The sequence below is a fragment of the Megascapheus bottae genome, chromosome 3 (genome assembly GCF_031878675.1).
Source record: "Megascapheus bottae isolate mThoBot1 chromosome 3, mThoBot2.hap1, whole genome shotgun sequence".
NCBI lineage: Eukaryota > Metazoa > Chordata > Mammalia > Rodentia > Geomyidae > Megascapheus > Megascapheus bottae.
The window spans coordinates 22,954,906-23,099,084 of record NC_143511.1 but is presented as its reverse complement, the minus strand read 5'-3'; the positions used below and the strand labels follow the sequence as shown (position 1 = coordinate 23,099,084).

Genomic DNA, 144,179 nt, shown 5'->3' with positions numbered 1-144,179 from the left:
TCATGGAATGGTACTGGGCATCAGATGGCTTGATGAAAAATGAGTGGCTTCAACATTACAGATGAAAATGACTATCTCTTCTTACCTCAGTAGAGTCTAATGGAAAGATTTTTGACCTAAGGCATGCACTTATATAAGAATGGAGTTACAGAAACTTGGGCGTGGGTCAAGTAAGATGTTTAATAAATAATTACAATGTGACCCTTGGCGCCAGATCAGTGCTTAGGCCATTCATATCCTCTGCGATCCTCTGAGTCATTGGTAAGCTGGGGAAACATGATTTCTTGAGGCTACCTGAAAGCCTGGCAATGTCATCTCTGGTGAAAATGGATCCTGAAATCTATGCCATCTCCTGGGTGAGAAGGGAGAGGTTTTAACTCTTGGGAAGTGAGCAGTTCCTTGTGCCAATTTACAAAAACATCTATTAGAGCCCTTCCCAGAAAGTCCTCCTCTGAATGACTTCAGGCAGGGCTAAGAAAACAGAATGATTATTTTCTTTTAATTGATTCTTTCTTTGAGTGTAGCTCCAAGCTGGCCAATAAAAATTTAAATTCCCGAAGATCAGTTGCATTCAGAGTGACTCCATCAAAGATGCTCTACAGGCATTGCGACATAAATCATCAGAAACAAAATCTCTACTTGGACTAATTGTGAACTACTTGAATGTTGTCCTCTTCGTCCTTCTAATCGGTTTTCTCCTCCTCTGTTTTATTGGGTATCCGTTCTCAAAATTGGGGACATGAATCCAGTCTCTTCTCCTATTAATAATTCAGATGTTTAGGTCATAGTAGTAGCCTAGGTGTTGGCAGCTTTCCCCTGGAGCCAAGGTTGTTGTTTGCATTCTGCAAGGTCCTTTATTTTAGCTCAGTGGGTTTCAGACTGCAGTGTGCGTCAGAATCACCTGGTGGATTTGTAAAATCACAGATTGCTAGCTTTCATTCCCAAAGTTTCTGATCTAATATGTTTGGGGGAGACTTGAAATTGCATTTCTAACAAGGGTACAGGTTATGTTTCTGACCTAGAATCTACAATCTGAGAATGAAGTTAGTTAATTAGTTAATTGTAGGACAGAGTAAATTTTTCAGCAGGTTCTTCTCAAAAGTTATGATTTGTTTGCTTTCCTCCCCTCAATGTGAGGGATTAAATTTAGGGCCCCATGAATGCTAGGCAAGTGCTCTACCACTTAGCTACAAGCCTGGCCTTTAGGATATTCATTTGATGCTAGGATTGTAGAACCCATCTCTGAGTATATTTTTCTGCTAGGTCTCTTGAAAGAGGAGGATTTCTTTGATGAGAGTACCGACAGCATGAACATTCTGTTTGATAGCAAACTGATTTGACTTCAGGATCAAGCAGTCCCTAGTAGACTTTTGTGCTCTTAGATGAATGACAGAATTTACTTGACCCTAGTTTTTTCATCTATAAATTAAGAACTATTGATTCTGGGGCCTGGAGTGTAGTCTAGTGGTAGAGTGCTTGCCTAGCATTCATAAAAGCCCTGGGTTCAATTGCTGGGTACCACATACACAGAAAAGACTGGAAGTGGTGCTGTGGCTCAGGTGGCAGAGCACTAGACTTGTGAAAGCCCAAGGACAGGGCCTAAGCCCTGAGTTCAAGTTCCAGGACTGGCAAAAAACAAACAAACAAATAAACAAAAAACCCTATTGGTTCTGAAAAGCTAAGATCACTGATTAATAGTAGAGAATGGAAAGCCAATTTCTAAATGATAAAAAAAGTTTTGAATGTGTTAGCAAACCAAAATAAACTTTTAAATGGAAAAATGCAACCCACTCAAGCCATCCTTATTTGAAGATGCATTCAAAATTTTCTGCATGTTTTAGAATCAGCTAGAACTTACCAGGAGGCTGCCATGTTGGTGCAAACCTATAATCCCAGACAGTTGTGAGGTAGAGCTAGGTGGATCCCAGTCCAAGGCCAGACCAGATGAAAATCTCAAGACCCTATCTGAAAAACAAACTAAAAGTTTGAAAGGATGTGTGGCATGGTTCAAGTGGTAGAGCACATGCCTAGCTAGGTCAAGCCTGGAATTCAATGTCTGGTACCACTCCAAACAACAAACGGAAAAAAAAAAGGAAAAAGAAAAAAAAACACAAACAGAAAGACTCGACAGCAAGTACACATGGGTTGTAGAGTACAAACAGATTAAATCCCAGTACTTTTGGGACTGATATCAACTCACTTTTCTCATAATTATATTAGGCAGAGGAAGGCGGGCAGGAACGTTAGTTCAATTATTTCATTGTTGCTATTGTTATTGCTGTTTGAGAAGGGCCTCACTCTGCAACTCAGGCTGGCCTGGAACTTGAGATCCTCCTGCTTCATTTTCCTGAGTACTGGGACTGTAAGTATGAACCACTACACTTGATCAGTTTATTTTGAAGCCAACAAATAAACTTGGTCAGTGTTGTATATGTACACATCATGGAACGCACCATTGTTCTTATATTATTTCTCTTGATGACCAAGGGGTTAAGCAGTGTGTTAAGTAGACTGATGGCCACCGACAATAGTTTGTTCTGAAAAATATCCCCATCCTGGCCTGCTAACATGAATGGATGAACCTGTGACATGCAGCTGCGTCCTGTTGGCCAGTGAGTGGAAAGTCCTGGAAGTCATGAGGACTAATAGATGACCTGTGAGCTAGTTCATGTAAAATTAGCACTGCAATTCGATAAAATCCCTATCTAGTTCAAGTTCATCTTGTGAACTATCATTCAAGTGGGACCATCTAGGATTAAAAAATTCCCTGCCAGGCCAGGAGTTTGGCCTAGTGGTAGAGTGCTTGCCTAGCATGCACAAAGACCCGGGTTCGATTCCTCGGTACCACATATGTAGCAAAAAGCCAGAAGTGGTGCTGTGGCTCAAGTGGTAGAGCCCTAGCCTTGAGAAAATCCAGGGACAGTGCTCAGGCACTGAGCCCAAGCCCAGAACTGGCGAAAAAAAAAAAATTCCCTGCCTGGCATGTGGGAGGACTTATGGATATACACATACACTGCACACACACACACACACACACACACACACACACACACGCATGCATGCTGTACACACGTGTACAAATACACATGCATATAAATATCCATATATGTTTAAATATCCACATATGGATATTTATATACATGTGTACACATGTACACATACATGTCTGTGTCTGTGTATGCCTTCATTCACAAATACACATATCGCATACACACATGTATTCCAATTCCAGAAAAATCTCTCCCCTCAAGAAATAACAGTTCCCTAGGCCTCTAAAGATTACAAAACCTCAAGATTATAAAACCTCAAAATCTGCCAAGCACCTGTGGGTTATGTTTGCAATCCTATCTATTCAGGAGTCTGAGATCTGAAGATTGCAGTTCAAAGCTAGCCCAAAGAGGAAACCCCATGAGATTCCTAGCTTCAGTTAATCACAGAAAAAGCGGGAAGTGGCACTGTGGCTCAAAGATAGCACCTAGGTCTGGAGTATGAGTCCCAGGACGAACATTAAACAAACCAACAAAAACCCTCACAAACTATAAAACTTTTGGGGAAGCCTCTGATTTTTGCGCCTTTCCACTCTCCCATCTTGAGTACACTGTCATTTTGCTTTAGTAACCTACTTCCACCAAGTATCTTCTGTGTCCATCCTTGGCTTCTTTCTCAGACCAAGAACCTTCTCCACCTTACCCCACACCGCAGACCTCTCTGCATTGAGGTGAACCAACTATTTTATAGCCATTTAAAAGAAAGTATCCAAATAAGAATTAAAATTGAGAAGGCACACAATTCAGGAAGGCCTGTGGTGATAGGTCAACAGTTTAGAGAATGGACTCAACTGCACATCATCAAACACAAGTAAGAATTTCTAACCAAGGAGCAGGTTGTGCATGGCAGCAGAGGGGAAGAGGAGAGTTCAATGGAAAATTACTGAGACCACATCCAGCCATTAAGATGGCAGACATCTGTAATCTCAGCCGTGGGAAGGCTGAGTCAGGTAGATAAAGAATCCAAGAGCATATAGTTATATGGTGAGACCCAGTCTGAAAACCAAACCTAACCTTAAAGCCAAAGAGCAACAATAACCAAAAGAACCGGGTGCAAGAAACATCAGCGTAAGTGATGTCTGCCTAGTCAAGCAGAGAAAGCAGAAGAGGCTAACTGAAGTTATGGTCAAAGAAGAGAAACTTGATCACACTTGATCACTTGGTTTATGATATGACTAGGACTAATGATTTTTTTAAAATCGGTTATGGGACTTGAACTCTGAGCCTGGCCTGTTGTCCCTGAACTCTTCAACTCAAGGCTACCACCCTACCCCTGAGCCACAGCACCACTTCCAGTTTTCTGGTGGTTAATTGGAGATAAGAGTGTCACTGGACTTTAGTGCCCAGGCTGGCTCTGAACCATGATCATCAGATCTCAGCTTCCTCAGTAGCTAAGATTACAGATGTGAGCCACTGTGCCCGCTTGTTTTTGGTTTTTGATTCTAGGAATTCAAAGCTGTCATTTTGAGAAGAAAGGTAGCTGTGAACTAGCCACTAGCTGGCAAAATAGACCAGGAAAAGACTTCTTCTCAGAACTAGTTAGCTCCTATTTGAAGATTTATTCAGGGACACAGGCTTTCTTGTGTAGCAAGGGTTATTTTCAGTTGCTTTGGAAGGACATACTGACAATGCAACAGGTTCATTGACTAAAATGGAGTCATGGCTGTTGCCAGAAGTGAATATTACCTAGGAGTCTCAAGTTATCCACCCAGCCCTGAAAACTAATAATTCTCATTGACACGAAGGTGTTACTCCAGAAAGAGAATGGAAAGTCCTTTTAAAAAGCTGCTTTGAGCCAGCTGCTGATGACTCAAGCCTGTAATCCTCACTAGTGAGCAGGTTGAGATCTGAGGATTATGGTTCAAAGTCAGCTGAGGCAGTGAGATTCTTGTGTCTAATTAATTACCAAAAGGCTGGGAATGGAACTGTGGTTCAAGTGGTACAAAAAAATCCAACGGACAGCACCCAGACCCTGAATTCAAGTCTCAGTACTGGCACCAAAGGTGGGGGGGATGGGAGGAGCCACTTTGATTCTAGCCAAAATTTGTAATGTTTTTCCTCTGCTGATTTGGAACTCACTTTAATAGATCTGAAAATTCTGCAAATAAATTATTTTGACATGATGATGATATCAATTTTGTATGAGTATCAATTGAATCTTCAAATATAATGAGTTTATGGAATACAAGAGAAGGTTTCTTTTGAGATGCTGCAATACTGCTATTGTTAGGTTCAGAGCCCAGCTGATCGCTTACAGGGAGCCTTTGTACAAATCTGAAAAAATAAAAAGTCACCCCTCCCCCTCCCTCTGTGAGACACAGCCCGGTGGTTCCATGATTTGGCAAGCAGAGCTCAGGCTGGACTTTGGCCCCTTTTGTCCCATTGGCTGGGTGCCTTTGTGCAATGCACAAACTGCTCTCCCTTAAGTGGCAGCCCCGACTGCTAATGGAAATATGTGCCAGCAGAAGAGATTTAAATGCTTGAAGTGCTTGTGTCAGTTGTTGGAAAGTACATTTGCAAAATGTAGATGCCATTAGTTCCTTCTCTTTACAGAAGTCATTTGCAAGGGATAAAGGATTGGAAGGCTCCAGGTCTCCACAGACAAACAAACAAAAAGATAATGGAGAATGGACTTGTTATCCTGGTGGGTAATTTTTCTCTAGAAGCAGATTTTGTAGGATCACCCTTCCCAAGTTAGAAATAAACAACCCAACACCTGGAAAACTTAGGTTTTTAGCATGGGAAGTTCCTCATTTTCTACTGGAATAGAGAAAACTAGCCCATACTCGGCATGGAGTCAGAACCCTTCATATCCTTTCTTCTCACATCCACTGTGTGGGCCCAAGAAACAGGCAGTGAGAAAATGTTAACATGTATATACTACAAGACCATTAAAAAAGCCAACCTTTTCTAGCTATGGGACAAAGAAAGGGGTGGACTAGAAAATACCATTTTTTTTTTTTTTGACATACTGCTCTCTTCTAGCCCAACAGTACAGAACCCAATGTGACCTGTCTACACTTACAATAGAAAGGCTGAGTGAAGAGCCAATGCTTACACTCTTGTTCAGCTATGAGAAAACAGACACCCCTGTCCTCCATGCCCTTGGGGAATCTGGTGTTAGGGGGTTTCAGGACTCTTCTCCCCACCTGGCAAGAATGAACACTCTCAACCCAGCTTCTGTTCCAGGTGACAGTGAAGATGTGAGAAGCTAGGACTTCTCCAGCTCAGCATTAGGGAAGTGTTCCTTGCTGAGATTGGGGTATTAGAGAGAGCTGAGTGGAAAGCTAGGATTTCTGTACTCCAGTGGATAACTAAATGTGATCCAGAATCTCATGACAGAATAGCAAAAAGGCTCAACATATAATTGTGAATCATCATAAGAGTCAGGAAGCCAGAAGCTGGGCATGGTGGCTTGTGTCTATCATTCCAGCCACAAGAGCGTTTCCTTTTTTCAATCACAGAACATAACTCTTCATTATGTCATCCTCAGTTTAGTATCCAGAATAATCCTAATCAATACCATCATCATCATCATTATCATCACCAGCATCCTAATAATTTTAATAAACCAGAAGCCCAATGAACAATTAAAAATTCCTGATTATATATATATATATATATATATATATATATATATAATATAACTTCTGGAAAGGTTTCTTGGTTTAGCTCTCCATTCCAATCAGTCCTAATAACTCAAATAGAAACAATCTGAACAAGAAGATATGAATTCAGGGACCAGAGTCCTAAGTGGTAGAATGTCAGCCACAAAAAAAGTAAGTTGAAAAGCACATGCTCCTGAGTTCAAGCCCTAGTACCACAGAAAGAAATGTATATTTATTTAAGAGCCACAAAAAAGAAGTGGCGCTGTGGCTCAAGCGGTAGAGTGCTAGCCTTGAGTTGAAAAGGTCAGGGAGAGAGCCCAGGCCCACAGTTCAAACCTCACAACTGACCAACAACAACAACAAAGAGTTGGGTGCCAGTGACTTATTTTTGTAATCCTCGCTATTCAGAAGATTGCGATCTGAGGATTGTGGTTCAAAGCCAGCCTAGGCATGACAGTCCATGAGACTCTTATCTCCAATTAACCACCAGAAAACCAGAAGAGCGCTGTGGCTCAATACGAGCCTTGAGCTGAAGAACTCAGGACCAGAGCCCAGGCCCCAGAGTTCAAGCCTAGTGACCAAAAGAACAAAAACAAAAACAAACCAAAGAATCACAAAAGTTCATTCTGTCTACTGATGTCCATTTCTTTCTTCTTTTTCCCATCCAAATAAGTTCTCCTAAGTAATAATTCCCTGTTGTCCTACCCCAACCCATGCCAAATGAATCCAGAAATGAGGCTTTCACTCAAGGGTTTGTTCAGTTGTTTACTGTTCTTTTTCACATAAGACAATGTGGGCAAGCCTCTGACACTCTGGTTAAAACACCCTCACCTGAATCTGGTAAGACTATGGCAAACAGTTTGAGCCTGACTTTAAATTTATGTATGTATGTATGTATGTATGTATGTATGTATGTATGTATGTATGTATGTATTTATTGCCAGTCCTGGGACTTACACTCAGAGAATGGGCTTTGTCCTTAAGCTTCATTTGCTCAAGACTAGCTAGCGCTCTACCACTTGAGCCACAGCATTACTTCTGGCTTTTTCTGTTTATGTGGTACTGAGGAATCAACCTCCGGGCTTCCTGCATACTAGGCAAGCACTCTACCACTAAGCCACATTCCCAGCCCTACTTTTAATTTTTGGCATTTTCAAAAATCTCTTGGTTCTCTGAAGTGGTATTTTAAAATGCTAATGTCTGGATGTGGCTAATTATGTTTGAATTTTTAAAAATGAAGTAACAAGTATTGGATAGGAGAGTACAATTGGGCTATCCTCCCCATGCCCTTTTGTTTTACTGACAGTTGATGTTTGGTAACAGAAGAAAATGGATTCTCTTGGCTCTGTGCCTTCCATAGCTTCATAGTGCACAAATGCAACGAGTCAATTTAAATAAACAAAAAAGGGAGTCATTTTACCCATGACAGCTGTGTCTGAACAGGTTGGATTCTTATGTCAGAATGAATCAACAAATCAGCTATTTCCAGATCTGAGAGAATTCACTTTTCACCACAAGATAATAAGCATAGGTTATTTATTGTTAACTGTGTGTTTATTTTCCAAGTTAGAACAATATAACAACTTGGTAAAGTTATCTGTTGTAGCCTGAGCATGGAAATTTTTGAATAGGATACAAAGAGGGGAGAGGAAAGAGGCAGAAGAGAGACAAGTAGAATAAAATTAAGAGGCAAAGATAAATTCCAAGTACATTTTTTTCCCTGAAGTGAGAAGAGGAATAAGCAGCTAGAGAATATTGTAGAACCTATGCTAAAACTCAGATTAAGTTTTATTAAGGACTACTTTTTGCAGAAAAAGTGTTTCATTTTTAAAATTCATCTTAGAAAGCATGATTTTTAAAATTTTATTGTTCAGATGATGTACAGAGGAGATACATTTACACATCTAAGGGTTCTTCTTGAACATTGTTACCCCCTCACGAATTTTCTCCCATTTTCTCTTCCCCTGCTACCCCCCCATCCCAAGTTGTAAAGTTAATTTCCAACATATTGTCTTTTATCACTCTATTTTTTTGTTACCATTTTTTTTATGTATGTATGTATGCATATCCATGGTGGAGCTTGAACTCAGGGCCTGGGCACTGTGCCTAAGCCTCCTTTTGCTCAAGGCTAGCTAGTACTCCACCACTTGAGCCACAGTACCATTTTGCGTTTTTGAGTGGTTAACTGGAGACAAGTCTCATGGGGACTTTCCCGCTCTGGCTGCTGCGATTCACAATCCTCAGATCTCAGATCTCCTGAGTAGCTAGGATTATAGGCGTGAGCTACCAGCACTCACTTCTGAGTGCTTTTTGATCAAGAATGGCACTGTATATATACTTGAGCCACACCTTTACTTTTAGTTTTTTGGCAGTTAAGAGACTTATGGACTTTTCTGTCAGGGCTGCTTCAAATTGCAATCTTCACATCTCAGGCCTGTGAATAGGATTATAGGCTAGGCTCAATCATTTTTTCATATGTCAACGAAACAGTTGACTAATCAAAGTATAAATTAGTACATTTGTATATGACATGAAGAAGAAAATATATGAAAAACTCACCTGAAGGGGGTCAGACTTTAGCTCAATGGTGGAGCACGTACATAACCCAAGTGAGGACTAAAGTTTGATTCCCAGTAACAAAGAAAAACTCAGTCACATGCAAGATATTTGTAAAAACTCCATTCTCCTAGCCTCCCCTACAGTCATTATGTCAGTTATGTTCTGAACCCTCGGAGATCCGTTTCTAAAATGGAGAGGGTTAGGACAAAGCTTGTATTTCTGATCTGTATGTTTCTGGAATGATTTACAATAAAGGATTGACTATTTTCCGATAAAGCCTGAGAATGACTTCTTAAGAGTCATTCATTTTTTTGTGCACAATGTCAGGAAGCCAAATGGGTTGTTCAATCTATGTCTTTGTAGTTTCCATTTAAATCGCTTCCTTTGTTGATGTTACTTTCTGAGGTACTGGAGGCGGAAACTGAGACCTCATGCATGCCAAGCAAGTGCTCTATTACTGCTTTTAGTTTATTCTGGGACAAGGTCTTGGTAAGTTGCCCAGGCCCCTGGGATTCAGTATGGAGTCCTGCCTGCTCATCCTGTATTACAGATGTGTGCCATCTTCGAGCATATCTACCCCATAACTGCTTTATTTCCTCGGTTAGAATTCCATTCTTTCTGTCACTTCTGGTTTTGTTCCTAAGTTGTTGTTCTTTCAATCTCCCAGTCATAGGTCAGAATTTGCTACTGTTTTGCAAATACTATTTACTATTATTTCCTGTAAATTTTTTTGTTGGATACTGAACATTAAACCAGGTCTATTTTTGAATATTGGCATTTTCATGTCCTTTAAAAAGATATTTCTTTAGATAGGCAGTTAAATTCTTTTTTCTTTTTCTTTATTGTCGAGGTAATGTCTAGAGGGGTTACAGTTATATTTGCCAGGTAGTAGGTGCATTACTTCTCACACATTGATACTCCTAGACAGTTAAAACTCTTGTAAAGTAAGTTAATTTAAAATTAATTTGTCATCTTTCTTGAGGCCTCTGTGGTGTGTGTATTTGTGTTGCTAGGGATCAAACTCAAGCCTTCACAGATGCTTGGCAAGGACTCAACCGCTAAGTCATTCATCTTGTATTAAAGCTTTGTTGTATCGAGTATTGCCTTTATTATAGCACTGATATGATCCTCTCACTAAGGTATAAACTTTCTCAGATCACATTTGATAGCCACTCCAAATACTCAAAGAAGTCTTTATGGCCTGGATGGGTGGAATTCGAGTATCACTAAGCGCTCGGTGAATGATTCAGCCTTTGTGCTCTGCCTACTGGTCTTGGGAGTTTCACCCTATACATAGAGTTAATCCTCAGCCAAGAAATCAAGTGGGTCCTTGTGAGAATTTCTAGGACTTTTTCCTATATTGCTCGCTCCCCTGCACCATGCTGCTTTACGAATCTTAGCCACTTCACCCTCACAAACCAATATTTTTGTCCTCATGTTGGTAAAATTAGCTTACTCCATTTGGATTTTCCTCTTTATGGGTCTGAGTCTAAAATTAAGTAGAGTTGCCAGAAGTAGAAAATAAAAATACAGCCTGTTTTGTGCTTGAACTTGGTTGTTTATTTCAGATTTAAAGTATTTACTTAGCCACTCTACTTCTGTAGAGACAGAAGTAGACAATTGTGGGACTTATTATAATTGCTTCTCTTCTCTGAAGAATCTAAGTCTTAACTGTACTGTGACCCCAGTATTGAAGTCCAATTATTTCTTATGGTTTCCATTTTTCTAGTTGTATACAATAGGAAAATTCTGAAGCAGTTTTTTTTTCTTGCCTAGAAATAGAAGGTCATTTTACATGTCTAAATTTAAAATGTCTGGACTTAGCAGAATAAACCTGTAATTCCAGTGCATGGGATGCCGAGGAAAGTTGAATGTGAGTTCCACAACAATCTGGGCTGCATAGACTGTCTTAAAATAAGACAACAACAACAAAACTCAAGTAAGAAAGCAAAACAGAACAGCGGACTCTTTTGGAATTATTATTTTATTTTTGAGCTTTTAAAAATTACTATTGTAAAGGTGATATACAGAGGGGTTGCAGTTACATACATTGGATAGGAAATTATTTTAAAGAAAATAGAATGTCACTTTCTTCCTTCCTGGTTTTGCTTCTTAGCCTTGTCTGTGGTAGAATGAACTAAATTACGCTGGGAGCTGGTGGCTCAGGCCTGTAATCCTAGCTACTCCGGAGGTCAAGAGCTGAGGATCCTGTTCGAAGTCAGCCTGGACAGGAAGGTCCACAAGACTCTATCTCCAATTAACCATGAAAGAGCTGGAAGAGGAGCTGTGGCTCATGAGGTAGAATGCTAGCCTTGAGGTGAACAGCTCAAGGAAGCATGCAGGGACTGAGTTCAATCTCCAGGACTGATACCACCACCACCACCACCACCACCACCACCACCAACAACAACAACAACAACAATCCCCCAAACAGGCTGATTATTCAGAGCATCCATCATTCAGAATTTATATCTTTGTTCTTTTGTTTTTATTTTGCCTTTATTATTATGTAGTTATACAAAGACGTTGCAGTTCTGTCAGTCAGTTATGAATAAAAGGCTTCTTGATCAAGTGTCACTCCTTCAATAGTCTTCCCCCTCTAATCCTTTAATCTTAAATTAGGTAGCCCAATTTTTGCATATGTACATTGACTATAATGGCTGCATTTGCTCACACTTCCTCCCTCTTTTCATGTGTCTCCTTCCTCCCCCCAAAAACATGTTTCCATTTCCTGGTATTCATTTTGTTAAGAAGTGCATTAGTTGTTCAGGGGAGATTTCTGGCTTTTTGAGCTAGGATGTCACTATGAGCCCTGGCTGGCCTCCTGCCTCAGAAGAAACCACTTTCTGCTTTATGGCCAGGCTTTCAGTGTACCTCAGCTCCTGAGCAGTGCGAAGCTTCTGAAACACTTCAAGGGTCATAAAAGGGTTAAAAAGGAAGGTAAGTACACCTTCAAAAATCATGACGATGATGTTATAAAATGAAAGTTACTCTTATTTACAGATATAAATAATACAAGAACGCTCTTACCTTGAGGAATTTTATCAGTGTTTGTCAAACAATAGTTACATCGCAAGAGAGAAAGAATTCATGACACAGGAGAATGAAAAGGCCTCTGACAGGCATTGAGTGTTTGCTCTGTGCCAAGTATTACATGTTCAGTGGTATCCTGGTGAGGGCTGCTATGGAGTTAGTGAGAAGCAGCTGTTATATGGTCAAGAATCTTACCAGCCAGTTATTAAGCCACTGGTAGCTTGAAATTGATCAGATTCCTTAAGAAATACATGCACGTTTATCCATAGACTGTAAAAATAACAAAACTAACTGCACATGTAACTCCTTACTTTGGATTTTTGTTGTTCGTTTGTTTCTCTTTACATCCTTGTATCTTTGGGCCAAGAGACTCACACTAAAAGTCTTCCTAAATGTTACTTTTCTGACCAGTTGCCAATACTTTATCTTGATAGATTATATTCCATTGTAAAGTTGATAGTCGAACTATGCAAACTCCCAAGTCTTTTGGGTGTCACAGTCTCTGCTATCCACTAATTTTGTGTCTGTCAAGCTATGACAGAAAGATCAATGAGGAACCAATGTCAAGTGCCTGCTAGGAAAAGAGGTTGAAATTGCTGGGATCATTTGGAACTGATGCTAACACCCAAACTGCTTTGTCCAACTGTTCACACCCTCAAGAAGATAAAAAATAGGCTACATGAATAGGATATTATAGCATCATAGTGGCCTTCTCTAACACTGGATGTCTTGTTTTCCTCAGTCTTAGACTCACTCCTGTGGTGAGTCTTACCACACTGTCCCCAAAGAATGAGCAAGCCTGTGTGTCATGGATTCTCTGATCCCTGAGGACAGCTGCAGAGATTTTTGTTTTTAAAAAAGAATTCATAATGAAGAATTAGCCTGCAAGAAAATGAAGAAGTACATTAAAGGTAGAGAAGAAAATTTGCACATTCCTGAAAACTAGAAGGACTGTGTAGACTTGTAAGTTTCAGAGTTTATGGGATGTTTATAAAAAGGCCTAAAGAGAGATCTATCTGAACTAGGCATTAAGTGGTCTTAGTATAAGAATACATTCAGCAAAGTTTCTTCTAACAGGGCACCAGGAATGCGCAGCCATTAGCACCATCACCAGCCTATGCCCTGAGAGCTGACTTCAACTACAGACTAAGAACTAGGATCTCACCCTTCCACCCCCTCCTACCCCAAAGCTCAGGATCAAAACTCAAAACTATATAAATTCTCTGCATAAACTTTCTACATCCCCCAGCCCTACACTTTTTTTTTTTTTTTTGCCAGTCCTGGGCTTGAGCTCAGGGCCAGAGCACTGTCCTTGGACTTTTTCAAGGCTAGAGCTCTACCACTTGAGCCTCAGCACCACTTCTGGCTTTTTTTCTATGTTATGTGGTACCAAAGAATCGAAGCTGGGTCTCCGTGCGTGCTAGGCAAGCACTCTATCACTAGGCCAAACTCCCAGCCCCAAGCCCTATACTTTATGAGACAGGTATCACCATATACTTCAGACTCACCTACATCTCACTAGATTAGGCTGGCTTCTGACTATCTGCAATCCTCCTATCTCAGTCTACCAATGCTGAGATTATAGGCATGAACCACCAAGCCTGCGTTCACCATTTTCTTCACCTTTTTTTTTTTCTGATTTTCATGGAGACATGTACATTTAAATATGTAAATAAATGTCACTCATAATTTCCAAATAGCAGCAGAGATTCTATGATTATCATTATAGGACAAGGCAGGGAGATATAATCTTACAAGTCAGCATATTCTTTCTGGGAAGGTTTTTTTTTTTCCTTCTTCATTTGGGCAGGTTATTTATTTCTAATTTTGTCAGTCCTGGGCTTAGGCACTGACCCTGAGCATTTTTTTTTCCTTTTTTGGTAAAGGCTAGCACTCTGTCTCTTGAGTCACAGTGTCACTCTTGGCTTTTCCTGTGTATGTGGTACTGAGGAATCAAACCCAAGGCTTCTGCAAGTACTGTACCAGTAAGCCACATACCCAATCCCTCTAGGGAGTGTTTTAGTTTCACATTTTCCCAGACATAGATGGAATTTTATTTTAGCAGGGGTGGGAGATATAGAAGAGGAGAGAGAGCAGGTGCTTCTGATTGTGATGCTGTTCTGATACTTGTAAAAGGGGCTCAGACAGGAAGGATTACTAAGAAGGGACACAGATTGCAGCAGAGATTCTGAAACTCTGACCAGATCAATGGGTACTCCTTGATCAATATCTCCAACGGGTTTCTATTGCAAGAAGAGCCCATTGCAACCCATTTACCTCACAGTCAATGTCTAGAGGCAGCCTGGGAAGGCCAGTGTGTACATTAAGGTTTGAGAACCGGAAGTGGTCAGTCAACTTTGCTCTTGTCCCCGGCTCCCTTGAAAGGAGACTAGAGGGCCACATCTCTCTGCCTGCCGCGTTTTAAAAAATGTCCCTTTATGAAAAGACCAGGAGGCATTGCTCGAGGATAGAAAGTGAGACCCCGAGCAATGAGCTCCTCAGGGAAAAGAAAGTAAACATTGCTAAAAGATTTCACTGAGATGGAATCAGAAATTTAGAAATCCAATCAGGATAAAGGACAAGCTGAAAAAACTTGGCTGGAAATGACCAAGGAACTTTAAAGCAAGGACATATATATATATATATATATATATATATATATATATATATATATATATATATATATAATTTGCCAGTCCTGGGGCTTGAACTCAGGGCCTGGGTACTGTCCTTGGGCTTTCTCTCAAGGCTAGCATTCTACCACTTAAGCCACTGTACCACTTTCAGCTTTTTCTATGTATGTAGGTAGTACTGAGGAATCGAACTGGGTATGTGTGTGTGTGTGTGTGTGTGTGTATATTAGTCCTGGAGCTTAAACTTAAGGCTGGGCACTGTCCCTGAGCTTCATTGCTCAAGATTAGTGGTTTACCCCTTGAGCCACAGCTCTACCTCTGGCTTTTTGGTGGTTAATTGGAGATAAGTTTCTTGGACTTTCTTGTGCAGGCTGGCGTATATATCTGATTACTTCATGAGCTGTGTGTGTGTGTGTGTGTGTGTGTGTGTGTGTGTGTGTGTGACATGAAAAAGGCTATGTTCTATTTTAGGCCATAGAAGAAACAAAAGAAGGGCTTTTAACATAGGAAAGACAATTCACAAGAGAATGAGTCCTGCAGCAATGAGTACTGCAAGGGCTGCTGCTGGGATGTCGCTCTATGGTAGGGTGCTCATGTAGTCTGCACTGTCGCTTGCACTGTCCTGAGTATGATCCCCAGCATTGCAAAACAGGGTTCACGAGAGTCAGGTGTGGTCAGCAGACAGCACAGCAGTTGTTTAGGAAGTCACAGAAATCCCGGGCAGGCTATTGGACTTTCCAGATGGTGCAATGAGAGCTCGGATTTAATTCTACCTTTGTAGGAATCCATGCAGATTGACAACCACAAGGCCTTTCTACTTAGTCACCATCAACCCACAGAAAAACAGTGGTGAGAAGAGAGGAGGCACCAGGAAATGACATTGCTTTTGCAGGGTTTGCCTGCATTTGGTCTTCTGTATGATTTTTAGTGTGATTTCCCCCCCCCCTATACCTCCTCCACAGTATATGACTTTTATTCTCTCTCACATTGATCCCCACCCATCACCTCAGGCAGGGAAGAAACTATAATCTTTAAAATACTAGGAATTATGCTTCCTCATTCTGAAAACAAATTCATTCCAAATCTAACACTGCTCCAGAAGTAACAACTTGCCTATTTTTAATTTTTAATTTTGTTTTGGTCAGTTGTGGGGTTTAAACTCTGGGCCTGAGCTTTTTTGTTCAAGGCTAGGTGCCCTACTACTCTGAGCAGCAGTACCACTTTCAGTTTTCTGGCAATTAATTGAAGATAAGAATCTCATGGACTTTCCTGCCTGGATTTGAATCTTGATCTTCAGAACTCAGCCTCCTGAGTAGCTAGGATTACAGGTGTGAGCCTTCAGTGAGTGCCCAGCAAACACTTGTCTTAGACCTGTAATTCTTCCAACTTCAACTCATGTCCTATACAGCTTTCCGACAATTTGTTTCCTTTCTTTTTGCCCCCGCTTTTTTCTTCCCCCTCCTGTCCTCTTCTGCTTTCTGTTTTCTGAAAATATCAAGTGAACTAGGGCAGATTTATATTGTGAACATGTACAGATGAGGACAATGGGGTTTAAAGAGTCATATAGTAAATAGTTGGGTTTGGGGCTGAGAATGTAGTTTAGCAGTAGAGTGCTTGTCTAGCATGCACGAAGACCTGGGTTCGATTTCTCAGTACGACATACATAGAAAAAAGCTGGAAGTGGTGCTGAGGCTCAAGTGGTAGAGCTCCAGCCTTGATAAAGTCCAAGGACAGTGCTTAGGCCCTGAGTTCAAGCCCAGGACCAAAAAAAAAAAGTGTAAATGTGTGTCTGTGTACTGAGGCTTGAGTTTTTTCTCATGCCTAGGAGTCTACTACTTAAACCACATCTCCAATTTTGGCTTTTTTAAAAATTCATTTTTAAAATCATTTATTTATAAAGGTGATATATAGAAGGGCTGCCAATTCATCAAACAGGTAATGAGTACATTTCTTTTTTGACAATGTCACCACTTCCTTTCATTCTCTCCCAGTTTTATCCTCCCATCCTTGCAGTTCTGGGTTTTTGCTGGGTCAATGAAGATAAGAGTGTCATAGACTTTCTTGCCAAGACTGGCTTTGAACCTCCGTCTTCAGATATCAGCCTCCTGGGTAGCTAGAATTATAGGTGTGAGCCACTGGGACTCAGCTTGACAAATACGCTTTAAGCAATGGAGGTGTCTTATTAGATATTACCTAATGTATCCTCAACCAAAGATGTAAATATCAAGTTTGTTTTAGGAGGTGAAGGAAACGCAGAATGGAGAAGTGACTGGGGAGGGGGTAGATGTGAAGAGGAAAAAAGCCAGGAATGTCTGGGAAATGAAGCCAGTGGAGATTGTGACTGGGGGGTTGGGGGAGTCACCCCTAGAAGGAACTCCAGGAGCCTATAGAGGAGACATCACTCAATGACCCCATTAGAAAGGCCTAGAGGCTGGGTGGAACCCGAGTTCCAGCTAGTTTTTGGTTAAAAGTGGCCTAGTGGGTGGTAATTCTGCTGATCAGTCTTAGCAATAGGAATTTGTAGAAGGAATACTATTGCTAGCAGTTAATTTGGCAGGCAGGTCTGTGCCTGTGTCCACTGAAATGATAAGAGGAGACAGGGGTGAAGTGAGACCTGGATCCACCAATGGAGCAGTGATTGTCACTCTCTCAAACAATTAGAATGGAAATATTGCCTTACAATCTGAAGAATCCTTCCACATACATCATCTTGTAGAACTGTCACATGTATTAAATAGTCCATTATAAGTACCCCTGAGAAAATGAAAGTCAGATCCAAATACTTTGGCCATTTGTATTAAACACTCTTTATACCGTCTGAATTTTTCTCCCATGAGGACTTCTCATGAATTTGAAAAGTTCTTTTCTTGTATCAAACTGATCATTTCTAAGCTCCAGTCTTCTGTACTTGGGAAATTTGCCTAACTTTTATAGTGGGGCCCCACTCTGGAATAAGAAATTTCAATGCATATGGCAAAGAGCATTTTTAGACCTCAATAAAGTAATGCATTAGAATGTTATTGAAACAAACAAGATGGACACCTGTTGGTGGAATTGTTGCTTGTGAGGAAGGCTGAGGGGGCCTCCTTATGTTTCTCTGTTCTCACATGGGGTTTTCAGATGTCATGATGTCAAATGCATGATGGGGACAGCTGCAAAATGCAATATTAATAATACAGAAATGCCAAAGCAAAGGACAGTTAGTTATCACCTTGGCTGGCTAGTTGGTCCCAAGTGGTTCATAACAAGGTCTTGCTTTTGCAGCTTGAGCTGTCACATGACATTCTATTGTTGTACCAAAGATCTGTCTCTATATGACATGTAATCTTTTAAAGATAAAATTCCCCATGTCTGTCTAGCCTGCTTCAGCATTAGCAAATGCTCACTTATGCACACTGTCGATCACACATGTAGACTATTTTTTGAGGAACAGCTTAAACTGCTTCTCCTTGTTCCTTCCCAAGGTTGGGTGAAATGAAGCCCTTTGAGAGAAATATTGGAAATGCTCAAGGTCAGAAGTAGATTTTGTATTTGTTGTGGTCAGGATAGCTAAATGCACAGTAGTTCTTGAGAATTGCTTTAAAGAGATCATCCCTTAAGGGTTACTCCGCTCGAGTCTTGAAAAATTTTTTTCCATATAAATGCATTAATTTAAGGTTTATATAAAGAAGGGAATCTACTGTCACCATATTGTAATAAGAAAATGAATGACAGATTATGATAAGACTTTGGTCAAGGTGTAGAGGTTTCTTAGTTGTAGTTTTGTTTCTTAAAAAGGAAAATCAAATATTAAGGGAGATTGATTATGCGCAGGGGTGGGAAAGTGAGTGAACCCCCCCACCCTTGTGTACAACTAATGCATAATTTATATTTTTTGACTTCACACTGGCTCATACTTGTAATCCTAGCTATTAGGGAGGTGTGGACACTGGGAAGACTGTAGGGCAGGTCAGCCTAGGAAAAAGTTTAGCAATATTCATCAACAATTAAGTGGAGTGTGGTGGCACATACCTATAATCTGGTAAGAGAAATGTGATTTGAAGACAGCCCAGGTGAAAACTAAAGCAAAAAAGGCTGGAAGGCCGACTCAAGTAGTAGAGTGTTTGCCTAGCAAGCCCTTTAACTTCTTAAACCTAGGTACAGGGGGGAAAAAAGGTTGAACATCAAACCTCCGACAAAAATCAGAATAATTAAGTCAGTAGAGAAGCCCTGTGAAAGAAAAAAAAGGCATGAGTGCTTCTTTCAAATGGAAAAGTAGTCACAAGGATGAACTTAGCTCAAAGGAAGCACTTTTCATTCTGGCTATCCCAGCCTTTCAGCTACCTTCAGTCTTTCCAGTTTAATACACAAAACTAGCAACACGAAGGAAACACATTCACAAAAACACATGAATCAATGTGTCACCAGGCAGGATAGAACTGGAGAAAAAGGTACAGTTTCTCGGGCAACCATCATTTGAAGACACTAAGACAAGAGGTTTTGGTTGCTTTTGATGCTGCCTGATATAGACATTCCCACATTTCATGACTTAAGAAGAGGGCCTGCTTGAATCAGTTCTATGGACTGAGTATTCTCTGTAAATCCACTCATTTGGCATTTTACCAAGAACAAAAACTTCCTTAAAAACATCTAAAACTAACGCATGATCTCACTTTATTTTACTGGTAAACAAAGATCCACTTAGAGCATAACAGTAAAACCTGTGTGTGTGTGTGTGTGTGTGTGTGTGTGTATTTAATTCTATTTTATGGGACAGATGGAGAAGGGAGTTGAGATAGCTGCACTTCTGTAACCAAAACTAATCTGGAACCCAAGATCCTTCTGCTTCAACCTCCCAAGTACTAAAATTTGCAATACCAAGCTTGATTATTCTATATTTTTTAATATTCTTTAGAGTATTGTGATTGCTAGTTTCTTCTCAAACATCATAAAGTATGTTGTCAGGTCTTGAGAGATAAAGGTTGCATATTTCCCTTAATATATGGAAGACAGAAATACAACACATTAGATGGTATGCAAGTGCATATGAATGTATTAACTACAATGTAAAAAGCATGTAACAATTTTTAAAAAGGCAGTCTTAATTAAGCCAGGTACCAGTAGTACCTGAAACGCCAGTGGTGCCTGAAATGTCAGCTATTCATGAAAATGAGATCTGGAGGATCATGATTTGAAGCTATTTGAGGCAGAAAATTCTTCTAGACCGATTTAAAAAACAATCGGCAAAAAAGCTGGGCTGGAGGCATGGCTCAGACAGTAGAGTATGAGCTGGACAGGAGAGTAACAGCTGAACAATCAAGTCATGTGTAAAGACAAGCCTTAACTTTTAACTTTTCAGGTACATTTTCAACCATCAGTAAACTTTCAGTTACCAGAAGAGTAAAGAGAGAATAAAAGGAAAGCCCTGAAGACATTTCCAGTTTAGTAGATAAGAAGGGAGCAGATAGCTTCTCTAAGTGCAGCTCCATAAGGGGAAGAGTGTGTCTTTGGCAATGTTCTCTACACACACGGTAGGGACTGTTATCTAGGACTGGTGGGCTGCAAAGAGGTCTTACATAATGCTGCCTCTCCTGTCTCACTAAGGTCTTCCCAGAGTGAAGAAATAAATGTCACCTATGTCAAAATTTTTTCTCATTACTTTTATATCAAGTGTACAAAGGAATTTCACTGTGATATTTTTCACTCATGCACACATTGTATTTTCCTCCAGTTCACCTTCTCTATTATGTTCTTCCTGCTTCAACTCCTTTTATCTTAATCACTGTTTTGCTTATTTCTCTTAGGGAGAGCTTGCCTTTTCCAAAGAACAAAAATGAGTCAAAATGTGACCAAAATAGGAATAGTAAAGAGATACAAAGAGCCCCCAGTCTCCTCACACACTGGCATCAAAACAGCTGGCTCCTATCATCACAAGGAAAGTTTCACACCACCAAGAAAGAAGAAAAGAATGAATTACAGAGGATGGGGAAGGAGGTCAGGAGGAGAAAAACTGGGGGAAAATGACGAAGGGATTAACAATGTTCAAAAAGAAATGTACTCATTACTCGACTTATGTACTATAACCCCTCTGTACATCACCTTACCATAACTTAAAACAACAACAAAAAACAAACAAAAGCAATGAATTACAGAAGAAATAAAGAAAAAAGCCAGGCTTGGTATGTTGTGGTAGTATAGTGAGGAGAGGGAAAAAGGGAGAAAAGGAGAGAGGAAGGGGGGAGAGGAGAAGGGGAGAGGGAGGGAGGGGAAAGGAAGGAAGGGAATAAAGGAAAGAAGGAAAGAAAAAAGGCAGAAAAAAGGAAGGCACAAAGTTTCCTAAATTTATTAAGAAACAATGATCTACACATGGGAAATCTCAACGAGGAGCTTGGCACCTGTGGCTTATACCTATAATCCTAGCTACTCAGCGTGTTAAGATCTGAGGATCATGGTTCAAAGCCAGCCTGGTCAGAGAAGTCAGACTTCCCTGAAAACCGGAAGTACAGCTATGGGTCAAAGTGGCAGAGCATTAGCCTTGAGGGAAAAAAAAAAAAGCTCAGGGACAATACCCAGGCCAGGAGTTCAAGCCCCATGACTGACCAAAACTGAAAAAAAACAGGAAAACAAAAACTCAATGAAATTCATAAATGAAAAAAAAGAAATTCATAAATGCAGAGATAGAGATAGTCACACACAATATAAATGCTGAAGGTCGAAAAAAAGGAGGAATCTTGTAATTTGCAACAGAAAATCAAGTGAGGGTATTGGGAACCTCAAGTATCACCTTATTCCTCACTCAAAACAATGGAGTCCTGAAAACACTGGAAAAAACGTGATATGCTGGCATTATAAACCATGGACTATGGTTTATGGTTATGCCTCATTTCCCATTTGTAATAAGATCTTTTCCCTCCTTAGGTAAATCTACTAAGGGATTGGGGCATTATCATCACTAAACTTATCCTGTTCATATAAACTATCATATGTGAATAGATCTGCAAGATTTTTCAGGTTACATTCCAGTTAGGAAACAAATGTCCAGAGATGTGACCTACACAAGGCCACATCATACCCAAGGTCACGAGTCTTATTAGTGTCAGCTGTGTGAACAGAGCCTGAAAAGCAGAACTGTGAGACCAGGAAGGATAGGGGGTTTGGAAGGCCTTTGCCCAACAGAACTTTTCAGAACTATGAGATTTCCAGGAAAGGTCAATCAGTCCTATCTTAACAGGAATTCAGATTTCCACCAAGGGTTCAGTCAAATTATACTCTAAACTGCCTGGGAGCCTGGGAGTGGCCTAAGGTTTATGCAAATAGTAAGCAGTCCACTGTTTAGCTCTAGTTCCCTAGATAAAGAAGTCATTACCACTTGTATATAAACTATGCATGTCAATGATTCTAACCCTAGCCATTGCAGGCATCTTCAGTCCCCTTCTCCTATATGAAACTCAACAAAAACCCCCATTAATGAGGGTCCCAGAATCTGACAGCACAAACTATTTTGGGTCCCCTAGCCCCCACAAACCTCAGTTCTTTGGCTGGTCTTCTCTCATTGTACTGTTAATGTACTGCCCTGGCTGTGCCAAGCTGGAAGGAGAACCCAGATCAGTTTTACATCACCATCTTCTAGAAAATGGAGGGCTAGTTTATGTTCTGAGGAATAAATAGGAGACATTTGAATGGAATACAAAATCTTCAAAGACTTGGTACATCTTGTTCCATGTTCCTAAATTTGGAATTTCATCTGTGATATAAATGACAGATGTCATTTAGCTTCTGCTTCTACTGCTAAGCTGCGTCCTAATTCTGGGAGAGGCAGCACATTCCTCTGGTGCATGTATAACCATAAGGTTATTTTTCTCACATTGTACTCTGTCATTTCATTCTACTTTGAGAGCAAATTTTACAGTTAAATATTTGAAGATAAGTGAGCTAATCAGAGGAAGGGTTTTAGTTCATGGACTCCTGCCAATTGGTAACTTGAGGATTTCCTTTGTCCTTCCATTGCACTGATATTAATGTTGAATTCCCTAGTAATTTGCATACTGCCAGTAGTTCCTCATAATTTGTTTTACAGTACCCTGATTGGTTTCCAGTTGGTTTGTTATTTCTAGGAAGCTATAATATGTTTGGTATAAATAGCCTATTTCTACCAATAGACATTGATAGAAATTGTTTCTAGGACAAAGACTAGATTCTTTAGTCTGTGTATGATTGAATCCCTAATTGGCATTTAAGCCTCATGTATGTGTGTGTGTGTGTGTGTGTGTGTGTGTGTGTGTGTGTGTGTGTGTGTGTGTGTGTGTGTGTGTGTGTGTGTGTGTTAATTGGCTTTTGAGCCTCGTGTGTGTGTGTATGGTGGGGGTACCAAGCCTTTAACTCAGGGCCTCATAATCTTGCTTAGCATTTTGGCTCAAAGTTATAACTCTGTTGGGGTTTTGGTAGTTAATTGCAGATAGGAGTTTCATGGATTTGCCAGGACTGGCTTCAAACTTTGATTCTTAGCTAGCCTCAGCCTCCGGCTGTCATTATTAATTCTCCTTTCTCTATGACTTCTAGCGTCTTACATTTCATGTATCTTTTCCTTCAAGTTTTCATCCACTTTTCTTCTCAACTAATAATGTTCTTTGGGGACATCCAGACATAGGCACTTCTTAGTTATACTTTAAAGCTCAATTCAAATACCACTTTTTCATGGAATTCTTCCTTATTCGGACTCTCATCATACTCATTGCCACCCCTAGGCAAATAACTTTTACATGTTACATGCTAAGTGTTGGTGGTGCATGCCTGTGTCCTGAGCTGCCCTACAAACTGAGATTTGAAGACTGATACGTAAAGCCAAACTGGATAGAAAATATCCATGAATCTTCCCTTCATTTAAGAAGCAAAATCCTACAAGATGAAGTGTGATTTAAGTGGTAGCTTTGAGCAAAAAAGCCAAGTGAGGGCATGAGATCCTGAGTTCATGCTTTAGTACAGATGCAGACAGACACAGAAAATAAGAGATAAAACATAAGAAACAAAAACTTTAATAAAAATGTTAACCAAAAAAAGCAGACAAGAGCAAGAAATAAAGACATATCAATAGGAAAAGATGAAGCCGATTATTTTTATGTAAGGAAAATTGACAATTTTATAAGAAAACCTAAAGTTATCACCAAAAGCTTGCTGGGTATGTGGCTTAGTGGCAGAGGGCTTGCTTAGCATGCATGAAGCCTTGGGTTTGATTCCTCAGCACCATATAAACAGGAAAAGATGGAAGTGGTGCTGTGGCTCATGATTTAAGTGGTAGAGTGTTAGGAGCTGCTCAGGGATAGTGTCCAGGCTCTTAGTTCAAGTTCCAGGACTGGCCAAAAAAGAAAAAAAAGAAAAAAAATACAACCAATAAATCTAAAAGTAGCAGGATGCAAAAATCGATAACTCCTGTATACCAATAATGATTTCTAGTGCAAGAAATTATAAAACAATCCCATTCACAATAGATTAAAAAAAAACACACCTTAATACTAAAAAAAAGAAAAAGGAAATAAACTTAACCAAGGAAGTAAAAGACTTCAACAATTACAACTATTAAAAAAAAACCTAATGAAAAACATGACTGGGCAAAACACAAAAATGGAAATATCTACTGTATTCATAGACTGGAAGAATCAAAGTCAAAATGTCCAAACAACTTAAAGTGATCTACATATTCAATGCAACCCCCATCAACAATGCCGGTGTTACTCTTCACAAAATAGAAATAACAATTACAAAGTTTATATGAATACACCAAAGATCCCAAATATCCATAACAATCTTGAGGAAGATAATTCTTGTGGTATTCAAATATCTGATTTCAAGATCTTACAGAGCCTTAGTCATTAAAACAGCATGGTATTGGATGAAAATAGACACAGTCACAAGGGCAAAAAGGGTCAATAAACAAAATTACCCATCAATAACAAAAGGATTCTCAACAAAGGTGCCAAAACTAATACTATTGGACAAACTGGATATCAACATGTCTAAGTCAGGAAGGGAGGGAGAGAAGGAAGAAAGGACTGACTGCCAGGCAGTCCACCTGCCTGCTCACAGAGTGCTACTGGCTTATACTTGTAAACCCTAGCTATTCAGGAGATCTGAGACTCTTGGTTCACAGCCAGGCCAGGCAGGAAAGCCCATGATATACCTCTTCTGTTCAATTAACCAGCAAAAAGCCACAGTGGAGCTGTGGCTCAAATGGCAGAATGACGACCTTGAGCAAGAACAGTTTAGGACATCTAGGCTTCAAGTTCAAGTCCCAGAACCAGCAGCTAGAAAACAGCAGCAACAACAAAGATTTAAACTACTAGAAGAAAACCAAAGGAAAACACAAGAAACACTTCTCTTAGTACAGGCAGGCATTTTTCTGGATAGGACCCTGAAAAGCATAGAAAATAAAAACTGAAGCTGATAAACAAAATACATCAATATAAAGTTTCTGTACGTCAAAGGACCACCAAGTAAAGAGAAAACCTACAGAAGTGCTTGGCACATATTCATCTGACAGGTAAGTCTCCAGAATGAATATGAAATTAAGAAATGTAACAAAAACCCCAAGTAATCCCATTAGAAATGGACAAATGACTCCAAGACACTCATCAGAAGAAATACAAATGGCCAACAAACACGAAAAGATGCTATCATTTATCCATCGAAGAAATGCAAATCACTGACTCAGAAATGCAAATCACTGACTCAGAAGGTACAGGCTTAAGGATCTCAAATTTTGAGTCTCATACGATATGACTATTGCAAAAACAAATCAACCCAATTATACTGATTAAACTCAAGCACTCTACCACTTGACCCACATCTCCAGTTCTTTCTTTCTAGTTTTATGAAACTAGAAAGGGTCTCATTGCTAACTTTGGCCTGCTGGTATGTAAGCCTGTCCAGTACTTAGGTACACAGATGGGTCTCATGCCCTGTTTGGGGGAATTTTCTTACAAAGGTTCTAGCTATGATGACTACACAAATACCCTGGACATAAAAAATGGTCCTTTTTTATCAAGGAAGGTCATTCTCTCTTATTGAGCTTTAGGGAATGATATAAAAGGACCCCCATCTAGCCAGTCTGATCAATCCTCCCAATCTATCATGTGACAGACGTTATTCCCTGGTTGTCCTCACATTTCCACTCTGTTGTAGAGACTGGCTCTTGCTGACTTTGGCCTAGGCCAACTTCAACCTTGATTCTTCTTTTCTGCTTCCAAGTAGCTGGGATTAGCAGGTGTACAGATGCCACACCCCATCCTAAGAACCTTATGTGTGCGGATGGGACATGGAAGCCTGCCATTTTCCAGTAAAATGGATGGAACTAGAGGACATTATGCTAAGTGAAATGAGCCAGATACATAAAGACAAGTGTGGAATGTGCCTTGTCCTTTGTGAAAGCTAGAAAAGTTGACTTCAAAGTAGAAAAGGAAGTGAGAACCTGGGACGTGTATGTCCAGGGGAGGGGGGGTAGAACAGGGGACGCTGTACTTGATCAGTACAGTATATGTGCACCTATGCAAAACCACACTAAATACCATTCACATTAATAAACCAGCCAATTACTTTTAAATGCAGAAAACTTGAGAAATATATCCTATAATAGGTCTGATCACTTTCTTTTCACGCCTTTAATGTGGAGATGAGGACCATGGAAGAAGGCAAACAAGCACAGCTGAGTGGTACATTTGTTGTTTTACTGTTAATTTGACACATCTGAACCAAAGCATTCACAATACTTGATATACTTTGAAGAGAATCATATAGTCTTAGACATAACCACAGAACAAGCAGAACAATTAAAACTACATAAGGCCTTAAAATATATCCACAGTGTGTATTATGTCAATATTCATTCATTACAAATTAAGACTACATACCGTTTATTTTTAATTTTCTTTCATTGTTTTATTCAGGCAGGATTCATTCAAGGAAAGGCAACTTAGTTTTTGTGTGTGAGCTTTATTTTATTTTTACTATACTGGTTAATATAAAAACTTACAAATTAAATGTTTTCTTATCTCCAATATTCAGGAGTAAATCCATGAAATTTTCAGATAGTAATCCAAAAGAATAGGTCCTATTTTCAAAAACTGCCAAAGGGGACCAAAGGGACCAGATAGCCAGTCTGTTTGTGGTCTTGAAGAACATCTAGGATTTTCACATTTTCATGTAATGAAGATCACTACGGTTCTATGAGATCAGTCACGACTGAAAACAATTTTGAATATAAAAATCATTGCTGAAACCCTAGATGCCTTTTAAATAACTAAACAAACTTTTAAGTTGTTGCCTCACAGTACCAAACTAGTTAGAATTCAGTGCCACCATGACTTCTCATGTACAAGATAACTAATTGGTAAGTTAACAGATGGCATAAAAATTAAGACTTACTTCATTTTTTCTTGAAGAATAAATGTATAGTAACCAGAAAATACAGAAAAGTCAATGTATTTTACAATAAAATAACCATGTAAGCCTCTATCCCTGTACAACAGGGTTTAGGTCAATTCTAGTTACCTTTCATGTTTTCATTATTTTTTCCTTTGTTTTTACAGTTTATTCTGAGTACTTGAACTGCTTTAGATATACAGCTGTTTGAAAGAATATTACATTTGTATACCAGGATAAGGTTTATTAGTACATTGAGATGTTTTAAAAATACTTATAAACTTGTTTCTGATATGCAAAAGCATTTGGCAATACTTTTACAGCATTTGATTTTATAGAATTAAAATTTCATACAGTACTCATCTTGATGTTTTTTTAAAAAAATGACAAAATATATAAATTACACAGCCTGACTGCATGATACTGTTAGTTCCAGTTTCTAGTTCTGGTAATTAAAACCTTCATTAGGTCTGTTAACAAATCATTACCTGTACATTTATGAAGGCAACTGACATGATTTGCAAACAAAATCTTCAGGTTTTATGTTATTTACCAAGGAGTGCAGTTCAGCAAGAAAAGAAAACCCAGTATGTGAATTTACAGAATCTTACAAATTTACCAGTTCCTGTGACACAAACTGTTTCAACCTTTCAAGGTATTGTCCATAAAGCTCCACATCGTTGTGTCCTGCTCCTTCAACCCACAGAGGCTCCACAGGTCTTTGGCAGCGCTCAAACAATGCGAGGCCATGTGAAAAGTCAATGACCTCATCTTCAGTCCCATGAATTATTAATACTGGAGAGGTGATTTTAGAAATTTTGTCAATACTATAAGGAAAAGAAAGGGGAGAGGAAAAAGAATCAATTAATTATGTATGAAGCAGCTTTTTGGTGCAAGTGTGATGTAACAGAAAATTCCAGAACTGTATGAATCAGCTCAGAAGGAATGGATAACTCAGACTTCCCTAACATTCCAAAGCTGTCTTTACCTGCTGTTTAGGATGATCTGAAGATTTTATCTGTGTATACTTCTATTGTGGTAGAACCAGTTAATAGTCATTCAGGGATACTATCACTTTCTTGCATCTTTTTTTTTTTTTTTTAAAGGTCAGAGAAACAGCTTTCAATAGGAAACAAAATGCATTTCAAGGATGCATTATCACTCTCTGCATTTATTATATTTTCCTGTGTAATCTGGTTTGAAGGCATACTCTACCACAAAAAGAATGTTCTGAAGCTAGAAAGAGGTAACTGGCTCAAAAAGGAAGAAATATGAGAAAATATAATCGAACACAGAGTAAAGATGAAGTAACCCCTCTCCCCCTTTTTTTAGCCAGTCCTGGAGCTTGAACTCAGGGATTGGACACTGTCCTCAAGCTTTCTCAAGGCTAGTGCTCCACTGCTTGAGCCACAGTACCACTTCTGCCTTTTTCTGTGTATGTGGTACCCAGGAATTGAACCAAGGGCTTTGTGCAATGCTAGGCTACCACTCCACCACTATGCCACACTTCTAGCCCCAGTAACCTAATTTGTAACACAGAACTCCAGAAAGCTAGGATTCTTTAACAGGGAATGAAGGCAGGTGGCTAATATAGTTTGTTCAAAATCTGTTTTAAATATATTTAGACCCCATTTTCCAGGTCTTTTCTACCTCCTGAAGCACCTGGTTAACTGTAGCTTGTTTTTCTTCCAAGGCTCGAGGGACTGCAAACTTGACTATCAGAGTTGTCTGACAGCATCATCACACACACACACACACACACACACACACACACACACACACACACACACACACACACACACACACACACACACACACACTGCTTCTTAACACTGCTAGTAGGTAGGCCTTCATCAACCAAAGAGGTTTAGTGTCTTTAGATACTACATCAAATCAACTCTTTAGTTTTCTACTCTTACATATGAGCAGATAGCCAAGAATTATCAGACATCAGAAGAAATATAAGATAGAGATCAAACAAACAAAATTTTTAAAAGGCAACTTGAAGGAGAAAGAAGTTCTGTAGAGAACAAACACTATAATGCTTTGCTTATAAAATTTCTGAGAGAATAAGAATTCTCATAAAATGTGAATGGAATCTTACAAAGGAAGAAAATAACCAGTGAAATACCTCAGGACTATGTCTCTAAGGAGACTATACTATTTGAAGTATATGCTATCCACAAGCTGTTAACATTACAAGAGCAATTTAAACTTAAAAAACAAACAAACAAACAAAAAAAAAACTGTTGGTTCACGCTTGAACTCCTAGCTACTCAGGAGTATGAAACCTTGGAGGACATAGATGACCCCCTTTCAGCTAACAGCAACAAAATTTATTTTTAAGATAACTTTGCTAGTCTAAAACAAAACACAACACCAAACAAGAAACAACCAAATGATAACTTGGCTTTTGGCCTGAGATTCACACAAAAAACTTGTGTATTGCTGCCAACCAAAAAAAAAGAAGACCGGAATTTGCCAGTTCCTCCCTTCTTGTTTTTCTCTTTGAGAAAAAATAGCCATCTATTTTTTTTTCCCCTATCTTGGTGCTTGAACTTCAGGCCTTGGAACTGTCCCTGAGCTCTTTCACTCAAGACTAGCATACTACCACTTTGAGACACAGTGCTACTTCCAGTTTTCTGGTGGAGATGCCTTTCCTGCCAGGGCTGGCTTCAAACTGTGATCCTCAGGTCTCAGCCTCTTGAGTAGCGAAGATTACAGATGTGAGCCACCGGCACTCGGCTTAGGCAACAGTGAAGAGCTTCTTGAGAAAAAAACATGAAGTAGCTGCCCTTCTTTCAAATCTAATAATGTTTATCTGCAGATTTTGTGGTAGCAATACTTTGGTTCATTTAAGACACAACTTTTAGGTTTTTTTTTTTTTTTTGTAAATTAGTATCATTAAAACTAGATATCTGGTCCTCATTTCCTCCTCTAACTGTTCCTTTCTTCCAGTGTTATTTATCTCATTGAATACTAGCTTCTTTTAGCTGCTTAACGCACAAACTTAGGAGAACAATTTGAAAAAGACTTCCTAGTATCCTACATTCATTCTACCAGTAAGTTTTGTCAGTTTTATATCATATGTTTTCTAATTCTAGTCTCCAGTACCAGTACCAGTGCCTAGAGCCTAAGACCTACTTTTCATGTAGATCATGGTAGCTCCAACACCTCAGCCTCCGTACTGTGTTACCCGCCAATACCCTGTTTGAATTCATGGCTCAATGGTGTTTGAATACCTGAAGAAAGTTCTCTTAAAAAATTTCTTGCGCTATATTGAGTACCTTTACTTACTTTGGGAATGCATCAAAACAGTAAGTCTTCTTGGTATCAGGAAAAGCGACTCGCATTCCCGAGGTCAAAGGAGAATGAAGAATAACAGCAGCACTCTCATACCGAGCAGCGAGATCCACAGAGGGTACCGTCCCTATACTTTGGCCATATATAATCACATTTTCAGGACGAATGCCATATCTAAAACATGCAGAAATTTAGAAAAGTTGAACTGTAAGGAAGTGTTCCATCATCCATTTAAAATTTGTTTCTTAGTTATAGCCATCATTTGTAATGCTCCAATAAACTCTATAATTTCAGCTTTATCTGTTTGCTTAGCTGTGCTAAGGTAAAGGTCTTTAAAATTTTCAATATTTCAGAAAAAAAGTAAGTAATTTCTTATATTTCAGTATTCCAACCTATCATCTACTGTTGACAGATGTGGGGATATATGATGTAACAATATTTCAATGGACTGACATTAATGGGCATTTATTGTTGGTGTTTACTTCCCATTCAACATAACAAATGTTTATTATTTCTTTAGGTAGCAAAAACAGCTCAGTTTCTATTTTTTTCCTTTTTGTTGGTACTGAGGCCCAAACTCAGGGCCTCTACTTTATCCACACCAGCTGTGAGATGCTGGCTTGACCACTGGAGCCATAATACCAATTTTTTTTACTGGTTATGTGGTGGTTAAAAGTCTTAAGGCTTTGTCTACTTGAATTAGCTCCAAATCGAGATATCTGGATCTCAGCGTCCTATAACCCATGGTGCCTGACTTTACTTTGTTTTCTAAAATGCTGCATATAGTTATGGTATAGAATGAGTAATAATGTAGAATTTTAGTCAAGATTGGGATCATAAATGGTATTTTATCTTGAAGTTTGCCTTACTTGTAAAAAAATGGGTCAATGTTTGAAAAGATGAACAAATAGACTTGTGAGTTGCTACAAGATCTAATGAACGTTGCTGTAAGAACTCTACTGACTTTAGTTGTAAGGACTCTAAGGACTTTAAAATGCTTTTCCATTTAAAAAGGAAACTACTCACTTTTGGTAGCTAGGATCATTACATAGGAGCTTCTAATCTTTCAGAATTATAAGAAAGCTTTCTAAGAATCTGAATATTCATCAGATAAATTTTTCATGTGTTTTATTCTAGGAGACAAGACTATTTGCCTTAATTACCCAGGTAGTTTAATAAAGTTCTCCACAAATATTTGAAGTACAAACAAGAGGAGGGGTTCCATCTACTATTAATTCAAATGCTACTACACTTGGGAAAGTTTCTATCTTTATTGTAGATCTAGCTGCATATGCTTCACAGAAATGAAGGCATATGCTTGTAATCCCAGCTACTCAGGAGGTAGAGTAAGGATGATTGTGGTTTGAGGCCAGAGCCACCAAAAAGTTAGTGAGATTCTATCTCAAAAACAAGTTAGGTGGGGCTGGGAATGTAGCTTAATGGTAGAGTGCTGGTCAAGCATGCAAGAAGCCCTGGATTTGATTCCTCAGTACCACGTAAACAAAAAAAGGTGGAAGTGGTACTGTGGCTCAAGTGGTAGAGCACTAGCCTTGAGCAAAGGAAGCTCAGGGATAGTGCCCAGGCCTGCAGTTCTAGCCCCAGGACTAGCAAACAAAACAAAAACAAAAACACCTGTTATCTCAGCTATTTGACAGTCTGGCAGACTGGTCAAAAAATCTTATCTAAAGGGTAAACTAAAAACAAAAAAGACTGGAGGACTGACTCCAGTGGTGAAAAGCTTGATTAGAGGGACCCACAACTCAATCTAGTACTGTAAAGATAAAATACAGAAAGAAACAAACAAAAAACTCTAAGCAGCAGCAGTAGCTAAGGAGAATAAACATCTGTAGCACCTGCACACCTCTGGGACTGTGCCTGCTCCCAGCTGGATTAATGGTGACAATTATGGGTTATGGACTAAAGCAAGCAATGGCAAGGCTTTAGAGGGGAAGGGGCAGCTGCTAGCCAGTCACCAGAGAACTCTATACAGTGACGATTTCTGCATAGAAAGAGATAAAAAGAACCTTAAAGATCATCAAATCTAGCTGAGCTGCTTAATGAGCACAAGTTGAACTCACAATAACTCCAAGTCCAGTGCTCTGTTCATGACAGCACACAGAGATAGAGGGTGCGGGGGAAGGCTTCACAATGAGTTACTTTCTGTGGGTTCACCAAGAGATTAAAAACAAAACAACTGAGCTTATTAAAGATAACTAAATTTTCTGAAAAGGAGGTATTATTCAAATAATAATTTTTACTTCCCTTCTTTTTTTTTTTTTTTTAAGCGTGGACCTGTGGCTTGAACTCAGGGAATGGGCGATGTCTCTGAGGTTTATTAGGTTTATTACCACTTGAGCCACAGTTCCACTTTTGACTTCTGGGCAGTTAGTTGAAGACAAGAGTCTCACAGACTTTCCTGCCTGGGCTGGCTTCAAACAAGGATCCTCAGATCTCAGCCTCCAAAGTAGTAAGGACTAATGGTGCTTTGAGCCACTGGTGCATGGCTCAAATAACTCTTTAAGTTCATTTTTTATTTCCCTTTTCTGGTTAGTTAAGCCTTGTTATTTGTGTCAAGTAAAAGACATACAAGGTATACGTATTCTAATTATATACAACTCAATGGAGGATAAAATTCCAGAACCTGAAAAGATCTTGGAGATCATTAAAACTCTTTGTTAAAACAAATAAGGAAAACATGATCAGGAAAGTTTGCTTAGAATTACTAAGTCTCTCAACTGTATTTAAGGTTCAATAAGAGAGAAAATATGAAAATACTACAATAGTAAATGGGGTTATTTAGGAATGTATTATTCTGTTCTTGTTCCTCATTCGCTGGCCACACTAAATGTACTAAAAAAAAAAAAACATATATGTTTCAATCGAAATGCTTTTATGTGTTTTCTCTCAGTACCTTGAAGTCTATATTTCTTCACCGAAGTTTTTGCAGTATTTAAAAATACTGCAATTTTCCAACAGCTACACTACATTCAGCTGGAAGATTTTGGAAAATGGCTACATATATATATATATATATATATATATATGTGTGTGTGTTTGTATATATATATACATATATATATATATATATTTTTTTTTTTTGCCAGTCCTGGGCTTGAGCTCAGGGCCTGAGCACTGTCCTTGGACTTTCTCAAGGGTAGAGCTCTACCACTTGAGCCTCAGCACCACTTCTGGCTTTTTTCTTTCCTATGTATGTGGCACCAAGGAATCAAACCCAGGTCTTCGTGCATGCTAGGCAAACACTCCACCACTAGGACAAACTCCCGGCCCCGCTACTCATATTTTTGATCTTCAAAAAGATTTTCTATAATGCAGTTTAAAAAATTGTAAATTTTTATAGTAATCTTTACCGTTACTGTTAACTGTTACTTTTTTAAATTTGCTTTTATATTTTAATTGATTTAAGAATCACTTTTATATAGAAATTTGCTGAAAGCATAACTCTGTTCTATTTTATGAAGAAAGAAATATACTATTTCTCTTCCTCACTTCTCTCTCACTTAGTTGAGACAGTCTCACTATGTAGACTAGGTAAGCCTGGAACTCACAATTCTTTTAAGAACTTAAGTCAGGTATCCATGTATAATATGAAAATCAACTTATATTAAGGTATCACTATATTTATTGTACACTAATCTGATAAAGAAAATGTGCTAGTCTATAAAATTGAGACATTTTCAAAAAAATGCATAAGTCCCTTAGTGTCTAGAAAGGATTAATGTGATTTCTAGTTTCTAAGTGTACTCTCTGATTTACAGAGAAAACAGCACACACTTTGGTTAAGATTCAAATTAAACAAATAACAATTACAAAAACCTACTTGAACACCACTACTGACAGATCAGGTGAGTAAACTAAGTCACTGCTTTCTCTTATTCTCATGAAGGTTACAAGTTTGAATGACCATTTTATATCATAATCTAGTAATTAAGTTCATAAAATCAAACACTGTCATTGAATTAAAAATTTTTTTTCAAGTCAAAATTACCTTGTCCTAAGAGCAAGCCAAGCAGCTTCAATATCTGCATACAGGTTCTTCTCTGTTGGCTTCCCAGAACTGGCACCATATCCAGAGTAATCATACGAGAATATATTACAATTAATCCGTGATCCCAGTCCTATGTAAAAGCTGCTCATCTGACCGAGATCTACAGCATTTCCATGCGAGAAGAGTAAAGTGTACTTGGCATTGGGCGAGCATCGCACAAACATACAGGCAATTCGGTTGCCTTTACTGGTTCTAGTCATGAAACATTCGATAGCATCTTTTTCTCTAGAAGAGTACTGCCAGTCTGCTCGTTCTGATAGGTGCAAAGTCCAGCGGCTTCCACTTTCATCACACATCAGTGTGTAGGTTGGATCAGGTGGCAAAAATGCTAGTTTTGAAGCAATTTTCCCTGGACAAGGTGGACAGCAGAAGAGGCAACATAGCTCGCTAAATGAAAGATTATTCATCTTCTGAAAGAGAAAAGGAGACAGCAAACATTTTAACAATTGAATATGGATTGTGCATTCTCATACAGCAGGTTAAAACAACATGTGTATAATTGGTGGTCAGAGGCTACTACTATGATGTCAGGTACCCTCTCCAATAGATATTTGGTCTCTTTCAAAAAATATTTTAAATACTGGAGTAAGACAGATATTTCAGGCTAGGAGGCAGATAAATACCAAAGATTAGGTTTTTTATTTTTTATTTTTTTTTTGGTCTGTCGTGGGGCTTGAGCTCTGGGCCCAGCACTGTTCCTGAGCACTTCAGCTCAAGGCTACCACCCTACTACCTCTTGAGCCACAGCACCGTTTTCCAGTTTTCTGGTGATTAACTAGAGATTTTCACGGACTTTAGTGCCTGGGCTGGCTTTGAACCGCAATCCTCAGAATTTAGCCTCCTCAGTAGCTAGGATTACAGGTGTGAGCTACCAGGTGCCCAGCTTTAGTGATAAGTTTTTCAACAAAAATTTTTAATGTGTATATCACTGTGTAAGACAAAAAATTTCAGAATCCCTCAGAGAAGCTAGGGAGTTAGTATATATGATAAAATCAATAGTAGCACTTATGAGGGAAGCATTTGCTATCAGGAATAAATAAATTGCACTTATTTTAATTCTCAAAAGAACTTGTAGATGGATTTAAGCAAAAAAAAACTTGCAGAAGAAGAGGCAGAGGTGGAACTGCAAGTTTTTTTTTCAACAAAATTTGTTTTTATTATTATTATTATTATTGGTCGGTTGGTTGTAGGACTTGAACTCTGGGACTGCACATTGTCCCTGAGCGATAAGTTCAAGGCTACTGCCCTACTCCTTGAGCCACGGTTCCATTTCTGGTTTTCTGGTGGTTAACTTGGGATAAGAGTCCCACAGACTTTTTAGTGCCCGGGGTGGCTTTGAACTGCAATCGTCATATCTCAGCATCCTGAGTAGCTAGGATTACAGGTGTGAGCCACCTCGCCCAGCTGGGTTTTAAGGTTTTCACAAAGGGCTAAACTCAGATGGAGATTCTACCTATGGCCTCCAGCATAGCTGGGACAGCACACATGGACTACCATACCCAGCTTCCTACTAAGATGGTTTCCATTAACTTATTGCCTAGGTTGGCCTTAAACTGTGACCTTTCCAATCACCACTGCTCGGGTAGCTAGGAAGAGCCAGTCTTTCCTACATTCAATAGGGCTTTTGAAACCTTTAGCGAGGGCAACTCCAGTGATGTAACCCTAGCTGTGCCAAAAGCCTATCATGTACACACAGAGCAAGTGGCTCAAGAGAGCTGGTAAAATCCTCATTTACCACTTGCTAGCTATGTGTCCTTAAGTCATTTATTTATCTCTTTGATCTTTGTTTTCTTCTTAAATACAAAGTCAACATTTACTCAAGAGTGCTCGTCGATGCAGCAATGGCATATTAACACAGCAATAGCCATATAGTTGACATACTAGGATGATTAGCTTTCTTCCATTAATATCTTAAAAGTATCCAGCCTGTGCTAACTTAGGGACAACACTTGTAACTAAGGGACAAGGTCTGTTTGATACTGAAATAGTTTTACTTGACAGTATACACTTATCCCTTTTCTGCCCTCAAAGTAAATATAGACTCGCTAAGTTAAGGTGTTGGCCTGGATGGAACAAGAATTAGAACATAAACGACAGCTAGCTGTTCACCCCTAATGGTAAACCTCATGGCTTCCTGAAACCCTGCAGTGAGAATTCCCAGTGTATATTGTAGAGCTTAGTGGGCAAAGAATGTATGATGAATAAGCGGCGACTACTTCTGAATCCAGGTACTGATTTACTATCCTGTGCAGGAGTATAAAAAAGTCTAGTACAAGTGGCAAGGAAGAGAGTTCAAGATGTGTACCAGAGGTGACTCAAGAGAAACACAATGAGGCAAAAGATAGAATACATCAAAGCAGTCTGCTCAGTAATCTGCCTGTATTATTTCTTGTCTTCAGTTGCCTCACATGCCATGTACTGTTGATGTACTAAGGCCAATTAAAGGTGTGACTGGTAAGTCATATATTCCCAGATTGTGTTCCTACTTCAAACCATTAAGTTCTTTTTTTGGCCAGTCTTGGGATTTGAACTCAGAGCCTGGGCATTGTCCTTGGACACTTTTTACTCAAGGCTAGTGCTCTGGCACCTGATCCACAGTGCCACTTCTGGCTTTTTCTGTGTATGTGGTACCAAGGAACTGAACCCAGGGCTTTGTGCATACTAGGCAAGCACTCTACCATTAGGCTATTCTCCCAGACCACCATGAAGATTCTATATACTACAATACATTAGTTTCAAAATATATCTGGCTGCTTGACCACATTCAAGTTATGCTTCTGGGAGTGAGCACCAAGAGAAAAAAGCAGAAAGGAGAAATGCTGCAGCATCAGGGTCTTGTCTTATGAAAACAAAACTGACATTCTTAATGGTGACAGGAGAAATTTTTCCCACTAATCCAGGTAATGAGAAACCATTTAATGACTACTCACAAATTATCACTTTCTAAATAACAGGCTTCCTGCAACACTTGCCCTGCTTTGAAAAAGTAATTGTCTTCTATTTTGTAAGTACAAACAAAACAAAACTAGGTTTTAGAATGATCTGAGCTGTTACTCAGGAAAACCATCTTTTTGTTGTTTGTTGGTCATGGGGGGCTTGAACTTGGGCCTAGGCACTGTCCTTGAGCTCTTCAGCTCTACCCCTGAGCCACAGCCCCACTTCCAGCTTTCCAGTGGTTAACTGTAGATAAGAGCCTCACAGTCGTTAGTGCCCAGGCTGGCTTTGAACCTCAATCCTCAGATCTCAGCCTCCTGAGTAGCTAGGATTACAGGCATGAGCCACTACTCCCAGCTTTATCTTATTCTTGAATTTCTTTAATTACTGAAATAGCTTGACACATTTAGAAAACTTTTTTCTTCAACTTTAAAATTTGAGTAAAAATGTAATTTACTAGTTATTACAAGAAAAATGCTGAAAAGTTAAGGCAGTAAATAACTAAATGATAAAAGGACATAAAACAGCATACAAAAGTAGAACATTATGCAGCAGAAGAATCAGAAATTCTGAGCCATACAACAGGATTTAAGACATAGCTATAAATCAATTTTTAAAAGTGAATACTACAGGAAGTGGCGCTATGGCTCAAAGTTTGAAGCTAGCCTGGACACAAAAGTCCATGAGACTCTTACCTCCAGTCAACCACCAAAGAGCTGGAAGTAGAAATTGTGGTGCAGGTGGTAAAAGTATAGCCTTGAGCACAAAAACTCAGGGATAGGGCTCAGGCCCCAAGATTGGCGGGCACATGAGATCTTGGCGGGCACATGAGATCACACACAGACACACACACACATACAGAGAGACAGAGACAGACAGACAGACAGAGAGAGGGGGGGGGAATGAGTTCCATTCCTATTAAAAGCAACAAACAAAATGGGAAAATAAAGGCTTTTCTTTACATAGATATTTTTGGGAGTAAGGGGGGGGTTAGGAACTGAGCCCAGGATTGCATAAGTGAGGCAAACACCCTCCACAGAAAAGTCTTACTTTACCAACAGCAGAGAGAAACTTCCTAAGGCTGTATGAAATAATTTAAGAATGTGCTTCTCCTGATAACATTTTCCTACTTAACGACAAAGGAAAAGAATGCACATCTGAATTCTTTTCCAGCCAAACAGGAAGGGTGATGTTTAAAGTGGACTTACATAGAACGACTTACTATATTTGCTTCCTTTCACAACACAGGAAATTACGAAAATGACTCCTGTAAATTTTTGTTGTAATAATTTAATATAAAACCTTTTAATCTATTAATGCAGATCAATTTATTACTACCACTTATATAGAACAATGGATTTTTGTAAGATTCAAAATTCTGGTATACTGGAAAGAACTAGTATGCAAAAGTCTCCTAAGTTAGGCTTAGGTGAACATTAAAAAGAATGTGAAGATCTTTTTCTTCATTTTCCGTGGTATTTTGACAACTATACTCTCAATGGTGTTTGTGCTGACTGAGGGTCATATATAGAGTGTAAGTAAGATATACTTAAACAACTTAATACTGCAATATTAGATGTCATGTGAGGAAATGTACCATGAAGTCTTATATGAATTAACAAAGATGTAGCTCTATTTTTGGATAAATATGGGAAAATTATATCCTGGCATTCTGTGTTATGGAAAGTCAAAAAAGGTCATATCATGTACAGAACCCCCAACTATTTCAAGAGAGTTATAACAAACTCTTTTATGACTACTCTACGTAATTCATAGTGACTCCTTTAAAAACCAGGCTTCTTGCCAGGCACTGATGGCTCACACTTGTAATCCCGGCTATTCAGGAGTCTGAGATCTGAAGGCTAAAGTTTAAAGTTAGCCAAGGAAGGAAAAATTCATTAGACTCTTATCTTCAATTAACCACCAAAAGCCAGAAGTGGAGCTGTGACTCAAAGTGGAAGAACACTAGCCTTGAACACAAAAACGTGGGGGCAGTGCCCAGGCCCTGAGTTCAAGCCCAAGAACTAGAAGAAAAGATACAAAGAAGGAAGGAAGGAAGGAAAGAAGGAAAGAAGGGAGGGAGGGAAGGAGGGACTGAAGGAGGGGAGACAGGGCAGACAGGTAGGCAGGCAGGCAGCCTACATATTCAAGTTCCAGTGATCATTAACAGAAATACTTTGGAAATGCCTTTTTAGAGTTTATTACAGGTTTATTACAGGTATGTAACACCATGCCTTGCTTCCTCATTCATCATTCATCATTCATTCATTCATTCATTCATTCAGTGTTGCTGCAAACTGAACCCTGGATCTTGTGTATGCTAAGTGTTCTACCCATTGATACTTATTTTGATTATAAAAATTAAAGCCTAGAGCTGGGCACAGGCTGTAATCCTAGCTACTCAGGAGGCCGAGATCTGAGGATCGAGGTTCAAAGTCAGCTCTGGCATTAAAGTCTGTGAGAATCTTATCTCCAATTAACTACCAGAAAACCCGAAGTGGTGTTGTGGCTCAAGGGTTAGGGTGGTAGCCTTGAGCTGAAGGGCTCAGGGACAACGCCTAGGCCCAGAGTTCAAGTCCTACAACCAAAAAACAACAAAAAAAAATTAAAGCCTAATGTGGATGAACTGAACCTGAGTCCCTGAACTCTGTTTTTAAATAATATTAGTAGGCATCATCCTAATATAAGTGGTAGTAATAAACTGATCTGCATTAATAGATTAAAAGGTTTTATATTAAATTATTACAACAAAAATTTACAAGAGTCATTTTTTTACCACTCTTATCAAGTGGCCAGTGTATCAAATTGAACAGTATAGAACGAACATTTACAAGTCATATAGGGCAATACTGAACTGAAACTTCAGAAGTTCAGACAATTTAGAACAAGAAATTATAGCTTATATTCTAGCATCAAAAGCTGGGGCTCATTTCATTTTGGGTTGTGGCTTTCTCAAAGTACATGCAGGCAGGTCTGATAAAAAGTACATTTAAGTAAATGAATTTACCTACATGACACTATTTTAGAAAACTGCCTCTTGATGAAAATACAATATAAAAACAATTTTTATCCTAGTAATAATGTAAAAAGCCATTTAAAATATGTAATGTAAACCAACTGGATTATCTGTATGTTTCAATGTATCATTTTGGTTAGTTATCAAAAACATGCATTTCTTGACAGATTCCTCATAAACTGAACCTGTACCAGCAAGTCCTTTAAAAAAAAAAAAGAACAACTATAAAAAGCACCCATGTCTTACACCTATAATCCTAGCTACTCAGGAGGTTGAGAACTGGAGGTTATAAATTTGAAGACACCCAGATAGAAAAGTCCTTGAGACTCCATCTTCAAAATAACCAACAACAGAGCCAGACTGAGGGCATGGTTCTTAGTGGTAGAGCAGCAGTGGAGGAAGCAAGAAATCACAAGGCCCAACAAACAATTGTAAATCATCTTGTGACTATTAGCCAACTAATTTCTTGACACATTCTAAACAGTATTTTAAATAATTATAATCCTGATGATATACGTGAGCAATGCCCTTAACAAGTGAATCAGGACTTCCTGACTAAGCAGAAGGACAGGTTACAGATTTCTGTACGTTAATACCAAATTCTCATAAAACTTTTGGTGACCATAAAGATCTCAGAGCTTCAAAGACACACCTCTACATATTGCTGAGTATAAGCTAAAACATGAACAGACACATGTCTTCCCTTAGCCATCAAGCTTTTGTTACTTCTAATGTATAACTTTCAGGGACTGTATCTTCAAAGTTCATATAAAAGCTGTTATATCGCACTGCCTCTAGAAGCATTCCACAAATATACATTAGTTCTTCCTCTTGTAAGAATTAAAAAATGTTTCTGAGAAACTTCAGGAGAATATGGAACATATCCCATAGCATATACTATTTGTAGTACAATATAATCTAATCCAAATAGTCAACATTTAGAAAACTTAACTGAATATAAAAGATGAATATAACTTTTTTTAAAAAGAAAGCTCAGTGGGTATGATAGGCCAAATCTGTTCTCCAGGGTTTACAAGAGGAAGAGGTAAAAGGGAGGAAGATGTAGGAGGTTTATGGTTCTAGACTGCCCCGGGGGAAAAAGTAGGAAGAGATCATATATGAAACATAAACTAAGCCAGGAGTTCAACTCTAGTATTGCCAAAAAACAAAGCAAAACAAAATATTGTTCTTGCTGTATATATACAATCCTTTCAACTGTAGAATACTATTTTTGTTTTTTCTGTTTTGATCATCTGTGTTTTTCAAGTGTTTGTTCTTTGGGTTTTCATTGCTTCCTGATTTGTTGATGTTTATGAACAAAGAACTAAATTGTGTTCTTTTTCTTTTGTTTGTTTGCCTTGGGGCTTAAACTCAGGGACTAAGCCTGTTCCTAAGATTTTCTTTTTCTTTTTCTTTTTTTTTTTTTGTGCAAGGCTAGCACTTGAGCCACAGCTACACTTCTTGGTGTTGGGTGGTTAGTTCGAGATGACAGTTTCATGGACCTTTCTGCTGCCTGAGCTAGCTTTCAACCTTAAATTGCAGATCTCAGCCACTTGAATAGCTAGAATTATAAGTATGAACCACCAGTGCCTGGTTTATGTTTCACTTGTTTTGCTGTAGACTTGTTGACCCAGAATCTTCTGACTCCTACTTTTGTATGCTTGTGCTATAACCATAACCATGAGCATGCAGATGTAATTTCTATATATTCTTCTTCTAACATATCTATGTTACCCCCCATATCCATGTGTTCTGTTAATCATTTTCCAGGTAACTGAAGATTCTCCCTAAGTATTCTAGAACATAGTACAGCTTTGGCTCAGGAGTGTAATTAAAGAGTTCTCATAGGTATACTACCAAATTCTTATTTGTACATTACTTTCTTCATACTTCCATACTTGTTAGGATTCCTTTAAGTGCTTGGTTTTTAAGGGTAATGGGATAATGCTGTTTTTTTGTTGTTGTTGTTTTGAGATAATATCTCAATATGTAGTCCAGTCTTGCCTTGAATTCATGATCTCACTGTTGCATATGAGATACCTAAAGACAGTAATGCTTTTAGAGATTTTTATGGATATTGCTTGAGAAATTGAACTAGTTCCCTTCTTTTCCAAGTTTTCAGAGTTTTAAAGAAACAACACAAAACCAATCTTCAGTTTTTGCAATAACTTAATATGTGCCTTTAACACATATTAAGTGCATTTTAAAATCTACAATAATAGATTCAGTACATAGCTAGATGTGGTTTGTTAGGTCTGCCTTAGGGCTTGTAATTGAGAATGAGCTTTAATTGTCCTCTTTCATACTGTTTTTTTAAAGCTTTTGCATTAAAATTATATTAACCTCATAAAAGCTGGGGAGCATTTTCTCTCAATGCTAAACTGTGCGTTCTCATAGTTAATAATAATTAGATTCACCCCCAAATCTTCCCCCACATAATTCTGTGCTTTCTGTTGTATCTTGCTGTTTTTTGTATTTTAATTAGCTAACACTGCTGAAGAGGCCAAGTGTAGCAGCACATATATGTAATCCCAGCCCTCGGGAGGCAGGAAGACTGTAAGCAGAATCAAACCTGGGTTACATAGTGAAGCACTATCTCAACAACAGCAACAACAAAATTCTGTTGTGGCTCTTGCAGTGCTTACAAAAATGGATATTTCAGAAAACAAACTTGTCTATTGCATAGAAACTACGGCACCTTGATTGTGCAAAGCTTTATATATACATTACATTTGTGGAATTTATGGATTTAATGCTCAGTCTCAACTACTGAAAGAGAAATGTAGACATATATCCCCAAAAGAAGGCAAATAATGGAACCTGTATCATGCAAGTTTGTCCTTCAAATTAACTAAATAAACAGTATCTACTACAAATCTGAAATTCAAACTGAGGTTGTTCAGGAAGGAGTAAAGACTGAGGTTCTACATCAGTTGTAGATAACAGTTTTATCTCAAAAGTTCTGAATCTGGACTTCGATGCCATTTCTCTGAAAGACTGGCAGGCTCACGGGGGTATGTGTTATCAGACATGGGAGTGAGCAGTGGGATTGGTAGTACATACACTAACTGGCTCATAGCCAGTCCTTGATTAGGTCTTTTCCAGCTGGAGATGAAGGGATATGTGGCTACTTTGTTGCCTTCTACCTAGATTTTTCCCTTCACTCTTATGGACTTGGATAAATGGCTTAATTGATTTAAAGTCAACCTAATCTCCATGTTCAAAAGTACATAAAACCATCTATCTCATTCTACATCAATTAAAGCCAGGCTTCTACATTGTCAGAAAGAAGAAAGCAAGGCCCAGGAGGTACTGGAAAGGGCCAGGCAAACCTGTTAACTAGTATACAACTTGCTTAAAGGAGAAACTAGTCACAAGGCTGAGAATTACTAAATCCAACAGGGGCCCTGTGTAAATGATAACTAAAGTGGATCTAAGTCAACAAATATGATTACCATTAAAAATGATGATGATTCTGACTCTGGGAAGCAGTGTGGAGGTTTCTTAAAGAACTGAAAATAGACCTTCCCTACGATTCCGCCATACCACTCCTGGGCATCTATCATGAACATCATAACCCAAGATATAAGGACACCTGCTCAGCTATGTTCATCTCTGCACTATTCACAATAGTCAGGCGATGGAAACAATCCAGATGCCCTACTGCAGATGAATGGATACAGAAAATGTGGTACATATATACACAATGGAATTCTACATAGCCAACACACAAGATAAAATAATGGCATTCGCAGGGAAGTGGATGAATCTAGAGTGAATCATGTTGAGTGAGACAAGTCAAGACCAAAGGAATAAAAGGCGCATGGTATCCTTAATATGTGGCTATTAGATCTAAACAGTACAAGAGCGAGGATTCAATATTTACATACCCAGTGCTATGGATATGGTACTGGAAATATAAACACAACTACACAGACATAAAAATTTATGACTCTATAGACACGTTTTATTACATACATTATTATGTATCTACGACATACAAACCCTCAGCCTAACTTTAATTATGTACTAAAAACTAAGTGCCAGTGATTGTATATAGAGATCCCTTCTTGAATACTTGTATGTTAAATGTCATTTGAAATATGATGTAAAAATCAATGTTAATAAATTCTTAAATAAAAAAGGATCATGATTCTGTCTGTAATTCATTGCAACAGGGCATTTAAACAAGAATAGCCCCCCTTAAATTCCTCAACCAGGAAATAACCCAAGGTTACTAGATTTATTTTAAAAAAATTAATGTTACATTTTTCCATCTTAAGAACCAGACTCTATTAGAAGCCACAGACATGGCAGAGTCCTAAGCATTGAAAAATTTGTAGCAATAAAGTACTGAAGGCATACTCATAGTATGATCAAAACTCATTGTAAACAAGCTACCATGTGATGAGTAGTAGTGGGTGGATGTGTATATTACATAGGAAATATACATGTTACATAAGAAGTATACCCTAGAGATCTAGGAGAGGCTTTGACAAGTAGTGTGTATTTATGCTGCTCCATCACTATCTTTCAGTGAGCGCTGAGGCTGGCTGAACAGACATTATCAATCCCATGATTACATACCGCTTGGAAGTTTTAGTCTTTATCTCCCCATAATGTCAACAGTATATTCATGGGTTTCAGAGGTTGCTATCAGGGAGGTATCCTTAGATGTAGAAGCCAAGAAATTATAACCCCTTAAAGATGGGCTACACTAGTATTTACATGCCCAAGGCCTGCAAATGCAAAAAGATACTGTATTGTCTCTCTGGATGTGTTCTACATTAATTAATAGGTCATTTTGCATTTGAGAAATCATTTTCTATTAATATTTCTCTTATTTGTTAAGTCCTTTTTCATATATGCCTTTTTTGTCATTTCAATGTAAGTATGCATTAAGTCTATTACACAAATAATGTGAATGATATGTCAGTCCTTACCAATGTGGCCTCTAGTTTGTTACCTACATACAATTTGACTATATAAACAGCTATCTTCCCATCTCCTCTTCCGCTGGCTGCCGGGCACTATTGCTTATTCATGCTCTTCTACAGAAGTATCTGAAGAGACATCACTGTTTCTAAGACATGTATCAAGCACTTGTTACAGGTTCTTATTACCTTCCTGGCATTAGGAAGGTTATGTGCCTTTTGTACATTTTCTTCAAGTATATAACAAGAATAATCATTTCCAGGAACAAATTAAATGCCTAAAGAAAATAAGAACAATACACTTAAAAAATGTGAGTCAATTGTTTTTCCAAAATCTTAGGCAAATCATTACAGCTCCAGGGTCTGTATCCTCATTTGCAATCTAAAGACAACTAGGCTAACATTTATTAAAGTAGGATTCTCTCCTTTCTCTCCCTTCTCTACCTCCCTCCTTTCCCTCTCAACAGGCTTTCCTTAAATTGTTCAGGCTGGTCTTAAAATCACAATCTTCCTGTCTCAACCTCCAAGAGTAACTGGGATTATGTGTGCCATCATGCCTAGTATAAAAAAACAAAAACCCCCCAAAAAACCCAACTCTTACAAATTCACATGCCCCTTAGTAAACTGATAAATAGCTATATATTAACTATATGTAGAGAAGCATCAGAAACCAGCAAGAAATTAAGAGACATCAAGGATAAGATAGGATTTCCAATATCAGAAAGAAAACCCTTCTGGCTAAATATGAAGGCATATTTTACATGAATGACTGTGGGTAATAAACAAAGCTGAAGGAACAGACTGAAAAGAAAAAACATATGGGAAAGGGTAGGATTTGGTGACTGTCCAATGATATATATTGTAGTTCTTTCTGGTGAGGACCGTGAAGCATTCATTTAGAGGTCATGGTATCTAAGCCTACAGGGACTTAAGACTCAACTGGAGAATTTCACAGGACTGGTGGGCGACTTCAGCAAAGTAACTGGATAACTCATGCACTAAGAATGAATGTTATGGGTATAATTTCAAGGTCTTAAATGTAAGATTATGAAAAAGGAACATAACGCATACCTGATCCATGAAGGTAAGTCAAACACACGTAGAAAATTAACAAATGCATATTTTATAATTTGTATAATTTATATTGTACTGTATAACCACATCTTTCAGTTAAACAGACATACTTTACTACTACTACTGTGCTTCTTCAGATTTCTTAATTTTTCAGAGTAGAAATAATGTCACTTGCTAGTACATACAATGAAGATAATTATGATTTGCTGGTATTCCAGTGATTTTTCTAAAAAACAAAAAAATCTTTGGAAAGAGTAGTAAGAACATAATAAGAACAACTTTTCCTTCTTTACAGTCAACTTCTAAGTCTGAAAATTATTTTAGCCAAAGTTGACAGAGATCAGAAGTTGTTGACTAAGTAATGCAAATAGGGAATTTGGAGTAAAGGGTAATGGGAACAGAGGTTTGTAACATTTGACACAACTTCTTTGCGAATATACTAGACTTGAAGACTCACTAAATATCAAGAATTAAAGACAGCTTCAACCTTTAGTTTTCAATATTCAACAAGTTTAGAATACTTGTTTGGGAAGACAAAAAGCAAGCATTTAAGATGGGCAATCTATGTGTCCTTACAAAGGTCATCAACTGGGTTAGAAAACAATACTCTACCACTGAGCTACACTACACCCACAACCTATTACCTAGTTTTCTTCCCTTGCCCTCCCCTTCATCAGTCATGGGGGCTTGAACTCTATGCCTTCATGCTGTCCCTGAGCTCTTCAGCTCAAGGCTACCGCCCTACCTCTTGAGTCACAGGGCCACTTTTAGCTTTCTAGTGGTTAACTGGAGAGAAGATTCTCACAGATTTTAGTGCCTGACTTTGAACCTTTATCCTCACATCTTAGCCTCCTGAGTAGCTAGGATTACAGGTGTGAGCCACAGCACCCAGCTTCATTACCTAGATTTCTGAGGACCATTATACAGTTTATGTTAACTAGAATCTGATTCCATAGTCTACTAAAAATATTGAGCATATCTCTAAAGGAATAACTTGAGGGAACATGTTGAAAACAAGCCAAAATGCTATCACAAAAGCAATGATCATTGACCAAAAGTTTAAAAAAAAAAAAACAAAGCAACTGGGAAGTTATGGGAATTTCTGTTCCCTTGGAGAAGGGAAACACAGGCAGCTCTTGTATTTGGTGAGATTACTATTGTAGTAGCCCCTGGCTTTGAGAAAAGGCGATTGATTAGGGTAATACAGAGCTAGTAAACAGAAGGAACAACTCAAAATATGAGTAAACAAATGAAAAAACGAGAATAAAAGAATTTCTTTCATTTTCAGGTTGTCACATCTGTACATTCTTTTATAGACAGTCTAAATCAGCTGAAGAACTCTGTGGTAACTTCTCTCCACACCTTAATAAAACCAAACTTTCTTCACAGATCCTTTAAGGCTTGCATACATTGGTCTTAGCTCCCTCCCTCAACTGTTTCCTGATACTCTCTCCTTTCATTACTATTGTTGAGGTCTCATTCATTATCGTTTAATACCTGAAGAGCACAAAGCTGTTTCCACATTAGGGTATACATCTATTCTTTACTTCCTCTCTATTCCAGTCTCAAATGCCATTCTTTCAAAAAGATCTGTCTCACATTTAAGTTAGGTTATTTGCTCATAGCAACAAGTCCTTCAGCTGAAAATTGTGATTCCTGTCATGTATTCACTGTGGGCACACTTGATTAATGCCTGTCTTTATTAAACTTATAGCTCTATGGAGGTGAACATATGTATCAGTTAGAATTATAGGCTACATCTCATCTATTGATTATTAATCTACTGATTGGTAACTAAATAAGAAAAAATAACCTGCAGCTATAAAGACCCCACAAAATATAAATTGAGATAATGCTTATTAACATTACACATCATAGAAGGGTTTTTCTTTTGTTACTTTATAATTTCCTGAACCAGAATTCAAAATACGAATGTAATCTATGGCTTCTGTGTTTCTGACAACTATAGTAACTAATAAATTAAGTTTATATCCACACTGTATAAGTTAAAAAAAATCGCCTTCTGATTACTTAAAACTGATAAGACAGGCAAATAAGCAGACCATTCGAGGTGAGGACAATTTTATCACATGTTCAATTTATTATTTTGGTTAGTAAAGATTTGTTTTATCTAATTAATACTCATTAATTGTAAATACATTTCCTTCTCAAAGTCTATAACACCTTCTAGTTGTGTAGCTTTAGACAGACTTTCTTTGGACCTCAATTTCTGACCTATAAATTTTGTACAGTTGCTAAGATTAAACGAAGTAACATTTCAATTCTGCCTATAGTAGATGTAGGAAAAAATGCCCTTCTACTTAACAAGGAAGTCATGTATTTGATCTCATTCTGGAGCCCCTAAATCAATCAAGTCATCATTGCCTTTTTACTCTAGAGCAACAATCTTCCCTAAAGACTAATCCCAGGATGCATTCTGGCGGATTCTATTACAAACAACCTTTTTTAGAGAACCCCCCCCCCCAAATTGGTTATTCCATCTGTAGCTCTGTTCTCTCTAACCTCTCTTCATTTATAAATGCAATTAATATTTTCTCTCTTTTTGAAGTAGGTGACTATATATCTAGTCTATTTTGCCTATCAGAGGTCCACCAGAATCAAATTTGTTTACCTCATTTCATAGTAACACGTTCTAAAGAATTGAGATCTAAATAACAAGTTGTTTATTCACTGAGTATCAAAGATTTCTCACAATATGACATAAACATTTTTCACCATCAATAATGTAGACATTATGTGGCATGTAACAATATCAGTCCTTTGCTTACAAAGACTAATTTTGTGTATGTGCTGTTGGAACTGTGGTTTAAATGCAGGGTCCTGAACTTGCTAGGCAGGTTCTACTACTCTAGCTAGATCCCCGTTTAAAACTAATTTCCAACTTTGGTTTCTCTGATTTTTTTTTAAATCTCTTATCTTTTTATCTCAAACTCAGTGCTTTCACATGCATATACAGCAAAGATACCTAAATCTAATTATCTTAATTTGTAAGATTTCAGGTATCTCTTAAAATCTAGACCCTGAATCTTTCATTCTGTATTTTCCTCCCTTCTTGCCTCTTCCTGTTTTCAAGTTCTCTTAGACTGGCTAAAGTGCTAGAGCACTAGAAGAGCCAGCAAGCTTGTGCCTGGAGTGCAGACACCAGCACCTTAACACAAACAACAATAAAAAACAAACTTACTTAAAAAAAAATGACAACAAATCAAAGGCTCTTCACTCTATCTCTCCTTGGTCATCTCAGCCACAGCTTAGCTCAACCACTTTTTTCACTGAGTAGAAAAAAAATCACAGACTAATATCTATGTCACTGTCTAATTTATACTCTACATTGCCACCAGGTGATGTCACTTTCCTGTTTGCAGACTGTCAAGGGGTCTTAGAAGCCTTCTTGAATAAATCTCATTCTTCAGTATGCCATACATGAGTCCTCTCTTATCTTTGACTTCCTGGTCTCCACATTCATTTCCAAGCATTTCTCTATTTAGTGTACTGAATTTGCTGTTTCTGGATGAAGAAGTATTTGCTTTTGTGCTTCTGTGCCTTTGCACACATTTTTTATATTCTGTAGGTAAAAATCCTTTCCAACTCACTACTCCCCCAAATCTCTAAGCCCCTATTTAAGCTTGACTCTGTTTGCTAGGAAAAATAAGTATCTCCCCTAAATCATGCCCATGTTGACTGATATAATCTAAGATTTATTAATTTTTTTTTGGCAGTACTAGGGTTTGAATCATGGTGTCACTTCCTGCTCTGGGATAAGCCTGTTTAAATTCACCTACGTTAGGCTTCCCAGTAGTTAGTACAATCTGTCTCTCACTGAGAAGTGGACTTGCTAACTTTTCTACCCAAAGTGGTTTCTAATCATGGTCCCACAATCTACCTTCTGAAGTACCACTATACAGACATGAGCCATTGGTGACAGGTTTGATATACATGCTCTTTAGTGAAATTATTTTTTAAAAAATTTATGTGCATAATTATGTATTAAATTATGAAGTAAAATGCAATCCCTGTTTTTATCAAACCGATAAAACCACTGGAAGTCAGCTGGGCATTGGTGACTCTCGCCTGTAATCATAGTTACTCAGGAGGCTGGGATCTAAGGACTATCGTTCAAAGCCTGGGCAGCAAAGTCCACGAGACTCCTATCTCCAATTAACCACCAGAAAACCAAAGTGGAGTTTTAGCTCAAAGTAATAGAGCACTAGCCTTTAACAAAAGAAGAGCTTAGGGATAGCACTCTGGTCCTGTGCTCAAACCCTAAAACTAGCCAAAAATATCCATAAAAATGGTAAGTTATCACACTATAGAACTGTTAATAGTCTGTCTTATGTGTAAAAATCATCCTCCTTACTACTATTACTTTTTGTCCTAAATCTTTAATCAATAACAGCAACATTAAGGTTAAGTAAGCTCTAAATAAAATGTACGCTGTAACCTGGTTATCTGCTTGTAATATCAGGTATTCCAAGGTTGAGACAGGAGAATGCCTGCACACAGAAATTCAAGGCTAGCCTTCAACTTGTTCTTTAAGCCCTATCTTAAAAGAACACTTGTAGTGTTTTAGATACAGGCTTGCTAACAACCAGAATTACTGAATTGTATTATTTTCTTTGCTAATAACTGATGCACTGAAAGTAAATTTACTTTGCAGGTGGGAATGCAGAGTTAAGAGTGAAAAAATATTAGTATACTACACTAGACAATGATCATAAACAAAATATGTAGGTCACAATGTGAGGATGACATTTGTTTGGGTAAGTTTATTATCTGAATGATGTCCATTTATTTTAATTTTCAAAATACACTTAACAATCTAAACTCAAGTCAAACAAGTTTATTGCAATGATGAGATAGCATCTTCTTTATTTTTGTTCCTGCAGGCACCTTCTTTTGTTTTGTTAGGATTAGAAGAGACTTCACCACATCAACCTGATTTACATTAAGCATATACTGTAAAAACACTATTTTACAGTGCTAGTGATTGAGCTCAGGGTCTTATATATCCTTGGCAAGAATTCTCCAACAGCTTTATCTGAGGCCCTGTATTATTTTCTTAATCTAAACATGTCATAAATATATATATATGTACTTAATTTTTTAAGTCATCCACAAAGAATTTCTTTAGCTGCATATGGTATTTTTAATGGTAAAGGCCAGTAACTTGGCTAACTCCCCCCCCCCCACACACACACTCCTTTTTTCTTTTGTCGGTACTGTGGCTTGAAGTCAGGCCCTCAAATTCACTTGGCTTGCTGGTATTCTACCACTTGAGGCACACCTCCAAGCCTGGCTTTTGCTTAATTGGACAGGGAGTCTCAGTGACTTTTCTACCTAGCCTGGCTTTAAACTGTGATCTTTCAGACTTTACCTACTAAGTATCTAGAAGCACAGAGTGAGCAATCAGCTGCTAGCTGTACTGATACTTCCAATATCACTTTCTCAGCTATAAGAAGCTTCATGAAGGAAAAATGAAAATGAAGTCATAATTAGAATTTTAACTGCATACTTCTATGACTAAGAAGCTACAATCAAATAATATATATGTTTTTGCTCTTGTATTTCAAAGAAAGTCAATTTTAGCTACAAAATAGGGGGAAAAGGAACATAGGCTCAATGGTTTCCCTCATTTGTCAGTATCAGTAGAAACCTTGGACTTTCCTAGCAGAGGATTACAACAGCTCAAAACCTAGAACATAAGGCCATATGGGATGAGGCTAAATGAAAGGATCTTCAGGATATGGAAACAAGAGCCATATGATGTGTGATTGTTGTTCTTAATGTACTATGCTATTTCTCATCTCCTTTGTTGTCCCTTGGTTATTCTCATATTGTTACTGTATCTTACCTTGTTAACTTGTATATTGTATATATGCTTATTTGTTTATTTGAAATAGGATAGGGAAGGGGGAAAACAAGATGAGAGGAGAGGTTAGGGGAGGGACACGGGGACAAAAACATGAGAAAGGGGTATCAATGTATGTGAAGTAATACACCTTCTATCTGGTGAATATAATGTAACCCTTCTATTAATTACAATAAAAAAGACAGCAACAATAAAAAAAAACATGAAAAGGAGTATCAATGTGTGTGAAGTAATGCTCTTTCTTTCTATCTGGTGGATATAACTATACCCCTCTATTAATTACAATAAAAAATAGGGGGAAAAAAGCAACATCGGGAAAAATGAAAGCAGATTTTATCTAAATATATTTTGATTTTGTGTCATTAGTAATTTACCAGCTTCAGTTGAAGTGTAAGATAATAAATAGCTAGTGTTTTCATCAGAGAGATAGAGTATAGAGATTAAGAAGCTAATACTTACAGTCCAAGCTCTAGGATAGACAAAATAGTACATGTACTTTTTTAAACAAATGTGAATTAGATGACTTTCAAATGAAATAAAGTATAAGCATTGTTAATATAACAAAAATGGTTTATATATATATTGTCAATGAGCAATTGCGTATTATGAAATATAGGATGGCACTGACCAGTTCTTCTTGTTAATATTTCAGTACAGATAAATGTTAATCAAAGGATGATACAGATCATTATGAGCTGTGATATATATTATGAAAACAAAGTATAGAGTACTATATGAGAAGTGGGAGCTGGGCCCTTTCACTAGTCATCTTTCAATCTTAATAATACTTTCCTCAGGTTATCATCTTTTATACTTATGGAAATTAAGACTTGTTGTTAGGTTAATTAACTTGTCCAAGTTCACACAACTTCACTGGAAAAGCCAGGAGTACAGGTCTAAGATGAAGACGTTTCCTGGATTTTGCTAATCTCCATATCGCTGATGACCTCACATCTTGGCTCATTCTCCCTCATTCAATGAAGGCTGACATTACCATTATCTTTAATAGGTCACACTGCTTCCTTGGGCCTTCATCTACTTATTCTAAGTTATGTATTACTTTCTAATAACAAGTCAGATATCTTACTTGTTGTATGCTGATGCTTTTCGGTTAGACAGTAGAGTTTTGCTCTTTTTGTTCATACACTCATTTCCACACAAAACAAACAAATTCTTGAAGAGGGACTAGTACATACACTGTAGACACTAGTCCATGTTTCTTTTCTTTTCATGTATAGTTTTATGTAAGAACTTGTTCAAAATTTCATTTTTTGGAAGTGGTACTGTGGCTCAACTAGAGGGACAGTGCCCAGACCCTGACTACAAGCCCTACCACTGACCAAAAAAAAAAAAAAAAAAAAAAAAATCATTTTTTTCAGTTCTTGAGGAGATAACATAGACTCTTTGTATAAGTAAAATTTCCATCTAAACTTATTCTGAAATTCTACTGTTAAAAATTAGAATCTATAATTTTTAAAATTCTAGCCAGAATAAAGTGATGATATTAAAGAAGGCTTAGATTTAATTTCAGATTTCTGTACTACAGATGTTCTATCTGTAACATTAAAAAAGAGTTAATTTCCATAAAAAGGTAGGTATTTTTATTAGCTAAATATTAAATATTTCCATGTGACTTTCAAACATAAATGTGGAAAATAACATTTTTAAGGATTTAAAAAGCAAAAGCACAAATCAAAAAGTACAATAAATGAGACATTAAAATAGCATTCTTTGTCACCCAAAGATAGAAAATAAAAAAGACATGCCAAAGATTGGAAAATATTTTAAAGCCCACCAGGTATTATTATTTAGAATATATGAAGATGACTACAAATAAACAACCAAAAATAAATTTGTTATCTAGTACATATAAGTAAAAATGAACAAGAAAAAGGAAAGCTGAATAGGCAATTCATAGAGTATGAAAGGTCAAAATCATTAAGTGAAACTATTATTATCCATAGAAGTACCTGGGGCATGCAAAGGAAGGCTTCAGTAACATCGAGGCAACTTTTTTTTAAAGCAGCTTAAAGTACTTGTAAGGTGAAATAACAGGCCCTAAGATCTATTACCCACACAACTACTTTAGAGATAAAACTAGCAGTAGAAGAAGCTCAAATCCCCAGGTCAAGCAATCAATTACCAGATTCCAGGGTAGAGTGTGTCTCAATGATTGCTTTTGGATTGTAATAATGGATGGTGCAATACTAAATCAGAAGCTAGGGCTACCAGGCACTTTTCTTGCATAAATCGAGTAATGATGATCCTACATTCTCCAACATTTTTAGCTACTTTGCTAGACAATCACAGAGGGGAATTGGGAGACAGACAGACAGACAGACAGACAGACACAGACACACACACAGACACAGACACAGACACAGACACACACAGACAGACACACACACACACACACACACACACACACACACACACACACGGCAAAAACAAGCCAGAGGCTAGATCATTTTAACCTGCACTAAATAGGAAATCATGGGCTACACAGCAAGACCCTGTTTCAAAAACAAAACAAACCAAAAACTAAAGAAACAAAACAAGGAAGAGAAATGGAAGATTTTACCTGTTCCTACTTTACTGGAAATAACTCAGTTCAGAAAATCACTTTTCAGCACCAACGTCATTTTCTGTATCTGGATGGTGAATGCAATGCACAAGTCTGGCCATCAGCACTACTGTGGCTGTAGTTGCCGGGATACTACCATCCAGTGGGTAGTATCTTTAATGTGTACACAGACCACCTGGGAATCTTACCAATTCTTCAGCATTTGAGTCAGTGAGATAGGACCTGAGCGTCTAATGCCATAATAAGCTCCCAGGTGATTCTGCTACAGCTGGTCTGCCATTACATTTGATCTACAGAGTATAATTGAGCTCAAGCATTCACGCAGTACAATACCTTACTTCTAATATTCTACTAAGGAAAATGCCCTTTAAAAACAGCCTTTGTGACTATCATTTTAAGATAGTGTAAGAGAAAATTGCAAGTATTTTCTACAATGAAATGCAGAACCATTGCTCTGAAGGTCTTGCACATGTACAAAGCACACAGTCACATACTGCCTAAAGATTGGGAGATACCTAAAAAAAAAAAAAAAAAAAAAAAAAAAGCTGGGTGCAGTGGCTCATGCCTGTAATCCTAGCTACTCAGGAAGCTGAGATCTGAGGATCATGGTTCTAAGCCAGCCTGGGCACCAAACACCTTGAGACTCTTATCTCCAATTAATCTCTAGAAAAGGCAAAGTGGGGCTTTGGCTCAAAAGGTAGGGCGGTGGTAGCCTTTAGCTGAAGATCTCAGGGATAGAGCCCAGGTTCAGAGTTCAAGCCCCACAACCCACAATAAATAAATAAATAAATAAATAGTTGTACAGAGGGGTTTAACAAAGCAGTTTATGAGTACAATGCACCTTGATTAATGTCATCTATTCCCTTATTCTCTCCCAGAAGACAGGGAGAGAGACATTTAAAAAAAAAAATGTTCTGTTAGGTGATTGTGTTGTGAGAATGGCAAAGTTCACTTATTTAACCTCAGATACCCAAGGCATCACCAGACGATATAATCTTAGGAAGCTACTGTTGTGTATGTGGTCCATGATTAGCCAAAAGTCAAATGGCATATGACTGTTGACAAGGAGATTAGAGCACTGGTCAATAGCAAAAAAGTGGGGAAAAAAACTAATATGATCCAAAGATACTCAGTTCAGTCACATAATGGGACACATAACATATCTCAATGAAAATAAACTAGAGCTACCTGAATAGTATTGGCTTCATTGAGTAACGAAAGCAAACTAAAGAAAGATGTTCAAAGACAACCAATAATATAACTGGGCAGCATGCCAATTTTTTTTTTTTTTTTGTCAGTCATGGGCTTAAACTCTGGGCCTGGGCAATGTCCCTGCGCTCTCCAGCTCAAGGCTACCTACTACCCTACACATTGAGCAGTAGCGCCACTTCTGCTTTTCTGGAAGTTAATTGGAGATTTTAGTTCCCAGGCTGGCTTTGAACCATGATCCTCAGATCTTAGTCGCCTGTGTAGCTAGGATTACACAGTGAGCCACTGTGTCTGGTGAAGGTTCTTCTTGATGTGCAGTTTTAATTCTTCAACTGAGTGGATGGTACATGAATAGTTATATATTGAAAGTTGCAGGTCCTTTACATTGCTGCATACCTACACTGACAAAGCATTTGGGCACAGATAGTTTGGAAGATTCTGCCCCAAAGTAAATAATTCAGGATTTTAAATCAAAAGAGTTTTGTTTTAGTCTCTCTACTTCGTTGGTTGTAGAATTAAACTTAGGTCTGGGTGCTGTCCCAGAGCCTCTTTTTGCTCATAGCTTAGGGCTGTACAACTTGAGAAACAGCTCATTTCCGATTTTTCAGTGATTAGTTGGAGATAAGAGTCTCAACAGGACTTTTTCTACTCAGACTGGCTCAGATCTCAGCCTCCAGAATAACTAGGATTACAGGCATAAGCCACCAGTGCCATATTTTTTATCTACTGATTATCTTTTGGTAATTCAAGTAATTATTTTCTCCAGGCTTTTATTTAGCTCATTTCTCCATTATTCAAAGGGTTGGGTTTGGGAAACAAATATTGTAATGTATGTGAAAAATTCAGAGTAAGTTTGAGAAGAGGAAAAACTTTGGTTAGATTACAAATACAACCTACCCCATAAAGTAACAAAAATCAGCAAACTCTCTTCTTGGCATCAGTAATTATAAGGATATTGACATCAATAAAAGTATGGAGAAAGAATGATCAATTGCTACTTTACAATAAATGTCACATAACCAGAATAACTTCTTGGTACAATTTTTATAATTTAGTTTGCAGTGGCACATTTTATTAGCCTTGTATTGTAGACGAAGAAACTAAGATGAAGGGATAGCATGTGTGGAGTTGAAAATCCGATTAAATGGCATAATTTGGAATAGATATCACTTGCCTAGTTCAGCTGCACTCATTAAGAATCTAAAAATGTTAATTTGCTATGCTGCCTTATGGTGATCATGACCAGCCCAGAAACTCAATTCTTCTGTCAGTTATTTCATACATATGTCACTGAAGGAAACAAGTCACATACTAAAGTATTGCACACCAAGGGACAAAATTAAAACTGCCTAGCCTGCTGAAAATCTAATCCTGTCCTTGCTAATCAACCTTATTAATACCAGAGTAGGAGAAAAGAGAGGTCAAAATATGGCTGAGAATGCTATTCCCTCCTGGATCTGAAAAAAATACTGCAATGAAGGTACAACAGGGCTTATATCTTTTGTAAGTTGTAACACCATTACTTTCACTGTTCTCCTTTAAGTAATGCCACCACCCCTTCTCCAAAAATCAGGTTTATCAACAACCATCCAGCTTGGGAGTCCCAGATTAGAACATTGGCAATCAAGCTAATTTTTAAGATGTACTAGTCATGATTACATTACCTAATGGAATTCAGTGTGATAAGACACAAGGAGAAAAATTCTTTAGGGAGAAACGTTCATTTATTGTAAATTTCCCTGTTTAAGACAAACACACGAATATTATAGCTTGTACCTGATTTTATAGTTAAGACTCATTAAGTAATTTCCAAATGCTGACCCAAGATGTTCAAAACTCCTTTGGAGGCTTAAAAAAAAAAGTCAATGAATTATTTTCTGGATCAAGCAATAAATATTACAAACAGAACATTAAGCAGGAACATCTTCCATAAAAGCACAGCCAAAATTTAAAGGTCACCCTCCCTGCATTCCGTTATTCATCCTTTGCTAACCAAAGGTATCCCACATTGACTTACATCAAAGAATGTTGTTTTCTTTCAAAAAAAAAAAAAAAACACCCCAAACACCAAAAGCCTATTCTGTTCTGCCTTTTAACAACAACAACAACAAAAATCCCATCATGAATCAAAGCTCTTAACATTGGTTTTTAAAAAATAAAAGCTGGGACTTAATTGCACGAAGGCTCTCCACACAGTATAATCTAATTTGATAACAACTTTCTTCGGTTCGGGGTTAAATAGCAAACAAAAGCTCTCAATTTCCAATTAAAACAATCGCGGAGGAGCCGACTTCTTCACCACGGAGAGGATTCAAGTTCAAGCATCCCAAGCAGCAGCCTGTGACAAGGCGTGAGCGGAATACAGAAATCAACCAAACTCAGTTTCAATCAGACAGAATGGGAGGCTTGGGCTTTCGACGTGGACGAGCGGCGGACAGCCTGGTCGACACCCGCGTCATCTCGCCGGGTGCCAGGCCAGGGGACCGGACCTCATCTTCCGGTCCACGGGGACAAATCTCAGGTCCCCGAGACCTTTCTGAGCGCGTCCGGGTCTCCGGAGCCCCCCCTCCCCCCCGGACCTCAGCGCCCTCACCCGGCACAGGGACGCCTCCCCCCACCCCCCCCCCCACCCACTCCGCTTCCGATCGTACCCTACCCATTGCCGACCTAACTGGAGAAATCAAACACACCGACCCGATCGCGAGTGGACTCCCGGCCGTTCCCCCAGCGCCGAGAGGGATCCCCGGTCGCCAACAACAAAGACGCCTCCCGATCCCCTCCCCCGCCGGCCCTCCCGCGCGGCGGCTCCGGGCCTAGCGCCCCCTCCTCCCTTTCCCTTCTCCTCCTCTCTTCTCCCTCCCCTCCGCTCCCCGCCGGCGCAGCGCGCCCAGCCCCGTGGGCCCCCCCCCACGCCCCACGCACCTGCTCCGGAGCGGCCACGGCCGAGACGCTGAGCGGGGGAGATCGGGAGACAGTGGCCACCGACTCGGGGTCCTCCACGAGGCGCCGCGGCTCGCGCTCCGGGCGCCGGGCTCTGCCCAGAGCCTGCGGACCGACCCGGCCGAAGGAAGGGGAGGAGGGTGGCTGCAGTCACCGGCGCCGGGACCTAGAACGGCGGCGCCCGAGGGAGCCCGGCTCGCGTTCCCGAGTCTCGGCTCTTCCACACCGGCTCGCGTTCTGCTGACTAACGGCCCCGGCGCGAGACGCTGGAGCGGCGGCCACCGCCGCCGGCTACTCTCGGGCCTCTCGTCCCGCGCGGCCGTGGTCGTGGTCGCTGCCGCCGCCGCCACCACCCCCTCCTTTCCTCACGCCGTAAACAACACCCAGTCCCCGGCCGGGTCCTTCCTTCTCTTTTAGCCCGCCTTTCTTCGTTCCTCCTAACCCCACCAAGCGCTGGGCATGCTCCCGTCGCGAGAGGGGGAACCGGAGGGGAACCGAGGGGGCGACCACCGCGCTCTCCAAGCCCGGAGCTGCTCACTGACTGGAGGAGGGTGCCAAAACTGACCCGGGCTCCAGCCTGCCAGCGGGATGGGGCGGGACCAGCTCAGCTTCGACCAATCACAAGCCTCTCAGCGGGGTCAGTCAAACTAGCAGCTCCAGGAGAGGGTGAACGAACTCGGCAGAAGGCGGGGATTGCGCAAAAGAAGAGCCAATGGGAATAGAAGGTTAATCCCCGCCCCTTTCGTCGTGATTGACTGCCCGGTTCGGACCAATGGGAGGCGGGATTCTCGTTTCGAAGGAAGAGGGCTTGGGGGCACCTGGTTTGACAAAAGGGGCTTGAGCGGTGGGTTGGAGGGTTGAAGCTCAGTGCGGTGGAAGAGCCTTGAGGGAGAGCCGGAAGGCTTTGACCGCCCGGAGAAGTCACGTGGGCTGGCTGTGGCTGAGGCGCGGGGTGGGGGGTGGGGGGGTGGAGGGGCGTGGGGGGCGGGAGCAGCAGAGAGACCGAATGAATTTCCTTCCGGGTCACCGACCAGCATCTGGAGCCGGTCGGTGAAGGTGTCTGCCGGGCTCCTCCCGGGGAATCGTGGGTTCGGCGATGAGTTCCCAGAAAGGCAACGTGGCTCGTTCCAGGCCGCAGAAACACCAGAATACGTTCAGCTTCAAAAATGACAAGTTTGACAAGAGCGTTGTGACCAAGGTAGGGGGACTCCGGGGAGGGATGATTCACGCGGGAGGGGGCAGCGGGGGCGGCTGTGGAGCGCAGCCCAGCGTTAGTCCTGGCCGTGGTTGTGCCTCCTTTCCCCCAAAATGTTATCCCCACGCCCCGTCTTCGACCTGGATGTGTGATTCAGCTTCGTGAGTGCACTTGCTGGCCCGCGCGCTCTCGTTGTGTGCAGAGTGCCTAGCGCGCCTTCAGCCTACCCCGCGTGCACACGGGGAAACCGAGTCACCGAACGCTGCCACCCAGATCACTGCGTTTTCTCACGGCCCCGAGTGTTCTCTTTCCAACCTAGCCGTCGGGCTTACCCACCCAGCCACCAGATGTTTTCTGGAGAACCCCAAACCCCGCAGGTGTGTACAGAGTAGTCATTGCCTTAGGTGTGTGGGGAGATAACTGAGGACAGAAACGTATTTCAGGCGAGCGTTGCACTGGGTGAATCTGATACTAAAGTAAAATGAAGTGAAAACATATCAGATTTGTGGCTGGAATTGTGAGTGGGGGGGGTATACTGCTTTTGGGTGGTATTAGGGTTTGAACTTCCGCTCTTGCTAGGCAGTAGCTGTACCACTTGAGCTACTCCCTCAGCCCTCTGGTGTTCATTGTGTTTTGAGAGAGAGAGAGAGAGAGAGAGAGAGAGAGAGAGAGAGAGAGAGAGAGAGAGAGAGAGAGAGAGAGAGAGAGAGAGAGAGAGAGAGAGAGTGTGTGTGTGTGTGTGTGTGTGTGTGTGTTTTCTATGTGATACTTGGATACCTGTTATCCCTCTGCAGCTGGGATCATAGCCACGAACCATCACATCTGACTTGTTGGCTGTGATATGGCCTAGTTAACTTTATTCTGGCTGACCTCAGTTTTCTTCTGGCTGACCTCAAACCATGATTTTCTGCATCTTTACCTCTCAAGTAGAGTAGATAGGAATATAAACATGGCCTATTTAATCTCTGTGACTTTTAGACAAATAAGAAATGAGCATGAGGCTAAGTAAATGATACCTAGATATGGCTAGGGACATAATAGATTTTCAGAAAGTAATTTTTTTTCAATATTAACATTAAGTCAGAGAGCAAAGAAATCTTTCTTATTATAAGTTGTTATCTTCTTGTTAGTGTTCCTACTCCACAAATACTTAACTAGACATCTTCCATATTCGAGGCCTTACATCTGCGGCTATACAATGTTCATGAACATGGATTCAGCCACGATGGACTGATATGGACAGTAATGAACCAGATAGACATTTAATTACAAATGTGATCAATGTTAGGAGGAGGATAAAGATCTCAATAGTGAAAAGGAAAGAGAATGTTTTTTTCTTTGTGAGATTCTCTCAAGACTTTTCCTTTCCCCTTCATAAATAGAATTTTTAGAAAGTAAACCATGAGCAATATTTCTGAAGGCTTTACCAAACTTGTGACTATGGATAATACCATAAAAAAAATCACTCTGTTTTAAATACTTGGCTACAGATTTCATGAAGATATTGTTGCAGAAGTTTAATTTTAATTGCTTTTAATTGGATGACTGGAACGCAGTTTTAATAAGCATTCAACTAAATATATTTTATACCTAGGCCTTATGTACTTGTGGCTTTCATTTTTCATTTTCTTGGCCTTATAACCATGTCAGCATGGTCTTCAGTGTGTTCACGAGTCCTGGATTTTAGTCACTAAACTTCATTTTATTGCTTTTATGTGTATTTCCTTTCCCTCTTTTATTTTGTGTAGAAGTCTCATTTTTTAATTGATCAGACCATCAAGCCCATTGTTTTTGGAAGTTTGAACAAAATCATTTTTGTTGAACTGTCTAATGGAGAATAATACATAGTAGACTTTGCAGCCAGCAGTGCTGAACTATCCTAAATCATCTGGCCCAAGCTGATCTGTAGTATTCTCTGTAACTCCCCCTCAAGGACTGTAGTAACAGTTGACTAATTGTACCTCATTATTTGCTAGAGGTTCCACTTGATCATTCTTTTGCCTCCTCCGCCAAGTAATTTGTTATGAGTTCATTGAAATTAAAAGTTGAGTAATGACAGATGTTTTATTGGGAAGTTTATCTAGATAAAGCATCTATTCCCATACTGGAATTATATCCTCGGAAAGGGAGAGGAAACTTCTTTTGTAGTATTCCAAATAATTAAAGTTAGACCAAAGGGTCAACATAAAAGTAGGCTTCGTCTTAATATGTATGAAGGCTCTTAGTAGTAACGCAGCATGCTAGAGGACTTGTAGCTTCCTACAAAGAGGGCATCCCTGCTCTCACTCTTATGGACATTGATCAACTTTACCTTCAGACCACCTACAGAGTTGGGAAAGGTAGAGATGAAAGGTTTTTTTTGTTGTTGTTGTTGTTTTGCCAGTCCGGGGCCTTGAACTCAGCCTGAGCACTGTCCTTGGACTTTCTCAAGGCTAGAGCTCTACCCCTTGAGCCACAGCACCATTTCTGGCTTTTTCTAAGTATACGTGGTATGGAAGAATAGAACCCAGGTCTTTGTGCATGTTAGGCAAGCACTTTACCACTAAGCCCAACTGCCAGCCCTGTTTTTCCTATTTATTTGGTAGTAAAACATTGATTCTGACCAAGTGGTACGTTAAAAAAAAAAAAAGTGAAAAGAAGAGATATTGAAGTCCAGATTCTGTCATTCATTTTGCTTAATAATATAAAGAAACCTTCTTGAACATTTCAATGTACAATACCTAAGCTTCTCTGAGGGTTGTTGTAGAGTTCATTAGAAACGTTTTCTTTTTGTTGTTGTCTTTTTGTTTGTTTTTTTTAAATAAAGACATGGAGACAGGCAAGTTGTCCTATAATTCCAGCTACATCAGGCCGGTGTGGGCATAAGGTTAACAAACCTCCCATCTCAACCACCATGCTAGCTAGGTGGTCTTATCCTCATTCCCAGCAATACAAGAGACTTGGGTAAGAAGATTGTGGTTCTTGGTCTGGCCCTTGGCAAACACATAAGACTATCTGGAAAAATAACTTGAAAAAATAAAGTAACTAAAGGGAGAAGGGCTGGAATATGGCTCAAGTAGTACAGTGCATGCCTCGCACATGCAAGGACTTCAAATGTCAGTATTATAAAAGGATACAAATAAAAACAAACATAAATCGTAAAATAATTTATATGGACCTGTAGTTGTTCCTATTAAAAAGCAAACCAATATGTATTAGGTAATACTGAAACAGTAAGGAGTTGTATAGAAGGTAAAGGTGTCTGTTCTCAGTCCTATTTCTGTTCAGGTGTGATTGCTGTTACCAGTTCGATGTGTGTATTTCTAGACATCTATGTACAATAGATGTGTGTATTGAAGTTCAAACTTTCTTCTCATTTAGTAAAGTTGATATGTCAGATTAGAGACTAAGCTTATTAATGCTGTATAGTATTAATATAAATGTAGAAAATTTATTTAACCACATTATTCATAAACATCTAAGTCCTTTTGAGTTTCTCACTATGTCAAAGAAACTGATGCTATTGTGGTTTTACATGCCTGTAATCCCCCGCACTTGGGAAGCAGAGGCAAGAAGGTCTCTGGAATTTGAGGCTAGCCTGCGCTACATTGTAAGAACCTATTTAAAAAAAAAATTGCAGTGAAATTTTTTTATTGATGCACTTATTCCACATCTAGAGTCTGGTACCAAAAACTGTACTAGAAACGAGTAAAACCTATAGTTACTGCCTGCCTTAACTAAGCATGTACTTTTCTGTGAGAAGTGACAAGCAGATAATCTTTTAAGTGTATTAATGCCAATGGCAGCAAGGGATATGAAAGAAAAGTCTGGGAGGCCTGATAGTCTCTAACTAGAAGTCTGGATTGAGTTTGGCAAGGAAGGCTCTGCAGAGATCTGATGGATGGGTAACATTTAACTAGGAGAAATGAGAAGAGATGTATAATCCTGAGGCAACTGCAATTTGTTTTACATGTACAATCAGCATATATTTTTATTACTTAGAGTCTCAGGGTTACATGATCTTCTTGGATTAAGGCAGTAGTAAGTTTTATGAACAAGTTTTTGGAAGCACTGTGTACTGGACCTCACTTGGGGGGAAGAAAAGAGTGTACATTAGCATAAAAAACACTGAGGTGTTAAAAAAAATATTTAGCCAAAACTCACTTAACAAGGAAATTCTAGTTTGGACCAATTTACTAGAATTCCCTTATTTTTGTACGTTGCTCTGCACCTTGAAATGGAGATAGTAACAGCCACAGACTTTCATTTTCTATCTGCATACTTTTGGAAGTACACTCACATTAATAATAGCTAGTACCCATGTACTTAGGTGAGCTATGCACTAGACCTACTTGACACACAAGATCTAATCTGCAAAATAACCTTATGATGGATGCTGTAATTATCTCCTTTTGCATACTGGGAAATTAGAGCTTAGGGGAGTGAATGATGTACCCAACGTGACATAATTAGTATGTTGGATTAGGTGAGGTGTATGAGGAGACCTCACAGGACAAGTAAATGGAAAGGATGTTTGCATATGTGGATTTTTAGATACTGTATTTTTACATGTGATGAAGGTAATGGGACACAAGATTTGGGTCTGAAGAAAAATGAGCTTTGTTTTATTGTCTCTGCTGTGATTTTGGCTGTTAATGTGTTCCCCAGAAGTTCACGTGTTTGAACTTTGTTCCTCAGTGTGGTGATGTTCAGAGCTGGTGGAACTTTTAAAGAGACTGAGCCTAATGAAAGGTGATTAGTTCATTAAGGATGTGCTGCTCTCAAAAGGGATTAATGTTCATCTCAGAGAGTGAGTTCTCACAAGACCCAACTGTTATGAGTGTGTCATCCCATCTGCACATCATGTACTGTTCTCTTTCCACTCTTCTGACCTATTGTGAGTCAGAAAAATTAACCCTCACCGAAGGCCAAATGTGTGAAGTCAACAGACTGGTTTTTTTTTTGCCTCTAAGAGTGTGAGTTAAGTAAACCTCTCCTTTATAAAGTTCTCAGTTACAGAGGTTTTGTTACAGTAACAGAAGATAGACTAATACAATCTCTAGACTAATACAATGTCTAAATACTGCCCATTTGAAATGTTCTATAGAAGAGTCTTCTGTCCTGAATGTCACACCCCTGGGCTGTTACATGTCATAGATACAGGCATTTTGGAGCTGGTCATCAGGGCTCTGCAGCTGAGGTGTCTTCTACTCTTTTAACGTAAAAGCAGATGCTAATTTACTCTGGTCCCTCACTTTCTGTTGTTTTTATAACCAGAAAGAAGTTTAAGTTGATCCCATTAGATTTATAAAACAAGGTAGGATTCTGTGATTATAAGCTCCTTTAATCACTATAGCCACAAATGGGGTATACCTTCAAATATCCAATATGAAAGGGCATATAAGCAAGATTAAGGCAGATGAATAGAGTATGAGTACTTCTTTGTAATCTTAAAAAAAAAATGAATGACTGATAACATGTATCTGGATGAAACCCAAAACATTCTGTGGAGGGCAAAAGTTCTCATACTGTGGGAGCTGCATCGGGGGCTATGCTTGCTTTGGGTGGTAGGAGATTGACTCGAAGGGAGGAAAGAAAATTTCCAGAATGATCTGGACGTAATGGCTCAAGCCTGTAATCCCAGCTGCTCAGAAGGCTGACATCTGAGGATAGGTTCAAAGTCAGCACGGGCACTAAAAAGTCCATCAGATTCTTATCTCCAATTAATCACCAGAAAACTGGAAGTGGTGCTCAAGGAATAGGGTGATAACCTTGAGCTCTGAGGAGCTCAGGGGCAACATTGCCTGCCACCCAAAGCAAGCATAGCCAGATTGGTCTAATCAAGCTCTGGTGTAATTTCAGTGTGAGAGGTGAATGCTAGTCACGGGCATAAATTTTATTTGCTTGTCAGTGGGTGACAGCAATTATGGGTTATACCACTGGGTTCCCATGGACAAAGTAGTTGGGCAGAATCCACCTTAGTTTTCAGGTTCTTACCCCAGACAACCTTAGAAATCATTTCAGTGATAGAAAATACTCCTTGTTACCTTTTTCCAAATAGGGCAATCTTTGATTTGCTTCCCAGTACTGCTTGTTAAATGCATCTCCCTCATTAATTTGTCCTTTACTTCAACATACTTTTTTTTTCTCCTTCTGTTTTTGAAAATACTAGGACATTTAATTTAGGGCCTCATGCTTTCTAGAAAGGCACTCTACCATTTGAGAACTTTAGTTAATTTTGGTTAATTTTGAAAACGGCCTCACATTTTTTGCCTGAGCTCACCCAGGCCTTGATCCTCCTATTTATGGTTTCAGCATAGCAGGATTTACAAGGGTGTACTACCATGCCCAACTTACAAGTTAAAACAGTCTCACTAACTTATTTTTCTTGTCTGAGCTTGCCTTTATTTTCATGATTCCTGCATCCCAAGTACCTGGGTTTTCAGGTATCCCACCTGCAAACATGCTTCTTCAACGGACAATGTGACCTAATTTTTGACATGCTAGGAATTATGACATATATGATAATATAATAAATACTTCATGTAGCAAAAGTCACAGTTCTATAAGGGCTACAGAAGGTTTTTCTCTTGTGCCATTTTCATTATTTTGAACTGCTGCATTCTATGCTGATTCTCAACTTTTATTTTCTTTCATACAAAATAATTTTTATCCTTTGTGAAGATACATTTCCAAATTTCTTTTCTTTTTTTTTTGTTGGTCATGGGATTTGAACTCTGGGCCTGGGTACTGTCCCTGAGCTCTTCAGCACAAGACTAGTACTCTACCAATTAAGTCACAGTGCCACTTCCAGTTTTCTGATGGTTAATTAGAGATAAGAGTCTCACAGACTTTCTCATGCCTGGCATGGCTTTGAATCTTGATTCTCAGACAGCTTCCTGAGTAGCTAGGATTGCAGGTGTGAGCCACCTCATCCAGCTCCCGTCTGCATATTTCTTAATGTTGAAACCGGACACAAGTTTTTTCTGCATTAATCATGTCTTAACATTTCCTGTTATATATAGTGAAGTAAGTTAATTTCCCTTTATTTATTGAGCTAGAAAATAGCAGTGTTGAATTATAAAATTTATACCATCAATACATATTTCTACATAAAATTGATTAATACATTGTATGAAATTCTTAGAATTCTTCACCCCAATCAATACATTAGTTCTCCTGAGAGGAAATTATGATTTATCTGGATGCTTCCCTAAGAGGCCTATTCTCCTTTTAGCAAGCTCAGTGGTAGGGTGTGGTAGTTGGACAAAGAACTGGGCTGTGGCATGTGTTGTTGTAAGCTGTGGGACTCCTTCCACACCTGTAGAAGTGTGACGGTGAGGTCACAGGCAGGTGTGCTGGGGAACTCGTTTGTCCTCAGAGCATCCCTGCCGAAGGCTCGCTATGTTCTTCATGCTCACTTCACTTTCTCACTGCTGACTTTTGTGAAAAGAAAAAATGGAAGGAGGAGGAACTAGGATGGCTAAATACTTAACATTGCTTTCTTAAAATATATTTTAAAACCATTGCAGGCTAACGAGCCCTTCAACATTAAATGAGTTAGACATGAAAGTATTTATTATTAAGAAAGGGATTTACTGGACTACCACTGAGCTACTACTCTCATGCAACTATTACTTATTTGTTTCTTCTTAAGCTTATTTTCCTCCAGTGTCCTTAACTTCAGAATGACCCCACCAGTTACCCAGTTCCTAAAACTAAAAGTAGAAGTCATTCCTGACTTTTTGTCTTTTCTCACACTCCATGTTTTAGTTTGTCAGCAAGACTGAGCTATTACATTATTCTAACTTTTAAATAGTCTTATTACTTTTTTACCTGATATTGTTTGTTTTCTTTGTAATTACCCTTAAAATATAATACCCATGGAGACAAGGATTTTCTTTTTATTCTCAATACTTAGATAAGGATTAGTATATAGAAGGTAGTTAGAATGTAGTTGGTGACTAAAGAACATAAATAAACATAGCTGTGTTACATGCTTTGATAGGCATAGTACTATTTCAAGGTTTTTGTTTAGTTTTTGATTGTCTTTCTGTTTGGGGGTGACTGGTGGGGCTTAGTGCTCTACCACTTGAGCCACAACTCTTCTGTCTCTTTGGTGGTTAAGTGGAGATAAGAGTCTTAGGATTTTCCTGCCTTGGCTAGCTTCAAACTGTAATCCTCGTTTTGGCCTCCTGAGTAGTAGTTAGGATCGCAGGTGTGAGTCCCTGGCCTGAAGTTAGTGATGTTATAATTGAGAAATAAAGAAGGAGAAAGGGAATCACAATATAGGATTATCCTTAAAAAGAGTAGACTGTGGCAGGGCACAGTGGCTCATACCTATAATCCTAGCTACTCAAGAGGCTGAGATCTGAGGATCGTGGTTCAAAGGCAGCCCAGGCACTAAAGTCCATAAGACTCTTATCTCCAGTTAACCACCAGAAAACCAGAAGTGGTGCTGTGGTTCAAGTGAGCTGAAGAGCTCAGGGAAGCACTCAGGCCCAGAGTTCAAGTCCCACAACTGATCAAAAAAAAAAAAAAAGTAGCGTGTGGGGGTGAGAAATCAAGAACTTGAGTGCCACTAGAACCGTGGGTGCATATTGTTTGTAGGTTGAGGGTGAGGATTTTAACTAGTTTACTTTAAAGTGAAAATGTTCAGCTAAAATTGCTATACTGGGCAATGTTTTGAAAATGGGACTTCTTCCTTATTCATCTTGAATGAAAAGCTCCTGGTACAGTGAAAGCTCCTCAGAAATGTTTGAGTAAATACTAGATTTCTCTTTAAAGGAAGAAATGAAGAGATTATGAGTTTGAAGTTTCTTTCCCTAGTGGTTATACCAAAACACAGTTACAAGTGTGTGTAGCCTAAATGAAGATGGGTAAGTATAAACACTAAAACCTCTCATGTTTATTGTTTTCTATGGCCAATTGATTGGATAATCCTGAATTGTGTCCATACTGTTAGCCTCAGTCACCATTCATACAAGTAAACATGTAGTTTTGTTTTGTCTTTTGTCAGTTTAATGTGAAAACTAAAGACATTTTGAAGTAGATGAATTGGGTAGAAAAGAAGTCTTATTTTAGTCAGGGTTCTGATGTATGTTTTTGAATTTGGCTAGAAGATGTTGATATAGGAGTAAACAAATTTAGATGAAAATGCCTGCTGTTTACCAGCTGTATGATGGTAGACAAATTAGCTAAGTTCTCAGAGTGTTAGCTGTACTGTGTGAAGTAAGCTTTGTGGAAATGCGCATATGGCTGTCACCTGACATAGAGTGTTAAACATGTTGTGTCAGTCCATCCCTTCCTCTTCTTGCAGTGTTCATCATACTCATAAGCTGGCTACTCCCTGAATTATGCCTTTCCTGCTTGGAGCTGGCTGGAATGTCTCTCTCCTTCCCTAATCTTGACACTTATTAACCTCTCTCTACATTGGATGAATGTCACAGTTATTAGTGTATGTGTCTTGGCTTCTTTCTCTAACATACATAATGAATATTATTTATGTCCTGAATAGAGACTTGGCATTTTTAAGTTACTACTCATGGTATCTAATATACATCTTATAGCAGCATCCCTTTGAGGTAACTTGAAAGAATGGAATTGAGCAGTTCTTATTGACATATTATAACTGATTACTGATTTCTTCATCTGTCTTTATTGAGACACTATGTTATACCAAGCATTGATAGGTAAATTTTTCATTCAAGAATCTATGTCTAGTTACTCATTTTTAAAGTGGAAAAAAGGGTAAATATGGAGCATTTTTGTTTCCCAATAACTTTATTGAACTCAGGTTTATAACATATAAAAGTATATTGATAATAAACAGTTTAATTAATTTCCACATATGATCACAATCCTCAAACCACCCAGATCAAGAGACTGTCATTGATTTCTCCTAATAAATGTAGTTCTGTCTCAAGTATAATGATTTTTCTCTCTGTCTCCTTCCCCTCCTTCTTTTTCCCTTCCCCCACCCAGGTCTTGGACTTGAATTCATGGCCTGGTCAGTGTCCCTTAGCTTTTTTGCTCAAGGCTTGTGCTCTACCACTTGAACCCCCATTTTACTTCTAAGGTGGCTGGTTGGAGATGAGAGTCTCATGGACTTTCCTGCCTGGGCTTCAGATCTTGACCTCCTGAGTAGCTAGGATTACAGGCACTAACAACTAGTACTCAGCTTGTGAGGTATCTTAAAAGAAAGTATGAATCCTAGCTTTTGGGCAGGGGAGTACATAGGGATACTCAGATGGCTAGCCTCTGTTCCAAGTAGTGCTAGTGGATTTGGGAAAGCATCTAAGTAGTTCTTCCTTCTGTTTTTATAGGCACAGCAAACTTTTGATAAATCCTATTTTGGACTGAAAGAAATCAGTTTACTTTGTTGATTTTGTGTCTATTTATTTGGGCTTCTAGAACAATCAAGTGTGAAATTGGGACTATCCTCATAGCTTTAGAGCTATTTATTTCAACTGCAGTCCTAATTTTTATCTAAGTCATTGGGTAATAATGATACTGAACCTTATAATGGGCATTTCCTTGAAACTTTACCAAATTTATTGCTAGTTAGAAGATTTGAATTAACTGCTAAAGTTACTATAACCATTCAAATTGTCCTTTTGGAACTAAATTGTATTCTTTCTTCTTTCTTGCCACATGACATTAACAAGAAAGTATTTCTTGTATGTGATGGAGCTATGTATATGAATATAACAATTTTAACTATGCTCCATCAGCAGAGGAATTTTATTATGCCCCACCATTACTCAAACCCAGTTTTGAAGGACATTTGCTACTGAAGGTCTTTTACATCATCATGAATATGAAATGCCAAGCTAAGCTAAGGATTACTTTAAATGCTTTGTTGTTCTGTCAAGATTTATGTATTATTAAATGCTTAGCCCTTTCTTACCAGGTGGCTGACTTGTTTGTTTTGAAATTACTCATGTCACTGAAGTCATCAGTTTGACTTCATGGTATATACTTTTGTATGTGAATGATCACTGTATCATTATTAACCTTTATCATAAGGCACTACAGTAATATGTCATTACATATCAACTGAAGTGATATAATAGTGCTACATTTAGTTTTCAGTAAAGTTACAATACTCATGTGGGGTAAGCTGTCATTTATTGTCTATGGAAATACATAATGGTTACTTTTATATATGTAATAATGTTTGAAATTGTATTCATTATAAGTGAACCATAGACATTTCATTGGCCCTCACTTGGTGATCTCAAGATCATTAGTTCCCTAATGTTTTTAAATAGTAAATTTCTAACTCGCTATGTTTGTTAACTGTTTTCTGAAGAGAGATATTTACCTTCTCTTTTACATCCAGAAAAAAAAAATCAGTCAGGTTTTACTAAGGTGTCTAATTTAAAATGGATGACTGAAATGTACAACTTATCTTTACTGTTCTTTTCTCAAGTTTCAATGAAAAAGTAGAAGAAAAAAATAAAATGTGGTATAGGAAGCTGTAAGAGGTGTTGTTAACAGTTAGCATTATGGAATGGGGATAATGCTTTTTCTGAATCCATAAGGAGACTTTTGACTAAATCCTTTGTCTGTGGCTTATAGAGAAATAGGAATAGGAAGTAGAATTCTAGAAGACCAAACATCTCACCCAAATGGAACTGTTTTAACTGAATTGGTGATTTTCACAAAGATGAATCATTTATAACAAATGAACATGTAATTCTTTATCTGAAAGTAGAGACCCTTATGATGCAGATGACATAGAAAATGAAATCCTATCTTAAAAAATAAAGAAAAATGAGGTTCAAAGTGGGTAGGATTAAAGTGATACAACTAAACAATACATAACTCTGTAAATATAAAATCAAAAGCTTTTTTTTGTGGTGTTAGAGATTAAACTTAAGGCCTTATCCAAGATAGAAATGCTTTTTCTCTTGAGCTATACCTTCAGTCCCTTTGATTTCTATTTTGTTTTTTTGAGGTAAGTTTTAACTTAGGTTGGCCTTGAACTTTCTATCTTCCTGCCTCCACCTTTTGAAGCAGCTGCTATTTATAGGCATGCACCACACCTGGCTTTCAAACTTCAGAATAAGATTAAGGCAACAGTAGAGGAACAGCTGTTCACCAAGTGGTAGATGCCATGAAAGAGAAAGGCACAGCAATGTTCTTAATCCTGTTGATCCTAGAGTTTGACAGGGAAGCTCTATACTTAGGAGCACCTTGTTTCTCTATACACTAAAGCAAAAGTCGTAAATCAAAGACAAGAATTGTAGTTTATTTCTGAATCTACTTCCAAGGGAGTTGTGATTCTTATTTTTCATTAGTAATACATTCTGTGGCAGTGTTAGTTAATCTATGTGGTACTGTCCAGTAGACCTTTCTGTAATAAATTAAGCAATGCTCAGCAGTGCTGTACAGTGGAGTAACCACTAACCACATTTGTCTTACGGAGCACTTGAAATGTGATAAACACACCTGAAGAATTGAAGTTTAATGCATTTAAAACAGCCACCATTAGTAGTGACTGACGTACTGAATAGTACAGATCTAGGATCTCATTTATAAATATGAGCAGACATTGAAATAGCGCTGAATATCTTAGGAAACATGACTTGGAACTTTACAGATATGTGCAGGTACCCTACATAGGTAATATAAGATAATAAGAAAGCTTAAGAAAATGAGATTGATACTTGAATGATTCAAAAAGTTCTCACAGGCTGGGAGTAGTGTGGCTTAGTGGTAGAGTGCTTACCTAGCATGCATGAAGCCCTGGGTTTGATTCCTCAGTAACACATAAACAGAAAAAAGCTGGAAGTGGTGCTAGCCTTGAGCAAAAGAAGCTTGGGGACAGTACCCAGGCCCTGAGTTTAAGCCCTAGGAATGGCAAAAACAAAACAAAACAAAAAACTCCCGTGATATTTCCTTTTTGGGGGCAGGGCTGGGGGGGGGGTTGAGACTCCTTGTGTACCCATGCTAGCCTGGAACTCTCTCTGTATGTTTTCTAAAAATTACACTGCTGGTTGGAGAAACACAACTATCCTCTTAATAGGATACCTGTATACTAATGATGCGCAGAGCAAAAAAATATATTAGTAATTTGGGAGATTAAGCTGAGTCATTTGTGTAAATCTAGTCTAAAACGCCCAAGTGGAAAAAAAAAAGTGTGAAATGGCATGTGAAACATGGAGGTCCCAGTTAAGAAAGCCATTCTGTCTAAAGGAAATGCAGGGGGCAAGGAATGTGAGAAAATGCTTTTTTTTTTTCTTTTTTTTTTTTTTTGCCAGTCCTGGGCCTTGAACTCAGGGCCTGGGCACTGTCCTTGAGCTCTATCGAGTCTAGAGCTCTACCACTTGAGCCACACCTTTTTTCTGTGTGTGTGGTACCATGGGCTCTATCGAGTCTAGAGCTCTACCACTTGAGCCACACCTTTTTTCTGTGTGTGTGGTACCAAGGAATCAAACCTGGGTCTTCATGCATGCTAGGCAAGCACTTTACCACTATGCTAAACTCCCTGCCAATGACTTTTTTTTTTTTAAGATTTTATCAAAATTGATTTTTACATCATAATTCAAATTTCATGTTTAACACACAAGTATTCAAGAAGAGAATCTCTATATACAATCACTGGCACATAGATTTTAGAACATAATTAAAATTAAGCTGAGGACTTGTATGTCATAGAAGAAGATGACTTTTTAATGAAGTGGAGCGGACGGGGAAGACATTCTTAAAAATTTATGAAACTTTTAGACTTGCCAATAGTAGGATTCTGTCAAATGCTTTCAGAGAATATTGTGGGAAAGATGTAACCCCTACATATGTCTTTGTGTTGTTCTTGAATGCTAATGGTAGAAATCCCTATGAGCTTTCAGGAAGAAAAAGAAAAGAGGTCATTCGTGAAGCAGCCATCATCTTTTCATATGTCCGATTTGGTACTTGAAAAAATAGGGCAGTGTCCACAAAGTACTGTGGAGTATTTTGAATTTTGAAAATTTTATCATTTGAAGTTGTATTTTGGATATCAGATGGGAATGTTGCCAGTTCCAAGCCAGTCTGGGTTACATAGAGGAGAGTTTGTCTCAAAACAAATGAAGTGAAATGAAATATGATCATTACATTAAGTTAAATAAAAACAGAAATAAGGCTTCTGGAAGTAAAATATCTAGATCCATGGTATTCCAGATTTAACCAGATTTAGAAATTAGAATGAAGGGCCAGGAGTTTGGCCTAGTGGTTAAAGTGCTTGCCTAGCATGCACAAAGACCCAGGTTCGATTCCTTGGTACCACATACATAGAAAAAAGCCGGAAGTGGTGCTGAGGCTCAAGTGGTAGAGCTCTAGCCTTGAGAAAGTCCAAGGACAGTGCTCAGGCCCTGAGCTCAAGCCCAGGACTGGCAAAAAAAATTAAAAAAAAAAAAAGAAATTAGAATGAAATGCGAGGCAAAAGTAAGTCATAAAGGAAAACTGATGTAAAAATGTATCATCTGGCCACCTGCCATTACGTAGTATCAGTAGTAGGCAAGGTGGAGGTGAGGATGACCCAGCTTCCAGCCTCTTACATAGACCTACTAAAGTTTTCTTATAGCAAATCTTTAAAGTTAAAAACAGCTCAATTATAGGTCAGAAATGAACATACAGTTAGTACAGTAAAAATATTGCTCATAAAGCCTGCCATTGAACTCACAGGATTTGTCCCTTGTAAAAGCTATTCTCCAAATCACCTCATTCAACACATAGGCATTATGGGAAACACTGGAGCATAGTGGCCTGTACATCTTTCTTCCCCCCAAAATGCGTTTCAACCTGTGACTGAACCCCATTTCTGATTTTAATATCCGACTCTATAGTTACAGGGAAGGTATGAAGTTATGGTACCAGTCCTCCAACCCACACACTTGCATCTGAAGACTTAAGGATCAGTAATAGAGTTTTTACTCCTCGAAGATTGGACTGGTAGGTATCAGATTTTTCATGTTAGCTTCAGGTTTTTGGCATTTTTTTTTTTTTTTGCCAGTCCTGGGCTTGAGCTCAGGGCCTGAGCACTGTCCTTGGACTTTCTCAAGGTTAGAGCTCTACCACTTGAGCCTCAGCACCACTTCCGGCATTTTTCTATATGTGGTACCAAGGAATTGAACCCGGGTCTTCGTGCATGCTAGGCAAGCACTTTAACCACTAGGCCAAACTCCTGGCCCAGTTTTTGGCATTTTTGAGACCTGTCTCACGTCGAAGCCTAGGCTAACCTCCCAAATCATAATCCTTCTGTTTCAGTCTCAGTTGGGATCAAAGATGTGTGTTGGATAGTGTTACAGCTGTAGGGCTGTGAATTAGCCTGGATTTGGAGGACTCCCTCCAGTTTAAATTCTTTTCAAGTCTTCTTTGTAGAAAGCCGCTTATTTATTTAAATTAATTCTAAATAATATCGCCTGCTCTGCAGATTTATTTTGTGCCCATTGCCATAAATCTTTCCAACTAGAAATGGGGACTGCAGTTAGGAAATATCTCCCTCTTCCTTTTTGTCAGTCATGGTGCTTGAACTCAGGATCTGGGTACTGCCCCTGAGTTTTGTGCTCAAGGCTAGCTCTCTACCACTGTGAGCCACAGCTCCACTTCTGTTTTCTAGGGTTTAATTGGAGATAAAAGTCTCATGACCTTTCCTGCCCATTCTTGCTTCAAACCATAGTCCTCAGACCTCATCCTCCTGTGTAGCTAGGATTACAGGCATGAACCACGGGCACCCAGCCTTACCTGGATCTTTGAGGATCCTGTGCAGGGCTAAGTACATATTAGTCTTCTGAATTGTTCTGTAGACAACAGAGAGATGTGAGTAGCATACGTGACAGGAGCTACCATGTCTAGTCTCAAAATACAATTTTATCCCCTGCATTTTCATATCCTTGTCCTCAAACATGTCTTTGTATTATTTCTCTTGTGATGGAATCCTCTCAACTGAAGGTTAGATAAGTAATGTGCAAACTGGGCTTTTAATAAAATGAATCAGGACAGTGAGTATGGCTTAGTGGTAGAGTGCTTGCCTAGCATGCACAAAGCCCTGGGTTTGATTCCTTGGTACCACATACACAGAAAAAGCTGGAAGTAGCATTGTGGCTCAAGTGGCAGAGCACTAGCCTTGAGCAAAAAGTGTCCAGGGCGCAGGCCCTGAGTTCAAGCCCCAGGATTGGCATCAATCAATCAATCAATCAAACTTAATTTTTTCCTTGGGGATTATTCTTATGACATATTAATATGACCAGAACAAGACGGCTACCTTTGAAATAGTAATTTTTCTCTAATACTCCGAGAATATGATTTTAAGATGGATGCTTATTTTAAAAGAAAAAAAAAACTTGTAAATAGAGATTCCCTTCTTGAACACTCGTTTGTTAAACCTGTCATTTAAAATATGATATAAAAATCAACTTTAATAAATTCTTTTAAAAAAAATAAAAATATATAAAAAAATAAAACATTTAAACCAGAAAACAAAGAAAAAAAACTTTGGTTTGTGCTATCAATTATTCTTAAAAGAGTTAAAATTAGAAATTTCTAAAACTAATTATTTAAAGGAAGGGACTATCATTCTCTTTGTATGTTTAATGCCTGTCAAACAATGGTCAATCAATAGTTTGTCTCATTTAAGATCACTGACTCGGAGCATGCCATACCAGTTGGATATGATCTCAAATCATGACTAATTTCTGGTGAGTGATTATAAAAACAGGTGCATTGCCTCATGACACTACACAGTTGTGGATTGAGTTGGGCTTTTTGCATTCCAGTTGAATTGTACACACGATGGCATATATTATTAACCACTTAGTAATCTTCAATGTTTAGGTTTTGGAATACTAAAAATCTGTTAACATGATAAAAAAGTAAGTCTTCCACACTTAGAACTGTCCTTAACAATGATAGTATTTTTTCTCTAAATTAAATCTTTTAACTTGGCTATTTTGCTTTGTTCTTTCAACAAACAATATACTGTAAGCCTCAAAGGTTATCTTAGAGATAAGATAAACCAGACTGTTTGCAAAGCCAGCTTATTTGGCCATATTTGCAAGCAGTTAATATACCATTGTTGGAATAAGCTACCGTGCTATGCAAAATGAAATGTGTACACTGCAAAACTTATGGTGTGTTTTTTTTTACTGTTGTTGTTTTTAATATTTAGAAAATTGTAGGACACTTGCTACTCTCAATATTGTTGCCTGAACTAAAAAACATCTTTTTATTAGTATAACCTCTGCTATTCTTGGTTAGTTTTGAAACCTCAAACCAATCTCTTAATTCTCTTAGCCTCAGGTTTCTATCTGCAAAATAAGTATAATTATGTCTAGCCCTAGCCACAGGATTGCTGTAAAAATAGCAGGGAAACTTTTTTTTTTTTTATGTAGGATGGCGAATGTGGTTTATAAATGAATGGTAACTCTTTTGTTTACAAATTATTTACTTTGGTATTTATGGTAACAAGGAAAAGGACCTATTTTCTACTAAGATGTGTAAACAAATAGTTTTTCCCTAAGACACCTGACCAATACACAGCCACACATACTGCATGTGAAACCATTCGGATTATGTACATTCAGGTTTAAAAATTGGGGAAAAGCCAGATGCCAGTGGCTAATGTCTCTAATCTACTTAGAAGGCCTAATGAGATTTTAAGATTGCAGTTGAAAGGCAGACTGAGAAGAAAGTCCACAAGACTCTTAATTACTAAAAGGCCAGAAGTAGCCAGGCATAGTGGCTAATACCTGTAATCCTAGCTATTCAGGAGGCTGAGATCTGAGGATCGAGATTCCAAGCCAGCCTGGGCACGAAAAGTCTATGAGACTCTTATCTCCAATTAACCACCAGAAGACCAGAAGTGGTGCTGTGGCTCAAGGGGTAGGGCAGTAGCCTTGAGCTGAAGAGCTCAAGGACAGCGCCCAGAGTTTAAAAAAAAAAAAAAGCCACAAATAGCTGTGGTAAAACAAACAAAAAAAATCACTGAGTCATTATCAAAGTGAGTGAGTCAGTTGTGTGTGTGTGTGTGTATGTGTATGTGTATGTGTATGTGTGTACACATGTCTGGTGCTTAAACTCAGGGCCTGTGCTTTTGCTAGACATTTTTGTTTTTGTTTTTGTTCTGCCAGTCCTGGGGCTTGTATTCAGGACCTGAATTCAGGACCTGGGGCTTTCTCAAGGCTAGAGCTCTACCACTTGAGCCACAGTACCACTTCTGGCTTTTTCTATGTAATGTGGTACCAAGGAATCAACCTGGGTTTTCATGCATGCTAGGTAAGCACTCTACCACTAGGCCAAACGGCCAAACTCCCCGCCCTGAAGTGGTTTAGATTTTTTTTTTTTTTTTTGGCCAGTCCTGGGGCTTAAACTCAGAGGGCCTGAGCACTGACTTCAGGCATTTTTTTTTTTTTTTTTTTTTTTTTTTTGCTCATGGGTGGTATTCTACTACTTGAGCAACACCTCCAGTCTCATTTTGCTGGTTAATTGGAGATGGAATCACTCAAACTTTTTTTTGCCCTGGCTGGCTTTCAGTTCTCAGCCTTATGAGTCAGCTAAGTTTACAGGCATGAACTTGTATTACCAATAGTAATATCTTTTTTTTCACATCTGATCATATAAAATAATATTTATTAAAATAAACTCGAGAAATGGAAACAATGTTTTTTTCTTTTCTTTGTTGGTCTGTTTCCTTTTCTTTTTTCTTTTTTTTCCATATATTTTTATTGTAATTAATAGAAGGGGTTACATTATATTCACCAGAGAGAAGGTGCATTACTTCACAAACATTGATCCCCTTTCTCATGTTTTGGTCACCATTTCCCTCCCCCAACCCCCACCCCTCATCTTGTTTTCCCCCCTTCCCTATCCAATTTCAAATAACCAAATGCACATAAATACAATATATCAGATAATAAGGTGGAATACTGTAACAATATGAGATAGCCAAGGGACAGCAAAAGAGATGAGAGATAACATAGTACATTAAGGACAACAATCTCTGTCCTTTTGTTTTTTCTTACTTGTTCTTATATCTGTGGGAGGGTAGACAGGGACCTAGAAATGGAGGGACCAAGGGTGAACAAATACAGCAGTGGTACTCACTAAACACTATGTTGAAATGAACTACATATCTTGTGTCTGGGTATGGGAAGAAAAAAATGGGAGGAAGCAAGGGAAGGGGTGAAAAGAAGAAATATACTCTTTAGCTGACTTATGCAACTGCAATTTGGTAATATCTTTTGATGAAAAGTTTTAAAAAACAACAGTTCTTCTGGATTCCTGCTCATATTTCCAACAAACCTTTCCTAGCAATTCTGAGGCTATTTCAGAGATCATTTCAGGTATTTGCTGCAATATCATACCATAGAGTTTAGTTTATAAATACTCTGTTTCATAGATTTCTTTTAGGTTTCTTGTTTGGAACTCAAGAATATATTATCAAAGACATAGTGATCTCAGTGATGATGTTAGTTTGAAAGGCTACACACCAAGTATGGTGGAGTATGCCAATAATTAAAACATTTGAAAGATTGAAGCAGGGACTGTGAGTTCAAGGTCCTCCTTGGTTATATAGCAAAATCATATCAAGGGAGAAAGAAAAAGTAAAATAAAACCATATGAAAAGGTGCCTGCTTAGAATAAGCAAGGTATAGTTTCCAGAATTACAAAAAAAAAAGCCAAACAAGTGAAATATAATTTAGATAATAAAATTGTTTTAGTACACTTTTCTCCTGCCAGAAAAAGATATTGAATACTGCCACCAGGTATTCTGCCTCTGTGCAGGTGTGGCTCCATTTAAGTGAATGCATTAAACTTGTCAGTGAAAAATCTGACCAGCAGATACTTTGTAGTATACACAGAACTTCTGAAAACAGTGGCTAGTTTGTGCAACTTTATAATTGCAACTGACAGTATCTCTACCAGCGCATTAAAAGAATAGTCCTTTGTTTGGTGTGGCCAATAGTCATTATATATTCACTCTTTGGATGAAAATGTGATTGTTTACTATTGTAGATGTTATTGGTTAAAGATTCCAGCTGCAACAAAGTGGGAAGAGGGAATCAACTGTTATTTCTTGACTTCTAGGAAAAACTTACATTGTAAGCACATTGCCATGAAAAGCATTTTGAGTATTTCTGGTATTTATTTTTACTTCCTTTTTACTGGTATTTAAAAGACTTGTAATAAATTTGCCAGGATTTGCTTGATCCTTCCTGTAATCCGATCTGAGAATCATCATTCAAAGAAGTCTATGTTAACCACCAAAAGGCCGAAATTGTCAGCACTGATCAAAAAAAATCAAAGTGAGTTTGAGGCTTTGAGTTTAAGTCCCTGTAATTGCAATCACACACACACACACACACACACACTCACGCACGCACACGCATCCAAAAGCCTTACACAGGTACACTGCTAAGGAGAATGCACGATAGCAACTAATCACAAAAGAAATTCAACATTAGTAGTTATTAGAGAAACACAAAATTTAAAACATAATGAGGGCACTATGCTTTTCAAATAAAAAACATTGGCATTTTTGGCTCACACCTGTAATCCTACCTACTAAGAAGAATAGAATCATAGTTCAAAGTCATCTGGTACAGATAAAGTCCATGAGACTCTTATCTCCAGTTAAACACCAAAAAGCCAGAAGTTGAACTATCTGGTTCAAGTGGTAGAGTGCCATCCTTGAGAGGAAAAGCTAAGGGAAAATGTCCAGGCCCTGAATTCAAGCCCCCACTGTACACACACACACACACAAATTTATAATGTCTAGTGCTGGAAAAAAAATTGGAAAAACTGAATCTTTATAGTTATAAAGTTATAATAAAGCCAACAATACTGGTCCAAGGTATCAACTTAAAGAAAGACATGCCACATAAAACTTACACACATATTGTTACCACCCAAACAACACAAAACTAAGGCTGGCCTTTAGTTAATGAATAAACATTGTTATACATACATCATACATCAGAGTAACATTCACCCATGAAAATCAATAAGCTCCTCAAATGACTATATATTCTGTCATTCCGTTTACAATCCATTCTGTAGAAGCAAAAGTCCAAAACTTATTGTTTGTGGAGGATGGCTTCTTCAGGGCATTGACAACCCAGTGTATTTGAAGAAACTTTTAGATAACAATGTTGTAGATCTTGGTTGTCAGATTCATAGACATTAAACTGACTAGTTGAAGCTCACAGTTTGTTTTGTGATGGTTGGTTTTGATTGTTAACCTGATTGGTTTGAAGAGATTAGAAAAACACACTTTTGGTGTGTCTGCGAGAGTCTTTCCAGAGATGATTAGTTCATAGGGCTCTGACATGCAGTAGATTCATAACTTGATGCCATTGTGGGGGAAGTGATGAAATACAAGAGCTGAGCCTGTTTGGAGGAAGAACGTCTAGAGCCCTCTTTCAGCTGTGGCTTACTGCCTGCTTTATATTGCCCTTTCTCTGCTTCCTGTCTGTCTGCAAAGAGGTGATGAAGCTTCTTTCACATACTTCTGTTCCCATGTGATTTTCTGTTTAAGTATGTGAAGCCAGGAATCATGGACTCAACCCTGAAACCATTGAAATCAGTAGACAGGGTAAAACTCATTTTAATTGCTTCTATCATATTTTGTCAAAGCAGCAAGAGATGTAGCTAATGCAAGTTTGTTTGTTTTTGGATTGGTTTGGGGGCTTGAACTTAAGGCCTGCTTAAGCTTTTATGCTCAAGGATAGCAGTCTACACTTGGGCCACAGCTCCACTTCTAACCTTTCCATGGTTAACTGGAGATAAGACAATATGTTGGAAATGAACTTTACAACTTAGGAGGGGACGGGGTAGGGAAAGTGGAAGAAAAACATGGGAAGGGATAACAGTATTCAAGAGTCTCACAGATTTTCTTTCCCTGCTGGCTTTGAACCTTGATCTTTACATCTCAGCCTCCTGAATAGGTAGGATTACAGGAGTGAGTCACCAAGATGTCCTTTTGGAAAAAAGATAAAAACTAGGTTTTGGTAACAAGAATAGCTTTTCTTCTAAATGTTTCATACTTTATTTGTTCTTATTTTTGCTTCATTTAGTGTTTTACATTTTTCATTTCTTGAAAGAATTATCAAGTACAAGAAGTCCCAAAGAAAATACTTTTACTTGGCTTTTGAACAGTATTCACATCTCTTTTCTTTCACATTATATCTTCCTTGTCCTAATAATGCTATGAATCTTATGAAATATTTTTTTAGCATCAGCATGTTGAAACACGTGTTCTGTTTATAGTTTGCTCTTGCTGTCTTCCAAGGAGTTGAAATCCTCACTTACCTTCTATTTGGGATGGCTATATTATATCACTAGAAGATGTGCTTTTTAACAATAGAATATCAGCAGGAAGGTTAATAGTGTAAATGTGTATGTTTAACAGTTAATGATGGTGGAGACATTTTGAAGATATTAGTGCCTTTTCATGTGCCTCAGTTAACTTTAAAAAAAGAGTACTCATTTAAGTTTTTTTTAAAAAAAAGGCTTTAAAACCAGACATAATAAATAATATATAGCTTGTAATATATGCACTTTAAGACTGAGGCAAAGATAATTGCAAGTTTGAGGCCAGATTGGCCCACATAAAGTTCTATGTATGTCTTTAACACAGTTCCCTATGTGTGTGGAAGACCTCATTAATTCATTCATTAATTTTAAAGTTTAGTTTTATTTAGATGATTAATACATTTAGTCAACTAATGTTTTTCTTTAAAAACCTAGAAGATAGCTTGTTTGAGGTATATAATACACAGGGCTTGATTTATAAAAATTTTAAGTTTGGTTTTGCATTTGGCATACATAAATCTTGCCCTTAATAAATCATGACTTTCTGTCATGAGGGATGTACTAAAATTAATTGCTAAAAGGAGGTTAGTTGTACGTGTAGATGTTAAAGGAAGATAAGGTCATCTCCTTTGCCTACGGTAGAACATTCTAGAACTAGAATTATATTTACTTGCTCCCATCTCTGAGATTCATTTCCACAATAGGATAAAGAGGGTGCAAATTTTTCTTTCTTTCTACTCCTTTTATAAGTGAATATACTTTTTATTCCATCTTTACCCTCACCCATTTCTTAACACGCAAAAATCAAATTTAATTTTGTCATGGTGCTAGTTGGTCATGTGAGTTCTGTACAACATCTCATTTATACTGCCTCACACATCACTCACAGGACAAGTTCCCACAAAGACCTGTTTTGTTCTGCTGTGATCCACCCTAAAGAAACCAGTTTCTAAACTGTGCAAGGCTTTGTAAATCAAGATGAACTGGTCAGAAATGGGATACAGAAACAAACAAGAAACCAAATAGTTCTTCCTCCTTAACATGGTAGCTAACGAGCAGTGTTACATGTAATAAAATTTCAGGTAATTAAACATTCTGCATTCGAAGAATATTCCATCTAAGAACTTCGTGTCACATGCATCTTGGAATCCTAGTTCAAACTTACTAATTGTTAGACTAGAGAAAGTATAATTAATGTTTTTAATAAAGTTTCTAGGCAGTACAAGGCACTCAGATCAGTGGTGGACAACACAGCTCATTTCTGTATATTTCTTAGCCAGACCTTTATGGCTGAGCATCAAGGTTGAAAGGAAAACAAGGGTATGTATTCACATAGCTTTCCCATTTTTTTTTTTTCTGGCAGAGGTATAGTTAACCACAGTGAAGTAATTCTATCTGCTGGGGGCAAAACTTAATTTATCAGGATCTTTTCGGGTCAGAAAGGAAAATACCCATTAAAAATTCATATGTAATAAAATATGTTTTACAGTTTAGTTAAACTCTAATGTGTTCACAGCTTATGGTTTTTAGAATGCCCTTGAATTGTGTTTTCTTTGAATAAGTGTTTTTATCAAATCAGTTCACCTTCATTTTGAGAGGTTTCAAGAGTATCAAGCACTTCTCAAATGATAAGAGTCTAAACTTAGGCTTTTAATTCACTATTAAATAGCCTTCCAGTGAATCAGCATCTTTGTGATATCTTTTTCTTGCCTAGAGAAATTTATATACAAAAACAAAGAGAGAAGAAAAGATCAGAAAAAAATATTAAAATGGCTTTAAATATTAAAATTCCCTTTTTGTTTCTAATAAGGAGCAAAAGACAATCTTTATCCAAAATAAATCATAGTATTTTTCAGAGTGCTGTGTTTGTGTGTGTGTATTTTCTATATCCTGAATCAAATCAATATGCTACTTAATATAATACTATTACGTAGACCATGTGGTAATTTAAAATTTTGCCATTGCTTTTAAAAAAATTCAACACATTTTGAGAGTAAAATTCTAATTAAAAATGTTTTCTTCCCTCATTAAGCCATTTTTTCACCAAGCTGGTGGCATTCACAAGTCTATTTTTTACTTTAATGAAAGTAGTTAATGGGAGGAGCTTTTTAACGTTTTCCCTTGCTTAGGAATGCTGGATGGTTAAACTGAATGATAGAAGGGTATTTAATATACATCATGATCAATGAAGACTTTTTCAAATATGCTAGATTAAATAAAAGCTTTCTAGTTGGTTCTGTACTAAAGTGGTTAAGATCTATTGTCTTTGTAAAGAATTAAATTGGATAATATATGTAAAATATATAATGTCTCATAAAACCTTATGCAGATTAAAGTCAGGGTTTTTGTTTGTTTGAATCTTAAAATTATCATATATTTCTCTGTATGAGGTTTGCTATTTTTATTCTTGGGTGCAGTTCTCAATTTGATGTTATATTTGTTTTAGAGAATTAATGCAAAACTTCATGATGGATTATGTCAGCACTGTAAAGAAGTTCTTGAATGGCGTGTTAAATACAGCAAATACAAACCATTATCAAAACCTAAAAAGTGGTGAGTTCATTTTCTTACTTTACCAGTGGGATATGTACCATATTTTTTGTTTTGTTATGGTATATGTATCATGCTATATTGTTTTAATAGAATTTCATTGCATACTCTTTCATGACAGGTTTTTTTTGTTTGTTTGTTTGCTTGTTTTGGTCTTGTTTGTAAGTAGTATTGACTTCCATGGAGACAACTTGATAGGTTTCTTGTGTCAATTTTACAGTGTTTTCTTTCTGTGCTTTATCTGGTGTCCCCTCTCTCTACCCCCTCCCCCCCAAAAAAATCCCTTTTGGTGACTAGAGGCTTAGCTTATGTGGTAGAGCATATGCCAACCTTGCCTGGGCCTAGATTCAGTCCCCAACTCCAAAGAAGCAAACACTTGTAAACCCTTACATGCCCAAATTAGAAACTGGAAATTTAGCAATAGAGAAAATGTTTACCTTGTCCAATTTTAGATTTTTATGTATGAATTAACTGGGTCTTCTAGATGGTAATTAAATGCTGATTATGCAATAAATCATGTACTTTTAGTTAACAAGCCTAATCCAAGGTTTTCAGCATCCTGAATATCTTCAACAAGGTTTTCTTTTACAAAGATACTCTAAGGCTTCATTACCAGTCTTCACTTTGTCTTGGGAACATTGTTTTTTTTTTTTTTTTCCTAAAAGAATTTGAAGTCGAACTAATAAACATTTATATAGGTATATCATTTTAAAAGACTAATTGTATGTAAGAAATAAAATCGTTTGAAAATATTCTTGCCTCATCCATTATTTGTACATGAATTTATTTCTATGTGCTATATTCTGTATACTCATCTTCATTATGAATGCTTGTTTAGTTCTACCATTTCTTATAATAGGCTGAGGCTTTGAAGGTTAATCAGTGATGAGAGAGTTGTGTCACAGCATTCCAGGAGTATTAAAATATCCGACAGTAGAGTTTTAGTCATAGATGGCTCTTTATGTCACTTGGTATTTGTCTGATGACTTTAAGCTCCAACTCTGTTCTGGACCTCAGCTTCTTATGTTTTTAAAAGGTAAAAGCAGAGCTGGACACTGGTGGCTTACTCCTGTAGTCCTATTCTGGTGACTGAGAGATCTAAGGATCATAGATCAAAGCCAGCCTGGGCAGGAAAGTCTGTAGATGCTTATCTCCAGTTAATCACTAACAAAAACTGGAAGTAGAGCTGTAGCTCAAGTAGTAGAGTATTAGCCTTGAGCAAAAATAAGCTTAAGGGCATTGCCCAAGCCCAGAGTTCAAACCCCAGGAACAACACAGACACACACACACACACACACACACACACACACACACACACAGTTAAAATGGAGTTTTGATTACTTTGAACCATCCATCATTTGTACATAGACACTATTTTTTTTTTGGTTTGTTGGTCGTGGGACTTGAACTCTGGGCCTGGGCATTGTCTCTGAGCTCTTCAGTTCAAAATTGGTGCTTTACCACTTGAGCCATAGCACCACTTCTGGTTTTCTGGTAGTTAATTGGCAATAAGAGTCTTGGAGACTTTCATGGTCTAGGCTGGCTTTGAACCATGATCCTCAGATCTCAGCTTCCTGAGTAGCTAGGACTTCAGGTGTAAGCCACGGTCACCGGGCTGCGTTTTTTTGTTTTGTTTTGTTTTGTTGTTTTTACATTGGTACAACAATCTTTGATTTAAAATCCGTAACTTACACAGTTTTCATCGTTCTTGGTCAAACGTGAATATTTTGTGCTCACTTTTAAAGGAAATATTCTAGAAGCTGTTCAAAGAACATTTTATACATATATGAAAATGTCACAATGAAATGTATTGTTTTTGTTCAATTAGGGTACTGTAATAAAAAATAAAAGAAGGAAAACAATTAATCTAGTCCAACTTACTACTATAATAAGGAGGTAGTATTTCCGCTCACTTTCACATACACAATCTAGAGATCCAAAGAAGTGAATTGTAACCACTTGTACTCCTGGGTATGTGGAGTGGAGGATATTGTTTCCTTAAAAAGAATTGATGTGAGAAGTGTGTGATGTAATCTTGCATGTGGTTTTGGAAGCTTCCTGTTTTGAGCATAGTTTTACTTAGAGCCACTGCAGGAAATGTGAATTTGATACTTTAGCCATGTTGAGTTTCTATTATTTGTACATCAAGAGGGTGGAGCACTTTACAAGTCACTGTTTACCAAAGCAACTAGTCATCATAGATATGAGAATACCAACACAGGAAGATGAATTGTGGTAAAGGTTAAAGTGTAGTAACCAGGAAAGAAAGCAATTTCAGGGAAGATCTAGCACTAACCTGTTCTAAATCCGTCCTGGGGGAAACTTTAAAGAGAGTTCTGGGGAAGTTTACCTCCCATACATAAATCTTGCAACCTGCTCATTTATGTAGTATAGAAAATTACGTTACTAGTGCCACTTTTTGTTTTTGAACTGCTGATTTTGTAGAGATGATAAGTATGGTATAATTGAAGTCAGTGTCATGCGGCACCACTGTCTGTCTTCATTCCTAGGTCTCAATACTTTGAGTGACCTTCATAAACAGTTCACCTCAAATATTGTACAACAGAGACATGTCACACCAGGTCAGAATTGTAGTCTTCAATTTCCCAAACTAATATTGTTTTCCCATTATGTTACCATCATCCAGTAAAAACTTAATGTCCCCAATTTTCATCTGTAAGTTTTTTTTGTTTGTTTGTTTTAAGGCACAGTCAACTAGGTCCCACTTTTATAATGGAAAAAGTAGAAGTTTGTAAATCTAAAATAATTTTATCATTTTCACAAACATACATTACCTTTATAAAAGGGAAAAAATGTCATTTTCAGAGCACATGTACTTTGCTGATAGGACTTTTTATTCAGATCCACAACCTTAGGGAAACCTGGTTTTCAGAAGCAATTTAAATCTGAAAGTGCATTATTGCTCTTAGCAGTAGAATTCATTCTGTTCTCAAAGGTTGTCTTTTTAGTGTCAGCCAGGCATGGGGACACAGAACATTCTTTTAAAGTATTGAGTATTTTGATACAGCTAAGAATTTGCAAATAAGTATCATAAAAATTTATTGTAGAATTTAGCATGTTTGGGGGGGACACATTCTTAGAGTTTGGGTTAGGTAAATAATGCATTCTGCCCAAGAATCTGATTTTAACAAGTTGTGCAGGTGTTTGAGTCTTAAGAAACAATATTACCTTTGACTCAGACACCAACACAATTTTAAAATTACTTTATGAATTTTAACAGTAACACTTGTGCCTACAATTTGCAATTTAAATATTTAAAGATTTGTTTACTCCAAGGATCTCATGCATGAGACCCTCAAAATATTTACCAGAAAGGGATTATATTCTAATTTCCCTGAGGTCTCAGATGAACCTACTTTTTATGGTTTTGGAAATTAAAGACAAAAAAGAATTGTGAAAAATATCTAATCCGTTTGAATTACTGGAACTTTAGTATATATATATTCTGATAGTATAAAAAATATTAACCTAAATGAAAGGATCTCTAGGATATGGAAACAAGAGCTTTATCTTGTGTGATTGTTGTTCTTAATGTACGATGTTATTTCTCTTCTCTTTTGTTGCCCTTTGGTTAATCTCATATTGTTACTGTATCTGACTTTGTATATTGTATATACATTTATTTTGTTTATTTGAAGTAGGAAAGGGAAGGGGGAAAAACAAGATGATAGGGAGGGGGGAAGGGGAGGGCATGGGGACAAAAACATGAGAAAGGGTATTAATGTGTGAGAAGAAATGCGCCTACTATCTGGCAAATGTAACTGTAGCCCCTCTATACATTACCCTGACAATGACAAAAATCAAAAACATTAACTTACTCTACTTTGCAAACAATTTAGTAAAGCTTTTGGAAATGTTAAAACACAAACATACCACAATAATGTAACCAGAACTTTAATTATCTTCACTAAACTTAACATCAGAGAGGGATTTTGTTTTAAATTTTTTTATGTTTAATTCTACTTTATTGTCCTAGTTGTAGAATTTATGCAGTAAAATTTACCCTTCACAGTCTACAATTTAATAAAAGTATATTTGTGAGACTAATGTTGTAATAAAGATATAAATGTTTATGTCATGTCATAGTTAATGATAGTTGTAGCTTCTTTCTTTTTTCGGTTTTTGAAACAGAATCGCCTATGTAGCCCAACCTAGCTTCACACTCTCAATCTTGCCCAGGTGTGCACCACTATACCCAACCTAAATCTGAGAGTGCAATCCAGGAGTTTTAATTTGGGGGCTTTTCAAATGGACGTTTAGGTCTAGCACTTTATTTCATCAGTAAGTCTTAAATAATTAGAAAAAAATCAATATTTGACTTTCCCTTTCTATTTTTAGTGTTAAATGTTTACAGAAAACAGTGAAGGATTCTTACCACATAATTTGTAGACCATGTGCTTGTGAATTAGAAGTTTGCGCAAAATGTGGAAAGAAAGAAGATATTGTTATTCCGTGAGTATTTCTTTTTGCATCTGGATTTTACACTTTCTAAGGTGCTTGGGCTTTCTTTCAGTAACTTTGAAGGTATAGTATTTACAGTAATGGAGATATTTTTCTGTATAATAAGAAGAGACATATATATATATATATATATATATTCTTTTTTTTTTTTTTTGCTAGTCCTGGGGCTTGAACTTGAGCCTGAGCAGCCTGAGCACTGTCCTTGAGTTTTAAGGCTAGCACTCTACCACTTGAATCACAGCACCACTTCTAGCTTTTTCTGTGTATGTATTACCAAAGAATCATACCCAGGGCTTCATGCATGCTTGGCAAGCACTCTTCCACTAAGCCACACTCCTGGCCCCAAGGATCTTCTTTTAATTGCAGTAAAATTGACACTTGCTATTTTTAAGAACATCAACTGTTTAGCCATGAACTTTGCATTCATAATAACTCATTGTGTGACAATTTCCCCTTAGTGGATACCTTTTATTCATTTCAAGCCTACTTTGGGGACAGTAGATTTCTTGGTTAGTTCTTCAGTAAAGACTACTTAAAGGGTCTTTCAGTGCGAAAAGCTTTCTTTACTTTTGTGATTGAATAATAAATGCCTGTGAAGTAATCAGAAACTTTTTCTTCTATTTTGAGGTTTAATAAAGAACCAGAAAGGACAGAAAATGGTGAAAATGATCAAAGTTCTCACAGGAGAAGATGCAAAAGAAATGAAGAAAGTGATGAGGACTCAGATTTTGAAGGAGACTTAGATGATGCAGGTGTTCATTCCACAAGGGACTGAAGAAGCAATCAAGTCACTTCCAGAGTGGGAAATTCCAGCCCACTAGTAATTCTGAGAGTTTTAACAAAATAACTGAAGTCCTAATGAGGAAATAGAAATAAAACTATAGAAAGAGGCAAAACTTACATTGTATATAGAATGTTTGAATAATTAGGAAACTTACGTCCATGTTTTTCTTCAGCAAAATCTAGACTGATAACCAAAATGGATATTGAATGCAGATAAATGCATATTACTTAGAATTATGTACTATCTAATATCAAGCCAAACAATTCAGAATTGTTTATATCAGGATTGTTTTATAAAATGATACTTGATGGCTTGTCTGAAAATTAATCATGATAAGTACCTTTTGATAAACCAATCTCACATCATGTGCCTTTTATAGCAAAACCTCTCCCTTATGTACATTTACTTGTTACAAAGCAAAAAAAAAATTGATAATGTTTAGCAAATGTCTATCAATTGTTCTTTGAATGTATCTCTTTATGCTTTTACCTTTTGCCTCTTGCGAAATATCCACCCAGAAAAATCAAGAACCCAGAATATGAATATTTGTACATTCATTTGTGTGTCCACATGCACCTCACGCTCACATGTGCACTTGTGCACACACACACACACACACACACACACACACCAGGCAGATGCTTCTAGTATAGACGTTTCCCCTACAGGTCTCTTCCTCTCCACAAGTCCACCTTTCTAGAGACATGATCCTGAATTTTGATAATTATTTTCTTCCTTTTTTTTTTTTTTTGCCAGTCCTACCTTGAACTCAGAGCCTGAGCACTGTCCTTGGGCTTTCTCAAGGCTAGAGCTCTACCACTTGAGCCACAGAACCACTTATGACTTTTTTCTATGTATATGGTACCCAGGAATAGGGTCTTTGTGCAGGCTAGGCAAACACTCTACCACTAGGCCATACTCCCAGTTTGGCCCTACTCTGTTTTTACATAGTATACTTTGTTAAGACAGTTCAGTGTTATTTGAATTATTTTGATTTTTTTCCCTTTTGTAAACAATGCCTGTAAGAACAGTGTTATGTGATTTTCTTGGTACATGTATGCAATTCTGAAGGAATTTAAACTCTACCAGGGGTAGAGGGAATTGGGTATATATGCCTCATTGCTTTTTACTATATAATATGTAACTTTATTTCAGAGGAACTGTAAACCCCTTTTTACAGCAGCATGTAGAATTGCAGTGTTCTGTATCCTTTCTAATCTTCCTATATTTACTGATTACTTAGCTATGATAAAACATAATACCAAGCAATAACATTTTGCCTAGAGCGTGGCCTAGTGGTAGAGTGCTCGCCTAGCTGCACGAATTCCTGGGTTAGAGTCCTCAGTACCACATACACAGAAAAAGCTGGTAAGTGGTGCTATGGCTCAAATGGTAGAGTACTACCCTTGAGAAAGTCCAAGGGCAGTGCTCAGGCCCTAAGTTGAAGCCCCAGGATTAGCAAAGAGAAATAACTTGCTGTTCTTAACAGTGTTTTGTTTTGTTTTTTTAGAAACACATACTGAAATATTTAAGGGCTTAGTGTCATTTTTCATTAAAATGCTTGAATATGTAAAAGTAAAGAAAGAAGAACATTTTAAAGCCATCAAAAATGCTAAGTAGGATTAATTTTTTTAAGCACTCAATAATTCTGTCAATAAAACAAAGTCTTATGGTACTAAAGAAGGATGGAGATAAAAATAGAGGTATTCTGTTCATAATCTGGAAAAAAAGTCACAGTATTTAAGCCTCTGGTTTTTGTTTCTTTCCCATTAGCTTATGTGACTTCTGTTTTTGTATACTTATTTTTACATATCCATTTTCTTTACTTTGTGTGTAAATTTAACTTACGAGATTAAAGAGCCAAAATTATTATTAGATCTAGCATATATTCTTTCCCTTGTGAATGCTTTTTAATTCTCAGATTGCCAGGAACTGTGGTAGAACATCATCTAGTGATCTGTACCAATAGCATTTCATTCCTTTTTTTAAAAAAAATTATTAGACATCACTCCTTTATTACACTGATCTGGAAAAAGATTTAGTAGTTATGCCCAGTGAATCCAGGTGGCAGAGCCAAGCAACTGAAACATGATTCAGAAAATAGACCCAGGCATTTCCCTGCCACAGAAAGAAGGGAGAAGGGGCTTAAGTAGAAACAGGAAGCACTCCTGTCCTCTGAGGCCAAGGAGCTTTCCCTTATTGGTTTGATGTGGAAAATGGCTTATCTTCTAATGACCACATAGGTAACATTCAAATGCCACTAGAAACCCTCGAAGGGTTCTTATTCAGTGTTCTCGCTCTCTTTCTCTCTCTGTCTCTCATCCCTCCCCCGCCCCCCCGTGTGTGTAAAAGTAAATGTAACACAAAAATGTAGTTCAGGATGGATCCTAACCACCTGGAGCCAGCACCTCTGGAGTCAGGAGGAAATAGCTGTTTAGAAATCACCGTAACTCTCACCTTCCACTGGAATGACTCAAGCCTCCTCAAAAGGACCTGAGGCTCAGAACTTAGGACTGGGTCCTGGCCCACAGTTGAACTCTGGCTTCTCATGGGTCATTTCATAGCTTGGTTTCTGCCTAACCACTATACAAGCAGGTCCTTAGTAAACAAAGGATTAGAAAAAAAAACTGGAATTACTATCTCAATGCTCCTGAATTGAAGAGGAGCTTTCCCTGGGCTCAGGCTGCAAACCTGCACCCCAAAGGTGCCATTCTGACTTGATTCTGTGGGTGCAAGAGACCATGCTGAGAATGAAAATGGGAGCCACTGGTCCCCACCTGCAGCTGTAATATAAGATATACAGAAGTGGTAGTGTGAGGTCCAGAGGAGCGAGTAGGCAGGGAAGGTGTTCTGTAGGGTAGCAAGCAGGCTTCTTGGCCTTGTCTTGGGCAGCCACAGTCTTCTATGGCTTTACTCGTAGTCTCTTTGTCCCCCAAGAAATGCATGGGCTTCATGGGCTTCAGATCCATGTTGGCCTCTTCAAAGAGACCTCCCGATGCTTGACCTTACCCCGTACACTGTTGCCCTGGGCTGCAATCAGAACTCTTTTCTGCTCTTTGATATGGGAGACGATTTCTTCATTCCAGAAGGGGATCTTTCAGGCTCTGAGTGAGGTCTGTGCACCTGCGGTCCTTACTGAGGTTGCTGTAGCAGGGATGGTCAGGCTCCCTTGAAAGGGGTGGGACATCCTAGGAGTGCCCCAGGCCTTCACCCAGGCCTCGCCATGCTTAGCCATTTCTGCTTTATTGAGGCCTCGGTAGTCCACCTCACTGAAGCACCAGATCCTCACCACTGGCAGCCAAATCTGGCCAGTGATATCCAGCGCTATCCAAAGGGTCCCAGTTGCTCTTTTCTGCACTGAGGTGAAGCAGATGTCAAATTCATAGCATGTTTGTCTTTATATCTATGACAGTGTATCTCAGGCAGGTCACAAAATGTCTCAGCCCATTGTGGGTGAATTTCAGCACCCCTTACTTCCCCCCATTTCCTTTCTTAGTGCTAAGAAAATTGCTTTGTTTTGTAAGCATTCCTGTTTATTTCTTTAGGAATTATTCTTTCTAATCGGAAAACTAGTGGTCATTAGGACTCAGTAGGTAGAAATAGAAATTAAGGATTATTTCAATAAATTTAACATAGTGAATGAGCTTGTTCTACCTCGATAGCAGATTATCAAGAGTGCGTTGGTTATTCTAAAATAGTGGAGATCCAGACTTTCTAAAAGTCTGATCATATAGTTCTTGTGATGTGCTTTTGAGAAAATTCTTACTTCTGGCATACTGTGATTCATTTGCTCTGGAGTACGGCCCAGAATTTCTTCCTTCAAAGACCTCTGTGATTCTAGTCATCAGCTACAACCAACTATTAGTTGAATATTGAAAAAGCCATTTTCACACCCCTTCACTTCTTTTTATATATCAGAAGACAGGAATTTGGTCACATTTTGCCCTTCTCAGCCTGGTTTGCAACTAGTGGCAGCCATATGCATGGACTCACTGGGAGACTGGGAAAGAAAGAGCTCACCAACAAAAAAAGAAAACTTTAAAAATTTTTTTCTGCTAGATACTGTTCTGAGAAGACATGGTATCTAAGATTTACAGGCAAAATGGGAAATTTAAGTAGTCTTCAGAGACAGTAATCAGAAGCCTTGACATTGTGAAGCTGTTGGCCTAATGAACCCTGGACCCAGCCACCTCTCCCGGTCTCATATTAGTAAATGTCTAGTTATACAAGCCCCCATCGCCTATCTGGTGACTTGCAACTAGATGTCTTCCAGCTGAAAATCTCAGCACATTTGGTAATCTCTGTTCCTACAGAACTTTTTATATGCTGTGGCAACAAGATAATAAAGATGATTAATTGCCCATGAAAATTTACCAGTTTAATTGTGTGCCTTCATTCTGCAGAAGAATTCAGAAAAGCTAAATCAAAGCCCAGTAGCAATGGTGATACTATTAAATGTAGTGCTTGCTAACATTTTGTATACAGTAAGCACATTTAATCCTAAATCCACCTCATGGAAATCAAAGCATAGAAAGATTAATTAGACTTGTTATACAACTAGTAAGTGACAATACTTGGATTTAGAATCACCCTGTTTTGTTGTCTACATTTTTTTTTATCAGTCCTGGGTCTTGAACTCAGGACCCGAGCACTGTCCTTGTGCTTTCTCAAGGCTAGAGCTCTACCACTTGAGCCACAGCATGACTTCTGGCTTTTTCTATGAACATGGTACTAAGGAATTGAATGCAGGTCTTCATGCATGGTAGGCGAGCATTTACCACTAGGTCAAACCCCCCGCCTGTAGACTACTTTTTAATTACTTTACTATGCACTATCTCTCTATCACATGTCGGGGTATCTTTAAAGGTAAACAAATTTTTCTTTGCCTTTTTCTTTAATATTGCTGTACTGGATGGTTGCTCTTATGCTTTTAAAACATTAAAAATATCTTTCTATAATGGTATAGAATATCATCACTTATTTTGTTTATATCTAGCAACTGAATGTTACAGGACCTCCTTGCACCATGTTGGCCAACCTGTGGCTTTAAAGAAATACATAGAGATTATTTACTCAGCTCTGTGCTATAGTTCTGTCCCATGTTCTGCCAGCCATTGGCCATGTAGAGAAAGAAAATGTGTCTCCCCCAACTTCATACTTAGGACTTTTGAAGGAATTAAAGAACTGGACTTTCAAAAGGTGTTACAACTTTACACAGAAGGTTGCCTCTTGCCTTCTTATACACTATGGTTTGGGTGTAGTTTGTCCCCACCAAAACTCATATTGAGATGTCTTTGTCAAGGTAGTCTTGTTGGGAAATGGACATTTAAGAAGGATTCATGTCGTTCTCATGATACTTGTTTTGTCTATGCATATGTTGGGTTTCCTTTGTAATCTAACTTCTACATGGATTAACCTGTGGGCCTCCCTTTCTTGCTGCCATGTGATGCCAGCTATTATGTTTTCTCCCGTCACCAGGAATCATGGTGCCAGTGTCATGCCGAGAACCATGAGCCTCATACACTTATTGGTTTGAAAAACTACCTCATCACACTTTTTTTGTGGTGGTATGAATTGAATCCAGGACCTGAATCAGAATGCACAAGCAGTCTGACTACAATTGAACTACATCCCAGCCCTCAGGTGTTAGAGCAATAGAAAAATGAACCCTATATTATGTATTCTTAAAACATGTCAAAGAAAAGTAAGTATTGCATTTCATTACAAAAGAAACAATTTGCACTACCTTTTCATTGGAATGATGAGATCTTGAACTCACACCTTTAGATTTTTTGGTTAAGACTGGCTCTCTGCCACTGAAATCATGTCTCCACTTCCAGCAATTTCTTTGTTTATTGGACATAAGACTTGGATTTGTCTATGCTGGCTTTGAACAGCGATCCTCCAATTTCAGCCTCCTGAGAATCTAGAATTATAGGTGTGAGCTACTAATATCCAGCTCCAGTGAAGTTTTAAATATGTATTGATTATGAAAACAACAGCTGGTATAGCTTGTGTCGGTCTAAAGAGACTACAGTGGGGGAATTGGTTAAACCCAAGTCCTAAGCCAGACTGGTCAACATAAGGAGACTATCTCAAAAAATTAAAGAAAAGAACCTCTACCCTAACTCTAATCCTATTGGTACTAATCAGACATTGGCTGATTGAATGACAGTATTTCACTCAAACTGAACTTGCAAGATTGTGATCTCTAGTAACATTGAGAGCATAGATTAAATTTTTTAATATAAAATGGTGTAAGCTAATATTTCAAACTCAATTTTACATTAAAAATTTTTAAACAAATGGGGACAAAAGCATAAAGGGTATCAGTGTCTGAGAAGTAATGCACCTACTATCTGGCGAGTGTAACTATAACCCCTCTATATACTACCTCCATAATAAAAAATAAACAATAAAAATCACTTGATAACCCCCCAAAAAAACTTTTAATCAAATGTCTTCTAACTCAACATTAAGTTTAGTCGGCATTTTCAAACTTGCATATTTTCCCCTGGGTGGCTTCACAGATTACAATGGAAAGAATCCAGACATAAGAAATTACATACTTTATGAATCCATTATGTGAAATTCAAGGTCAGTAGTGCTAAGTAACATGATGGTAAATGTTTGGAGATTTGAAACAGACAAGAAAAGATCTGAGAGGCATCTGGAATTTTGGAAACCTACATCTTGATCCAAATATTTATACCAGTACAGAAATATGATTCAATCCTTTTGAACACTCATTCTCCAACTCCCCTGTTTCCCCCAATATTCCCAGCATCTTGTCTTGTTACCTCAACTTCTATGAGTTCAACGTGTGTGTGTGTGTGTGAAATGTTTACTGGGAACTTGTATCATAATCAAAAAGCAATATAACAATTCTAGTGAATTCAGCAATTGAGTCTCTATCTTAAAATTATATTACATATAGGAAATTATACTACTATATAACCTTACTTAGTATTTAAGTCAAGTATTGCTTTTGGTTTAAACATTTTATTGCAAGCTATCTTGGAGATTTTGTGGGTGTAAGAAGCAACTTTAATTAAAATATAATAATATAATAATATCTGTTTGTCAAATCTACGCCTTAAATCTTACCTGAAGCAAGTTCTGCACCTTGTAATATCTTACTATAACTTAGTAGTCTTCGATTAACCTTTTCCATCTCTCCTGCTTCCATCCCTACTTTCCTAGTATCTGGTGACAATAATAGTTCAGATGCTATTGTTCTTTTAGATTCCATATAGGAAATATTATTTTGTAAATTTTGGTTTAGACATTTTATTTCAAGTGACACTAAAGTATGTGAATGTGAGACACAGGTCAACCGTAAACTCTCAGACTGAGGACGATACCAAATTCCTGTTACATGCAAAGAGGAAGAGAAGCCTTCTAATGAAACTCTCAAATAGGAAGTGTCAAGCCTGCAAGGGGCTATTTTTAATATTTGTGAAATGTGGATTCTCCACTAATACCACTGAAATAATTGTACCAGCAAGCTTTAGAAAAAGCATTTCTGACTACAACTTTATAAACTTTTCATTTCTTCCTCAAACTAAAACAGGCCATACTGTTGGAATATGCTAGGTACATACACACAGAAACTTTAGTAAATCAAATGTTCAAAACTACATATTTCTAAATAATAGTAAACTATAAATGCAAAATGAATTTTAAAAAGTAATCTAGTAAACTGAATTTTTATTTAAATTCTTAATTTGCAGATTTAGTTTTTTGCTAATTGGTTACGATCTTATTTAGTTTGTTTCTTTGCTTAGTCAAAAATTTATTTGTGGTTTGTATTTTATTTAATATTTAAAAGCTTAACCTCCCTATCATTTTTAAATTAATTATTATTAAGGAAAACCATGCTAACATGAGAAAGGTAACCTAAATGATCTAAGAAAGGAATTGGCCCTGGTGAAATTGCCTGGACCACTGAAGGCTGGGGAAAATGGTTTACTACAAGTCAGCTGTCATGTGTCTTAGTAGAGGATATTTCTGCAATGTCAGGAAACATAAAAAGAATTTTAAATTGTTACTTCTTTAACAATAGTGTATCACTATGTTTTCTGGTAAAGTAGTAAGCACTAGTTGATTGTTACTGGAGGAAGGGGAAGGGAGTTGTAAATCAGTACAATGAGAGCCCCAAATCTGAAGCACAGAGACACTGCTGTATTCGTTATTGTTTACCGCCCCAAAACATACCAAACATACTATATGGTGCTTTACCACTTGAGCCATATCTCCATCCATCTAATGTAGAACTTGGAAGTATAACAGGACAATTACTTGCTGTTTAGAAATAACTGCCAGTTTTTGCCTTCACAACACTTGTGGCTTCTAGCAGCTGACAAGCAGATGCTGGCTGAACAGTCCCCAGTGGACAGTTACAAAACCAACTTGTTCAGTGTTATAAATATTTAGGAAAGGACTTTGGAATTTTTTCTCAGCAATAGAAATGGTACCTTTCAGAGCCTACTAAGTGGGATCTATGGTTGGAGGGGAAGTCCTCTGCTCAGAGTGCTGGAAATTCTTATTGATGCTATGCTACTGTCTGAATTTAAGAGGCTATCCCTCTGGAAATGAAAAATCACAGAGGAAGGGATAGTTTGTCTTTGCAGGGTCATGAACACTCCACTATGGATTTGCTGAGAAAACCAGCTATTTGCCATGGACCCTAGTGGCAAGACCAGAGACAAAGCGGGAATCCACAAAGTAGCTCCACAATATGCTTGAACAAGCATTTGACCAGTCAGCCTTCCCATATTTTTTTCTAGTCATAGTTTCCTCTTTCTCAGTGACCTTGTCAAGAAATCATTTGCCCAAACATGCCTGTAGTCTAAAAGCTAAATCATATTGCCCCAATTGCAAGCTGACTGCACAGATGACAAACATATCACAGAATGGATGATAGTAAAGTTGCTCTCCTTGGATCAATACTACATTAAGGGGGCAATAAAACTTTTCTTTGAGGCAAGCTTCAACTCAAGGTCATTGTCCCTCAAGTGACCTCACCTCTGTCAAGTTGCAGGTGGCGCTACACATGTACTTGGCATTGTTCAGAGTCTATGTCTTACATGTCTGGTATTTTTATATATGGTGCTTATTTTACTAAGTTCACAGTGTTCCTGAAATTATGAATTTTTTCAGTATGTAAAGTTCAACTGTTTCAAGACTGCTTTTCCTGTTAAAAGGGGATTTTTAGCTTGGGAACAGTTGGGAACCACTGATAGAGAATGTAAGTCTTGTTGTGCTGCACAATCTGGAAATTGCTATAAAAGCTTTTCCCCTAATGTAGTGATAATTGTCTCTATACTTTTGAAATGGTTTATTGAGGCATAATTTGCCTAACATAGAACCCACCCATGTAAGTGTGTCATGTAGGGACTTGGTGGATTTTCAGTGCTACGTAATTATCATCACAATCAAGTTTTAAAACCTCCCCTCACGAAATTCTATCATGCTTTCTCATAGTCACTCCTCACTCCAAATCTTTGCCCACGCAACAAATCTTTCTTTTCCTATTAAAAAAAACAATTTTTCATCTAAATGGACTGCTAAAGCATATTATCCTTAAGTGTGGCTGTTTTCATTTAACTTATAGTTGAGGTACTTCATTTTATAATATGCCAATAGTTCAGCATTCTTTTTCCTTTTCCAAAGACTATCTTATATTGCCATATTATTTTGTTCACCTACTCAAATTTTGATTTTTTCCTTTTTAAGCTATTATGAACATAGCATATGAACATTTGCTTGATACATACTCCAAAAAGGGAGATTACTCGATATGATAAACTTGTTTAATTTCTAAGAAGCCACCAGACCAGTTTTCAAAGTGGCTGTGCCATTTTACCATCAGCTCTGTGTGTGCTCCTGAGGAAGCCCATAGTCTCAGTGGTGGATGCTGCTGATCCATGTTGATTATTACCATTCTAGACATGTGCAACACCTTACTGATGTTCTGAATTCCATGTTTCTCATGACTCTGCTCATTTTCTTTGGTCTACCAGGTAGTCATGGATCAGAAATATATATTCAGATTCTATTACCCATATGAAGATTTGGGTTCTTTAGGTTTCTTTTTTACTACTGTTACAGGATTTATTTATGTGCAATCTAGATATAAGTGCCTCATAAGATATGACTTGAAAATATTGTCTGCCAGTCTGAGATTTGCTCTACATGAATTTTAAAAGATCTCCCACATGTTACAATATATCTATGAGTACTACTGTTCTAGGACTGGTGTCCAGAAACCTAAACAATACTATCTATCCCTTCTTGCAATAGGCTGCATGAAAAATGTAGATCCACCATCATTTGTATAGTTTTGGAATCTGATAGAATTTGGACTCAGGTCTATTATCTGAACAACATCCCCAGTCCTTTTATACTTAAGAGTTTTGTTTTGTTTTGTTTTGTTTTTGATAGATTCTTTTTCCCCCAGATCAGGCCTTAGACCATGATTCCCCTACCTGTCTCTTTTGAGCTTGGATCACAGGTACTCACTATTATTCCCAAGATTTTTTTTTTCTTCAGTTGTAATGAAGTCTCACTTTTTGCCCCAGGCTGGCCTCCAACTGTGACCCTCCTGATCTGTTCCTTCTGAGTAATTGGAATTATAAGCATGAACCATCATGCTTGGCTTATTTGCTTTGCAACAGGAATAAATAGCTCAAGGCTTATTTTGAGCTTGTGATTCTCTCCTACTTCAGCTTCCTGAGTGAAGATGTGAGTTCCATACCTGGCTGTGTGCTCAGTTGTGGTTTATTAAGAAGATTTTGAGATTTTTAAATAGACAAGTTCTTCAAAGTCGAAATAAACATCATGTAATATAACATGCACATTCTATCATTGCCTCCATAGAAAAAGTAGCATGCAATTTTAAGGATTTGTCTTTTCCTCCCTCGTGGCTATTACCAGCATGACTGTGGGAAGGAAGGAAGGTGAGTCACATTCTTTGAGAATTAAGAAGCAGCTTTAAAGTGGGATGCAGGTGAGTGAATTTGTGTGTGTGTGTGAGCACACACATATGTACATGTACATACGTGTACACACACGTATGTACATGTACATGCATGCTTGGAATTAGTGATTCAACCAGAGGGCACAGAGGAAAGGAAACAGAAGAATATCTGGACCAGCTTTCAATCAAGGAACAATAGACATGGCAAACTTTTAGGACAAGATGTGAGTTCTGCTACTGACTCAAATTCTTCCTAAGAGAACAATGTAGCTATTGCCACTGCAGAACTCATTTTGGTCCATTTTAGATCCCCTTTTGAAAATTTTCCCCATGTTGCTAACGTTTACCACTAGACTGGCTGCATGTGCTTCAATATGAGAGAATCCTTAAGTCCTTGCTTATACCCTTTCAGAAGTGAGCCTGCCTCCATTTTCTCTAGAACAAATTTTAAAATATGCATACCTGCTTTGTCCCTGCAGTTTCTGGCTTGTGCACTTTCTCTCTTTACCTTCCTTTGCTAGAATCAATTCCTGCTTGAATCTTGAGCTGAAAATATCTTTTACAATGCCCACAAATACTAGACATTATGGAAGTTGATAGCTCTCTTCAACCCAGCAACCAAAGTGATAATGATGACTCAACAAATGTTCAATATAACCACCTGTGATATGAATTTTGAATACTAATTTCCTTGCCGCATAGCAAGGCTTTTCCCCAGGTGATGTGTGTTGATGCCATTTGGGGAGACACCAAAGGCAGGCCCTATTATTCGCTTTCAGAGCCAGCTCCAAAGGCTGGGCTGACATCCAAGGCCAACATCCAAGCTGCCAGAATATTGTGTCCTATGGCACAGCTGGGTGAATAGGCTAATATCCAGTCTGACAGCTGTTGCTCCACAATCCCTTAAACACAAGGCTGTCATGGTGTCAGTTGTCGGCCACAGCTGTCAGGGTCAAGGCTAACATGTGCAGGAAAATCCCACTGTAAGAGGTAAATGTGAGACTTACATGCCATAAGGAACGATGGAGTAAATCATAATGATGGAAATTACTTCCTTTGCAATGAGATAAAATATTTAGGCTGTAAATTAAAATTAAGATTTTGCACTGTGACCTGCAGAAAACTAAAGTTGGATCCTTCTTTGTCACCCTGCACCAGGATTAACTCCAAATGGATCAAAGACCTCGAGGTAAAAGCAGATACACTGGAAACTTTACAAGAATGAATAGGAGATACACTACGTCTCCTTGGCACAGGTCAAAACTTTCTTAATAAGGACCAAGAAACACAACAAATCAGAGAAAGTCTAGATAAGTGGGACTGCATTAAATTGCAGAGCTTCTGCAAAGGACATAGCTAGCAAATTAACTAGAAAGCCTACAGAGTGGGAGAAGATCTTCACTAACACATACAAGGGACAAAGGCCTTATATCTAAAATACATCAACAGCTCAAAAAATTGAATCACTACAAACTAATCTCCAAAGAAACAACCACCCCATTAAAAGATGGACCAAAGACTTAAAGAGTCTTCTCTGAAGAACAAACAAAAATGGCCTATAGACACATGAAGAAATGCTCGATATCTCTGGCCATAAAAGAAATGCAAATCAAAACAACTCTAAGATTCCACCTCACTCCAGTTAGAATGGCCATGATCAAGAAATCTAATAACAACAGATGCTGGAGGGGATGTGGCCAGGAGGGATCACTACTACACCGTTGGTGGGAGTGCAAACTCGTTCAACCACTATGGAAAGCAGTAGGGCAGTTCCTCAAAAGACTAAACATAGAGCTCCCCTATGACCCAACAATTCCACTACTTGGCATTTATCCACTCGTCCAGAAACAAGGACATACTAAATCCACTAGCACAACAATGTTCATTGCAGCACAATTTACCATAGCAAAGATATGGAACCAACCCAGTTGTCCCTCAATTGATGAATGGATCAACAAGATGTGGTATTTATACACAGTGGAATTCTATGCTGCTGTCAGAAAGAACAATATTGCCCCATTTGTAAGGAAATGGAAATAATTAGAAAAAAAAATCATATGAAGTGAAGTAAGCCAGACTCAAAGGAACTTAGGCTCAATGATTTCCCTCATTTGTCATAATAAGTAGAAACCTTGGGCTCTCAAGGCAGAGATTTACAATACAGCAAAACCTAGATACATAAGGCCATATAGTATGAGGTTAAATGAAAGGACCTCTAGGATATAGAAACAAAAGCCATATAATGAGTGATTGTTGTCCTTAATGTACTATGTTATCTCTCATCTCTTTTGCTGTCCCTTGGTTATCTCATATCGTTACAGTATTTCACCTTGATATCTGATATAGTGTATATATGCTTGTTTGGTTATTTGAAATATGGTAGGGAAGGGAGAAAAACAAGATGAGGGGCTGGGGTGGGGGAAGGGAAATGGGGACAAGACATGAGAAAGGGTATCCATGTATGTGAAGTAATGCACCTTCTATCTGGTGAATATAATGTTACCCTTCTATTAATTACAATAAAAATATATGGAAAAGAAAAAAGTTATTGCACTGTGGTCCATTTTTTGTTGCTAAGGGCACCCCAAGGGCTAGTGGTGTAGTTCAATGGTAAAGCGAAAGCTTGGCATGTGTTGCATCCCAGATGGAATAATGAAAAGAAAAAGCAACATATTCTGTCTCATGGTTTTGGAGGCTCCAAAGCACAGTACTAGAATCTGTTTGCTTTCATGAGGCCCTCGTGGCAGAAAATATGGCAGTTGACCTCAGAGGATGGGAAAGTGAGGAGGGTGGAACCCACAGGTGCTGGGTAGAGTGGGCAGAAGAGGCCAGACACGTCGCCAACAGCCCATTCCCATTAGAACAACTCATTTTCAAGACGAAGGGAAGAGAGAATAAACTGTTGACTTTGATGTCACTCCTGACTACATGTGGCCAGGTTCAGCTCAGTCTTCATGAGGTGGCTGAAGGAGATAGGGGGGTGACACAGGACAGAAACACCCCTTTCTCAGCATGAATTAGCATCCAGGATGCCTGAAGGAACACCAGGGCCCCTGTTCCCACACCTCTCATCTTAAGTGTGCCATCTATTTCCACAACCTCCAATGGTGAAAGTATTGCAAGTTAAGATTTATGGCAGCATAATCTCACCCATCCCTTAAAACAATTGGGCTTGTGGGCATGATGTTGACACAGCTGGCAATAGCATGACATTCAGCCATAGAGAATAGCATCTATCTGATGAAAATGTGGGTCTCTGATCTAATTATCTTTGTCACTAACCTACCCTCTGACCAGCAGATTACTTCAGATTAGTGCTTCTCATGTTATGATATGATATGATTTCCAGAATGCCTATGTCAGCATTACTGGGAATCTGTTAAACATGGAACTTTGGGGGTTTGTTCAAGACCTTTCACTAAGGAGTGGGGACCCAGCACTGCTGGTGATTCTAGGGCTAGATAGGAAAATTGCTCTTCTAGACTTTTTTAGCCTGGCTGCATGCTAAAAATCACCTGATCAATCAGCTTTTATAACTTACCAGTCCTAGGCCCACTCTCCAAATTCTGACTGACATGAGTTCAGGTGGATTCCAGACCAGAATGTTGTTCTAAAGGTCATTGAAGATCCTAAAAGAAATCTACCCAGAGTGAAAGTCAGAATTTCAATTATGAATGCAATACACCCAGCCTGTAGCTGGCTTAAGCCACTAGATGTTGCTATAATAGAGAAGAAAAGACACTTTCAGAACACTGCCTTTGTACATGGAGGAGGAAAATGCATTCTAAGAAGATATAATGTGCTTTATAACTTGAGTGCAATTTGTCAAATATTCACTTGCAATCTGTTCGATTGTACTCAATTGAAATTTAAATGACAAAAAGAATAAATTGTGACATGTAAGTATAGTACACTACTCATCATAAAAAGAAACTGATGTTGCATGATGATATGATGGATATCAAAATACAATGATGAACCAACCACTGGACATGGATTGTGGATCTAGCTCAGTAAGAGTGCTTAGTTCATGTAGGAAGGGCCTACGTTGACATATGGCATTAAAAATATAATATAGTATGGGGTATGGTTCCTTGTGTGTGTGTTCATTTGTGTGCACATATGCAGACATCTGTATTGGAACTTGAACTCAGGATCCTGAACTCTCACTCCGTTTTTTTCTACTCATGGCTGGCACTCTACCACTTGAGCCATACCTCCATTTTCAGCTTTTTGCTAGTAAATTAAATAGGAGAGTCTCAAGGACTTTTCTACTGAAGCTGGCTTTCAATCATGAGTCTCATGTCTCAGTTTTCTGAGTAGTTAGGATTATAGATGTGATCCACCAGTGCCTGGTGATATTTTCCTCCAAAACAGATAAATTGCTGGGCGTTGATGGCTCATGCCTGTAATCCTAGCTACTTAGGAAGCTGAGATCTGAGGACTGTGATTCAAAGCCAACCCAGGTACAAAAGTCTATGAGACTCTTATCTCCAATTAGCCACCAAAAACCCAGAAGTAGAGCTGTGGCTCAAATGGTAGAGCAATGACCTTGAGCTGAAGGGCTCAGGGACAGCATCCAGATGCAGAGTTCAAGCCCCATACACTATGTATGTATGTATGTGTATATATGTATATGCATTTGTACATACATGTGTGTATGTATATTTTATACTGAGCTATACTCCAAAATCGTATATATATATATATATATGTGTGTGTGTTATCATGTATATGTTACTTGTCACTGATAAAAATTTACAAAAATTGAAATGTACAGCCCGCTACCACTAGGGGGATGATTTTTTTGTGACATTTGACATCTGTGGTCACTAAGAGATGAACATTGCACTTTAATCTTGCATTTATATGAAGTTAAAATGTTTATATCAATACCTACAGCCCAAGTTGAGAGGGTAACTGTGTAATATTTATTTAATTCATTAGACTTTTTTTTTCAGTGCTGGGAATCAAATCCAGGTCCTTGTACATGCAGGGAAACTGCTCTCCCATTAAGCCATCCATGAGCTCAAAAGCCTCATTTATTTATTTATTTATTTATTATTTTATTGTCAGGGTACTGTATACAGGGGTTACAGTCATAAGGTGGTGAGTACATTATTTCTTGCACATTGTTACTCCCTTCCCTTGTTTTTTTTCCACTTTCCCTCCCTCTGCCCCTCTTGAGTTGTAACGTTCATTTCCAATATATTGTCTTGTGAATATTGCTGTTACATTGGTTCACCTTTTGCCTTTGTCTCATCATCTTGTTGTTCCCTTTCCCTTCCCTAATTTAAATAAACAAATAAATGTTTATACAAGGCCTCTTATTTTGTAAAAAATTTTTTTATTGTGAATGTGATGTACAGAGGGGTTACAGTTAACTAAATAAGGTAATGAGTACATTTGGTTTTGAATAATGTTACCCCCTTCCCTCATTTTCTCCACCTTTCCCTCTGAATACCGTTCCCCCCAAGTTGTAATGTTCATTCCCAACATAGTGTCTAGTGAGTATTACTTTTGCCTTAGTTCAGCCCTTATCCCACCATTTTGTGATTCTCCTTCCCTTCCCTAAATCTGATAAATTTACATATATGACAATAGGTACAGAAATAAAAAATAGCATCAACAGGGAATAAGTCAAAAAGAAAAAGAGAAAAAAGAAAAAAACTATAAACAGTACACTAAAAAACCTGCTAGTTTCCATTTCTTAGAGTTTATTCCAATAAGCATCATTAAAATATATTTAGAGCTCAAAAAATTAGACACCCTCCAAAACCAAATCCTTAAAGAAACAGTAATTGGGCTAAAGACTTAGAGTCTTCTCTGAAGAAGAAATAAGAATGGCCAACAAACACATGAAGACATGTTTGACATCTCTGGCCATGATAGAAATGTAAATCAAACAATATTGAAATTCCACATGACCCCAGTTAGAATGGCTATTATCGAAAATTAGTAATAACAGATATTGGTGGGGATGTGGCCAAAAGGGAACATTACTATGCTGTTTGTGGAAATGTAAAATTGTTCAACTACTCTGGAAAGCATTATGAAAGTTCATTTAAAAACTAAACATAGAGCTCTCCTGTAATCCAGCAATCTCACTCTTCGGCATTTACCCAAATGACCACGAACAAGGCCATACTAAAGCTACTAGTAAAACCATGTTCATTGTAACGATATTTACCATATAGCTAAGCTATGGAACGCAGATGCCCTTCAGCAGTTGAATGGATCAAAAAATGTGGTATATAAACACAAGGGTTCTATGCCTCCTCCAGAAAGAATGACAAACCCCATTCATAAGGAAATGGAAAGATTTAGGAAAGAATTATATTAATCGAAGTAAACCAGACCCAAAGAAACAGAGACTGCATGGTTTCCTGCATTTGCAATAATTAGAATATATCTTGGATGTTCTTAACAGAGGATCACAATGGCTCAAAGGCCTCTTTTTAAAGCTTCAGTCTGTTTTGAATATTTGAAAGTTCTGGGTCCACAGTACTATAGGAGTTGCATCTCCTGAAGAAACACTCTGCTATCCCTTTCTTACTCCTTAAATCTTGTAATAAATCTTTATTATCTGCAGGTAGAGACCTTGCTTTTCTCCTCAGAGACAGGAGGTCAAACGCATCCTGTCAAAAACATTAAGTGAGATAAGAAGATTCTGCCTTTAGTGGAGACACAAATCCCTGAAAATTGTACAAAGCCATTCACCATCAAAACAAGGCATATTTGAAGGGCATCTAGGGAAGAAAAATGTGTTAGGAAAATGAAAAGCAGAGTCACTCAGCAGAATGCACAAAAATGATGTTGGCAAAGGAGCCGTCATAAGAGATAGGAAATTGCCATCTATTATTCAGTGATCACTTTAAAGCTGCAGGCTGGGTAATCTGATTTCAAGGAGCACATTTTAAGGGCTGTTAAATCAAAATCAGGGGCCAAGGCTGGCTGATGCCTACCAGAAAATCGTTCCAGGGGGAGGGGAACCTCTGTTACTCAAAGACTGTATAAAACTATCAGTATCGCCTGATCCAGTCCTTTTGAGATGTTGTGCTATGTGCTATTGTTTTCCAGTCACTGTGGTCCTTTTGTTGGACTGGATAGACTACATAGGGTAATGAGGGGAAGGGGATAAGTTTTACTTTATAAGTAGCTTTGTCATGCTACGGCACAACTCTGAGTCTGAAAATAACCATTCACTCATTTAAACTGTCTCAATGGAAGGATAAGATGGTATCTTCCAGGCCAGGTGTGGTGGCTCACGCCTGTAAACCTAGCTACTCAGGAGGCTGAGATCTGAGGATCTCTGTTCAAAGCCATCCCGGGCACTAAAGTCCGTGAGATTCTTATCTCCAATTAACCACCAGAAAACTGGGAGTGGTGCTGTGGCTCAAGAAGTAGGGCAGTAGCCTTGAGCTGAAGAGCTCAGGTACAAAGCTCAGGCTCAGAGTTCAAGTCTCATGACCACCACCAACAAAAAACAAGATGGTATCTTCCCTTAAAAAGGTATAGTTAGTTGGGGAGATATAACACAGAAGTTATTACTTTTAAGCTCCAGGATGTAAACAGTGAACTAGCACAGTGCTTTTCATGGAAATGGTGTCATTGCTTCTCTGAGAGCTGTTGAAGCCATTGTTTAGCTGCTTTCCTAGGTCTTGCTGTATTTCCATGGGAATGGCAATTGAAAGTAGCCAAATATCCAAAGCAGCTCAAATGTCTCGCAAGAGGAGACTGAATAAAACGGGAGCATTTGAGTAATAGCACAATGTATTGCAGTGAAAAAGACTCTTTGAGGGCTGGGGATGCAGCTGAGTGGTCGAGGGCTTGGTTGGCATGCATGAAGCCTTGAGCTCAAATCTTCAGCATTAACATAGAAAAAACCCCTCTGCAAACTAATAAGGATATATTTTAGTACCGTTGTAGATGAAAACCACCAATCACTTTTGAATCCATCCCACCAGACCCACTACTGACCCTGCTGTACTCTGCTATGTATCTGGGAGGCTGACAACATAGGTAATACTCACAGATGTTTTGTCCTTTGCTAATGGATTCAGTCCTTGGATCTTTGAACAGATTTCCCTGGCTGTCTTCCTGTGGGTGTCAAATCATGGGATGATAGTATGGGTAGGTGGTGAGTGGATGGGTATTTACATTATCCTCCACACCCAGACCTCTCAGTCTTGTGGTTCTGGAAGATCATTCTCATTGCTCTTTTAGTTCTAGGGGTGTTGATGGTACCGTTGCCAGTCATTTCATAGTGCTGTGGTGTACTGAGCTTTGTGGATTGCCTGTACTCTATCTACATCCTTGCAAATAGTGCCTTTATTAAGATCTTTAAAAAAAAAAAAAACTATCCACTTCATGCCATCTGTTTCATTCTGAATCTTGAATGACAAAATTTGCTCCTACAAATGACCTTAAGAGAAAGCTACTAGGGTGGGCTTCTGGGTTTGGTATGCCATGTGTTGGAGGATTAAAATTATATCTTTTTGCTCAGGAGAAATGGGAAGCACATTGTCCTTGGCATATGACACCGTCCTGATAATTTAGATTATGAATGTGAGAATCTAATAGGACTTGAAAGAAGAGGACAGGGTACTATAGTAGTGGCATTGTAATCGTGATAGTTACATAGATTAGAATGCTACTTGCTTTCCTTTTGACAGTGCTCAAGGTAGGATGGAAAATAAAGGAGATATTTCCACAGGAAATAGATTATTGAAAGCTTGCACCATTCAGAGGAAGAAGAGTGGAAAAAGCGAAAAGAATAGTTTTGTCAGATACTTTACTAAAGCATTTTGTTTCATTCTTTATCTCACGTAGTTGTAAGAGACAATATACATTGCCCTATTAGAAATAAGGAGAGTTTTGTTCTGGGAATAGGTAGAATCCAACCTTTGTTAATCTACTTAATATTCTCTATCCCTATCATATTCCTTTCCTCTCTCCTCCTCTTACTCCACCCCACCCTCTCCAGAAACAGAATTGGGCTTCATATTGTTAGGGTCCAGTCCCCCAATATTAGGGTCCGTGATCAAAGGAGCAAGTCTGACACAAAAGAAGTTAAACAGAGTTTTATTCCACGCCTAGCATCGAGAATCATACTGACCAGTCAGAGCTGTCTCTAAGATGTGAGTGAGAGAGTGACCCTGCCTAATAGGCTACTTTTATAGGCCACCAGCCATGTGGTTGGGCTGGCCATACACAGGTGGCCAGTGGAATTCAACATAGTTGAGTGATGGCTGGGGCAATCACTGACACCTTTGCTGTTGGAACGGACCTATCATCTCGGTGGGTTTCTGGTGCACTGCTCTGATGACAAAGGAAAGGGAGGGAGTCTCCTGGCAGGCCAAGGCTGTTGGGTGAGGGAGGAATTCTGGTAACTCCACCTGGTTTAACTGCTCTTGTGATCTGAGCTGTTATCAGGGATTTTACAGCCCCTCCCTTGGGTCAAGTACTCCTTTGTCATGAAGATGGGATTTGGGGGGAAGTCAAGAAAGGGGCCCCTTCATTGTGACAGGTACAAATTACAGTAAAGCTTTCTTGTAAAGGAGGTTTCAGGAAAGAAGCAATTGTAATCATGGTGGCAGAAACAGTAGTAGGCCAGCTGGACAGAGGACAAACATAGTTTGGGAAAAGCAAGTCAGAGAGTGTATAGCTGCAGGCAGGCTAAGGTCACATGGTGAAAGGCCAGAGGCTTCATGGCAGAAAGTTGGCACGTGGTCTGAGGCTATCAGTGGGACTGACTAACTATTAAGGTGCTGTATCTAGGACCCAGGAAACTTTTTTTCAACTGTATTTTTTTTTTCTGGTCTTTTCTATTTTGGTTCTGGGGATCGAACCCAGGGCATTGCACTTGCTAGGCAAGGGCTTTGCCACTCAGCTATACATCCCAGCCCACCAGGAAACTTTTAGAAACCCACAACATGTTTCAATTTGCCTCAAAAATGAAAACAAAAAATAAGAAGGCTTATACTAACACTTAAAATGAATTTGGCCTAGATTCTATCCAGGTTTCATGACAAAGGAGTACTTGACCCAAGGCAGGGGCTGTAAAATCCCTGATAACAGCTCAGATCACAAGAGCAGTTAAACCAGGTGGAGTTACCAGAATTCCTCCCCCACCCAATAGCCTTGGCCTGCCAGGAGACTCCCTCCCTTTCCTTTGTCATCAGAGCAGTGCACCAGAAACCCACCGAGATGATAGGTCCGTTCCAACAGCAAAGGTGTCAGTGGTTGCCCCAGCCATCAACCAACTATGTTGAATTCCATTGGCCACCTGTGTTTGGCCAGCCCAACCACATGGCTGGTGGCCTATAAAAGTAGCCTGTAAGATTAGGCGGGGTCGCTCTCTCACTCACATCTTAGAGACTCCCCTGACCGCTCAGTATGATTCTCGATGCTCTATTTAACTTCTTTTGTGTCAGACTCGTTCCTTTGATCACGGACCCTAATATTGGGGGATTGGATCCTAACAGTTTATACTTACATGGTTGCCAAATATATCGTTAGGGGGTATATTTTTCATGGTGTTTGGGTTCAAATCCAGGGCCTAACAGTAGACAAGGCAGAGAAGTGTCTCTTTAAGTCTTTGGATGTATCTAGGATGCCAGTCCAGGTACTTGACTTACCAATTTCCTCTTCCTCCTCCTCCTCTCTTCCTCTTTCTCCTCCAGTTTTTAGGTGAGATCTTGGTCTGTAGCCCAGTCTCCCCTCCCCTCCCCTCTCTCTCTCCCTCTCTCTCCCTCTCTCTCCCTCTCTCTCCCTCTCTCTCCCTCTCTCTCTCTCTCTCTCTCTCTCTCTCTCTCTCTCTCTCTCTCTCTCTCTCTCTCTCTCTCTCTCTCTCTCCACACACACACACACGATCTTCATGATCTTCCTACTGTAGCCTTCCCAGCATTGGAATCACAGGTATGAAACAACAGAATCTACTTCCTAGCATTGTTTAATTGCTACTCTACAACTTGAGTCATGCCACCTGCATGGCTTTTTTTTTTTTTTGCTAGTTACTTTTGGAGATGGAATGTCACAGACTTTCGTGTCTAGGCTGACTTTGCACATACCCTTTAGGTCTCAGCCTCGGAGTAGCTAGAATGATAGGAATGTGGCTTGGTTTTCAGGTCCTTTGAATTGTTAATTCTCATCTTAAAAATCCCCTGCTTGAAGAGCTCTTCCCTGACCACAGTCTCTAAAGTGTCCCCCCCTCCCCTAGTTTTTGGTATCTGGTGATTTTCTTTTCTACAATTCCTCAAAATTATGACCTTGTATTTACTTAACTCTATATGAACTATCATTTCCCATTGGACTCTGGGGGCTCCCTGAGTAAAGGGAGTTGATTTTCTTGTTTGTCTTCAGGCCCCAAGTGTCTGGGCATGGATTCTCAATGAATATGAAGCAGGATGAATAAACTATCAAAGACACATCATAGTTCTTTTGGAAGCTGAATGACAGGAAATCAAAAGAAGATAGAGTTAAGTTTCAATTAAACATTTTTTTTTTAAACAAATGGTTTTGGTAAAATTTCTCTATCTGGTAGAGAATAACTTCAGGACACCAAGAGAAATGATGCCAAATCCATGACATCTAGTTAAACATGTTGAAAAGAATAACTCTGAGGAGTTTTAACCTAGTCTTGTTTAATCTTGCCAGAACTCTTTCATTTGCTGTCATGTGCTTTTACTTTTCATTATCTTTGAAACAGATTGAAGTAAATTGCTGATACTTGAAAATGAAAAAAAAAAAGAATCTGATCACTTATTTATAGTTAAATGTGGAAGATTCTGAAGCTCTCAGATTCTGTTGACATAGACATTAATAAAACATTTTAAGGAATCGTAATATTAAATTGTTTTTTAACTAAATGCGTGCATAGAAATCTTTTGGCTTGGGGGCCAGGAGTTTGGCCTAGTGGTAAAGTGCTTGCCTAGCATGCACAAAGACCCAGGTTCGATTCCTCGGTACCACATACATAGAAAAAAGCCAGAAGTGGTGTTAAGGATGAAGTGGTAGAGCTCTAGCCTTGAGAAAGTCCAAGGCCAGTGCTCAGGCCCTGTGCTCAAGCCCAGGACTGGGGAAAAAAAAAAAAAAAGTAGTAGATTGCTAGCTTTGAGAAAGCTCAAGGTCAGTGCCCAGGCCCTGAGTTCAAGCCCTAAAATTGGCAAAAAAAAAAAAGGGAAGGAAGGAAGGTAGAAAGAGAAAATAAATGTAAAATGTTAACTATCTTGTATTCCTCAACTGGTAGTTTCTGACCATGGGTGTCCGTGGTCAAATAATCACCTGAAGGTACTTAAAAAAATATTGATGCTGGGCCCGGGAGTTTGGCCTAGCGGTTAAAGTGCTTGCCTAGCATGCACAAAGACCCAGGTTCAATTCCTCGGTATCCCACATACACAACCAAGCCGGAAGTGGCAGAGACGAGACACAACCAAACTGGAAAAGTGGCAGAGACAAGACTGCGACGGCGACAGAGAGCGAAAGAAGCGAGCTGAGCTGAAGTGAACAGAGCCCCACCGAGTGGTGGCCGGAGCGAGCAGGACCGGAGCGAGCAGGACCGGAGCGTGTGGGAGCGAGCCGAGCCAGAGCCAGCGAGGCCGGAGCGAGCGGGGCCAGAGCGAGAAGGGGCCAGAGCAAGCAGAGCCAGGAGCAAGCGAGAGCTGGCCGGGCCGGAGCGAGCGGGGCCAGAGCAAGCCAGGGCCTGAGCGAGCGGGGGCCAGGAGCGTGCGGGAGCGACCCGGGCCGGAGCGAGCTGGGCCAGGAGCAGGGCCGGGCCGGAGCGAGCGGGCCGGAGCGAGCGGGGCCGGAGCGAACGGGGCCAGAAAGAGAAAGGGGCCAAAAAAAAAAAAAAAAAAATATTGATGCTGAGGTCTCTCTCACTCAAGATGAATTAGGTCAGATTCTTAGAAGCCAGGACACAGGCATCACTGTTTTTAATACAGTTCCACAGCACTGGTGCACAGCTATGTTGGTTGCTGTGGTTACAAAAACTACAAATTTCCAGTTATGGCATTAAACCCACTCAATTGGTTTGCTTAGGCTGCCACAATCAAATGCTCTAAGTAGACCCCCAGTCCAAACTCAAGGTGGTGTTAGAGTGAATTCCTTCTGTGAATCTCTTTTAAGTTGGTTGTGAGGTTTGAACTCAAGGCCTGTGCTCCATCCCTAGGCAACTCTACCACTTACTGCCACAGCTCTAGTTGTTGTTTTTGAGTGGTTAATTGTGGGAAAGAGTCATGGAGATTTCTCTCTGGGCTGGCTTCAAACCAAGATCTTGAGATTTCAGCCTCCTGAGTAGCTACAATCACAGGTACTGAGTCACCATTGCCAGGCTCCTTCTGTGAATTGTGAGGGAGGGAAAGATCTGTCCTAGGCCTCGCCCGGAGACCTCTTGATGACTGTTTTTCTCATTTCATCTCTTCGCATCATCTTCCCTATATGTTTGTGTCTCTATGTCCTAATTTTATTTTTATTTCTAAAATAGCACCAGCTACCGCATTAGTGAAATAACAGGGAACACCAATAATGTTGGATTAGGGACCTTCTAATGAACTTGCTTTAATTTGATTACTTCAATAACTCTATCTGTGAATAAGGTGGTGTTTAGAGATGCTAGTTTTAAAAGCTTAAATATAAATTTGGGGTGTGGGGATGCCCAGTGGAGCATGTAAGTGATTTTTTTTTTTTGTTATCCTTAACTAATTCACTTGAAAATTCTTAATTGCATAGCTGTTGACTTAGGCTACTTACTCAGGATTGAAATGATTAGCTCTAGAAAAGGTTTACACAGAGTTAGCCTGTTCATCTCTTCATTCACCCCCCCACACTTTTTTTTTTATCAGATGTGGGGCTTGAACTCTGGGCCTGGGCCCTGTCCCTGAGCTCTTCAGCTCAAGGTTACCACTCTACCCCTTGAGCCACAGCACCACTTCTAGTAGTTAATTAAAGATAAGAGCCTCATGGTCTTTAGTGCCTGGACTGGCTCTGAAGTGTGGTCCTCAGATCTCAGCCTCCTGAGTAGCTAGAATTACAGGCATGAGCCACCACACGCAGCTTCATTTCCATTTTTATAACCCAGATTACAACCAAGAAAATACGTTCAGTGCTTTGACTCCAATATAAAGATCCTGGAGCCTCCTCTGACTGTGTGAGTGGATGTCACAAGTCTCATGTCCAGAAAAATGACGTTGATTTATTAGTCATCCGCATAAGATGAGATGGCCAGCATTGCATATGCAAGAGAATAATCCGAGAGTGACTGGAGCTAGAAGAATCCTCTTTCAAACCAGGACACATGAGTTATGTAGGGAATGGATGATGATGATGTAATCTGGAGAGCCTGGGGCTTCCAGGAGAAGGCACTTGAGAGGTATTGAGAAGCGTACTGGGGCCTGCTGACATCTTGATGAAGCCTGGTCTAGGTCTGAGTTGCCCTCCCTTTCTTATTCTATCCTTTATTCTGCCCTGTTTTGTTTGGAAATCCAAACTGATGTTCACAGAAAAGCATTCTGGGTAGGAATTTGGCCATGGAGATTGTGTCCCTTCATCCATCTTCACTTCCTCCGGATGCTGCTCTGTCTGTATTCTCTTGACCTTGAGAAGGAAGGTCATTTTTTTTGTCCTTTGTCTGTAAGAGGAAGAAACTCCATAAGGAGGGAAACATAAACATGGAAGTTTGATTTAGCTGGTTGGTGCCAGATTGCCTTCTTTTAAAGGAGAAATAGTACACACACACACACACACACACACACACACACACACACACATTCTTCTCTTAAGAAAAATCTATAGCCCTGGCATGATCTGACAGTGATATAAACACCAGAGCAATCATTCAGCAACGGGTTCAGAGTGGTATTTATCAATCTTTGGCAAGATAATGATGCAAGAAGGCACAGTACCAGAATAAGAAGGCTGAAATCGTTATTTATTAAGCCTGGGTACTATCTGGGAAGTGGTAGCTATGTTAAAAATAATAAATGATTCAAAGTTCACTGGCTAAATATAGCTAGATGAGTAATATTGGGAGAGCAGATTGTGCATGCAGAGATGTTAATACTCTGACTCAAGTCATTTCGACCAGTTATTAAAGTTGTGCAAGGCACAAAGCCTGGCTCTAGGAACTGGAGGAAGCTACAACATAAATAAGATGCTCCTAAGAAAATGGCAGCTGGCTTTTTTTATGCATATGTTGCTTGCTCAGATAATGCAGTTCTTGTGTTGTATTTCCTTGTCGGCTCTGCTCCTGTTACAGTCATGGGTTAAACCCCTTATTATTGTTTTTAATAGGAGTGTACAGCTACCCTGAAGAAAGATGCTGGAGCCACAAAGTATAAGTCACATTGTCTGCTTGGGTTGTTTTATGCTCTGTTGTCTTTGTCTTGTTTTGGAGCTGGTGACTGAGCCCAAGGCCTCTGAGGTGCTCAGCCAGTAGTTTTGACATTTTAGGTACGGTGCTCTTTCTAGAGTCTTCTTCAGGAGGTTCCCTTTCAAAATGCTGGCTCGGTCTCACCTATGTCTTAGGTCCTGTGTGTACGCATTAGTAATGCACATTCTTAGGTCTCACAAGGCCCGGGTTTGTGTGCTGTGCCAGCTGGACAACCACAGATCCACTGGGAGACCAAGGGCAACAGCGCCCTCTGGAGGCCGTGCCATCAAAGCAGCCATGGAGATGAAGTTGTGTGTTTCTAGGAAGCACCAAGGCCAGAAAGTCCAAATATCTTACCCACTTTCTTTTGTGTTCAGGCTGCTCATGAACAGAAACATCAGACAGCCATGTGTCTACTTACAGGTGTGCCCTTGGTCTAGATAGAGCTACTCAGGGGCAAAGGCCACATTCCATTCCCTCTGATCCCAGCCTCTAGTATGGGCTCTGCTATAAAGAAATATTTGAAAAGATATGTTTACAAGTGACCATGTGATTGCATAGACACAGTGGTCTTGCTTTTCTTGGAGCGTCCTAACTCTGCCCTTCCTTAAGGTAGTTCCTTTCAATAAGAAATGCCCAGGTCCAGCTTCTCAAAATCTTACTCCTCCTTTCAGAGTATCTCAGGGTGGGATAGCCTCATAACCAAGTGTGTGTGTGGTGAGGGTGGGGAGCTGTAGACTATCAAATGTGCTCTTGAGTATGTAGTCATTGCCTGGAGAGTCCAGTAAAGTCGCATTGATCCGAAGACAGAATGCAGGATTAAAAAAACAAAACAAAACATTGGAGGCACAATCAGTAACAATGATATTAGCTTGCAACATGAATGATTGTACTAGTTGAGTACATACTATGAACCAAACCTTGCAGTAAAGCTGTTAGAGTACCTTGATTTTTAAAGTTAATTAAATGAGCAGTGGGAGGAAAACGAGGGGGAGGAAAATACTTAGCTAAAGGTCGCAGAAGAAAGTCAGTGTTTAACCACTGGTTTACTCTAAAGTCAATGCTTTTCATTTGGAATTGATCATGTAGGTATTAGAGATGTTTGCAACAAAGACTTGTGACTATAAGTAGCCCAATAAAAATATCTGAACATGTTTTTGTGGCTGTTGTTTTTTGGTTGAGTTTGTTATTTATTGAGATGAGGGTCTCAAAGGCAAGCAGTGTGGTCTTCATTTTTCTAGGTAGCTGGCATGTACCACCACATCCAGCTAAGTATTTATATGGCATTTAATGAATATGTTGATATTTACTGAATACCAATGGTGGGAAAAGCTTTTTCTAAGAGAGAGTGTGTGGGGGGGAAGCAGGGGATAAGCCAAGAGGATGAGTAAGACAGATTGTCACTCCCTGGGAATTTACTGCGATCTGATTGAGGAGATAACATTTGAGTTCAGCCCTGGGCAAGGAGGAGACCTAGACATAGGAAGACCTGGGAGCAGCCTGACCTGTCAAAAGGAAGGAAGAGTAGGCACATAGGCCTAGAGGCTAGGAAGATTGCTGGGAATTAATGAGCAGAAAACCACCCAAGGAGATTGACCTCAGATCGGACTTCTCAAAATAAGTGAAGAATCTAAACCCAGGCTTGCCTCTGTGCCATAACAGGAGAGTCAACAATCATGTTGATGGAGAAAGCAGATTGTTACTCTTTTTGAGTCCTTTTGTCCATGCTACTGACACTATGCCCAGTGTTGAAATGAAACCAAATATACTTGTGGGTGACTTTGGGGGTGAAATCAAGCATCCTTCCTAAATAACTAACTTCATTAACACTCTTTTTTATTTTATGGTCGGGATAATGTATAGAGCAGTTACAGTTACATTCATCAGGTAGGGAGCGCTTTACTTCTTGCGCATTAACATCCTTTCTCATGTTTCGTCCCCATTTTCCTCTCCCACCCCCTCCCAATCATGTTTTCTCCCCTTCCCATCCCTATTTCAAGTAAACAAATAAATGTATATGCAATATACCAGATAACAATTAGGGGGATTAACCATTAGGGGGAAAAAAGAGAAAATAAATAATATAGTACAAAAATAAAATAGAAAAAATTTTTAAAGAGATATCCCACATAAAAAGAAATAACATAGCACACCAAGAACAACAATCACAAAGATAAACCTCTTGTTTCCATATCCTAGAGTTCATTTCATTTAGTCTCATCCTACATGACCTTGTGTGCATAGCTTTTGAGTTATTGTAATCCTCTGCTCAGAGAGTCCTAGATGATCAATACTCTTCAAAAAGTCAAAGTCAGGCAGCATACAGCCTGGCTTCTGCTTGCTGGAGACCTGTCATTGCTTTTTTTCCAGAGTAACTTTGTAAGAACCACATCCCCATATTATTAATACTGTACCTCACAAGCAAAATCCAGTTCTAGGGTCTTTCTGTATATAGCTGAGGTCTGAGGATGGAGATGGGAAGCCAGTCTGGGCAAAAAAAGTTTGAGAGATTCTTAATGTTCAATTCTGTCAGCAAAAGCCAGAAGTGGAGCTGTGGCTTGAGGGATAGAGTACCAGTCTTGACTGAAAGAGCTCAGAAAACAGTGCCCAGACTCTGACTTCAAGCCTCAGTGCCAGCAAGGAAAAAAAAGTGTGAGGCACAGGAGAATTCAATCTATGAATTGGCAAATCCCAGGGAATGTTTTGGTTTTAAGTTAGGAGTCTCAAGACGCAAGCAATAAGTAACTGTGTCTTCTCTAAAGAATTTAACAAAAATGATAAAAATGACTACAAGTCAGTCTGCTTGCATTAGCACCATGTGTCAAAAGTTATAAACAATGGCTAGCAATAAAACAGACCTTCTTGCTGGGGCACAGAGAACCTCAATTTCACAGCCAGCCCCGTCACGTAGTCATCATTAATGCTTCAGTTTGCGACACATTTTTATTCCTCCTTTGATTCTGTTTGGCATAGTCCATGTGGGGTCTCTTGGATGTTAACTCTCTATCCGGTGATTTCTGACTTTTATGGGTACTATGTGTACCCCATTCCCTGGTGTGGGGGTTCACAGCATTCTTCAAAAAACGGTGTCCTCATACCCTGTCATTCACCTGATTTTGTCTGAAGTGGTACATAGCATCACTAAGAAGAAGGTTGCTCACAATTGGAGCTGTTCTGAATGCACCTTCTGGGAGCCCCACCTCTGATTTCAGCATGTTGGTTACAGAATGTCCATGTAAACACAAAGGAAACACCTATGGTCCTACACTTTAGAGAAAATAGTTAAAGGGAGTGGGTGAATAAAACAACTTTAGATGATGATAAATACAGTGAGGGAAAATAATAAAAGGAGGCCATGTGATAGCGAGTGGAGGTGGCCCTGTGTAAGTGAACGGAGTCTCTGAGGATACATATTTGACTAGAGACCTCAGGGGCTGATCAACTAACCAGCCAGACAACTAACCAACTAACCAATGAGACAACCAACAAGCCAGCCTGCCCAGACAACTAATCAGCCAGACACCCATTCACACAATTAACCAACTAAGCAATGAATGAATGAATAACCAACCAGCCAGTCCAGACAATCAGTCAACCAAACAAGCCAATCAATCAGCTAACTGACTAATTTTGAGAAGATCTGAAGGAAGATTAAGACAAAAGGGCTTGAGCGATGAGTAAACTCAGTTGCTTGGTGGACAGAATTAGGTCAGTGTAGGAATGAGGAGCTAAAGGAATATATTGGGACAAAATCTCCCAAGCAAAAGCCACTTGGGCTTTTATTCCAAGCACAAGGAAGTGCATCAAACACCATGACCCAATGTAACCTACACAGATATAACTTATATGACTTAATTGTTTCAACCTTTAGTGAGATCATTAGAACTTAAAGTCAAAGAAAAGAAAGCACAGAAAGTTGGACCCAAAGATCCTTCAGAAAGAGCCCAAAAGCGTCAAACTTAAAACTTCAAATGGACAAGTCTATAGTGTGTGTAGGTATGTGTGTTCATGTGCATGTGTGTGTGAATCTATGTCTATGTGTGCACATACTCCAGACTTGGTATGTTAAAAAGAACAGAGGTGTATTTGGCTCACAGTTCAGGCCTAAGGCAGACAGACCATGTTTTTTGACAGGCTTTTTTTTATTAAAGAATTTATTAATGTTGATTTTTACATCATATTTTAAATGACAAGTTTAACAAACAAGTGTTCAAGAAGGGAATCTCTATTTACAATCACTGGGACTTAGTATTTAGAACTTAATCAAAATTAGGCTAAGGGTTTGTATGTCATAGAAACATATTAATTTATGAAATAAAACATTATGTCTACAGAGTCATAGGTTTCTATGTCTATATGGTTATGTTTATATTTCCATTACCATGTCCATAGCTTTGGGTATGCAGTTATTGAGTCCTCGCTCTTATAGTCTTTGGATTTAATAGCCGCATATTAAGGATACCATGCGCCTTTTGTTCCTTAGGTCTTGACTTGTCTCACTCAGCATGATTCACTCTAGGTTCATCCATTTCCCTGCGAATGCCATTATTTTATCTTGTCTGTTGGCTATGTAGAATTCCATTGTGTATATATGTACCACATTTTCTGTATCCATTCATCTGCAGTAGGGCATCTGGATTGTTTCCATCGCCTGACTATTGTGAATAGTGCAGAGATGAACATAGCTGAGCAGGTGTCCTTGTCATATCCTGGGTTATGATGTTCAGGATAGATGCCCAGAAGTGGTATGGTGGAATCATAGGGAAGGTCTATTTTCAGTTCTTTAAGAAACCTCCACACTGCTTTCCAGAGTGGCTGAACTGGTCTGCATTGCCACCAGCAGTGTAGTAGGGTTCCTTTTTCTCCACAACTTCGCCAGCAACTGTCATTGTGTGACAGGCTTTTTGATGGCAGAGTACTCTACCTTCCCCAGCAGATCCAAAGTCAAGTACCCTTTTAACATCCTTTTAAGGTGCTAATTACAGTACTTGCAGCTATAAATCTCATGACTAAGGAGGCTGAGACCTGGAAGATCATGGTAAGAAGCTACCCCAAGCAGAAAAGTCTGTGCTCCTCCATCTCCCCAAATAACCAGCATATAAACAGAGCTGGAGGCATGGCTCAAGTGGTGAGCAAACAAGCTGAATGAGTCCTAGGCCTCTGAGTTCAAACACTGGAAGTAAAGCAAAGGAGCAAAGCCCATGAACCCATTAATTTAACGAGCGAATTGTATCATCACTTCCGGTTTCTCTCTGGTCCCACCTCTTAGTGTCTCACAGGAGACTCTAAATTCCAACATGACTTTCTGAGGGGAGCCATATTCAAACAATATCACATTTAAATGGTCCTGGGGCTGAGGGATAATAGTAATCTAGTGATCACAGTCTTATCGAGCACATACTGTAGAAGGCACTGTTCTATTTTACAAGTAGTCTTCTACATGGAAATACCCAGCTTACACAACCCATTTGTTGAAGTGACTCTGTTTTCTCTCAATCTAAATTTTTGGTGCCTTTGTAAAAAAAAAATCAAGTAGCTTACATCAACTGGGGTGCTAGGGCTTCATGTCTATAATCTTAGCTACTCAGGAGGCTGATATCTGAAGATTGCAGTTCAGAGCCAGCCCGGGTTGACTTTCACAGGAAAGCCTGTGAAACTCTTTATCTCTAATCAACCACCAGAAACCTGGACGTGGCACTGTGGCTTGTAGTGGGGAGGTGCTAGCCTTAAGCAAAAGAGCTCAAGGACATCATCCAGGACCCAAGTTCAAGCCCTACAACTGACATAATAAATAAATAAGTAAACAAACAAACAGTATACATATATATCAGATATCTTATAGCCGTGTGAGCTTATCTTTAGATCTACTATTCTATTTCTCTGGTCCATGTATCTATGCCAGTACCATACTGATTTTGTTACCTTGGCTGTGTAATATAATTTTAATTCAGGTTTTGTGATAACTCCAATTTTCCTCTATTTAGGAACGTTTATGTTTCATAATACATTATAAGATTGATGTTTCTATTTCTATGATGAATGACGCTGGGATTTTTATGGCAAATGAAATGAATATAGGAACTGCAAATTATCAGAGTTTCACAATATCAATTTTACTGATGCATGCACAAGGAAGGTAGTGTATTCCTTAATTTCTTTCTTTCTTTTATTAACTTCTTTCCATTTGAAGAAGGTTTTTTACTTCTTAATTTAGTTTATCTCTATTTAACTCTCTGGTACTCTTGTGAATGAGACCAGTTTTCTGATTTCTTTCTCAATTTTGTTCATTGTTGGTATATAAAAACTGCTGATTTTAAAATTAAAAAAGTATCTACTTATGAATTGTGTTTATCAAGATCAAAGAGTTTTTGGGGTGGAGTTCAAGGTCCTTCCATTTGCTAGTGTATTCCTTAATTTCTGTCTTTCCTAGCCCCTGGAAAGCAAGAGAGGATCTTAGCAGAAGTGGCGGTGTCAGAAGAGGATGTATGTTCAGGAGCTCTGACATACTACCCCTCCCCCAGTGGTTTGTTGTGTGTGTTGTCACAACACTATATTGAGTAAGACCAGGGACAGTGGACACTTGGCCTCATTTCTTCACTCAGGAAGAAATGGTTTCCATTTCTCCACATTTACAATGATGTGGTTTAAGCTCAGGACCTCAAGCTGGCTAGACAAGTATCCTATTTTGGATATTCCAATCCTTTCATGCATAGATACAGTAAAATAGAATTTAACTTTCAAAAGGAGGGAAGTGGGTTGAGAGCATGGCCTAGAGGTAGTGTGCTTGCCTAGAATGCATGAAGCCCTGGGTTCGATTCCCCAGTACCAAATAACAGAGAAAAAAAACCCAGAAGTGGTGTTATGGCTCAAGTGGGAGAGCACTAGCCTTGAGAAAGCCCATAGACAGTGCCCAGGCCCCTGAATTCAAGCCACAGTCTGGCAAAAAAAAAGAAGGAAGTTTTGGCAAGTGGTATAACATGCTGAACCTAGATGACATTATGGTAAGTGAAACAAAAGGACTTTTTGTTTATTTGACTTTTGCTTTTGTTTATTTACTTTTCATTTATTTTAAAGTAAAGAGAAACTTTTTAAGCCAGATGTCAGTGGCTCATGCCTGTAAATCCTACTCAGGAGGCTGAGATCTGAGATCACTGTTGGAAGTCAACCCATGCAAGAAAGTCCTTGAGGTTCTCAGCTTATTTAGCCAGCAAAATGCCCAACGTAGAGCTGTGGATCAAGTAGTAAAACACTAGCCTTGAGCAAAACTAAACTCAGGGACAGTACCCTGGTTGTGAATTCAAGCTTCAGGACCAACACACACACACACACACACACACACACACACACACACACACACACACAAACACATCTCCATATTATGTTAGCCATAAATACAAAGTTACACTTCCAATTTTTCATTTAGCTTTTTCTGCATATCTGAGCCTCCCTCAATTTTCAGCACCTCTCTCTCTCTCTCTCTCTCTCTCTCTCTCTCTCTCTCTCTCTCTCTCTCTCTCTCTCTCTCTCTCTCTCTCTCTCTCTCTCTCTCTCTCTCTCTCTCTCTCTCTCTCTCTCTCTCTCTCTCTCTCTCTCTCTCTCTCTCTCTCTCTCTCTCTCTCTCTCTCTCCATATACCAAAATGTGATGAGCTTTGACTTAGTCTCCAGAAAAGGAATTCTGATGCTTTGAGTCATTTATGTCACAGTAACATTAAATTAAAACCACCAATAACAGAGCCTGTGAGTCATTAAGATGGCTGTTTTTCTTAAGTTATGTTACTTACTTTTCAGAACAACACAATCTAAATATACTTATCTTGACATCAGTTAGAAGAATGAGACTGGTGAGTTATGGGGTTAGAATCTAGCCTTGCCCCTCAACAGTGCATATGGAATTCCAAACTGTGTCTTGAACTGGGCTCTACAGAATCTACTGGGCTAAGTGAATTTATTAGGCCCTGAGAGATGATCATCTTTTTTCATCCTGCATTTTATACTATGCCCCTTTTTTCCTACTTCAAGCCAAGTCCTCCACAGACACAATTGCTGGGTTTGATTAATTTCCTTGACACAAAAACCATTTGACATACAGTTTTAGAAATCCAGACTGTTGCTTCTGCATTACCAAATGCAGGGCACAGGAATGTAAAGAGAAGTAGAGCATCCTGACTTGATGAATCAAGGCAAGCCAACCATTATTAAGTGCAGTTTCCACCCATGACCACCAGATGGCAGAGACACTCAGCATAGAAGAGCCCGGAGGGAGGCCTGACTCCCTAAGCCTGGCTGCAGGTGATTTTCCTCATAGGTGTGTAGATTCCACGGAGGGATTTAGAAAAAAACAACAACAAAGAAAAACAACCCCTCCCCCAAAAACAGGTATTCTCAGTGGGGGTGACCAGTGGTTCAGACAACTATATCGTTTACTAAGTCTACCATCTTATGACACCAAACTTACTCAACCTAGCTACAGTGTTGAAGCATAGCATCTTTGCATACACTAATCTCAAAGTATATCACTTTTTTCCCCTGGAATCATACTTTCCTGGATTCTGCACTGAGTTCCTCTAATTTTCTGACCACTATGATTAATTGGAGACAAGAATCTCACAGGCTTTCGTAACTGGGCTGGCTTTGAAGTGAGATCTTCAGATCTCAGCCTCCTGTGTAGCTAGGATTACAGATGTGAGCTACTGTTGTCTAGGTGGCCAACTTTAGAAAATAATTATAAATATATACTAAATATCTGGACTGTCTTCTGCCAAGAGATCCTAGTAAATCTTCACACTTGTAGTGCCATGGGAGGCACTACAATCCAACAAGGTGGGCTCTGTTGCCCCATCTTTTCTCCATAAATCAATCACCTCTGTTTCCATAGAAAGGCTTTTTTTTAGCTTCTCTTTCAAACCCTACTTAGTGACCCTTTCCAGTGGAGAGGCCAGAGCAATCTTCTTTTATAGTATCTCTAAAGCTTTGAGGCTCCTGTGATCAGATTTTTTTCATATATTTCATTGTAATTAATAGAAGGGTTATGTTATATTACCAGATAGAAGGTGCATTAATTCACATACATTGATACCTTTTCTCCTGTCTTGGTCCCCATTTCCCTCCCCTGACCCCCGCCCCTCATCTTGTTTTCCTCCTTTCCCTCTCTGACTTCAAATAACCAAATACGCATATATACAATATATCAGATAACCAGGAGAAATACTGTAACAATATGAGATAACCAAGGGACAGCAAAAGAGATGAGAGATAACATAGTACATTGAGGACAACACTCATTATATGGCTTTTGTTTCTATATCCTGGAGGTCCTTTTATTTAGCATCATACTATATGGCCTTATGTATCTAGGTTTTGTTCTATTGTAAATCTCTTCTAGGAGAGCCCAAGGTTTCTGCTGATTATGAAAAATTAGGGAAACCATTGAGCCTATGTTCCTTTGAGTCTGGCTTACTTCACTTGATATGATTTTTCTAAGTCTTTCCATTTCCTAACAAATGGGGTGATGTCGTTCTTTCTGACAGTAGCATAGAATTCCATTGGGTATAAATACCACATTTTGGTCCTCTCTTTTTTCCCCCTACTTTTATTCCTTAATTGGCTTCATTCAGTTCTATGGCATTTTAGAGCCTAGATTTACTGATGAATACCCAATTTCTGCCTAACCAGTTCTCTCTCCTGAGCTTTAAAATTAGTATCTTGTATTTCATATTGGACATTGTCAATGGACATCTAATCAATATTTTATATTTGTTATGTCCAAAGAGAAGACCGAAAGCTGGTGGCTCATGCCTATAGCCCTAGCCACTCGGGAGACTGAGATCTTATGATTGTGGTTTAAAACCAGACGAGGCAAAAAGTACACAAGACTCTTCTTGCCAATAAACTACTCAGAAAAAGCTGGAAATGGTGCTGTAACTCAAGTGGTAGAGTGCTAGCCCTGAGAAAATGAAGTGCAGCATGAATACCTAGGCCCTGAGTTCAAGTCCCAGAGCCAGCCAGCACTAAGAGAGAGACGAAGACAGAGACAGAGAGGCGGAGAGAGACAGAGACAGAGAATGCAGAGTTCCCTGATGCTCCCAATACCTTGCACATAGTGGATGATTTAGTCTTCCTGCCTTCTTGGACTGTGCCCACTTATTACTCGTTCTGCCAGCCAATCTAAAACAGCACATACCATCTTCCACTCGATTTCATTGTCATACCATTTGCTTTCAGGAATTGGGTCATGTTTGTTGTTTCGTCCTTCCACTATGTTAATGCCACTGCCACCTACCTGGTAGCTGGCAGGGCTTTTGTCCACACTACGTGCAGGAAGTGTTTCATGTTCTCAGATGTTAGCTATTGTCACTGTCTAATCCAAGATACTGTTTCATAGCCTGGCTTGCTGCAAAAGCTAAAATGATCACCGTGTCTCCTGTTCCGATCATCTTCTAAATCAAAACCACCAGAAACTTTCAAAAACACCTATCTATGTTTTCCTAAATTCCCCAGGACGTTCTGGGTTAGTCTCAAGCCACAGAAACCCAGTTTGTACAGGCAAGTGTGGAATCTGTGAGTCAAAGAATCTAAGAAAAGGCTGGATAAGGAAAGAATGGGGTGCGGTGAGATGCAGTGGGATTCAGGATCAGATAGAACCAGGCGTCCACGGGCTATCAAGACTCTATTCTTGATGCTTTCCTCTGTTACAAACTTTATTGTCCCTCATTGGCTGATGATTTTGCACACTCGGCAGATCACAAGGTTTAGGCTTTCAATCTATTGCATAGGAGACAGAGAACTGTCTTCTGATAACATTCATTGGTTCAAGTTTCATTGAAAAAATGCAGGAAGAGCTCCCATGGGCCTGTCCTGAGTCATATATGCAATCCAGGAACAATGCTGGGGAGAAGAATAAGAGAAACATATTTCCTGTGTAAGTCCTTTGGTGAGAGTGGCGTGGAGGCTCGCTTCCCAGAGAAGTGTGATGCTATCCGCCAGCAAAAAGTGAGGAGGTGCAAGATAGCAGGCAGCACCACTGCTCCCAGATGAAGCCAGATTCCTTGGCAGCCTTTAAGACCCTGTTTCCTGGCCCCACCTTCTCTATTATCTCAGCATGGGTCTTGGTCTTCATCTGAATATCCCATATCCTGAGCTTCTTGTGGCTTCAAGACTGGAACCTTGAGCACTCGGTGTAGAGTCTATTTTAGCCTCAGAAACAGAAAAAGTCACAGGTGTCCTTCAGATGTCCTTCAGTTGATAACGGTCCTTAAAAATATCCACCTCTGAATGCACCAATATCCATCAAACGTCACACCAATTATCCTATCTTTCCTGCCTATGATTAGGCCAAATCAACGAACACAAAGCCTATTTTGTGCATGTGTGAAATGTCTCCTGTTTCTCATTGAATGCTGTACTAAAAGTGAAAAGTGGAATAGTTGTTGTATAGCTACACTTTGACACCTTTGTAAAGCTGAAAATTTCTAAGTTGAGCTATCACAAGTCAGGGACCATCTGTGTATGCAGAGAGAGAGATTTTAGGAGTTTAGCTTATAGTAGTTACAGAATGAAAAGAAGAGTGGCAGTTGGAGTCTGAAGGCATCTATAGATTGGATAAGATCCACTCATATTATGGTTGTAATCATTTTGATTCAAAGTCTGCCAATTTAAATGTTAATTTCATAAGGTGAGACATTGAATTGAAACCCTTTGGTATAATGTCTTACAAATTATAAATAGCGCTTGCATCAGCAGCACATAGACTAAAACTGGAAGGATACAAAGACGATTAGCATGGCCCCTGAGCAAGGATGACAGGCAGATGTGTGAAATGTTCCATCTTTTCTCCACACCTTAGACCAAGCTTTTCACAAAAGAGCTGTGATGTCCTTTCTCATCATACCTTCCAGAACTATGATCAAGGTCCATCAGAGAGCCTGTGGTCCTCAGCCCTGAGGATTGGGTGTGGAATGTTTTTGAGGCCAAGGCCAGGTATGGAAGTCCAAAGCTGGATGCGAAGTCGTTTCCTTGAAAGACAGTGATTTTTCTCAAGGAAGAGGACCACGGTCATTGTGTTGGAAGAAGTCGTGATAAAGGGGGAAGGCTGAGAGGTGGCTCTGCCAGGCATCTTGTTGAAGGAGACATGAAATTCTGCAGTGTAGCAAGGGAGGAAAGTTGCCCATCCTGGAAGAAGAAGGCGAGCTGGTACCCATTGTTGCTGCAATACACTTGAAGAAGAATGGCGATTGCCCACCAGCCCCCAGACATGCCAAGACACAGCTGCAATGTGGCGTAGCCATTGGGACTCATGGAGAGGGCAAGCACAGGCTGGACTCACTGGCTCAGGCTGCTGGTGTGGATGAGGGATGGAGAGCCCCTTCCATCCTGGCTGGGACCAGGCACTCCTCCAGAAACTATAAGGAGTCATTCAGCATGGGCAAATGCCATTTGGCTGGGTGCCATGGCTGGAGGCAAGACGAGTTCTTGTTCACCCTCACCTATCATTTCCCACCCACCCACCCTGGACTCTTTGCTCATGCACTGAGTCCTCTCTAAACTCTGTTTTATTTAGTGGCTTCCAAGCTCCCCCCAGACTTAAAGCCCCACAGTCCCAAATGCCCTTCTTCTGTTTAAAATAGAAACGTAAATAAAAATATGAATCAATAAATGTGTGTGTGTGTGTGTGAGTGTGTTCATGCACTTGTGTGTCTGCACCAATAGCAGAACTTGAACTCAGAGCCTCCGTGGTGTCCCTTAGCTTTTTCGGTCAAGCAGACTGGTGCTGTCCTTCCTAAGCCACACTTCTACTTCCAGCTCTTTGCTGGTTAATTGGAGATAGGAGTTTCCTGGATTTTCCTGATGAGGTTGGCTCTGAACTGTGATCTTCAGATCTCAGCCCCCTGTGTTGCTAGGATTACAGGAGCAAGCCACCAAGGCTTAAATATAAGCATTCATCTTGTCTAAAAAAATGCTATCATAGGAAAAAAAACTAATTTTGTTGGAGTAGATATCTAACCAAGTTGACACATAAAAATTAAAATTAATCACTGCAGAATCCTTTCTATCCAAATTGCCGACTTCTGATTAATTGCTATCTTTTGGATTTTGACTTATACCCCCTCGTCACTGGAAAGCCTTTTGTGACCCACGTTGAGGTAGATACCGCCCTTCAAATTCTTTATCTCACCCTACACTGATTCACAGCACAAATGTCAGCATAAATGTCAACTTTCGTCATCTGCCCACACCACAAGCTTCTCCTCCATAGCACCTGACACAAAAGAATCATTCAATAAACATCAAACGTTTACCTTCATTGCCTACCCATCCCTTTCTCTCCCTTCCCTCTCTACAGAGCTATAAGACAAGCTGACTAATACATTCTGTGAAATTTACTATGTACCAGGTTTTAAAATGATTATGCAACTAATTCAATAGCACTTTCTTATGGGTTGGAATTTGATTTGTCTCCCAAAGATGGTATGCTGGAAGCTGAGTCTAGGAAGTAATAAAGGATTGTAGAATGATGAAGAGTTGGGGCTTCATGAGAAATAATTAGAAAGCTTGTACGGTTGTACTCTCCAGAGTTTTTCTACAATACTACCAAATGAATGTATTTTATCCTTTAAAATCTATCCTTAAATCAGAAGATTTACATGATCTTGAAGCTTAGTGGCTTGACCCAAAATGGACTAAGATACATATGCATGTAGTGGTACTAAGTTTAATATCTAATTAATGCAATTACTTAAACTAGGGAAAAACAGGTGGTAAGTAATACCCACATGTGAGCTGATGCATGAATTACCAAGTGGAAGGTGTATTTCCAGCCTAGCCTAGATATTCCATTATACACATTTATTTCACCCTCCCCTGGCCCCTATCCTGGAGATTGAGCTGTGGGCCAGGGAACTGACCCTGAGCTTCTGTGCTCAAGGATGGAGCTCTACTACTGGAAACACTGCTCCATTTCTTGCCTTTTGTGGTTAATTAGACATGAAAGTCTCACACACTTTCCTGACCAGGTTGGCTTTGAACCATGAGCCTTAGATCTCAGCCTCCTGCATAGCTAGGATTACAGGCATGAGCCATGGGCATCTGGCTGTGCCTAGCAATTTTGAATGGCCTTATGTTTATTTAGGATGTATGGATGGGAAAGTAGAACATGTAGTCACACAGGGAGTTTTGTGCAGAATCTGGACCTACCTTTCCCGCTTCAGAAAGAAGCCAGTCATCAAAAGTCTTTGCATTTCTTTGCATCTAATCATCTACCACTGTTTCCATCCATTTCTTTGTTCTCGGTGTTTCCTTCACAGATCCAAATCTCATTTTCCAGAGACTTGAAGCATATGCTAATGAGATAGGATAGCAGCTCTCTAGAAGTTCAGCTTTTTGGCCACCCACAAGAATATTCACAAACGATGACATTATGAGGATCATATGGCATGGCATCATTCATAACTACGGTGCCATGAATCCTCTACAAGAGAATTGGTTCCTTGTGGGTACAGTATAGCCTTGGTGATCTCAGTTATAAGAAGCATGTGGTTTGGAATTTCAGGAAATCTTTTATAATTAAGTGCCAGTAGAGAAAAATTTAATATGTCTGTTTTGTTGACTCATTCTGTTCCTACTGTCACACTGTCCAGATTCGCCAACACATCACCCTAGCAGAGGCATTAGCTACAAAGATTTCTATTTCTTTTTTATTGTAATTAATAGAGGGATTACAGTTATATTTGCCAGATAGAAGGAGCATTACTTCATACACATTGATACCCCTTCTCATGTTTTTTTTGTCCTCATTTCCCTCCCCACACCCCCTCCCCAGAGTTTTCTATTTCAGTTCCAGGAAAACGGTCACATACTGTTAGCTTACCTAGTATTCAGAGGATCAAGGCAGATTGTTTGTTTACCTTAGCCCTGTAAGTTTGATGTCATAAACACATCACGTTGGGGATAATCAGGCACCACTATGTCTCTGAGTGGGAAGAACTTGAAAAGAATAAATGCATTTGCTGAGAAATCCTGAATGGACAGGTGTTTGATAGGGAGGTGTCAGCTGAAAAGATGCAAGGCCAGGTCTGTGGGTTTATCTGTGGGTTTTGAAGGAAATTACGACTGAGAACTCCTAAGGAAAACAGGAAAAACCAGATGACACAGAATGCCTCTTCAGCAATCATATCCAATGTGAAAGTACCAACCTGGGGTTGGGAAATGCTGCCTCAGCCACTGCATGGCCCAGTGTGCTCCTTTTTCATGGCCATGGTGACAAATGACCACTTTCAAATACACAGCAGATCTAGGTATAGGAAATCTACAATGTGTCAGCTGAACCACATTTTGAGATGCTACCTCAGATCCTACAGAGTTTTCTGTTAATCTCATAATCCTTCATCTAAATACATCTGCCTAGCCTCCTTTGCCAAATAAGCTCACAAATTCCAGAGATCAGAATGAGGACATATTTAGGGACCCCAGTTTACCATACTAAAAGTAATGGGACATTTGTCATGACCAGTAGAAACCTTGGCCTCTCCTAGAAGAGATTTACAATAGAACAAAACCTAGATACTTAAGGCCATATAGAATGACGCTAAATGAAAGGACCTCCAGGATCTAGAAACAAAAGCCATATAATGAGTGATTGTTGTCCTTAAGGTACTATGCTATCTCTCATCTCTTTTGCTGTCCCTTGGTTCTCTCATATTAGAGTTTTTCACTTGGTTATCTGATATATTGTATATATGTGTATTTGGTTATTTGAAGTCAGAGAGGGAAGGGAGAAAAACAAGATGAGGGGTGGGGGTGGGGGGAGGGAAATGGGGACCAAGACATGAGACAGGATATCATGTATGTGAAGTAATGCACCTTCTATCTGGTGAATATAATGTAGCCCTTCTATTAATTACAATAAAAATATATAAAAAAGGAAAAACAAAACAAAAAAGCAAAAGTAATGAGATAGTTTTTTTCTCCCCCATGGTGACTTTCTGGGTGGTATTAGCATGCAGGCCAATGGCTTCAAGGATCATCTGGTTGCATTTCTTCTCTAGGTCTCTTGGACTCTTCAGAGCTCTGCAAGCTGACTAGGAAAACTATGGGTCTATCTCTTGTTCACTGGCAAGTCTTACTTTTAGTCCAAGAAAAAAACAGCAAAGAAGGGGGGAAAAAAGCTAGTTTTCCATGAAGTTTAGTGGTCTGAGTAGCTGTTTGCCATTGTGAATGAACCAAAAGTAACGGAATAGGAGCACCTCAATTTAAGTATAAGGAGGAAGACATTTTTGGCATAAGTTCTAAAAACTGACTAGAGAATTACAGTGGAAATCAATGTGGAGAGTGAAAATCTTATTATCTTGGTTTTTTCCCTTCCAAGTTTATGAGAAAATATACATTGAAGACTCACTGTATGAGATGCTGTCCCATGCCTAGAGAAAAAAGATAATCCAAGATGGTTTTATTGACATTCTTTACCATTGGATCATTCAAACTGATTCGAATACAGAGAAATCACAACTTTATCCTAAAATACAATAACATTGAATGGCAATAATGGAAACTATGACACTTCAAAAATATGAGCTGCAGTTTAAACTATATCCATATTGCTTTTGAATTCTTTAGGTATTCATTTTTAACTTTATTACACACAAATATACACATATGTGTGCATATTATATACATATACATACCCTTTAAGTAGTTGTATAAAGGAGTTGCTTTTTAACAAAAGAGCTTTTGAATATATTTTGATTATGTTACCCCTTTCAATATTCTACCTCTTTATAGTTAGAAATCTATTTCTCCTGGCTCTCCAAGTATGCTGAATGCACTAATATTAAAAAAGTGCTGGGACATGGCTAAGATGTAGAAATCCAGAATTTGGAGAATGCCCAATATAGATGAGAGAAACAAGTGTCAGGCCTCTCACCTGCCTCAGCTTTTCTGCCGTCTTCATATTTTCTCCAGGCCTGGTTTTCAGATGTATGACTAATCCTTCCTTCCCGATTTCCCACATATATGTGCAAAGTCAGTTTCTCTCATACCATATATCAGCCCGGGGGGAAAGGATGTTTGTTTTGGAAATCAAATAAATACTCTCAAGTCACTGGGTAGCTTGTGATATGTCATTTATAAATGAATTTTGAAATACAGAAATACGTAGGGAAATGAATTGCTTAAAGATGGTGCACATGGGTTAATGTGTAGAACCAACAGTGGATGTGGTCCTTTCATGAGATTACCGGTGGCAGAAAGGGAAAGGAAACAGGAGTAGAGAGAACAGAGATGCCACTGAATGGGATGTTATGCCATTGAACGAGATGTTTCTGTGGTAAGGTGGAAGTAGTGGGAGAGGAGATGAACACTTTGAATACCGAACTCCATTTCTGACCATAAACCAGAGGCTGTGCAAAGGCCTGAGGTTTGTGAAAAGGTCTAATGGAAGGGGAGCTCCCATTTTGTGAAAACTATGGTCATCTTTTAGTCTGATGATTTGTCCAGCAAGTTTCAGAAATTACATAAAGGCAATTGGCAGCAGTGTGTTGAGTAAAGTACATGGCTCTTTAATTGAAACTGGAAGCACTCTTCTATATGCTCTGTACAGCCTTTAGTTATATGCCATTGAATGCCACCTGAAGGAAAAAGCGACAGAAGAGATAAAGCCAAAAATATAATCTCTAGGTTGTACAATCTGGTTACCTGGCCTCAGATGTGTTATATTATTAACATATAAAATTGTTAAAAGCAATAAAACAAAGCAAAGGCTCTAGGTTTACTAAGATACAGTTGTATAATTTCTACCACTGATGGCTCAGATAACACCCAGGTAAGCTATTTTGGCTGTGTACCTCTTGCAGTATACACGCTTTGAGATTGTAAAACCAAAATCACTTTCCAACTCTGATGAGCAAAGCCACTGACTCTACAGAAATTTCTGATGTGTTAAGTCTTTAGAAGCTTGCTGATAATCACCCTCTATGAGTACACATGGCATGAGTGATTCAAAGGCCCAAGTTCCTGGAAAGATCTTGTAGATATGTATGCGCTTCTCCAAGATGGCAGTTCATCATTCCATTAATTTCATTCCTGTTTATAAATGTAGTGCATATGCACTGTAGGAAATGTAATACACAGAGCCACTAAGTGACAAGAACTTCCCTGAGATACTACCACCTTGAGTTTGGTTATTTGAGTAGTTCCAAAAAATGGCAATAGCTGTAATTGTCACCAGTGATAAAATAGTGGTTTCTGAAGCTGGTGTGATGGTAGATACCTGGGATCTTAGTACCCAGGAGGATGAAGAATTCAAATCCAGCCTGAGCTATAGAGCAGCCTTATGTTTAAAAACAAACAAACAAAAACTCTCAGAAGGACAAACAAAAATGTGATTTTGGAGTGGTAGGTGTTTGTATAATCATCAGAGCCATTTTTGGTGTAGGGGGGTAGAGGAGGTTGTGGAAGGCACTTTTAGCATTTAGAAGGCAGAGACCACATATGCTCCTATACTTCTTACAAATGCAGAAAACTCATGTTTGTCATCTTTCTTGTTACTGTGACAGAATCCCTGAGACAATCCATTTATCTTGGCACACAGTTTCAGAGGTTTTCATTCATGCTTGTTCTGTGGGGATATAGAACGCTCACAGAGAGAGAATATGGCAGAGAAAGCCACTCACCTTGAGATGTGAACTATTATTCTCTTCCCTCTCTCCCAGATAACTTTGATAGTCTCTGACTTTTGTTCTTTCAATCCCATGGAGAAGAGTTTTGCTTTGTTGATTTGTGTTTATGGGATACAGTATGTATTGTTTTACAATGAGGAACTGGAAAAAGATAGGTGGGAAAGTGGAGAATGTCAGGATCTTTCCAGCTCCTGTCATTGTATGATTGCTGTCACACAGTCCCTGCAAAGCCCTTGTGATAGCATATGGCAGGTGGTATGTGTCCCATGAGTGTCTTCTGTTATGAGGACAATCCCTGCACTTATTTTAAATGTATACCTTTAAATATCCAGACTTACCTTTGGTGTGAGCCTCCACTTTACAAAACTGGCCAGGCTTCGTTCTGCAGGTTCCAAAGTCTAAAAGGCATCCATGGAAGGGGATGGAAAGATTGCATAACCTACAGATCACACCCCCAACATCTTCAGGGGCAGAGATGGAAAATGAGGGCGATATTGATGGGAACCAGAGAAGAAAAAAATAAAAAAGAGGCAGGGGAGAGAGATGTATAAATAAATAAATATAAATAAAGCTGTGATTTCATCTTTAAAAGCTATTAAAATTACTTTTTTCAAGTTAGAGAAATTAAAATGATTTCCCTTTTTTGAGATTTACTTATGAAAACTTCAAAGCATATGCTACATTAACATAGTGAAAGCACCCCAAATTGAGGGCAATCATAAATGAAGACAATTTCTTAATTAAATCAAACCAAACTTATTTCAACAAAGAATTTAATTTCAGCCATATATCTGCTGTGTAGACTTCATTTCTATGCCTATGGTAACATATTATGCATATCATGAATGCTTATTACTTGATTGATTTTTTTTGTATATTGGTTCTCTTCCATACCCAAATTCTGTGGCTCAAAAATTTATTCATACGGGTTATACAGAGCTAGTTTAGAGACACTTGAACATAAACAATGAAAGATTGGAAAGACATTCTTATCTAGAAGATTGGTTCCTGAATTATATTTATTTGAGTAGTTAAAATAAAATCAAGCAGAATCCCAGAGCCCCCACAGACTTGAGTTAGAATCTGTGGGAGTCAGAGATAGAATCTGTAGGAGTCTGTATTTTAGGCATGCAGAAATAGCTGAGTGGTTATGACTTGACTAAAGATGTCTGAATCAGTGTTAGAGAACCACTGTGCCTACTAATTCAGTAATCCTTGAGAACGACTCCTGCAATGAGTTATGCCAGCAATTTTTACTACTAAAAATAGCATGGATTGTTAAAAATAGCACTTATTGTTAAATTATTTTTCTATAACTAAAACCAAATTTGGCCTAGTTTTCAGTGTCCATCTTTCAATATATAACGATCACGTAATTGCTATTTATTGATAACTCCAATTAAAAGTGGACTAGAAATTAACTCCAAGAAAAGGAAACAGGAGACACTCTTTAGTTGCCATTGTTGCTGTTTTTGTCTTCTTTTCCTTTTACCTTGTTTATTAGCTTGTTTGTATTTGGGAGGATGAGGGAGGGCACAGAAAAGGTGAGACAAGGATGAACAACAGTGATACTAGATATTATGTGGAAAATGAAGTGGATATCTTCTGGGTAGGGGCAGGAGGGAAAGAATGGAAGAGAGCAAAGGCAGGGTAGACATGGTTCAAAAAGAATTGTACTCATTACTCATTACCTAATTTACGTGACTCAATGCATCAATTCTAGAATAACAATTCAATGGGGCCGGGAGTTTGGCCTAGTGGTTAAAGTGCTTGCCTAGCATGCACAAAGACCCGGGTTCGATTCCTCGGTACCACATACACAGACAAAAGCTGGAAGTGGTGCTGAGGCTCAAGTGGTAGAGTGCTAGCCTTGAGAAAAGTCCAAGGACAGTGCTCAAGCCCTGAGTCTAACCCAGGACTGGCAAAAAAAAATAACAATTCAAAAATGGATATATTATACAATGGATTGTATAGGTCTGCCTGCCAGTGCATTTTATATCTCTGTCTGCATATCACTTTATATCTCCGTCTGTATTTTGGGGGGAGTCTCCTCATTTTCCTTAAAAAGCAAAACCCAAAACAGGCCAGATGCCAGTGGCTCATACCTGTAACCCTAGCTATTCAGAAGATTGAGATCTGAGGATCACTGTTTGAAGCCAGCTTGGGTAGGAAAGTAGGGAAAGTCCATGGCACATTCCCCTCCCCCCTCTCTGTATATACTATATATAAAGGTGATGAACAGAAGGGTTACAGTTGTATGAGGTAATGAGTAATTTCTCCTTAAACAGATACCCCTCTTTAATTTTCTCCTGCATAGCCCTTCATCTTCCCTTACCCCCAAGTTGTATAGTTCATTCCCAACGTAGTGTCAAGTACATATCATTGTTGCATTAATTCATCCTTTGTCCTGCTGATTCTGTGATGATCTTTCCCTTTCACAGATTAGATAAATTCATACACAAGACAAAGGTACAGAATACTAAAACAGAAACAAAAGAAACAACCACATATGGGACATAATAAGAACTTTTGTTTCTACTTCTTGGAATATGTATTGGTATTCTTCATCATGTATGTTCCTGTGCACTTAGCACTGGGGCTATTGAGATCTCCTGTTACGAGAATCATAGATACATTCTATGTTTTATATAACCGTGGCACCTGGTCTAGAACAGTGTTTCCTAAGAGTCAGAAGATGACTAATCCATGATTAGGTTTCAAGAGTAGGTAAGGCCTATAATAGTACCTTCCCAATTTCTTATTTTCCACCTAGAGAAGATACGATAGCTGGGCACCAGTGGCTCATGCCTGCAATCCTAGCTACTCAGAAGGCTGAGATCTGAGGATCAGGTTCAAAGCCAGCTCAGGCAGAAAAGTTTTTGAGACTCTTATCTCCAATTAACTGCCAGTAAACCAGAAGTGGTTCTGGGGCAAGAGTGGTAGAGTGCTAGCTTTGAACTGACAGTACCCAGGCCCAGAGTTCAAGTTCCACAACTGACGAGAGAGAGAGAGAGAGAGAGAGAGAGAGAGAGAGAGAGAGAGAGAGAGAGAGAGAGAGAGAGAGAGAAACTGTAACTCTGCAGTTTCTTAAATAATTTGATTATATTTTCTGATGACTTACCACCTAAAAGACAGGTTAAGATAAAAACACCAGCAATGAGAGTCTTTCTCATGGTCAGTTTACAGCCAAAAGGAAGTTTAACTGATGTGTCTCGTCACTAAAATTTTCCTAGGGAAATAATATCATTATATATTTATGTCAGGGATTTTCTAAAGACATATCATGGATGAATTTGTATTTATTTATTATTATTAAGAAACATGAAAATTTCTAATTTTGTTTATGATAAAAATCAAACCACTAGTCTTCATGAAAATTTCACTATATAACCTCTAGCTGCATGCCTTTTTAAGTTTAGATGCCTTTTTTTATAACCAAGTGCCTTACCCTCCCTTCACTTTTCCCTGGAGAACAGTAGTTTATTACAAAAAAGAATAAAGTCATATAGATGGTGCTTTTAGGGTCATATTCTGTTAAGAATCCTTGGAAGTAGTGCTTTGGCTCAAGTGGTAGAATGCCAACCTTGAACTGAAGAGCTCAAGGACAATGCCCAGACCCAGAGTTCAAGCCCCATGACCAACCAAAACAAAAAAACAAAAACAAAAAACAAAGCAGAACAAAACTGTTAAAAATCCTTGTAACTCCTAATAGATTTGAAAATAATTTTATCCTCTACATAAACTAATGCTCTTCCAGCAAAGGTTGTACATACAAGGAAAACATGTTAGTACATAGGCAAAACTTAAGGAACTGAGCTGGCAGACTGGCTGAAATACAGCCCTTCGGTTATTTGTGACTTACCTATTCTGGCAGGAATTGTTTTTTTCTGTGTAAATGTTATTGAAAGGTATGTAACATCTAAGTAAGACTTCTGATGGAAAGAAGCCAGTTATAACGGAAACTAACTGCAAGTGTCTGCCCCACCGAATTCCAAACCGCTTCAACAGTGAAAAAAATGCTATGCAAACAAACAGGAAAGGTTTATACTTGAACACTCTGGTAAATATGGACCTTCATAACTCTTACCTCATTAAAAAAAGGAAGAAGTTAGGCAACAGTTGAACTATGGATAAATTATCAAGGTTGAACTCTAGGTTTTTGATTTTGATTTCTGTCATTGAGCAATCATGTAAGTATCTGAAATGTAGAAGTCCAATTTGATAGGAAAATTGTTCGTTTTGATTGAGATACTTTTGCTTTAAATATCCCATCAACTTCCAAATGAAGATTTCAAGTAGCAGGTGGCTCTGAGTCCCAATCTCAAAGGAGAAGTCAAGGCTGGAAATATAAATCTGATGTGTTACTTCAGGCATATATATGAGATTGGATGGAACTGCCTACTGCAAGATCTACATACTCGAGAGATATATTTTTCTGACAATATGGAAAGCAGCAGTTCTGAAACTCCTGTCAGCTAGAAGACATCTAAAAATATTCAGTGATTTAAAAAAAGCCTTTTTGAAATAATAAAAAAAGTCTTTTAAGAAACTAATGGAAAATGTATGAGATTGGGAATAAACAAGAGAATCTAGGTTTCTTCAGATAAAGTTTATAGAGTGTATGCTTTTCCACAAATTTATACCTTGTGGTGGGGGGAAACTAACCTTAATGTAGTCAATGTGGCTGTATTTGGAGATGGACCTTTAAAGAAGTAACTAAGATCGGATGAAGTTATAGAATGGGACCTTGATTTTACAGGGTTCATTTCCTTGTAAGAAGAGTCGCAGGGAGGTTGGCTCTGAGCCCATTCTTCCACTCATGCTCTGAGGAAAGGCTGTGGGAGGCAACAGAGAGGAGCCAGGAAAAGAACCTATATTGGAAATTGAATCAGCAGGAACATTGATCTTGGACTTCTGAACTCTAAAAATGTGGGGGGAAAAAAGACATTGTGTTACTTAAGTCAACTCGGACTATGGGAATTTGCTACACCCACCCAAAGAGATTAAGAGTAAAAAGGAGCCTGAATTTTGCATGTGGTGAAGCCACTGAGTAGGAATTGCCCTTGAATTTCAGTGTATGACAACATTAGAGGCATATTGTTGAGTAAATGCAGAATACATATTTAATAGAGAACACCTGATAGAAATGCAGGACATAGAAAGGCTATGTTCTTATGCAAATGGTGAAAACCCCCCAAAACTATTCCTAAGTAAACATTAATGTTGATTGTAGTGCTGAATACAGGTAAAAACCCAACCCAACCAAACCAAAACCAATCCAAAAGCCAAAAATCCACCACCACCACTGTAACAAACCAAAATAAAACCAAATAGCATCTCTTAAAAATGCCACTCAGGAGCCAGGAGTTTGGCCTAGTGTAGAGTGCTTGCCTAGCATGCGTGAAGACCCAGGTTTGATTCCACAGTACCACATACATAGAAAAGCCGGAAGTGGCACCGTGGCTGAAGTGGTAGAGCACTATCCTTGAAGAAAATCCAAGGACAGTGTTGAGGCCCTGAGTTCAGTCCTCTGGACTGGCAAAAAAAATGCCACTCATGTGTTTGGTGAAATTTATATTCTATTCATGATCCAAAGAAATGTGAATTAAATACTGTTATTTAAAATACACTGTAAGGTCCTTGGGTATGTGATAAAACCAATACAAATCTTTTCTTGGGAGCACTGCTGTTTCACTTCAGGCCTCAATCTTCCAAAGGAAAAATTTAAGTAAACTTAAGACATACATGGAAACAATGTACTCCGAAGAGCAAACAGAACAGAAATAAATAATAGAACTAGAATGATAAAATTCAAATTCAGAATTGCTGGATATAGAATATATTATAAGATGTTATTATTTAAAGTAAAAGCAGGAAAAACAGTCTGAAAATAAAGAAATGAGGCTGCCACACTAAGCAAATAGACTAGAAAAAAGGACAAACACAATTTCTAGGAATAAAAATATGATAGTTTGCCAAAATACTTACTGAGCATCTAATAGGCAACAAGCATGCTCATAGTAATGGTATTTGTTATAGTGAATAAAATACACACACAAAAAATTGATCTCTTAAATCCTGGCTTCCATACAAAGAAATCTTATTTAAAACATGGTTGAAGAGCTAAAGAGCAGATAATTCAAACTGAAGTAAGAATTAGCGAACTGGAAAATAAATCTGAAGAGTTGACAATATGTATAGACATACGGTCTGACAGTCCTGAAAAATAATTTTCAGGAGTTAATGGGAATAAGTTTTGAAAGTGATGATTACTCACGCATCATGTCAAAGTATGCATTTATTCGTAGCCACAGAGAAAAGACATCAAAAGCAGTGATAATGACATCGAAATCTGACTTCAAGAATGAGACCCAGATGATGTGGAATAATGTGCTGAGATTAAAAACAAAAACCCTAGCAACCTGGAATGTATACTCATAAAATTCATATTTCAAAAATGACGATTAATTTGTGAAGGCTAGACATGAGATGTTTCTGAGGATGCTTTTTTTCTTTAGTATGGTGATCTCCCCTTCCATCCACTTCTTATGGCCAAATAATACTCCACTATCTACATACCGCTTCTCCTTTTCCAGCTGATGAGCACCTGTTCTCATACTGTAGCTTGACTCTCGTAAATACTGCCACAAATAAACAAATAAATGCAAGGATCTCTTTTAGATGCTGACTTTGAGCATACAACCAGGAGTGCTATAGTCGAATAATATAGTTATACCTGGCTCTTACAGTACCATACCTATTTTTCAGTTTTTGAGAAAACTGAAACCAGCATGAGATTATGGAATTTCCATGATGGTTTCCATAGTGATTGCACTAATTTACATCCCACAAACAATGTGATACACACTGTCCAAGGACAGTGCTCAAGTCGTTTTAATTTGAGGATAAATACTTAAAAATAGTTCTGGGATCCAAGGTCTCACATTTGCTAGTCAATCATTCTCCCATCAAACCACACACTCAGCCAGGATAGACACACTGGAAATACATATTATATTTGACTATGAAAAAAAGTGCTCCAAAATAATGGGAGCACTCTTTGCTTAAAGATAAAAAGAATGAGATGACTGGAGCAAACTGGTTGTTATAATTACAAGAAAAACATAGGTTGTTGATTTTTTTTTTGCCAGTCCTGGGCCTTGAACTGAGGGCCTGGTCACTGTTCTTGGGCTTTCTCAAGGCTAGAGCTCTACCACTTGAGCCACAGCACCATTTCTGGCTTTTTTCTATGCATGTGATACAGAGGAATTGAATCTGGGTCTTCATGCATGCTAGGCAAGCACTCTACCACTAGGCTAAACTCCTGACCCGTTGATCACTTATGCTGCACTTTCCAGGAATAATAATAATAATAACAATAACAATAAGCAATACGGTTTTCACTGTTACTTACCACTCTAATCCCATCAACACATCTATCAGAAACAACATTGATAGACTAAAACTCAAAATTAACTTGACACAAGATTTGAGATGCTGGAAAGACATGACTCTTGTTGTACAAACCAGGACTGCTTTGTCTCCTAAGGGTTTGTAGACCTTTTTCCCCATTATTTTTGTGCACACTATAGGAGAGAAATTATGATTAAACGTATGAAAATAAAATTTTTAAATTTAAATATCAGTGAGACAACTGCTTAGAGTCACTGGCTTAGCAAAAATTTAAGTGATACAGTCTGTTAGGGCTGAAAAACAAGAAACTCTCAGTGGTAGTGGCGGATGAGATGCCATTATTTAAGTATCAACTTGTTCTATGCCTGTAAATTAGCATTATTTTCTGAGGAACCTAGAGAACTTCTTCGACTTTGATAAATGGCATCTACAAAAATGTACACAGAAAGAAGGTTTATACCATCAACTAAGTGGCAACCTCTAGCACCTATTGGTGGAAATGTGAACCAATGTTGTTCTATGAGAGTGAGGGCCCTAAGAGTTTGGATTCTTCCAGGAAATACCATGCTCGGAGTAAAAATGGATTACCGGTGAGGGTCCCAATGCCAAAAGACTCATCTCCCAAGAGAAAGTCTGCTTTCATTAGCATCATTCCTGGCTTTTGTTGTATCTTTGTCTGTAAATGGTGATTCTGCACGATGAAGTTAGATTGGGAACTGCTCCCAGTCTTGGCCCAAACTATGTAAGTTCATGTTTACATTTTTTCTATATAATATGTCATTTTTCTGTTAATATGGGTGAGCCTTTAGATCCATGGACAGATTTCATGCCTGGTAACAATAGAAGGGCAACACATTAGAACCATGCAGACAAATGAGCTACAGCTCTTTACATAAACATGGTGACTTCTTTGTGCTAAATATTTAGTCACAGAATAATAGATTTGGGTTTTGTGAAGCTTACAATGTATTTTCATCAAGTCTATAAACAAGCAAAGCCAAATAAATATCATCTATATTATTGACTGGGGAGTGAGAAAGACTGAATGAAAGTAGACAGAGTTAAGCAACATTTTCACCTCCAGTGAAAAATTTAAGGGAGTGCCATTAAAAGTAATGAAGATAACTCATACTTTCATGCTATATTTAAAGCAATCAGATTTGCAAGTTGCAGACTTTGGGCCAATCATCTGTTCTTGTAAATGAAGCGATACAGAAACAAGGCCTGGGTGAAACAAGTGAGT

General features: G+C 38.8%; 3 protein-coding genes, 1 non-coding gene and 1 pseudogene across 8 annotated transcripts; 2 read left to right on the top strand and 3 right to left on the bottom strand.

The window, feature by feature from the left end:
* Positions 1–26,555: 26,555 nt before the first annotated feature.
* Abhd17b (abhydrolase domain containing 17B, depalmitoylase) lies at positions 26,556–59,769 on the bottom strand. 3 transcript variants are annotated; one of them, XM_090329643.1, is made up of 4 exons: positions 59,200–59,769; positions 34,580–35,049; positions 30,568–30,747; positions 26,556–28,097 (listed from the first exon to the last, which is right to left on the bottom strand). In XM_090329643.1, the coding sequence occupies exons 2-4, from the start codon at positions 35,044–35,046 to the stop codon at positions 27,878–27,880; spliced, it is 867 nt and encodes a 288-aa protein (XP_090185769.1). In that variant the 5' UTR covers positions 35,047–35,049; positions 59,200–59,769; the 3' UTR covers positions 26,556–27,877. The 3 variants fall into 3 exon arrangements, with proteins under 3 accessions (XP_090185769.1, XP_090185771.1, XP_090185770.1); XM_090329645.1 differs by lacking the exon at positions 59,200–59,769 and adding an exon at positions 58,972–59,101; XM_090329644.1 differs by lacking the exon at positions 59,200–59,769 and adding an exon at positions 58,945–59,097.
* C3H9orf85 (chromosome 3 C9orf85 homolog) lies at positions 59,720–91,718 on the top strand. Of its 3 annotated transcripts, none has more exons than XM_090329647.1 (5): positions 59,720–59,942; positions 60,252–60,415; positions 85,134–85,240; positions 89,597–89,710; positions 90,347–91,718. In XM_090329647.1, exons 2-5 carry the CDS (start codon positions 60,314–60,316, stop codon positions 90,492–90,494), a joined length of 471 nt encoding a protein of 156 aa, XP_090185773.1. In that variant the 5' UTR covers positions 59,720–59,942; positions 60,252–60,313; the 3' UTR covers positions 90,495–91,718. The 3 variants fall into 3 exon arrangements, with proteins under 3 accessions (XP_090185773.1, XP_090185772.1, XP_090185774.1); XM_090329646.1 differs by lacking the exon at positions 59,720–59,942 and adding an exon at positions 59,997–60,061; XM_090329648.1 differs by lacking the exons at positions 59,720–59,942; positions 60,252–60,415 and adding an exon at positions 60,662–60,789.
* Positions 91,719–93,144: 1,426 nt separating this feature from the next.
* LOC150065066 (phosphoglycerate mutase 1-like) lies at positions 93,145–117,153 on the bottom strand (annotated as a pseudogene).
* Positions 117,154–128,578: 11,425 nt separating this feature from the next.
* Positions 128,579–128,685, top strand: LOC150065065 (U6 spliceosomal RNA). The gene has a single exon (XR_016535084.1). It is a non-coding gene; the product is annotated as a U6 spliceosomal RNA (small nuclear RNA).
* Positions 128,686–133,952: 5,267 nt separating this feature from the next.
* C3H9orf57 (chromosome 3 C9orf57 homolog) lies at positions 133,953–139,496 on the bottom strand. Its single transcript, XM_090329642.1, has 4 exons — positions 139,386–139,496; positions 138,645–138,752; positions 135,862–135,984; positions 133,953–134,473 (listed from the first exon to the last, which is right to left on the bottom strand). The coding sequence occupies exons 2-4, from the start codon at positions 138,694–138,696 to the stop codon at positions 134,349–134,351; spliced, it is 300 nt and encodes a 99-aa protein (XP_090185768.1). The 5' UTR covers positions 138,697–138,752; positions 139,386–139,496; the 3' UTR covers positions 133,953–134,348.
* Positions 139,497–144,179: the final 4,683 nt, after the last annotated feature.

Excerpts from the sequence above, each read along its gene's own strand:
- C3H9orf57 (XM_090329642.1), bottom strand. The coding sequence starts at position 138,696 with ATGAGAAAGACTCTCATTGCTGGTGTTTTTATCTTAACCTGTCTTTTA. Across the intron at positions 135,985-138,644 it reads CTTAACCTGTCTTTTAGGTG|ATGTTGGGGGTGTGATCTGT; the intron begins GTAAGTCATCAG and ends CTGCCCCTGAAG. Across the intron at positions 134,474-135,861 it reads AGTGGAGGCTCACACCAAAG|GTGGCATTCAATGGCATATA; the intron begins GTAAGTCTGGAT and ends TTTTTCCTTCAG.
- C3H9orf85 (XM_090329647.1), top strand. The coding sequence starts at position 60,314 with ATGAGTTCCCAGAAAGGCAACGTGGCTCGTTCCAGGCCGCAGAAACAC. Across the intron at positions 60,416-85,133 it reads ACAAGAGCGTTGTGACCAAG|AGAATTAATGCAAAACTTCA; the intron begins GTAGGGGGACTC and ends TATTTGTTTTAG. Across the intron at positions 85,241-89,596 it reads TTATCAAAACCTAAAAAGTG|TGTTAAATGTTTACAGAAAA; the intron begins GTGAGTTCATTT and ends TTCTATTTTTAG.
- Abhd17b (XM_090329643.1), bottom strand. The coding sequence starts at position 35,046 with ATGAATAATCTTTCATTTAGCGAGCTATGTTGCCTCTTCTGCTGTCCA. Across the intron at positions 30,748-34,579 it reads TGGCTTGCTCTTAGGACAAG|ATATGGCATTCGTCCTGAAA; the intron begins GTAATTTTGACT and ends TGCATGTTTTAG. Across the intron at positions 28,098-30,567 it reads TGTTTTGATGCATTCCCAAA|TATTGACAAAATTTCTAAAA; the intron begins GTAAGTAAAGGT and ends TTTTCCTTATAG.